The sequence below is a fragment of the Rhinolophus hipposideros genome (genome assembly GCF_964194185.1).
Source record: "Rhinolophus hipposideros genome assembly, chromosome: 15".
Lineage (NCBI taxonomy): Eukaryota > Metazoa > Chordata > Mammalia > Chiroptera > Rhinolophidae > Rhinolophus > Rhinolophus hipposideros.
Window position 1 is genome coordinate 10,805,990 of NC_138061.1, and position 144,179 is coordinate 10,950,168.

Genomic DNA, 144,179 nt, shown 5'->3' on the forward strand with positions numbered 1-144,179 from the left:
TTAAAGAGATTGTGATGTTTAACTGAAAAAGACAAGAAAAACATGGGAACATACTTGGAAACCCATTTTAACTTATTATTTTTGTTAATTTTTTTAACCAAATCATAAAAATTTGGCTGGCTATTTTTGGAACTGAAATTGTTTTCAAATTTTGCAGGTTTTAAGTACTCTTGGGCCATATTTTATTCTTCAGAAAATGCAATATGCTTATTTACGTCAACAAACCTCGTTGAACACTTAGCATGTGCAAAGAATTATAGTGGGATTTACAATGCCAATTTAAAAATTATATCAAAGGCTAAGAGCTATTTGACCAAATAAGTGAGGATTCTAAGTGTACCTAGACATTTAAGGACGGAATAATTTTAACAAAATTGTGGAGCACGTGACTTTCCGTGGAATTCATCATTTCTGCTTTTGCCTGTAATAGGATTGAAGCAAGAATCACTATGTTTAATAAAATAGCCATAGGATCAGATCAGAATCTTAGGCTAACGACTACTGTGTAAATTAACATAGTAAAAAGTAAATACAGTATGATTTTCAAACTAAGATATAAAACCCACAATAGAACAAAATTGGAAATAATTGAATTTGTTTCAAAGGAGACAACATGACATAGCAAAGAGGACAGCTTGCAGTCACACAAGGCTGGGTTTGAGTCCTGACTCTGTCCCTCACTGATAAGACTGAGGACAAGTTACTTCTTTCCTGAGCCTCAGTTTCCTCATCAGTAAAACGGGGATGAGCACGATTGCTTCAGAGGATTGCTGTGAAGATTAAAGTAGTGCTGAGAATTACGTTCAGTGAGTATCTGGTACATAGTAAGTGCTCAATAAATACTGACCATTTGTGAAAAGAATTCATAGCAGGGTTGAGTTCATGAAAACAAGCATCAGATCAATATTTGTGTCTAAATAAAGAAAAACATCAGTCCTTGTCATTTGTGTTCCTGTTTTATTAGTATTAGGCAATGTAAATTGTTGACAACTAGATGGGTTTGTTTCATTGTTCATTTGTTTCATTCACATAATCATTTTATACATACACACAAACATCTCTTACCATTGCACAACTGACATTGGAATTTCCTTTAAACTCTTTGCACTGGAAACCATACTCACCTAAATGTTTGGTCTAAGATACCCAGCTATGGCACTCTTCTTCTGCCCTCTTTACATAGTGTATAAAGAATCAGCCTGCATTGTTGTTCACTGTAAACCTTGACAAGGAGTTCAGAATTTTCTTAGAGGAAAACATTCTTTTCTTTGCATAGTTTGAATTTTATGGAGGACAAATGTTTAATACAATAGCTTTAGCTCTTTTTCTGATAGAGCCTACATTCCCAACTGTGAGCTGATCTATATTTTCCCATGGTCCTTGGACAGAAATAGAATGGATAAATCAACAGATCTCATTTTGACCTATTCATTATAACTACTCCTTTCATGAAAACTTATGCTAAATTTATTTAAAACACACACACACACACACACACACACACACACGCACACACACACACACACAGTGGACCTGAAGTACAGTTCCATCCATTCCCTTTACATAATTGGTACTAATAAAAATTAGTAGCTTGTTTGTATTTGGGGGCAGAGCTAAAGGGAGTAATGAGTACACTTGGGTAATTATGAGATGGGAATTTTTTTTTTTTTAAGTTACCCCAAGGCCTTTGTTCTGGATAAGGAAAAAATAAATTGCTGACTCTCCTCATTCTATCTCAAAGGTTGATGGATTGGCCAAGAATTCTGCCTAAGAATATGAACTGGAGCAAATTATAGGGGAAAATAAAACTGCAGTACTTCTGTTAATGTTTTGTCTTGCTAAGAGTATAGAATGTTTTGCATAGAAAAACACTTTGATAGGCTTTCTTTGATGATTAAAGGAGATGGTTGCTACAAAAAGCTCAAATTACACTAGATAATAAAGTTCAAAACAACAACCACCACACTGGGAACACCACACTGTTCCTTAACAGTAGATAGGAAGGGAGCTTTGGAGAGGTGATTTCTCTGATCTGGGAAGAGAGGGAGCATGTCGTGGCAACATGGCCGCCTGTTAGACAGATCCTCAGGAGAAAGATGGTCAGGAAGACATGCCTAGTAACAGGGATGGCAAAGAGTCTTTGATGAAAAAGTGATGATCATTGTTTAATTTTAAGTGGTTTTTTTGTCCTGCACAAGCTTGTCATCCTCTCTAATATGATACATTCTCTGTAAGTGAATATGTCATGCAACAGCCTTCAGTTTGTGGTGCTTTGAAGAATAAAAGAGATGAGACAGTGACCATACATGAGGTAAAGTAGGAGGAGAGAGGACAGCAACAAGAGGCAAAATGGGAATTCAATACAAGTAGAAATCTGGGATGGAAATCTAACATTATAGTTACAGAGGATGTTCATAGATATTTATGGAATGAATTAATGCATGAATGAATGGACTTCTGGAAATATCGGGACAGGAATGCTTGAGTTCCAAGAGTCGGCAGTATTAGGGGTATGTTGAGTCATTTTATTTAGGTATCCATGAAAAGAATGCTCTCAGAACCTTGTAGGGGACAGCCAGGCCACAAATGGTGAAGACCTAAATATTGGGAAATAATCGATATGAAGTTGAGGATGCTTTCAGTTTGAGGATGAGAAGTTGAGAATGCTGACTCTAGAGAACTGCTTTTGTACTTCTGATCTTGCTTATGTGTTTCTGGGAGGGAGATATGGAAATTTATTCTTAGATGTTTCTTTAAAACTCTCAATTACATTCGAAGTGCAGTCAGTTCCATTAGTGAGAACAAATACTCAGTGACATTTTGTTTCTCCCAAACATCAGATGTCATTAACAAAAGGTATCCTGTGATGCCTAGAACAGGACAGATAGGAGTTATAAAATCTTATAGCCTCGGGTGGGCATCTGTTTAAAATCATAAGGGCATTCCACTAAACCATCCAAGGTGGGAGAATATGGAAAAAACAGCTGATTTGCCAGTTCAACTTTTTTTTCTTTTTCTTTTTTTTATTGGGGAATATTGGGGAACAGTGTGTTTCTCCAGGGCCCATCAGCTCCAAGTCGTTCTCCTTCAATCTAGTTGCGGAGGGCGCAGCTCAGCTCCAAGTCCAGTCACCGTTTTCAATCTTAGTTTCAGGGGGCGCAGCCCACCTTCCCATGCGGGAATTGAACTGGCAACCTTGTTGTTGAGAGCTCGTGCTCTAACCAACTGAGCCATCCAGCCGCCCCACCAGTCCAACTTCTTGATGATGATAGAATATGAAGCTGCCATTTTTGTTCTCTATCCTAGAACTGTGGCATTTGGCCCATCTCAGGCCAATGGCTCAAGAGAATAATGGCATTATGTTCCTTGATGAACATAATCTTCCCAAACTAGCAAACATTCTGTTCACCTCTAAAACTCCCCCAAAATAAAAAAATAAAATAAAATGGAGGGTGAAATGAATCAATGGCTGACAGGACTGATTATTAAATTCCTAGATTTGAGCAATACAATTGCTTTTTATTTTCTTCTTTTTTACTTATCAAGTTTGCCTTTTAGAATAGCTCCATTTCAGATGGAGTCCATCTGAAACAGAAGCACACAGGAAAGAAAATGAGACTTTCCTTAGCATTATGGTTCTCAATGAGGGGCAATTCTGTCTACAGGGACATTTGGCAATGTCTGGAGACATTTGGTTGTTGCAACTTGAGAGGGGGGCATCTGGTGGTAGAGGCTGGGGATACCGCTAAACATCCTACAGTGCACAGGATAGTCCCACAACAAAGAATTATCCATCCCCAAATGTGAAAAATGCCAAGATTGAGAAACTCAGCCTTAGCACCAAAGGTTTGAGGTGCTTCCAATCACTATTTACCAGTAAGCTCTCACTGAAGTTTTCTGTGCACCCAGTCTATCCTATGTACCACGAGTTCAGAGTTCTGCTCTTGAAGATCTCACAGTACAGAAGGGGAAATGGGTAAAAATGGAGCCAAATACAGCAAGGAAAGTGTGTTAGTAAAGTTATATATGATGCCTTTTGGCAGCATAGGAGAGGGAAACAGGAATTGACAATGAGAAGTAGCTAAGTGGTTCCAGAGATGGAAATATTACCCTTCAGTAATTACTCATTCAATAAACTGTGTTAAATAGCCAAGGTGTGCCAAGCTTTGTGCTCTCTGGAGGTGATATTGTCATGTGAGTCCTTAATTGGTGACTTGGAAGGTGGATGAAGCCACACCTTTGAAAACTCATTAGACTGAAAACTCTTCCTCTATGTAGATAGATGTAAGGTGGTTTTCCTTGTGCGTAAGTAGTGATATTTCAGACTGATCTCCAGACCTCCTGGCTCGCTTGGATTTGCCTCAGAGACTGCCCAGGGTAGGGACAGAAGATGGTGGGACATTAATATGATGGGCTTCGGGCTCTCCTATTCCTACCTCTGCCCCACTTCAGCAAAGCAGTTCTGTTTCTTGCCTGTATACGCATCATGAAGTAAATTAAAGGATCCCTTTTTTAAAGTTTAAATAGCATTGGTTTAAGAAATTCACATCGCCACAGTGGAAACCAAGAAATACTACTGATGTGAGTTTTTAAGGACAACCTGGTATCATGGGAGGAATATATTACACAGGCAGACAGGAAATCCACCTTCTCGTTCAACTCTGCTCTTAACAAGCTGAGTGGTCTTGGGCAAGGAGCTTCATCTCCCCCAGGCCTCAGTTTCTTCATCTGCAAAAGGCAGTGATTATTCTAAATTATCTCTGAGGTAGCTCTCAGCTCTAAGAGGCTCTAGTGTAATGATATGTTAATACTGATGAAATAAACAGGCAGAGAAAGTGTTTGCATGGCACGTATGATAAGGGTAAATAAAACCATTAACCTAAAAGGTTAGTTGGGGTTGTCATGGGCATCATATTCTACAAAAACTTCAAATTTGAATCTGTGTATCACTTGGCATACAAAGAGTTAGGGTTTCCTAGTGTTCCAAGTTCAATGTCTGAGAAACATCCTTGGATCTTTCATTTGTCTCACTGAACATGCAAATGAGAAAGAATTCATTGCTCTCAAGGTTACATGTAAATATGGATAGCAATGGAAAATATTTGTAAGAGAATTCTGCATTTAACAACAAAATATACAGCTCAATGGTTTCATCGGGTATCTAGTGAAATACCAGATGCTCAGCACGACTGGCCACTTTTTGTTGGTGATCTGGGCCACTCTAGAGAAGCTGTTGCAGACCGAGAACTGAACAGCCGGAGAGGGGAGGCTTAGTCCCCCTTTCCTTTACCTCAAGATGTTGCATAACCTCTTTAAGTCACACAATTGTACTTGCACAGATGTCAGTTCATCGATGAGCATGTTTCTGATAACAAGAAATATCACTCCTTTTGTTCATCCATTCATTCAACAAAGACTCGTTGAACACCTGCTCTGTGCCATTGAGGTTAGGTGCTCTTTTGTTCTACTACCACTCTAAAGAGGATGGTGGTTTTTTAATGATGACCACTGGCCCTGTGGCAATCTGCCACGTCCAGAAGAATTCCACTTTCTGAAACCACAAGTTACTGAACCTTAGCATTGCAATTTTCCCAGCATTTCCCCTTTTTGTGTTTTATAACTCCATGAAGTCACATCTGCCCGGGCTATTGGAACAGTTCAGCTGAGCCTGAAACATACTGAGAAAGAAGAAATTACACAAAGGGGTGGGGGGAGTTAATGGCAAAAAAACTATTAGCATGGCACTACCCCACAGGTCCAACAGGTTCTGTGATATCCTTACTAGCTCGGTTAGTGAGGCATGTCTCCCTGGGGAGGTGCTTGGAACGTCCAGTTTCTCTAAAGGACCCACCAGGCCAAACTTCCTGGAGAAAAATCCACTATCCATAAAACACATTTTGAGTAACACCAAAGAGCACAGTGACCCTTAGCTTTCTTCTTCTGAACAAATTGTTTAAAGACCAAGATGTGTTGGGGAGATACCGGGCACTGGAGAATTAGCAGCAGGTGCTATTTATAGAGCCACTGAGCTCTGCAGAGTTCCCTCCGCCCAGGGAATGCCATTAATCTTCTCCAGCAAAAGAAAAAAGAAGTAATAAACTTAATAATGATTTAGAGTAAAGGAGGGAGAGAAAGCGCTGCGGCTAATACTAAGGTGGATCTAAGCCAAGAGATTAGTTTCTCCCTGTGGAAAGCAACACACACGCGCACACACACACACACACACACACACACAGAAAAATGCAGGCAGGCCTCATTCCCTCCCACCTCCCTGACTCACCGCTGCTGTTCAGTCTCTCAAAAGAAGAAGTTAAATGGCATTTTTTTTCCTGAGGCTGATAGACATGTGTCTCCAAATTGCACACTGCTACACAGAACACTCTCTAGATATGCTGCACTCAAAACAGAAAAGCTAAGGCATTCAAGGTTTAGTAAACCTTACAGCACTGTTGGTTCCTGTGCCCAATAAACGAAATGGAAGTGAATTAATTCCTAGTCGATTCCCTTTATTCACAAAAAAATTCCACGACATATATGAAAATATTTATATTTCAGCGTAGATTAACTCACGTTCCAGTGTGAAGACCTCGTGGGTCCACAAGAAGATTGAGAACAAGGGTTTTATTTTTGAACATAAAAGAGATTGGGCCAGGTATATGAGCCCTGAAACTCCTATTCACTGAAGCATCTTTTGCCTGAAACTCCTATTCACTGAAGCATCTTTTGAAATTATTCTTACTTTTTTGTAAAGTTCTCAAGGACTGCAAACAAACAAACAAAAAATTATGAAGAGCGAGGTACCCCAAGAGATAACATTCTCCCCCACCCCAGAAAAGATGCATCAAGATAAATATGCTTCCAAAGGAAGTGACTGTCCTCATTTCAGGCTTTAGAGTTCTCAGAGAGTGCCAGTCATGGGAAGTATTTTCATTGCAAACAATTCTGCCTTTTTAAATGTTAAGTATCCTTTATTCCTGGACACCAACCAGAAACAATAGAAAGAAAGAGAGACCTGGGCATCCAGGCAGAAAACGGGCCTTGTAACGCAGCCAAAATGAATTTAGAATTCTTGTCAATACAATGGTAAGGCAGGAGTGTGGAGGAGAAATGTGTAATGAGCTCCAAGTGGCTGTCTTTCAGATCTCAAGAGCTGAAACTGACTTGACTCCGCCGGGGACCATTGCTTCCCCTGCTCAAGCATTCAAGTGCCGAGGGCACCCGAGAGCGACAATAAAAAAGGCACAAAGACCACCACTTCAGCGTGGTGCTCACGGACGATGGAGACGGGCCAAATGTGCAGAGCAACGGAACCCAAAAGCACTCTGTGTGGAACGACTGTTCCAATTCGATATAACCTACACATGGGGAAACACAAGCAGGAATGGAGGGTCACTGAGTAAGTTCATGTCACTTTGGGGAAGCTGTGGGAATGCAACAACACGAGGTACTTGAATGTCACATGAGGAGAATAGTATGTCACAGGACTTGGTTAGGTAACATGTCTCTTGTTAGACATGAGATTAGCATTATGTTGAGCGTTCAGTTATGTGGAAAACATCACCTTATAATCTATCTATGTTGAGAATGCCTATTTCCTCAATTGTTCATTATGACAAACCTGTAAAGTAGGCATGGCAGGTCTCATCGTCTTCATTCTGCAAATAGGAAAATGTAGCCTAGAGAATTGATTGTACCATGTGACTAGGATGGTAATGGAACCCATGCTAGAACCTATGGCTCCTAATTTCTTTTTTACTGATCATGATGCCCTAGCACATATTACACGGAACAGAAAATCTCTAAATGACTCTAAAAGTGTCTAAATGCAGTTATGGGGTCATTGGGTCAAGTGCTTGGAACATAATGCTAATAAGTCATAGACAATGACCCTAGACTGAGTGGTAAAAGGCAACAACAACGGGTCGTGCTCCGTTTTATGACCCAAACCACATTCCTAACTTTATTCAGTTACTTCACATATATATATGTGGGATCAAAAGTATTTGAAATAAGGCAAGAGGACAGACCAGCAGAGATTTCTTATCATGAACAAAGGAAAGAAAAGAAATCAAGATAATTACTTATAAGGAGATGAATTTTCATAATAAAAGACATTACATTGTCATAAGGTTGCAAGAAGATAACTAAGTTTGAATTTTTCTGTCCATATGGGCAACAGAATATGAAATCAATAGCGTAGTCACCACCTCTTGCTACCACCCAGATTTTACACTTAACACAGGCTCCATACTACAGTTACCCTGGTACTTGCGCTATCACACCCCAAAGGATGGCATTCAGATAAGGCTGAATTGCCTTTGTTCCTATTTAAGGCAGCTGAGAACTTTTTCCTCGTAAGAGGTTCGACGATGGCAAGGACCCAGGACCCAGGTCCACAGATGACATTATACTGCGGCGCCATCAATGTCTAGTCTACTGGTATACCATTAGATCCTTCTTTGACAGCTCTTTTACTTTCGGTGTAATGACCAATGCCTCTAATTTGCATGTGCCCTATTTTGAAATGCCCTTAGAAAAAACCTGTTTACTAAATAGAAATGTTCCAGAAACTAGTTAATGAAAGATCAGAAGCATTCCCATTTTTCCTCCTTCTAATACAATACGATGATGTGTTTTTCTGAACACATTTTGTAAAGGATGTTAACAAATCATATCCAGTTTCATCACGTGAGTTTTGTTTTGTTGGGTTTTGTTTTGGTGGTGCCTTCATCATGAAGTAGAGAAGCCTGAAGCAGCGACATACTCTGGATATCAGAATTAGATGGAATTACAAAATATCCCCCATTCTAGAAGAAAACCCCAATGATAGGTCAAAATGGCAACATAACATATGGAACCCTGAGAGCCCATTTTTAAAATGTTCTACCTCTGCTTGGATCACAGAACTAGTGAGAGACAGTGAACAGATTAACCTCTATAGTCTTTACTCCTAAATTAGGTACTTGACTACTTGATATTATATCAAACAAGATTTTGTGATACTATTGAATGAACGATGCCCTGCATCCAAGTTCTCTTATTTTTTAGAGTTTCCACCATTGATTACAGAAAAAATGGCGATTTTTTTTCTGGTAGTCATTTCTTAGATATGGAAGGGGGCACTAGGCTATGCATGAATATGTTCCTATTTTAAAAGCACAATAAGGCCCACATGAAAAGAAATTCAACCTAAAGGAAAGAAGACAAGCTGAAAATCTGAGTTTCACACAAAAAGAATGGCTGAAACCAATGACATTTAAGTCTCTCTTTGTTTACTCTCAGATTTTTGCTATCTCTACATATGCATATCATCATTTATGTTAGGTAAAACTAAGGAAAAAAGAGCAAAATTACACATGACCATCCAACGTGATAGTTAAAATTTGTTTCAAGGGAAGATTTTTTCCCCTGTAAGATCAGTGAATAAATACTACAAAACAAATTCCTACACTGAACACAACCTGTTCTCTTAAATGGAGGAAAGTTTATGGTCTAGATGGCTTTTAAATACTCATCTGGGGGTTGTCACTGAGAGTTTGACAGTACAAAGAGCACCCCTTCTAGAGAGTATAGCCTCCTTCCATACACCTCACCAGTCCATCCATCCCGACCTGTGAAAGTTCAGGTCACAACAAGGTAGCAACACAGCCACACCACCACTGAGAAGTAAGAAATAGCTCGTTTGGCCAGGAAGTGGCTCGCTTGTTCTGCTTTGCTTTCCTGTTGTTCCTTGGTCCCAACCAGAAGAACAGGACTGATGACATCCAATCCGAGAACACCAGCGTTCTTTACTCTTTGCCCCCTGAGCAGGTGGGTGAGTGCCTATTTGGAAGGTTGATTAATCAGTAATTTAAGTAGATCAAAATCACAAAATTAAGACAGAGTTCAATCATCTCCCTTAACAGAAGGAGTGTCCTAATTGCTACAATGCCCGACACAACGTATGAAAAGAGTGCAAAAGGTTGCTCCTCCACTAACGTGGTAGAAGTGATTTAGCAAGTTCTTTCACACTCCTAGACGCTCCCAACCCCAATCCTCCAAGAAAATTGCAGGTCACCTAGTCTCCCTCTTGCTACTAAATAAGGCTGCCGTGCCAACAAACTGCTAGGCTTAACTTTCCTAAGAATTGTCAGTGACATATCAAAATTCACACAGGTATCCCAGTGGACACACTCAGATTTATAATTTAGCAATGGTCTCAGGTCCTGCTTGACAGTCAGCAAAGTGATGGATGCAGAACTGGCCTGCAAAGCGTACCCAGGAGAGTGACAGTGAAGAGTGACAGTAGTCCTACAATCTTGCATCAGGACTGTCCAGAGTGTCATGACAGCACACCATTATCACCGAGACAGCTCTGATGCCTGATCCTGGAGAGCAAGGCGTGTCCATCCATCCAAGGCCCTTAGCTGCAGTGTGTCATTGTCACCCATGTGGCCACTGCTCTGGCAGAGGTCTCTCTGCCTCACACTCTGGAGTCTGCATTCTCAGGCCAGCATACAGGGAAGCAATTTAGTCAACTGCTTGGCTCCCAGGCAGCTTTCAAAGGCTAGGACCTGGATTCAGAAACTTCCTGGGCATATCTCTGGCTAATGAAGTTTCTTTCATGATTCTAGTGGAGACGTTATCTCAGCAACTCTGAACTTGACGTGATGAATCATGGAGAGTAGTTACTTGGGCTTTCTACACACTGCTCTGAGTAATATCGAGTCATCGTATATGTCACTTAAATACCTTTAGCTTCAGTGATGTCACGTGAAGCGTTTAAAAAACGTTTGTGTCTCCCAACTCCATTTCACTGGGCCAAGACAGATGCTTATTTGCTCCTGTCCCTTTGCAGGTGTTCTGAATGAGAAACCAGAGTTGATGCTAATTCTTAACTACGCAAAGCCTATGAGGAATTACCAGATAACCCAATACTGGTAAAGAGCACCAGATTTGTTCTCCCTCTCTTTAAGAGGTCATCTACTCCAATTGTTTTTCTTAGGCAAGGTTATGTTATGATTTTATAATGTCCAGGGAATGTGGAAAACTCCAAGGACATTCTGTTAAATGTTATTATTACTGCCTCCAGCTGACGAAACCGAGGACCTTTATATCAAAGGGAGCACAGCCTGTTGCGGAAAAGCCCATCGTAAGGTTATGTGAAAACCCAGCCAGCTACTCATTAAAACCCAGTAAATGTGAGACCCTCCTCACTGTAGGGAGATCAGAGCCCAGCACCCATCAACTGGGCCCCAAAAGGGAGGGTTTGATTGAACAATAAGAATTTCAGTACAATCATCATAGAAAAACCACAATCGTACAAGGCAAACTCTCCCACAGGAACATTTCCCTGTGCTGGTTATTTATTTTTATCTGGTGTTTTTCATCTTTACCACTTCTTTAACTTGGTTGCTTTCAGTGTCTCTTGGAGTTAAGTGACTTTTGTAGTTAGACAATGGGAGATGGTTAAACAGCAACAAGAACAAAAAAATCAGGAATTAACTAAGGAAGTCCAAAAGTTACAGTTCTCTAAATTAAAAAAAATATATATGTACATCTATAAATGAATTAACAAGTCAGTGATGGAGTGTCTTGTTTGTCTATTAAAAATCTTCATAGCTTATTGGCAATTAAAACATAAGCACAAACGACTACAAAGCTCAAATGAATACACATAGCACTGTATTTGGCAAATTTGGGTGCATTTAGGGTGTGGGAGCTTTGCAAGCCTGTATGGTGTGTGCATTTGACAGGAGGTACAGAACACAGCTCCAGTTGTCTGCAGAGAACTCCAGCTGCTCTGGCTGGTGTTCCCTCACTCGCAATTTCACACCGTGCTCTCCCCTCGAAACTATCTACAAAAATCTGCTAGTTGCTGTTTGTAAATGTGCATAAAACAATATACTATTTAAGCAAACTGAGCAATAATATAGTGATATACACTAACATACAGAATATTAATAATAATATAAAACAGATTACCATGTTGCAAAAGAGAAAAATGAGAACACTTATGTTGACCTTTGAGCCGGATTAAAAGCTTCCCTTAAACCTATGCTGTCGTGAACCTGCATTTCCGCCTCACTTTGGGTTTCACAGCTGTCTCCTGATCATCGGCCTTTAAGAGCGTTTGGTTATTTCAGCAACGGGAGGCCTGCAGACGCAGAATGAGGATTCGCCAGAAGGGAGAGGTAAGATTTTTCTGGTCAGAGGAGTTTTGCTCAAAATGGAAAACCCTTGGCGATACAGTGGTTGGATATTTTAAAAATATTTAATAATTAGCTTACACAGTGCTTAAAGTGGAGGCAGGAAGCTCCTCAATACCCAAATATAGTAAGACTGACTTTCTTAGGGGAAAACAAAGAAGAAAAAAAATTATTCTTTTTATGTCTCTTGTCAATTGACAAATCAGTAGCATATGCTGAACGATAGATTTCTCTTTGCAGTATTTCTGCTCAGGTATAATTGCTTATGTCTTTGAAACAACACACATCAGTGAAAACATAAACAGGTCACCATCATAGCTAGTGAAAGAGGATTCTAGCAGAGTCTTTTCAATTGACCTTACTTCAGATACTCATCTTTTATTGACATGTGAACATTCTCCCAGCAGAGACAGTAGCTCCTCGAATTGAAAGGCTGTTTTTGTGACAGAATAATTGATTTTTCTTCCTGATATGACTTCACGTATCATACTGAGTTTCACAACCCACATACATCAATACAAAATGATTTTTAAAGAGCTCAGATAGGAGTCATTTGTGGGCCACATATATATACAAATACATGTAATAGATTTTTTCATTCCTAAGATTAAAATAATAAGGAGCAAGCATATCATGACAAAGTTAACTTATTTATTTGATAAAAAAAAAAAAGTTTTCCTGTTTTATCTCATGCTATGTGCTTTTCATGCTGAAAATACCAGTAACTACCAACCCCTTGGGAAGAGCGGACACCGGGATATGGATTTCCCATTTGATTTTTTAAAATTGAGAAGAAGAATGGAATTATTATTTCGTTATTTAATTAAAGAACAACCTTGCTATCAAAACACTCTCCTGCACAGTGTTTAGAGTGAGGTAGCAGGAGCACAGTTTGAGATGGAAAGAGGCCGCACAATGCGCTGATTAAGGAACTTTGCCGGCGGACCACTGAAAAATATCATAAAGTGTGATTCATCACATCTGCATCAAGTTATGAAAAAGTAAGGCTTGTTAACCTGCTGTTTGGAAACCAGAACACTTTTATCAGTTCATATAATTGCTAACCCCTTATTCACTGCTCAACACTGGAGAGCTCTTTACCTCCTAAGATTCCACTAATTGCTGACAGATTTGATTTCTCCCTGACAGCAGGAGTCCTGTTTCTGGCCTTTACATCAAGTAATTGCTTTATTTTTCTCCCTCTGCTCTAAAAAACGGAATTCCCTTCTCCCCTGCTTGAACCTCTTTAATGGCTTCTTTCTCTGTTATTAAATCCTTGCCATTTAAATCACATTTAGCGATGTTTTGAATAACTGATTCCAATTACTAAAGGTCTTACCAAGAAGCAGCTGAAAACGCAAGTCATTACTTGCCCACAGACAAGCAGCTATACCTTGCAGCCCAGTCTCTGGTGAAGTGTATTGTGTTTCTCCCCAGTACGGGGCAATTTATACGCACAGGAGGTTGATGTTCAGCAAATAGACAGCCGCCGGAACTCTCCTGCACCATCATTTGTGCATAATGGATATTAGGCTTTCTATTTATTTTATAAATAGTCCAATTCCTCAAAGAAATCCTTCCCTTCTTCCCATAGTGGCTAGGGTAGGCCACTTGGAACAACAGTAGAGATGAGCAGCTGACCGTTCCATGACCCACAGTGAAGTTGCTCTTCAAAGGTCTAATATAAGCCATGGCGGCCCAAACAGAACAGCGCGACGGCCGCCATGCCTGCCAAGTGCAGGGCTCAGCTGCGTCAGATTTTGCTTTGACAGTCCACAGCTTGTTTTCCCTTGACATTGTGGTGTTTGGGGAGGAAAAAAAAAAATCTCTGCCATCTTGTCTTTTCCCCTCTCCCCATGCTGTTGGGTGTTACTGTTCTTTTTGTGTTTTTATTTACTTGGCAAAAAGACACATGTGATAAATTTCATGACACGACCATATTTCCTTTATCATCTCATCATTTTGGGTTTGGGGTGGATCCTGTCTCTCAGTCACATTGGATGTAAGATGATCAGAAATGTTACTCTGTTCATTTTGGTAAATCTAATCTGACACTCTGTTTTGGCCTCACTAATATTGTATATTTTCTTGCCACATTTGTACTAATGAAACATGATTTTTGTTGTGCATAGTATTTCATGCAGGAAAGCCTCTGTTACACAAAGTAATTTAGCGGTGTGGCATAATTTATACATCTTTGGCCTTCTTGCTTTAAACACTGAATAACCAATTAATTGTATAAACACATGTATAACGCGTTGGGTTCAAAGATTCACCATGTAATTGTGACATGGCCTAGCCATCACAGCTATCTGGCATACTTAACTTAATGAACTGACAAATATGAAGGCAGACTCATCCTTCTGATTTTATTATAATAACTAACTGCATGTCTCAGCAATGACTGGGGCTACAGAAGGTTATCACTAATTTCAAACTTAAGATTGTTAGAGAACTCGAAAGGTCTCTCAGTTTTCTATATTATATCTAAATGTGAAAAGAGTTTTTGCGTACGAAGCTGTATTCCAGAGGCTTAATAAATATCACCACTATAAAAATAAATAATTCATGTAACAATTAATTAATTCTACTTCCTATTGTACTTGACTTTTCTCTACTTTAATAGGGTTCCAACAGGGCTGTAATAAACTCTGTACAAGATAGAGTAGTGGCTTTTCTTCCTAAATTCATGGACATTTTGGTTATCAGCTTTTCATTAAAGTAGGTGATTTAAGAGAAACTTTTCCAATACACTATTCTATTTTTTTGACCCTCTTCGAAACAGTGACAAAAAAAACACACAAGTATGTGAAAGAATTTAAACGAGATATCAGAATGACAGAGCATCTCCAAGGCCTTTGCCTGCAAAATACCATGTTGCTGTAAGAGGGGCAAAGGCAGACAGAGAGAAGTAAGCAGCAAATTCACCTGGGATTTTGTCTTTCCCATTTTTAAACATTGCCTCTTAAATTATTTATGTTTGATATTTGTGAAAAGTGCTACCTTGGATGGCCCTGAAGGACAGCAGGGTGGTGGCACTGCCCATCATAGGGACTCTATTATTAATGTGCTTTATACCAAGGCCATTACCTCATTCCCCTTACCCAGCCTCAGAACTAGGGTGCTTATTCATCCATAGAGACAAAAGCCTTGTTATGACTCTGGACTAAGTACATATCAGCAGACATGGTCTAGCCTTCCCCGGCATGTATTATAAATAGGTGACTTTTCTTTTATCCCCAGTACCCAGTCTATCTTTCACCTCCTATCAGCTCTATGTTGAGACGTTCATTTGCAAAGGGGCTGCTCAGACTTAGTGCTCCTTTTGTGAAGATCCCTAAAGGAGCTATCTGGGGCAAACTACTGTAGGGATCATCAAGACACAGCAGCTTTGGGGCTTTAAGTGGCAAGCTCATCAGCCAGCCAGATGGAGGCCCCAGAGACTTACTGGGGCCATTTCAGTGGTGAGAGAAACAAGATGTATCAACCAGCTCATTACAATGACAAATTTGTAGCATAGATGATGATTGGTTACTATAGTGGTTCAGTCCTCCCACTCTGGAAGCAAACTACCTGGATTTGAAATCTGCTATTCATCAGCTGTGTGACCTTGGGCGAGTTGCTTAATCTCTCTGCCTTCATTTCTAATGGGGATGATTATATTACCGACCTCATATTATGGAGGATAATATGAATTAAGCTTGGAGAACACCAAGAACAGGTCATGGCATGGTATAAAGACTCCAAAAGTGCAGCTTTCATTAGTCGACCTCAGCACCGTATCTCCCTGATCGTTACCCACCCCCACCCCTACCATCACCCCATGAGCAACGTTCTCGTCCCCTTTTCTTCTGGGAGAACCCAGGGTCCTCTGGTATGTGCTCTCTTTTTCTTTCCCTATCAAAACTCATGCTCCAAGACTTTAGCTCAAGGAAAAAAATGACTGGTAAAGGATATTCTTACCATGGGTCCTTGGACATTAACAGAAATCTAAAACTAGCATGAAACACATACTAACGGTGTCCTCTTAGAAGCCATCCAGGAGGTTTGTGGATGCAGCGGTGTAGGAGGAGTGTTCCCAGGGCCCTGAAATCACAGCGTTCTGGAATCTGCCTCTTCTGTGCATGTGTTGAAGGTCACCCTGACTATTGGACACTCCTGTGGAAAGAGAAAGATGTTTACCCATTGTTATTTTGCTGACCGGCCCACAGTGTTTCTTGATCTGCCTGTCTGCACCTAGAAAATCCTCTGAGAATGAGGAGATAAAATCGGTGAACTGCATGGGCACGGAGTCAGCACCAATCCTTCCCTTGGTTGAAAAGATGTGATATGACATCCGCGTACTCCTCAGTGGAGCTCACAACAAGGGTGATGGACAATTGCAAAATGCTTTCATTTGCCTTTCAACCACAATAATTTTACACATGTTTTGGCCTTTTGTATGGCATTTTTTTTTTTTTTTATCCTGCAGGTCTCCATAGAGCAGTATCCACAAGGATGGTGGAACTTGTACCTCTTCTCAAAACACACACTTTTCCCCAAGAGGACTTCCATGTAAGTGGCATTTTGTTTCATTTTGTCTAGGAGAAGTGCTGTAGACCAAGGATGAGTGGCCCTGAGGGAGCCATTCTGTCTCCCTTGAGGACAAGGGAGTCATCCTATAGGTCTTGGGGAAAGGGCTCTGGACTAGGAATCAGGAGACCTGGCTTCCCATTGAAGAGCTGGGTGGCCATGGGCAAGTCCTTTCCTTCTGGCCTGAGTCACCTTAGTCATAAAGCATTGAACTAAATGATCTCCACCGTCCCTTCCATCTTCAACATTTAATGTTTGAAATAAATCAGTCCCATTTTTCTGAGAATCCCGTTTTTGCTTGCTTATCCTATTTACGACGAGGTATTCCCCTAGAGAGAGAAGCACATGTAATGTTATTAAAGAGTATATTAAATTCTCCGAAGAACTGTAACAAGCTGTGTGTGTGTGCGTGTGTGTGTGTCACTGTGTGTGTGTACATAGTATTTATCTGCAGTTAGTCACTCAAAGCAAACTCTACTGACACCATCATTGTTTCTCTAGAGCTAGCCTTTGTAAGACATTTTAAAAGAGCATATAATAGGGACTTTGAGCTAATCAGAGTAAAGTATTCCAGAATTATAGTGCTTCCCTAAATATTTGGTGCCATGTATGAGAAGGAGGAAAACTGATAAGACTATTGCATCTTTACCTTTGGAGTTCTCCAAGGAGATAATTCTGTGCAGCCTTGATGTTCAACATCAACCTCAGAACACATCAGGAAGAGAGGTGTTTTTTCTTCAACAGTAAACATTCTTTGACTTGGATTTAAAGAGAAGCCAGACAATACTATACAGCATAATCATGCATTAATACTACATATTAATATTATGTAATGGCATCTATTATAAGTTACATATAATATTATATATAACATGATATTATAGATCATATAATATAATGTTAATGATGATGGTGATAGTAATAATAATAATAATAATAATAATAATAATAATAATAATAATATAGAGCATCAGCATTGACCAAAAGAGTTGGGTTCTTGAGAGTTTGTCAGTTTTTTATAACCTGGTAAAGCTATCATTAAATTCATTTAGAGCATTTCATTCAACAGACCGCATCTGTGCCCTTAATGAATAGTAATTAAAACTCACAGCAGCATTCTTATTAGGTGACAGAGGGTTATTATACACACTTTCTAAAATAGATAGACTTTTGACCATGTAGTCTGCCCTTCTATGTGGGTGTCAGTACTCAGGAGGAAATTGAGATGATTCTCATTTTTCCATTTCTAGAGAACTAGATACTCTTTGAGAAAAACAAAAACAAAACAAGAACAACTGTTAAGTCTAAGACTCAAAATTCTGACTTGATCATTTGCCAACACAGCATGCAGTGGTGGAAAAGTCCTGGTGGCTGACTCTAGTCCTGGTTCTTTAACTAAGTGTTGTGTGATTGACCTAGGGTATGACAGTCATCCTTTCTGATCCTCGATTCCTCATCCATAGAATGAGAGGTTGGATTAAATCTTGCCCAAGTTCATGTTTGAATCTGATAAACACTGAATTTCTCTATGCCCCCATGCACTTGGCAAGCCACCTGTCCTTGGAAACTACACTCTTTCTATTTAGAAAGGCAAAAACGGTCCCTGAGTACCCTACCCCATCCACTTCAGAGCTTCACTTCCTTCTTGTCTGAGGGCTGATGCCTCTCCTCCCCCCTTATCTTGCCTGGCCATTGGCCCCTGACTCTGTCTAGACGATGGATCCTTAACTGCCTTCTGTCATCAATGTCTTCTGGGCCCGGTCTGCTGTCAATCAGCAGCCTCTGACCTACTTTTTCCAGTGAATTTCTTAGCTACAGTGAGACATCATGGGTCTAAATGAACTCTTTATCTTCCTGGTCCTTTCCTTAGCTTCCTTGGTCCTTGGTCCTGTTCCTACAGGTTGTTGCTATTCCCCCAGATGACAATAATCTCACTCAGCAAGATGTGTCTTGTTTGGGTTCCTTCAGAAGCCGTCTCTAAAACAAGGATTCAAATGCAAGTAGTTTATTTGGGAGGTAAAGGAAACATAGATGGGGAAGTGGGGAAAAGAGACAGGGAGATAATTCAATCCAAACAAGGAGCATTGTCAAGCAAGTTACTACAGTGAATAGCTGGATCTGAATCCCCTCCAAAACCAACGTGGTGTATGTGCTTAGTTACCTCCTGAGGAGTGAGAGAGCTTCAGCCACCTTTCCTTCTGGTGACCTTATTCCTCTGGCTTCCAACTCACTGCTTCTTTTCTCACCTGATGACCAGTCTTTGTCCCACAGCTGAGTTTTCTGCTTGGCCTCTCTCTGGAACTCTTCTATGAAAAATCCAGTGGTCTAGCTTTCCAGTATTTCCCTTTTCCTGGCTTTGGCCTCTGAAGGTCAGAAGTAAAATTTAAGCAGTCTGATAATGTAACACTTCACATCTGCAAGGCACTTTACAGTTTATAAAGGAATTTCATGGCGCCTTATTGAAAGAACATGGCAGTTAAAGTCAAAAGCATTGAGCTTGCATCAAGCTTGGTTCTTGTACTTACGAATTCTGTGATACTGGTCACATCATTTCTCCTTCCTAACTGTTGGTTTCCTTATCTATAAATCAGGAATAATAATGGTGACCTGCCCTCCTCACATCACAAGGGTTGTTGCAAGGTTGAGCAGGGCAAAGGGGCCCAGACAACCATCAAAAACTAAGCTACACCTCATTTATCTGATTTTCCACAATTTTAGTGCTCACAGCAGCCTTGTGAGAAGGTAGGCAAGATGTTTTCCTTGTTTTAAGGATAAGGAAACAAAGACTCCCTTCCAACTTGAACGCCAGAGTCTAGTTCTCAAATGCTTGCAAACAATTATTGTAGCTTCAAATGAAATCACATCTAAAATACATTTGTAATGTTACATGCTCGAAGAGAAAAGCAAACACATGACATTCTTTGAATAAGTGCAGTCACAGATCTGAGATCTTGGAACAACTGAAAGAGTATGACACTTGGATCATTTAGAAAAAAATTTGCTCTCTTAAAATTCGCCACATCGTACCCAGGATCAGTCATTCGAGATTCTAAAATATGCTAGGAGGGTTGGGCTGAGAAACCAAGAACTACGTACTTATCTGTTATTGCTCTTTTAAAAAATTGACTTTTAATTTCCTAGATAGGGGGCAGCCAGGCTTTTGAAGAAACACTTTTATTTCAGCATCACCCTGAGTTTCTAATGTCAACGTGTGTAGGGGCTGGTTTGGAAGAACTAGGACAAGAGCGTTCCACTACTGCCTAAAGGCAATTTGCATCTCTTAACGATGAAGAGCCAGAGGTTAAACATAAGCTGAAATTCATCATGACTTATAGACCAGAGGATTTTTTTTATATATCATTTCACACAAATCCATTTTTTAAAGTTGAATATGTGATTTTTAAAGTCAACTATCTGCAAAGGAAATTGGACTGACCCGAATCTGCCTTCAATGTTTAATGGTAAGGATGTTGTGAAATTTGAAGCAATTTTGTTTTCCATGCACATATTCTTTTTTAGGAAGAAAAATCTTCCTTTGCTCCACATTCCTCTTTGTGCCCACAGAAATGCTTCACTTGGTTTGGTATGAGTCAAACAAACTGTTCTCATCACAGTGGAGCAAAGAAAAAAAAAAGAGCTTTTTATTCAAGTTATGGGTTCTGGAAAAATTTGTGTGAAAGCATTCTATGTAGCTGTAGTTTTTGGCCACTCTATTGTGAGCTGTCTGTCGAATAGTTATTTTCTCCTGCATCCAACAGGAAAATAATGGGATACAAGAAAATTCAGCCTATTAAAGTGTAGGGAGTATAGAAAAGCGCTTATAGAATTCTTTTTCCCCCCGTATTACATGAATGTTCATGCACGTCTATGGAGAATTCTTTCCCTTGTCTCTCTCCAGGCTTCTTCCCCCAACATTGTGTCCTGTCAACCTAGCAGGTTTAACAGGTGAACTACGAGATGGGAGCCATAACTAAAGCTGAGTCTCGTGTTATGATGTGCAATACGTATTTAATCTCATCTAGCACTCATGCTAGGATTTGGTTAACATATTTTATATAAATAATTATAGTTTTTAAATCACAATGTTTAAAGGTGGATATTGAACAAGAAGAAAGTTAAAATGAGCCAAAGATAGAAATTACATGATTAGCCATTTCCTCTACAGCAGAAAGCTTCTCAGCGAACGAAAAAAAAATATCATCAATGATCAGAGGAGAATGAAACTGAAACCTCAACAAACCCTCTTAGAGGTTTTCAAACCCAATCGTTCAGTCTAATAATTTGGAGACAATAGAATAACTTCTTCAAAGAACTACAACACAACTAATGTTGACTCTGAAACTCTTTAAAATATCTAGCATGTCAGGTAAAGCTGGGATATTATTCGAACGAGCTCTTGAAAGGGCGTGCTAAAGCAAAGGAGATTGGAACTCTGGTGAGGAGCCCTTGCGGTTTCAGGGGTAGTGGTGTTGGGGAGCCAACTGAGTTTGACGAGTTCCAGCAAATAACTTGGGAAAAACTCTTAGGATCCTAAGTCTGGAAGGAAACTGGAAATGACATCCAGTTCGCCCACCTGCCTCCAAGCTAGCCCACACCAAAATTCTGAAAAACCCATGGACCTTACACATTGCAATTTAGTAACATTGTTATATAAGAAAACTTTTTTAAAAAGGTAAGCTATTCATGTGCCCTTCTGAAAAACCTATATCAACCTAAAGGAGTTAATGAATGGCTCTACAATCGTTGTGGACGCCCAGATTAAACATTGTGCAGACGTGCTGGGATCATCATTCACAGGGCCTCCCCTTTTCAAAGAAGCTTTGGAAACACTTAAGTCTTGGATGTTTTGTCATTGTGGTTTGAGATCTAGCATGACTTAAAAACACTACCCAACAAGTAAATGTCAAAAGATGAAAAAATCTCCCACATTCTGTTTTTCATAAAAAATATAGATTTAATAAGTTTCTAAAGGAGAACAGAATGGCCATGTTAGAATACTGCCAAACTTATAAACTCTGACAGTCCCACATACTGAGATCAACAGGAATAATGCATCTCACAAGGAATAAAATACATTTTTCGTCTTCTGGATACGTTGAAGAAGAAGAAAAAGCACATCTGTCCCAAATTTCTTTGAAGGAACTGAATGTCATTCAGTTTGCCTGTGCGGTGAGGCTTACTCTTTCTACTGGGTTACCTTAAGGGGCTTTTAAAAAACAATTTTAAAGCTGTAATCAAGCAAAGTCAAGGAGACAGATTGAAAAATCTTGGTCTCTATTAGTATCTCAGGGCTGGATATAAAAATTTCCTGAGATGCTGAAAGGATATCAATATAAGTAATTAAATTCTTATAGTATTACATAAAATAATTACAGCATTTTTGTGGTGTTAGGGTGTCATTTAAAAAATGGCATAGTCATAGCTATTTCATAGCTCTTGTGAAAAACATGTAAATCAATGTTTTTAACTGCACAAATATGTAGTCTATTTATTGATACTTGATTTAATATTAGATGATGGCAGCAGAGGAGAAATGGGTAATAGGATGGACTCCAGAGAAATACTCTCTGGAGAGTATTCACAATCTTGCTCTGCTTCTCGCTGCTTATTTAATCTTGGGCAAGTTTCTTAATCTGCTTGTGCTTCATTTTTATCATCTGTAAAATGGGTGTCATAATAGGATCTGCCTCATCAGGTTGTTGTAAGACTTAAAGGAGTTAATATATGTAAGTGGTTAGTGTCTGACGCAGAGCAGCATGCTTTAAGTTACATTCACTTCTATTGTCGCCGCAGCTATTGTCATCATTTTTGTTGTTGTCATTTGTGTTATTATTCCATTCGAAGTGGTCTTTCTGGGGACAGGCTGCAGTCACCTAAGTGGCCGAGGTTATAGACAAGGAAGTCTGAAAGCGAATCTCAGGGCTCACCTTCTTTGGATTTCTAAGTCGGAAGTGGAATAAATGGGCAGCGGTTACCAAGTCCCCAAGGGACAGGACAAGAAGTGCTTTGCATAGTGCCTCTCTGACTTTCAGAAATGTCCAGGGTGATCATTTAGAAATGCAGATTTCTGGGCCCCACATGTTGAATGAGTAAGCCATCATCTTTGACCTGTGGGGAAAAGTGGAAAGGTACTTAAAAACATATTAGGGTCAGAATTGTCTTTCAGAAAAATTAATGCTATATGGAATGGCTCTTCGTTCATAAACTTAGAAAAGGGTCTTGTGCTGAAATGTACTGTAGATTTTCTGATAGAACTATCCCCAAGGCTGGTTCCAATATCAGTCTTTTTAGTTTGTTATATATTTTGGGTTGATTATACAAATTCTGTTTTTCATAAAATATAGATGTAATTATTTCTAAAAAAAGAGTATAGATTTATGGTAAACTGCCTTTTTGGGGTTAATTACTATGTAAGTAAAAAAATAAATGCCTAGAAAAAAATGTTAACTGGAGACAAGATTTTCCTCGCTTTTTAAATATATATTTTTTACATGACAGGAAATCTACTAGTTTATTTTTAGAAGGATGTAACATACACGCCTAAAGAAATAAGCATAATCTGCTCTTTCCTGAGAATACAGATTAGACCTACTGAAATTCCTAAATACTACATTTTCTGGAATGCTTCCAGCAATCACAAAACTAACATCAACAGAGAACATAGTTACCGAGATCTTTAAATTCATAATCACCATACATTGTATTGCTTGAAGTGATGTTTCTAATAGTAGAATATTCCTTGAATTAAAATAGCCCTTCTCGTCTACTTTTGATGAGTAAATCCAACCTGATGATTGCCCATGGACGGCCATTTCTGAGAACGCACCCAGGCATTCTCCTTTAGCTTTTGGCCCCTATCTTCACATTCTTTCTGTCTCTCCATTTAGTTTACATATGAGCTTTGAGGAGAGCCTCACCCGCTTTCCTTCCTCTAATGCTCTCCAGCCTTTAAACTCTTGTCAACTCTGTCTGACTGAGGAAAATCAAGCATAGTTACTTTTAGAGTTATTGATGTGTTTTTGATACGGCCAAAAATGGATGTAAATGTGCCCTGTTTCTGCAAAGAAAATTGAGTACTTGGATAATATGGTTAAGTAGAAATTATACTAGTATGTCATATGTTTGAAAGCTGAACCATGTTAACTGTTATAAGATATCAAAAATCACTATTTTTGTTTTACAAAAAACTTATGTCTTTCCAGATCTCAGATATCTTAAATTCTAAACCTTGCATATTATTAGCACTAAATTACCTAAGAAGCGAGTGCCACAATCTGATAGAGACAGAGGACATTTTTACTTAGATACACGCAAAAGCAGAGATGAATGGAGAAGGGCAATTATGAGAACGAATGCCGAGATCTTTATTGACCCAGTCACTTCAGGATAGGAGAAGGTTAATGAAAGAATTCAGTCATCTGTGGTCATGATTTCCATTCCCACTGCCCATAGATTGGAGACTGTACAGTAAAGAGAAAAACATAGGTGTTAGGAGGCCTGGGCCTGACTTCATGACTAACTAGTTCTACAACATCGCGAAAAGAATTTAAATTACATTGGATTCAGTTTCCCCATTTGTAGAATAAATGGGTTGGGCTAAATAATCCTTAAAGTCACCTCTGTGTTTAGGCTTTAAAATGGACATGAATCTATCGGTGGATGGATGGATGGATGGATGGATGGATGGATGGATGGATGGATGGATGGATGGATGAATCGATCGATCGATCGATAGATAGATAGATAGATAGATAGATAGATAGATAGATAGATAGATAGATAGATATTTAAGATTCTTCTTCATTTTCTTCTTTAAAAAAAATCCAGATAAAGACATTTTCTCTGTGACTGACAATACGAGGTGAGTAACAAATACCGTGTTTCGATTTGTCCAATGGAATGATTAGGGAAAAAAACCAAAACCTATGCAGATCTTTATGGTTTCAGAAAAATGCCTGCAATCTATGAGGTGTAAGAATGGAACAGCAGAAAAAAATTTCAGTACCCACGTCTCAGTCAAACCAAACCCATAAACAAAACTAGATTGACATAAATGATAGAGATCTCGGGGCTATCTCTACAGAAAGTTCTGGCAGGAAGAAGCAAGAGCTATGTGTGCTTTTCCCAGAGGGTCCTTTGAAACAACTTTGGACAGTTTGCCTTGAAAAATTACTTTTATACCTCAAAAGTAGTTTATATAACCAAGAGAAAATATACAGAAGCAATCTAGCTGCAGAAAGAAACTGCTTGGGTCATGGAGGTGCTTTCCAGATACAGGGTCAGGAAGAACAGAAATGGTGGCTGCTTGAGTTACTCAGCTTGGTATTTGATACTAAGCGAGCCACTGATTCAATGCCTCACTGCAATATGAGGACCCTTTGTTTTTCAGGGCCTTAGAAAACATAAAAAGAACCATGTCAACCCATAAGCACAACAAAGTGCAACAGATTTTCCTTTATATAAAGGCACATAAGAGCTTGTGTGGTATATACAGACGTGCTATTGCTCAATGATTTCTACCCCGAGCCCTACAGATAGTGAGATGTGCTTCTTCCTATTGAAATGCTCCAAGTTTACCCATCATTTGCGGTCTTCTCCTATGTTCCCATATCTTCTGACTCAGCCTGGCTGCTAAAGACCTCAGAAGCTTCCACTTGGATTTTCTATTGGAAGGTGCCAGAGTCACACCAAGAATTAACCCTAGGATTAATACACACGAGTCAACATTCATTTCTACTTCCTGCCTTGCGAAAAGGCAAGGGGGTGGGGAGATGTGGTAAAGCTACTCCAAGCACTCGAGGGGTTAACTGATTTACTGAATTAAACAGGGAACTGTCAGGCAGGGAGAAGAGAAAGGGAGGCGAAACATAGCCTCCGTCAGAGGCTTCACTATGGCAGGTTAGCAATCATGTCCTCCTCCAAGATGACCAATAGACTCTCAAACTCAAAGAACACCACCCAACCTCACAGTGCATAGAGTTTGTCTCTTACCAGATAATGGATCCTGAACCAACGTGTTTAATTTTTGATGGAATGGTAACCATGCAAGTCATGCAAGCTGACTTTGTAGTTCTGATCGACGCCAAGGAGCCGACGTCCCCGAGTGAAAATAAATACAAGACAGATTTGTTCCCAAGCAATAGAACATTTGACAGACACTGTCGTGAAAGAATTTGCTGTGGCTTATCATTTCTATCATCTACTAGTGGCTTTTGGAAAATAGTTAAGACGTTATAGAGGCTTGGATTTTTTCTTCTACTTTTAATTTTTAAAACTCAATTTTTTTTATTATCCTTATTAAATTTCAATAATTAGTACCCTAAGGAATTGTTAGCACAGGCAATATAGAGAAATGAATAATTAGCCTGTTTGGAGAAATGGTATTAGACAATCTGGGTGATACAGGCAAAGGACATGTTTCTCTTAATAGTGGGGTATTTTGTCCAATTTAGTCATCTGATTACACCGTATTTTCAGTCAGAAAGTGGTAAGAGTTGTTTTGGAAGACTTGTCACCTTTGCTATTTGCAATTGGACCACAGTTTTCGTATATGCCAAGATGTAATTTCTGCATGTTTTAGTCTACCTCCTTTTGTTTGAAAACATTCTGATGATAAGCTGGTATACAATGACGTTTACCAAAAGTTTTATATAAAAAGTAGTTCTATAACTGAAATTATTCTAAATGAAACAACTGCTCATGGTCCTTAAGCATGGCCTGAAAATTCTTGCCTTTTGGCCCTTGTTTATGTGGTTTCACCACCCAGGCTGCCCTCTTGATATTCATGGCTGCTTATAGATGTCACTGTCAGCTCCTTCTCCCTCTGCCAGACATCCACATGTTGGTATCCTCAGCCTTCTTCTCTTCTCTACATTCACCTCCCCCTAGGCAATGCCATCGAACCCCATGGCTTTAAGTACATTTATATGCTGATGACTCCAAAATGTTTATCTTCAGACCCGACTTCTCCCCTGAGCTCTAAACCCTCTATCCAATTGCCAGCTGACACTTCCATTTAAATGTCTAATAGGCACGTTTGGCTTAACATGGTAGTCCTCAAAAAGATATGTTCACATCCTAACCCTCAGAAACTGTACACATGACCTTATTGGGGGGGAAAATAGGGAGTATTTGCAGATGTCATTAAGCTAAGTATCTCTAGATGAGGTCATCCTGGCTTATCAGAGTGGGCCCTACATCCAAAGACAAATGTCCTTCTAAGAGATAGACGAAGACATAGACAGAGACGAAGGCCATATTAAGACGGAGGCAGTAATTGGAGTGATGCAGCCACAAGCCTAGGAATGTCTGAGGCCACGAGCAGCTGGAAGAGGCAAGAACGAATGCTGCCCTAGAGTCTCCAGGTGGAGCGTGGCCGTGCCAACACCTGGACTTCTGGCTTCCAGAACTATAAGAGAATAAATTTCTGTTGTTTTAACCTACCAAGTTTGTGATAATTTTTTACAGCAGCCCTAGGAAACTAATATAATGCTCAAAGAGAATCCTGGATTTCCTTTCCCAGGCAGAGAAAAAGACTAATTTTTTTTTCTCCTCAGTCTTCCTCATGTTGGTCAAGTGTGCTAAAGTCCACCCAGTTCTTCAGGTCTAAAACACTAGGCCTTATCTTCGGTTCCTTCTGCTCTTTCTTTCCCACTTTACATCCAGAAGCTTTATCCTCTCTACTTTAAAATATTACCCAAACCCTAATCACGTCTCATCAAATCAACCATTACTATACAAATTCAAGCTGCCATCATCTTTCCTGTAGACCTTTGCTTTAACTGCCTAAATTGTTTGTTTCCTGGCTTCTTCCATTCTTAAACTACTGTGGGGCACTCATACTCAGACCTCACCTCATTGCTGACTGAACGCTCTCAGGGGCTTCTCAAGTCCTTAAGCTAACTGTGGTACCCAGGGGCCCCAAATGATCTGGCTCTTGCTACTGCCCAGCTTCATCCTCCATTACTCTACCTCTTGGTCACACTGCTTCAGCTACTTGGGCCACCTGTCTGTTCCTCAAAGTCATCAAGCTCCTCCCTCTCACAGGGCCCAGGCTCTTGTCACTTCCTGTGCTTGGAGAGCCCTTCTCCAGGGTTCTTTCATGGCCTGCTTCTCTCGTCATTTAGACCTCTCTCCTCCAGAACTTTCCCTGGACTTCCTATCTAAAATGATGGTCCACATCTATTTGTCATCTACCCTGCAAAACTGATTTACTTTCTTCACAGCACTCATTATCTAACATTACGTTATTATATACTTACCTTGCTTATTGAGTGTCTCTCCTACTAGAATACAAACAACATGAGGAAAGGGGCTTTTTCTGTTCATCAAACAATCCCCAGAGTCTAGAAACAGTAGACCCTTAATATGTGTGTATTGAATAATCAGATAAGTGAATTTTAAGTGTCTCTTTACCTGTATCTTCCTTGCAATAGTCTCTCATTAAGTATTTGTGACAAATCAATGGATGTGTAAATGAATGAATATTTTATTGGTTACTGAAGCTTGAAAAAAATCTCTCCCTTCTCCGAACTCATGCATAACATCACTTTATAAGTCAACACATTATTCTGTCTTGAGTAATTCATTTATATTGCCATCACTCTTATTGAGTATAAACTCCTAAAGATCAGCACCAAGATCTCGCTCATCTTCATTTCTCACACGGTATATTGTGTCACACATTACAGAGAGTGGTACTTCCATAGATATTTGGTGACCGACGGACTGATTGACTGAATACACGACTGACTAAAAAGGGAAAAGTCTGGCAACTTGTAAACTTCCACATGCTTAGAGAATCAAAAAGCTCCACTCCTTCCCTCGGAGCAGTGATTACAAGAGGCAGCAAGTAGCAAAACCCTCACGCTACCCATGGGCCTATTGGACTCCTTTTTGGCTACTAACTCACTTAATTTGGTGTAGTTTAGCACATTACAAGATTGTTCAAGAGTACTATAAATGATGTCAGACACCATCAGAAACCACTTCAGAAAATCATTGCCTGTAGCCAGATCAAAAGGTGAACACCTGGAAACTAGCAATGCTGGAAAAACAGAATAAATCATTTTTTCTTCTCTACTTCTTAGAGATTTGCACCTTTTCCTCTTAAAGAACATCCATATTTCTTTTTAATTTTAAGCTTCTGTAATATATTCATAAAGCATTTGTACCATAATAAAACATTTCGGTATCTGATTGAAGAAGAATTATCCTGGGTTCTCTCACTGCTCTTTGCAATTATTCTGGGCTATTTTCAGGTTGTTTATTTAGTCAGGTCATTTATTCCAGTTATTTTATTCTGATGCTGTTTTCCACAAGTAAATTAAACAACACAAGATAGTTATATTTTTCCAAAGCATCATCTTGAAGTTTCAACTGATAAACTTTGTTGAACCGAAATAGTTTAAGTTGACATTAAAAAGCAATGTAATAGTGTTTAATTGCTTTAAGCATTTTAGTTTAGGCAAATGCCAGGCTCAGAACAAGGATACCTTTTTTTTTTTCTTCTTTTTATCTCAGCAGAAAGTTGCAAATACCAGGTTGGTCAGAGTTCTTATATGATTGATAAGGTACCTGAATTGTGACCCCGTCATTTATTTCTTAGATGCGCAGTTACTCGCTACTGCCTACTCTTGGCTTCTTGAAATCTACATGTGGTCAAAATGATCTCACCTTGCTTGTCAGGGCGTCTGGGGAGGTAACTCAGACTAAGTCGTGAATAGATTAAGCCGGCCTGGCACAGCACACAACAGTCTATGTATCTGTAGCAATTTTTACAAAGAGATACCAAGCTGGGCTTCCTTAAAGCGGTGTGGGAAAAGGAAATGCGATGTGGGGAAAATTAAGATTTTGTTTTTTGGTCGTTTTTATGGCTTGGACGTGGTTTATCTGAAATTTTGTGAACTTGATATGCTATTGTGTTAATGCATCAAGGCTGCAGAGTTCAAAAAGAGATGGTTTGTTTGAAATTATGGCACCAAAATGTGTTTCCACTTAGGATTTTACAAAACAAATGCTTTGGAGATTTGGAGAAGGGTACAGCACGGAAAGAAAGAGCTTTCAAATGTTATTTTAGCATTCGGTTCTCAGTCCTCAGAGGAATTCGGTGCTGGTACACAGTGACAATCACATCTGTCAAGCCCCTTTTGGGTTCATCTCAGTCTTGAAGGGAACATTCACAAATTCCCAGCAGGGTTTTGTTCCTCTGAAAAACTGAACCTGCTTTGCTCTTCTGAAAATACCATTACTTTCTTGAAATGATACTAGACTAAAATATAGTATGAACTATACCTTGGAATCCCTTGTTCAAAAAGTATAAAACTACAGAATTAGTCAGTTGATCAAAAATGTATTTGCAAGTGGATAGTTTTGTCTCATAATATTTTTTTCTATTTTATACTGAATGACCTGCAATATAATAGGTAAGGAATGTGTGTGTGTGTGTGTGTGTGTGTGTGTGTTTATTGGTGTGGAGGGGTGCTTCGCTGTGGTTAGTATTTTCTCTCCTTCCCTGGATCTGTATGAAACAGGATTCGTTCATTCATTGCTCCATCTCCACGCCATTCACAGGGGGCCTAGGGAAGGGAACAGGCACCCGTCAGAATATGTCAGAGGGAGAGGCCAACAGGGGTGTGTGTGCTTTGAAAAAGTTAGTTCTGTGAAGCATACACACTCATGTTCTTTAGCATCACTCCCCTCCACCATGAAGCTTCAAAAGGCTGAAAGATAGACACATAAACAGAAGCTCTTTGTAGAGATTTATTTCCTAAATGTGTCATTCACGTATGCCCTTCAGAATTTTTTGACATACTCAAGTATCACTGTCTTGTTAGTTGTTTAATCCTTGTTCACAAATTTCACTCTCTTTTTGAAAAGAAAACTTAAATTTATTTTGTTAAGGGGAGATTTGTTTCACTACCATATGTACATGTGCTGCTTACATATATATATGTTTATATTTATACATTTTTATGTATTTTAGAAAATAAATATATAATACATATTTATATATTTACATGTAATATATACTGTTCTGAAATATTACATATATAAATATTCAGAAAAAAGTTCGCCATCTGAAAGCATCTCAAATTTGGAAAACGCTGTTCTAAAGTACCCCCAAAATAGAAAGATTTTTCAAAGAAAGGCAAGAGGCTTAGGCAAGAAAGCCCACACAATCCTCCAGGTGGGGAGACTCTAGCAGGTGCTGTCCTTTCTTTGCTTGATGACTTTCTTCTCTTTTTCTGTTCCCTCTGCCTCACTTTTCCAGCATCCCTTTCAACAGACACATATCCCCCTCCTCCCATCCCTTACCTTATTTAGCTCACAGACATTGCACAGAACCGTGTTTGCCAAACACAGACACGGCTCATTCACATACTCAAAAAGGAGAGTCAGCAGTCGGTTATAAAACAACCTTGTTCCACTCTTGAGCAAAGGACCCCCAGATCCTACCTAACTTCCCGGTGCTCCATGATATTGCATGTTAATTATATGTGGTCATCAAAATATTGAAGATGTGATATCACATTTTAAAATTATAGTTCAGACTCTTTTTAATATATTAACTGAAATCATGAATGAAGGCAAACTTTCTTTCAGACAATGATAGGATATCCCTTGTTAACAAACGAGAAATTCAAGGCTATAGGGTATCACTGGACAATTGTGTAGTACTCCATTTCACTTCCTTTGAGGACACAGAAAGCTGTGGCTGCATTTAGAAATATGCCACTTCACAAATATTAATATGTAAAAAAGTAGAGTATCATTATTCCCTTTAGTTGTCTTAATTCATCAGGAATATGGCTGCACAATAAAACCAGGATTTTATTTATGTTTTGATTTGCTTCGCTTTTAAGATGTAGATTAGACCTAAAAGGTATGTTGAAAATAAGCAGTTTTAAAGGTGTTTTAAACTTACGATTTTTAAACTTAACATTTATTTTCTGTTTAACAAGCTCTCTGACACTTTGATGATTTGATGTATAATACAGGTTTTTGTCGGATAAACCTTAAATAAAATATTCTGCTCATAAGAAAATTCTAACTCAGTCAAAAGACAACTGACTCCACCCACTCTGGTCCTTAGTTTCCCCATTTATAAAAGGGATGAGCCCAATGACAGGCTCTCCAAACCCCCTTCCAGCTCTAAACATTTATAATTCTGAGATCCCATATTTTCCAAAGATATGAAAAATTATATTTTAGTGTTGACCAGAGAACTAAAGAAACAAACACAGGTTAAAATATTAGAAAAAAATGTATGCTAGTTTATTAATAAATTGTGGACCCTATACTAAATATTCATGTGTTCACAATTTTCTACCTTAAAATGATCTTAAAGTCCAGTGACCAAACTGGTTAAGTGTCATTTTTAAATTTGTAATTAAAAACAGTTTTTTTCAATGCTGTCATGTAACACAATTACGTTCTGTGGACAAAAAAAAAATCTGTGAGTTAAATTGCAGCCATTTCATAAGTCTTATTTCAGGGCTGGAGCCAGGTCTGAGACAGAGAAACATGTGGCTACATTTCTTTAAATTAAAAAAAAAAACAAAACTGCAACTGCATCTCCTTCTTATTTAAGGTTTGAGTGTTAATATACTATTTTATATACTTCTTAAACTAAAAAAATCTAGTCTAGGTGAAATGCAAACTCCAAGTGGTTTACCCTGAGCAAAGGCTGAGACGGACAGAAGAAATTTCATTATTTTGGTTTAAAAGGGCAGATGAGTTGATTGAGTTCTAAGGTTGGGATCTAGAGCAAATTTGGGATGCGGTGATATGGGTGGGGGTGGTGGGGAGACTTCTAGAAGCCCCTGTGGCCAAGCTGGGCTCTCAAATTTTCACTTTGGAGGTTATTTGTGAAAGAGATTAAACATACTGTTATTTTACTTATTTCATGTTATAAGTACTAAATTTTTAAATGTAATCACTTAAAATTTGCTAAAATTCAGGGAAATTGATTTTGCAATTTCTTCATTTTTTAATGCATTCAGAAGCCCAAGGAAATGCAGGTGACTTGACTGTGGCTTTACTATTGTTTTCTGGATGTCTGCATATCAGTGACCATCAGAATCCAAGCTCCATGAGAGCAGGGATGCTTGTCTATTTCACTCACTACTGTATTCCCAGGACCTAGAATAGTCCCGGGGGCACAGTAGACACTCATTCAATATTGGTGAATAAATAAATGAATAAAGGGAATAGATATATTTGTACATTTGTGTTCTCAAAATATCAAGTTGAGAGAGAGGGGGGACTTTGGGGAAACCTGAAGGGATTAACTGATAAACCATGCAATCTTTGTAGTGTTTCTATGGGATAGCCCTCAAACTGTGTTCTGATCCTATCTTTAAAACCATCAAAAAGTGAATTAGCAAATGCCTACTAAAGCTAGGCAGCAGCAATAAATAGCCCAAATAAATGAGGATGTGGTCATTTATTTCCTTGTCTTGACCAGTGAACTCTCAAATTCCCTCTCCATCAAGGCTGTTTATACTGAACAGAAGTAAATGAATGGATGAATGAGTAAATTAAAATTAACAAATAAATAAGGTTGGAAAGGCTGACTATTTTGTTTCCCCTTTGGAAACTTACTAATGAAAGTAATAATTTTTACTAATTATTACAATAATTTTTACTAATTATTACTATTATTACAACAAGGTGCTTATTTTGTGTCAGGCTCTGTTCTAAGGGCTTCGTATATCAATTCAAATAATTCCTACAACTATGCTGAGAGATAGGGCTCATTTCCAGCTCCATTTTGCAGGTGAGGAAACTGAGGTACAGGGAGAATGGTGGAGTGAGAAATCAAACCAAGCAGAAGCTCTGGAGTCCACACTTCTAGGCAGTAACTCTGGGCTACTTACTGCCTCTAAGACTCAGCACAGAAGAATCTTAGCTCTCTTTAAACCAGCGTCCCTGAACGTTATTTGCCCACAACATACCAATCAATATGTCTAAACATAATTTGGCAAATGGAAGCAGACCATTTCTTTGGTTTCTTGCAATTCAAAATGTTTTCATAGGAAAATGAATTAAAATCAGAAGGCATCTCTTAATTTCTGGAGAAAGTTAACATGGATTAGTTTGAATTCTCATCCTCCCCATGCATGTCACTCACCTATCAAACAAAGGAAGGAGGCAATATATTCTTTGCCAGTTTTTTTTAAATGAAAAGACTTCTTTAATATTTGTAAGATACAAACCAAATAGAACTACTGAAAAAGTACATCAGTGGCAAAACAATGTGACAAATGATACCATGAAGTTCATGAGGGAAAAAAATGCTAAGCAATGTTCAGTTCTCCGAAGTAATTGAAACCTGGGCTTTCCCATGCACCCAAGAGCCTTTCCAGCTGCCAGAGTCCTTCCTGCAGCCACCACCAGGATGTAAATGGACCTCAGTGTAAAGTCTAATGGAGAGCTCTGCTTGGGGGCACACACCTGCATATGACCTAAAATGGGGGGAGTAGGTTTGGCTAGGTGAGAATGTGTTAGGAAACCAAGGAAAATGAACTTGCCCTTCTGAGAGGCACACAGGCCAGGTCTGCCACTCAAAACAGGGAGCTTTGAGCATCTTTAGCTGCACTTTGAATTCCTACTCTCATCCACCAAGATCAAGTTTAAAGCGGGAAAGAGTGGTAGGTGGGAAAGATGGAAGAGCAAGGCCCACAGGTAGAAAAGGAAGCTGCCAAGTCATTCCGTCTTCATTCCCAGTCACCTGAGATAGACATTTATCCCAGTTTTGTCCTAAATGCAAGCTTTGGTCAAGCAAATGCCTTTTGTAACACATGTGCAGCTTTGGTTTAGTTTCTCCACTATTTACTGCTGAATGGGACATGAATTCAATATGCTCTCAAAAGGAAAGGGCTTGGTGAACCTAGGCTGTCTGAGTTTTCCCTTGGAGCTTTTCTATTAAAATTTTGATTATGGCTGGTTTACAAATCACATAGTTTCAGAATCCAGAATATATGTTTATGTTATGTAATGTATAGCACACGAACTATACTGTAAACCATGCTTTAAATAATGAATAGAGGTAAAGTAGTTTTTAATTATTTCACTACTAAGCTCTAAAGTTTATTTTACTGCATCTCACTTGTAATATGATAAATTGGCATAACTTTTGAACAAAGGAAATATCTTATGTTAATGACTGTAAAGAATCACATGCATATCCATTCTCATAGTTTTCCAAAGTTAAAGGTACAATATGAGATATATCATTGAAATACATAATGGAATCCTTGAATGGTTCAATGGATGGCTTGAATTAATAAAAACATAGGGAAATTATTCTTTAAAACCATGAATTCACAACTACAAAGCCTATTTTTGCTTTGCTATTATTAATACAATAAGAGGTTTGACTTTGACCTTGGAATCATAAACGTGGAAAATATTAACAGTACTTTATTGACTTGTTCTGAGCCTCTCTTTTTCTGTATTAAACTGAGGCTTCTGATAAGTTTGGAGGAGTCCCTGTGGCACCAAATAAAACTAAACAATTTATACAGACGAAGATCAAGGAGGCCTAGTGAAACAAAAGATTCCAGCTCCTTGATAAAAGGAAGTCTGTTAGAAATCACTGGCAATTATTAATGTTTTAAAACTATAATTTAAGAAATCATTCTTTGTAAAAATAAATATTAACTTTTTGGAAAAATCTGTCCTTTACAATAAGGTATATAGCAGGGTTTTCAAAGACATTTCAGATTCATGTTGATAAAACTGTCGTCATATTATTAAGTTAGCATTTCCCCCTTCGCCATGATATGTTTAAATTATCTAAGAATGAATTTGAAGGCTGCAGTTGTCTTTAATGTAATAGCATATCCCTCTGAATAAAATAAACCACCTTTTAAAGTGTCATTTTTCTTAGAAGTATTTAGTACTTAGAATTGGGTTTTGGCAACATAAAATGAGATTTTTGTCTTCTAGATTGTCAGTTCGTTTCCTCTGGGGTGAGAGTGGCCAACCCTGGGTTTTGCAGGTTATACTGTAACGTTGTAACAGGAAAAGTACATGTGGTGTCACAGATTGCAGAGGAAGACAGGAGGTTGTCTTGCTTTTCTCTCTGAACAGGCCAATAAGCGTGACTCATGCTTGGGATGGAACATACTCCAGAGATAGGTGTATAATAGAGAAGTGGCTAGGAAGCAATTGTCACTGGTCACCTGGTCATGATATCTCAAGAAGTATTCAATACTAGTTTCCCCCAAATATTATAACAGGCTAGAGACTTGGTTTGAAGCTTGTCACAGCCTAAAAAGTGCTAGCATGTATCCACATGACTATAATATTGCTGATTATGGCTCAGTGGTCCTCTAGATATCATGTTTTCTTAGACCTCCCATTGAAGTCACAACTTTGGGACAGTGTGCAGGATGGACCACATTTCTGAAGATAATTTTTATCAGACAAATAAAGCAAAAACAAACAAACAAAACCCAATCATTGTGAGTCTTAAGAGGATATTTCCTTTCCAGCCATGTTAAAGTAGATGCAATTTAAAAAATATGAAACTCTAGTGATGTTTACAAATGACCAAAATAGGCTTTGAGCCTGTTTGGTCTTTCACCACATTCCAGAGGCAATGTTTCATCAAGAGAAGGCGAGGGCCGAATCCATTTTTAAGCTGAAATATTAGTAAATGTTTGTTTCTTGATGACTAATGTAAGCTGTCTCCTCAAAACAACAAAAAAATGCAGTTTAGATTGATCTTCTCAATCGCAAAAAAGATGTGTTCTCATTACAAATGTGTGTATACCTACGGTAATTGATGTGTTCTGTTGATTTACATGACAACTGTTACTGGGCCCTGTGTTTCCAGGATAATCTGATTCCTTTTGAAACTCCCTAAATGGAGACATTTTCAAACATCTTGTATTACGTTTATGTCAGTTTTTGGTGTTTTAGAGTAGTAGCTTCGGGATATCCGAAGGACTATTTTTCAATTTATTTTTGGTTTTAACCATTGCTGTTCAATTTACCTACGAAAAAACTTAAACCTAATACTGTGTTGTGGCAACATAGAAGGAAACAGGATTTTTGTCTTCCAGGTCACCAGTTAGTGTCTTCTATGGCTACAGACTTTAAGTTTGGCTGACGAATCCCTTTAGTCTATGTGTAAGTATAGCAGATGTAAAGTTTTTAAAAAGAGTTTTGAGTGGTGTTTGGTCTCATTGGTTAAACACCTTCAAACATTTTAAACTTTAAACAAACTTAATATATTGTATTTCCACTTTAAGTACTTCAACTCTCTGAATTATAGAAACCCCAGTATATACTTACAAAGCTTTTGTATACCTAGTGCATTAAGCTTAAAGATGCTAAAGTGCTCTTAAATCATTCAATAGTACATATGAGTTTAGTAAAATTTCATTTAAAAAATCAAATCTAAAGAAAGCAACCATTCATCCTTAACTAGGAGATGTCCAGGGTGTAGGATTTTCAATTTCAAAACAAATACAGTCCTGAGCAAATCAGGACAAGTTGGTTACCCTAAGTAAAAACCATACAATTACAAATTTTCAATTGAAGTTAGAAGACTGCCATTCCAAACAGAACAAGTATGTAAAATACCGTGTTTCCCCGAAAATAAGACCTAGCCAGACAATCGGCTCTAATGCATCTTTTGGAGCAAAAATTAATATAACACCCGGTCTTATAAGACAAGGTATAACATAAAATATAATATAATATAATATAACATAATTCTGGGTCTTAAAATAATTTTTGCTCCAAAAGATGCATTAGAGCTGATTGTCCGGCTAGGTCTTATTTTCGGGGAAACACGGTAATAAATATAAATGGCTTCCTTCTTAACCCCCAAATATCAATACTTCAATTTTAATCATTGTAATCCTTTACAAACTTAATTCTAAATATTCCTAAGGTTAAAAGGGTCTTACCTACTGAAGAAAGCCTATTACCATCCCAGGTAATTTATGTCACTTGTGAACAGAGATTTTGGCTTAGATGGGGACTGAAGTTTTGTTAAAGACCCTGATGAGTCTCATTAAATCTTGTTTTATGATTGAAATATCATGGAATGCAAATCATAAAGGTGAGCTCAACATCACTAATCATGAGGAAAATGCAAATAAAAAGCACAATAAGAGATTGCTTCACGTCCACTAGGATGGCGACTATCAAAAACAAACAAACAAATAGAAAATAACAAGTGTTGTCAAGGATGTGGAGAAATTGGAACCCTGTAATCTGTTGGTGAGAATGTGAAATGGTACAGCCACTATGGAAAACAGTATGGCAGTTCCTCAAAATACTACAAATAGAATTACTATATGATCCATCGATTATACCCAAAAGAATTGAATGCATACTCTAAGAGATATCTGCACACCATGTTCATGGCAACGTTATTTGCAATAGCCAAAAGGTGGAAGTAACCCATGTGTCCATCGATGGACCAATGGATGAATAGAATGTGGCATATACATACAGTGGAATATTATTCAGCCTCAAAAACAAAGGGAATTCTGACACATGCTGTAACACGGACGAACCTTGAGGACATTAGCCTAGGTGAAGTAAGCCGATCACTTTGGAAATCAATCTGAGAGTTCCTCAAAGGGTTAAATGTAGAATTACCATATGAGGAGATGTCAACAGAAACTCCCCGAACTGAAATGCAAAGAGCAAAATGACTGAAAAAGATGGAACAGAATCTTCAAGAACTATGGGACAACCACAGAAGATGTAATATACTTATAATAGGAATACCAGAAAGAGAAGAGAGAATAGAACAGAAGACATTTTTAAATCACAATGACTGAATTTCCCCAAATTAATGTCACACATCAAACCACAGATCCAGAAAGGTCAGAGAATATCAAGCAGGATAAATACAAAAAAAATAATAATAATATGACATCTAGGCATATCACATACTAACTGCAGAAAATCAAATATAAAGAAAAAGTCTTGAAAGAAGCAGGAGAAAAAGGAATGAAGTAGTGATACATGCCACAACATGGGTGAACCTTGCAAACATCTGCAAAGTGAAAGAAGTCAGTCACAAAAGACCACATATCATATGGCTCTACTCATATGAAAGCCCAGAAGAGGAAAAATTTATAGAGGCAAAAAGTAGATTAGTAGTTGCTTTGGGCTGGGGGAGAGTGATAGGAGAGAAGGGGCTGGTAGCTAAAGGGTATGAGGTTTCTTTTTGAGATGATAAAAATGTTCTAAAATTGACTGTGGTGATGGTTGCACATATCTATGAATACACTAAGAACCACTGAATTGTACATTTTAAGTGGGTGAATTATATCTCAATCAGGCTGTGAAATACAGTTTTTAAATTGTGAAGGTGATTAGTTTCATGGCTCATAATTGACCAGTTCTTTGTCTACTCACAAATCTGAAACTCTTGTCCAGGTGAGACCTTGATTAGATTTTGCACATCTTTGACTCATGATTTATACACATGTTCGAAAATACTAAAGACCTTTGGATCTGATGAAAGCCTTAAGTATATGAATGCATTTTCTATCTACCTGATGGAATCTTGAATACTTTCCTGTTCGTAGGACCATACAACTCTCGGGATATTTAAAATGATTTCCAAGGGATTCTGGAGACCTCATCTAGCCACCACTACACACAAGGCCATTCTACTGCCAGCTGTGACACTGATGAGACACCAATACTAACATGCTTTTCTGTGGCCAAAGGACAATTTACAAATATGAATAATGCTCTGAATCACCAATTGGCCACATTTATAAAATTTACCAAAATTATTTAAAATGTGGTTCTTTTGCCTATCATAAAGTTTACGTAATTTAGTTAATGGAGGGGCCGATTCCTATAGCTTAAACAGGAACGTTAAGTTTGTCAAGAGTTAGCGATCATAGGATGATTTATGAGTATACTTAATATTCAGAAAAGGTACCAAAATTTTCAGTAACTTATAATAAAGCAAGAAATGGACATAAATGACTGTGGGATTTATGACTTTTAATTCATAGAGAAATTTTGTAGTTCATACTGTTAGGGGCTGAACTGTGTCCCCACCAAATTCATAGGGTGACAACCTAACCCCCAATGTATTGAAGAGGGAGCCTCTAAGGAGGTAAAGTTAAATAAGGTCATAAGGTCATAAGGAAGGGGCCCTAGTTTAACAGGATTAGTGCCTTTATAAGAAAAGGAAGAGACACTAGGAGTGTCTGCACACAGAGGAAAGGCTGTGTGAGGACACAACCAGAAGACAGCTATTTGCAAGCCAGGAACAGAGTCCTCACTGAAACCAACCCAGCCAACACCTTTATCTTACACTTCCTGTCACCAGAACTATGGAAAAATTAATTTCTGTGGTTTCAACCGCCCCATCTGTGGTATTCTGTTATGGCAATCCAAGTCATAATAGTCCAAAACTAACACAATGCCAATTTGAAAAAAAAATATTTTGATGCCGTTTTCTATTTTGACAGAGCTTTTAGCCTTTTTAAGGATTATTTCACCAATTTCTCAAGTCACGTAGCAACTTCAACTTGTTATGTTTTTCAATTAGGAGCCAAACCTTAATATGCCACGTGGTGGCCCCTGTATCTTCCTGGTTATTTTTATGTTTGTTTTTGTCTTACTTTTTCATCTTTAGGATTTTTTAGGGATTTGTTACCAGTTTACTTTTCCTTGAATAATTCATTATTTATGGCTAATATATTTCGGATTTGAGGTTCTACTCACAGTAAGTAGAGTAATCCCCTCTGAGCACCTTTACTTCACTTCTGCATAGAGACACACTGCTAGAGGACATAACCCCATAGTTCCTATTAGAAAAAAAGATTTTAGCAAATCATGTGACCAAAGTGGTTTAAGAGTTTTTCTGTGTTTCGGTTTTGGTTCAGTTTGAGATTTGCTGTACTCCTTTCACCCTAGCTATTGGCAGTGGACTTGTCAGTGCAACTCAGTTGTATGTCAAGTTCATATGTGTTTAAGATTTGAGACATTGAACACTTCTCAAAAGCTTAAAACACCTGCAAGATGTTCATTGTGTACTGGGCTGATTAAACAGCAAATTAAGAAAAGCACAGAAGTCCGTATTGAAAATATGATGAAGGAAAAACCCATGCCATTGTTTATAAATCATATGACAGTCAGTACACTTACGTTTGTGATTTGAAATATACAAGATGTTTTCGTTTCCTAAAGTCAGAGTATGGTAAGACCTATGATATTCTGGTTTGGCTAACCACTGCGGCTGCAGAAAAACTAAAGCGAAATGAAAGCGTTGGAAGAAAAAACATTCCCTAAGAGTGTTGCAACCATCTCATGCATCGTGGTTACGATAGTATTAGACAAAATTAATGGAAACTTCGATTTTCAGCAAATTGCTCATTCAACAAATTGGTTTCCCAGTAAGTTAATTTCTCGTCCCCCTTTCTGAATGTGTGTGCCACAAATATGCATCCACATAGAAGTTTAAGAAGGAAGGTAAATGCATTCAGTAACTGAGTTTTTCACATCAAGTCACCTCCATAGTTGAAACAGAAGGAAACAACCTATCAGTCAAATAACACGCTACTTTTGCCATCTGAAGAGGCGACCTTCCAATTGGAAAAGTTTTTAAGCTTAACTGAGGTTACTAGTGACAAATTTAATCTCACTGGAAACATTTTTTTGGCGTTATACACCAACTAGAAAGATAGCTTTATCCAGCTGGACATTTTAAAGCACTTAGTAAAACAGCTACTTGACAGTTAACATTTTTCCTCTTGAAAACAAATCTATCTTTATAAAGGTTTGAAGTGATAAATATACTGAATGTAAATGAATCCTTCACAGAGACTTCACATGGTTATCCACTCTGCACCGTGAATGTGTAATAAATAGATGTTTTAAATATTTGCTCCTAGAGGTCTCTTCTTGAACTTAAGCATAAGTTATCTAAACAGTTGAAAAAAGATTTATAGTTATGAAGAGGCCTATATGTCAAGGAAAGTTTTATGATATGTTCCATAATAAATTAGCAATAAATGGATACAGGTGACTGTGGAATTTATGACCTTTAATGCTTTAATACTGCACTAAAGAAAAACTAATTATTAAGGTCCTAAAGGGTAATAAAAGAATACCATCTACAAATTGTCAAATTAAGCTCTTAGAGCTAGGTATTTGAGGAAGGTGCTTTTTATGTAGCGCAACCAGAGGCAGCTGCATATAAATACAAGAAAACTCAGTGCCATCAAGGAGTAAAAAAGTAACAGTCAGGCTTTCTCACTGAAACTAAAGAATGACTTCCAAATTTTTTTCTTCTGTTTAAAATAATCATTCTTTCAGCACTTTAGTGAAGTGCTATTTATACTGAAAAAAATGACTAATTTCGTTAGGTTCTCTCATAGCATTTATTGCCCATTTTCTCCCTGCGTGCCCCTAGAGTACAAGAGGTCCTAGAAAAAGTTATCTGGCTAAAAGGAAAAAAAAAAATCAAATTTAAGCTACTTACAGGTTTTAGAACTGTCCTTTCCATAAGAAATTTCAATTAAAGCACTCAAGTGGTGAGGCATCTCCACTTTCATCTTAAGTTTTTCATCAGAAAAAAGAACTCACCCTTTTATTCCTCATTTGAACCTCACCAGGAGGTAGATGAGTTTATTTCCTAGAGGGAAGAGGCCATTGTAAAAGTGGGCCTCTAAAGTGATCTTCTGGTTTCCAATCTCTCACCCTTTTAATCCATTCTCCACACTAGCACCAGAATGGACTTTATTTTTAGGGGAAAATGTGATTACATCACATCTCTACTTATAATCCTTTGACAGGCTCCAACTGCTTAGCGCAACTCCTGAGTAAGGCAAACACCCTTTGTGATCTGGTCCCCACTTGTCTCTCCAGGCTCACTCCCACCTGGACCCCTCTGCTCCGGTGTGGGGGGCCACCAGCCATGCATGCCTGCATGACCTTCTCATGACTCTCAGCATTGGTACCCTCTGTTTCCGCTGTGTGAACACCCTTCCTCCTTATCCTTCCTTTCCTTTCAAAGACCAACTCAAATGCCACTTCATGTGTCCTGTCACAAATGTAATGATTGTCCTGTCAGTATCCACTGCTTTCTCGATGCTTTTGTGTCCTTGACTCCTTTTCCCTGTGTTATGGGTAATTGAGTAGGTGTCTGTCTTGTTCCTAAATTGAAAACTGGGGCAGGCAGGGACTTCATCTTGCATTTTTCATTCCTAGCATCTGAGTCTGAAGGGATATAATAGTGCTCGTTATAGGTTTATTGAATAAAAAGCTGGGGACAGGGAACTGAAAGGGGTGGGGAGGTGATGTGAGATGAATTATGAGTCTGAGACACGGGTCAGTAAAACTTTCTTCCTTGTAGGTCCAGAGTTAAGGAGAAGTCTTGGATAGAAACCAAGTTAACCTTTTGATATGTTTCACCATTTTCTTTAGAGGCTACCAAACAATAGCATAGAAAAGAATATATAATATCTGAGATTGAAAGATATTTATGTGTGGGGAAAATTAATAAGGAAATTATAACTATAAAATAAGGAGGTGAGATCTATATAAATCTGGGAGACTGCTATGTCACAGGCAAAGGACTTAAAATTAGAATCAGAAGACTAAAGTAGACTCTTACTTCACGCTGTGATCTAACGGGAAGTGTTTATTATTTCTTACTTTGTTTCCACCTCTGTAAAAACAGGGTTAATAATGGAGACTTCCCAATGTTTTTGTTTAAAGGAGATAAAAATAAGTGAAATGATGACAATACCTACCATTTATTGATGATCTGTAGTTTAGTTAATAGCATTGTATCAATGTCAGTTTCATAAGGTACTATGGTTATAAAAGATGTTATCATTGGGGAAATCTAGGTGAAGGATATATGGAAGCTCTATACTATGTTTGCAACTTCTTGTGATTATTAAATTATTTCTAAATTAAATGTTGAATATATATCATGGGTTGTTTCTGAACTTATCTGGCTAATCTTTTCACGTATTTAGTTGGCAGTACCAGTAGAAACCACCTTGAAGACACTGGCTCACTCTACTAAAGCTGCTACCTTGTTTCAAAAAAATGGAAGGATGAAACGACAAAGAATGTAGAAAGTCTCGGTTTACAATAGCACCTTGTTTTAATATATATTTCAGTGCAGAATCAAAAGTCTTGCTTACTTTTACACTTATGCCTTTCTCTAAGTGCTAGAAAGGTACATGACAGATTTGGGGGTGGGGAGACCTCATGCTTCAGTCCTCCTCCCCACCTATCACGAATTGCAGGCATGAGTCAGGAAGCTTTCCGAAGCTTGGATGTGTACCAAGCAGATCTTACCCAAGGGGTTTTAAAGAGGATGCTTTCATTGAGTGGAATGTTAGCTTAACTCAGTGATCTCTAAAATATACCAACTGTGCCAGTACAATATGAAGAGTTCAGCTGTCTGCTGCTAAATAAGAAAAGCAAGGGGAATAACGTACACAAGTCATTTTAACCTTGATGTCGCTATTTTAGGATCGATCTTGCATCCCGACATTGTCCTTTGAATTCTGTTGTGTCTGTTGAATTTTATTTATAAACCCTATTTTAGTTTCATACTGTTATGAAATAATGATGATAGTAGATAATTACTTAAACTTCTGGACAAAATAAAACACTGTCAATTCTTAGTTTCCCTCCCCAGGTTTCCCTTCTCATCTCACCAATCTGTGCAAAACCCACCATCCAACAACTACTGGATTCAATGTCTTTAAAGTATCTTTAAATTCTAATAACTGCTCATTCACTTTGTTAGTTATTCAGGGACTATTATTTGCAAAGTACAGTCCTAAGCATTATGGGATTCTGCCCTCCAAAAACTAAAAATATAGCAGGTGCAGAGACAATAATAATGCAAGGTAGAAAGTGAAAAGTGCCGCGCAAAGTTTGGGAAATGAGCTGGAAATTGATTGACACCTACAAACACAGGCAAAGTTGGCAAAAATGAGAACCGTGATACCAAGTGACAGGAAATTCATTGGCTAGACCTTTCGATAGAAAGGAAGCCTCGTATCAACACTGACAAGAGTGAAGGCTGGAGAAAGGCAAAGACTGTTAAGCTTGAAATAAACATGCGCTACACTCGAGGAAGTTTAAAGGGGCTCAGACATGAACCAGAACACGCGTCTCAGGGGAATCCTCACAGCACAAAGGAAACAAAGTCATTTCTCTCTGTATCCTTAAGCACTTTGGCAACGACTTGTTTTTACCTGCTGACCCTGAGAAAACTATTGGTCTGATCACAGAATTATATGATATTAGATTTTTTTAAGCTGAATTTTTAAAGCCAGTAATTTCTTTAAGTAGTATCTCAATATATGGATTTATATAAATGATGAGCAAAAGGAAAAAGAAAATCAAGAAAGGGAAGGATAATGTGAAAGGAAAGACAAATTGCAGAAGTTACCAGTGCAAGAACAAGGATAGGGTGGGGATGCGGGTGGGGGGTGTGAAGCAGAGAAAGGCTGCTGATGGAAGACAGTAAGAAATTCCTCCCTTGAAGGGAAGGTTTTGTTTTCTCATTTCTTTTTTTTTATGGCTTAATTATTTTATTATTATTTTTTTAAATCTATAAGGCATGGGTTGGTGACAGACACCTCATCATGGCAATTTTTTAAAAGGATGCGTACAATTCACTAACATACTTAACACAGATCCCGATACATGGTAAGCACACTATAAATGTTGAATTGTACTTATCATTTTCCATTTATCCATTTATATAGTACTTATCATTTTCTATTTTAGGTGAAGATTTGCTTGTGTCCCCACTATATTCTAAGTTCTTTGAGGGCCAAGATTTTTTTTTTTTAAGATATGATATTCCAAATTACTATGATATTGTCTGGTCCATATGCGATGTTGAGTAATATACATGCATGCATAATGAACAGAACTACCTAAACCTGAAATTAAAAAAACAGGATTAATTAAGAATGGAAAAGTTATTTTATTTTATTATTTTTTTAAATTTATTGGGGTGACAATTTTTAGTAAAATTACATAGATTTCAGGGGTACAATTCTGTACTACATCATCTATAAATCCCATTGTGTGTTCACCACCCAGGGTCAGTTCTCCTTCCATCACCGTATATTTGATGTTTTCTTACTTCTTATTGTCACTTACAGCTTGGTTCATGAAACATGTAAATAGCTGTGAGTTTGAAAGCTCCAGTGTGGTGGCTGTATTTGTTTTAATGTCTGCACAGGTGAAATACTAATAATCAGACTCATCCTTTATTGTATGAGGCATTTTATACAATCTATTTCTAGGAATTTTAAAACTTAGTCTATCAGTTTTCCCCAGTTTCTAAGGCCTACTCGATTACATTAATAATGGAAGAGTACAATCTTAAAATTACGTTATAAGGGCTAGAAAAACATAACTGTTTCCTACGTAATCAAGCATTATACTCTACAGCACATCTTCCTAATATGATTATTTATAGTGCCAAAGAAATTATCATTCAGTTCTGTAGTCCTTCCAGCTTCTTTTCTCTAAAGCTGTCTAGGTATAGTCATGTGTCACTTAACAATAGGGGCACATTCTGAGAAATGCATCACTAGGTAATATTGTGCAAACATAGAGTATACTACTTACCTAGATCATATAGCATACCTGGATGGTATTACACATCTAGGCTCTTTGGTATATATAACCTACTGCTCCTAGGCTACACATCTGTACAGCATGTTACTGTACTGAATACTGTTGGCAATTGTAACACAATGGTCAGTATTTGTGTATCTAAACATATAAAAGGCACAGTAAAAATATGGTACAAAGATAAAAAAAATGGTTCGCCTGTGTGAGGCACTTACCATGAATGGAGCGGGCAGGACCGGAAGTGGCTGAGTCAGTGAGTGGTGAGTGAGTGTGAAAGCCTGGGATGTACATTTGGGCTACATTTATAAAAAAAAAATCTTTTTCTTCAATAAGAAATTAAACTTAGCTTATCGTAACGTTTTTACAATGGACTTTTTAATTTTTTTAAACTTTTCAACTCTTTTGCAAAAACACCTAGCTTAAAACATAAACACATTGTACAGTTGTACAAAAATATTTTCTTTCTTTATATCTTTATTCTATAAGCTTTTTTCTATTATTATTACTTTTTAAATGTTTTTGTTAAAAACAGACACAGAGACACACATGAGCCCAGGCCAACACAGACAGTATCACTGTCTCCACCTTCACATCTTGTCCCACTGGAAGGTCTTCAGGGACAGTGACATGCATGGAACTGTCATCTCTTGTGATAACAATGCCTTCTTCTGGAATACCTCCTGAAGGACCTGCCTGAGGCTCTTCTTGAGGAGGGGTCACTCTTTTTAGAAATATGTCCATGGTAGTTTGCTTGGTTTGTTTCATCCTAGATCTGCTTGTAAGCAGATAATGCATGATGGGTATTCCTCTCTATTAATGAAAACCTTTCAGTGTTGGGGCGCATGTCTTCAAACTTTTTCAGAAGCTTGCGAGGTCTGCGAAAGCTTCTGCTAAACCCTTCACTGTGAATTTTCTTGGGGGCTTGTCTACTGTTTCTTCTGAAGTTTCCTTTTCTTTTGTGTCATCTGGGCTGCATTCTCATCTGGAGAATTTCAGCTGGAGGAAGAGTCTGCTTCCACACTCCTTCAGGTTGCTGCTGGAGAATTCATTTCCTTCTGTTGTATGACTGAGTCCCTCAGTTTCTAGAGACTACCCATGGTTCCCTGCCACATGGATTTCTCTGTAGGCAGGTCACCGCACGGCAACTTATTCCTTCCAGAGTAGCAATGGGGTGAGAGCTAGAAAGTCTTACATCATGTGATATAATCATGGGAGTGACATCCCATCACCTTTGCCATATTCTAATGGTTAGAAGCAAGTCACACTCAAAGGGAAGGGATTATATGAGGATATGAATACTAGAACACAGAGTTCACTGGGTGTCACCTTAGGGTCTGTCTGCACAGGTGCTAAAATAAACTTCATATTTCAGGTATCTTTTTACATGTCAAAAATAGGTACAATGTAAAAGATAAAAGGGATAATCTGGGACAGTGGTTTGATAGAGCAAAACAATTAAGGAGAAAAAAACTAAAAGGCACTTCTAGTAAACTCTTTCAGAATGTAATAATTAAAAATTCAAGTTCACATTTTAAAAATTATTTAAATAATAATTAATGTGAAACTGAAGAAATGTGTTAGCTGTTTTCTTGAAATGTTTAAGTGTTAGCAGTAATTTTACATGCTCAAACAGAATTCAGAAATAAATGAAGTTAACAAAAGCAACAGATTGGGAAAAATTCTTGCAACATATTTAACAGAGAGAATTAATATCCAAAATACATAAAAAGCTTCAATGAATCATTATAAAGAACAACCCCAAAGAAAAATGGGTAAAATATGAATAGGCAATTCCCAAAGAACATATACAATAAATAAAGAGGTAAATCTCAACTACCCTTACAATGAAGTGAATACGAATGTTCACTCACATAATTGGAAAAATGAAACAAAAAATGATTTGTAATCTCAAAGTCTTTCAAAGATGTGAGAAAATGGGCACTCATACAGTCAGTGAAAAAATGAGCTTTTTGGAAGACAATTTAGCAAAATCTATAAAAATTTTTTAATGGATTACTATTCGCTCCAACAGTTCCATTTCTGGGAAACTATCCTAAAGAAATACTCCCACTTTTTAAAAAGTAATACACAAGAATATTCCTTGTAGTTTTATGACAATATAACACTGCAAATAACTTTAATGTACTATAATAGAGAACCGAATTATGATAGAGTCATGCTATAAAATTCTATGTAGCCAAAAAGAAGGAAGAAGTTGACTTATAAGCACTTGCCTAGAAAGAGCTTCATGATATATTGGGTGAAAAAAACCGAAAAACAATATATAAATTTTGATCTTATATATATAAACAACAAGATATGTATAGATAGGTACAAACATGTGTGAAACACAGAAAGGGAACTGAAAGAATGCACAACAAACACTTGCCCTCCTGTGCCTTTGAGTGTGGGATGTAAGAGTAGGAAAGTGATCGGAGAGATTCTCATGCTGTGTTTTGTGTAATTTGATTTGTTTGGCTCACGTGCATTGAGTGCACAATAAGAATAGATATAAATTATGTAGCACCACCTTTTTTTGCCACTCTAAATATAAAAAATAATTTTCAATAATTAAAAAATTAATATTTTCACAACCAATCACCTAAATTTCTGGCTTTCTTGCAAACTTCTCGCTGAGTCAGCTCATTTTCTGGCATATGATAAATGTAAACAAGAGATTCAAAATTAAGAGGAAAGTTCTAATATCTATCTGTTTATCTATCTATCTACCGACCTGCCATGTTTCCCCCAAAATAAGACCGGGTCTTCTATTAATTTTTGCTCCAAAAGACGCATTAGGTCTTACGTTCAGGGGATGTCCTCCTGAAAAATCATGCTAGGGTTTGTTTTCCGGTTAGGTCTTATTTTCAGGGAAACATGGTCTCTAACAATTTTCTATCCCTGCTATTTATATTCTCTGCCTTTACTAAATAGTTTCTACTGCCCTTCAAGCCAGTCCTAAAAGTTATACCTTTCCGCCTCGGAAGCTTTATTTGTCAAAAGCCAGGAAATAACAAGACTAGAATGGAAATCAGAATGCAATAACAAAAATAACAAGATTAATAGAAGACCAGTGTCAAAACATAGCTGTACAACTTTGACATCATCTGAAAAACCGTTCTTGCTTATGTTTAGCTTCCACATATAAAAGGTTCAGTAGCTCTGTTTTCTTAGCAAAATGATAACAAGCTGTAAGGGGTTTGCCATATAATGCTGATTTATTTTGTCACAGTGAAGAACTTTTGAATGTGACCTCAAGTCACTTTTCGCTGACATGAATGTCTGTCGCCATCGTTGGCGCATTCTATTATGATACCAGCTTGGGAGCAACATTATTTTTAGAAAGTTAATTCAACTTTTACATCAAAAAAGCAACTAAAGAGCTTAAAAATTAAACCAAAAATTAAAAACATATGGCTTTGGGGCTTTGCATTTAATTGGGTAAATATGTATATAAATTATACTTAGACCTGAAGGTACTCATTGCCCATTTTTACTTTATGATTACCTCGAGTCAGTGCAGTGCCTTGTAAAACTGTACCTATGCTACAGTCATTCCATAAAGTCTATGAAATAAACACATCTTTCTGGCTCAGTGAAGTTCAGAAAATCTGGGTCTTCGCTCCTATAAATGTATCATATTGCATTTACTGGCTAATAAAGTCTCAAAGAACAAGATTGCCCTTCTTTTCACAACTTGATCCTTTACAAATTTACAAATGTAATGCTTTAACCTACTTGAACTCGACTCTGGCTCCCCGAGGGAAGACGCTAACCAGGTGAAAGTGCCTGTTCTCCCTTAGCTGGGCCTGAGCAGCAGCCTGGTATCAGGAGGGCGAAGCCCCATGCCTGAGGGGCAGCGGGCCTCTGCTAGAGGTTTGTGTAGCCCGAGTTAATGAGGTTAATAAACCAAGGTCAAAACAAGAAGACAGAAGGAGAGAGCGGGCACTGACAAATCAAAAAACAAGGACTGGGTACCAGAAGGTTGGGTCACAAGACAAGGACAGGAATTGTTATCAGGCTGGAGGCCAACTCCCCGCAAACCAAACAGAGATAAAAGCTGAGGAATAGGTGACATTCTTCAGCACTGAGCTATTTGGTCCCTCTTAGCCATCAGATACTTGGAGGAAACTGTCTCTGCAGAGCTTCTATATTTAGACAATCTCAGCCGTCTCACCTGAGAGGGGGTTGTGACAATCCCCTTACTCAAAATTCACCTAGAGTAACTTTATTTTTTTAAATTTTTGTATAGTGTAGAAAGAGAAGCTCCAAATATATAAGGAAGAAATTGTAACACTGTAGGCAGTAAGTTGAACGTGCCCTTGTATGAAAAGGGAAATTTCTTTATCAAACAATGAAATGTTTTGTCTATACAACTCGAAGCATGGTGAGCTCGAAACAGTAGAACAATGAATTTGTACAGGAAGTAGAGGGTAGATGGAGAAAAGTAAAGACCAAAGGAGAGAGAAGAAAGAAGAGGAAGCGAAAGGGAAAGTTAAAACATTTCATCTCAGCAACAAGGGAGCCTGCTTCACCTGTCTGTAAAAAGAGCCATTCCTGCTACAATGTCAATAGTTTGAAAATCCTCTTCAAGTAACACTGGGTATTTCCTGAATTCCCTAGATATTTCAGTCAATTCACTTAGAAAAAGGGATAACCAAAGCTGCTTGCTAAATAACTCAAAGAATTGGTTCAGTTTCAACAACACCCACACAAACACAATGCATTACATTATCTAGGTTATTTCAAATCAAAGCATTTGTATCTAAAATAATTCCCTAGGTTTCCATTTCCTTCTGCTACTTGCTTTTCCCTGGAGAAAGAACAAATGATTTCTGAAAGTCTCAAATGCACACCACACATTTGTACTGAAGTTTTTAACTGGACGGATGCACCTATCCCCAGTTGTCAACATTTTAATCCAGGTGAAAAGTCAAGTTATATAAGCCTTTGTGGCAACCCTAAAGAATAAAAGGAGCTCGGCCTGAAGGTGGTCTGTGAAGGTGAGGAGGGGCAGGTAAGGAAATAGTGAAAGGCCATAGTCTCCAAAGAATGTTCTCAGGAAAACAAATGCCCTCCCCTCTTACCCCTACTCCACTCCCTGTAATAAAATTGATGGGTTTTGGTTTTATTTTTTGTTTGTTTGTTTTTCATGTATAGGGGAAACTGGTTCCATCAGTTGCTGTTAGTCCCACAGGGCAGGGGGCTAAAACAATAATCTTTGATTAAAACACCGAGAACAAAATCCACCCTATGTTTTGGAGCTGAAATGCCTGTTGGTCTTTGTTTTATAAATGTTTCTGTAGTTTTATCCTTATTTTTGATACAGTTGAGACACATTTTTTTTTTTTTTTAAGATTTTAAACATAAGAGAAAAACTTCCCAGAGAAAAATCTGTTTGCAGTGGCAATGAACTTGCTTGAACATTTTGGGAACTATTTGCTTATTCTCCACAACAAATAATTGGCAGAGGACGGTGTCTTCAAAAGTAGTTGAAACTCTGGAGTGGAGATGTCATTACCCGAGTAGTGGTAAATACTTAAATTCAATTCAATGTAATACTGAGTTCCTACTCTGTGTTTAGCACCCTAAGTGCTGAAAGATACAACAGAAATGTAAGAAGCAGGTTCAACTTTTTCCAGGGTTATCAAAAAGACAGAAATAACTGTGCAAGAAGCATGTAATTAAGTACCAACATGTGTCATGCCAAGGACATAGTCTTGTTTTAGCACTAAAGGAGAAACTAAGTTGTACTGAAGCACTGCTAAGAAAAATGGCTAAGCCCTACCTCCCTTGGATGCAGTATGGTACAGTGGAAAAAAAGCAAACATTTTAAACAACTCCAATCTAGGTAATCAGTGGGGTGGCAAATCTCTTAGTGAGATGGTGCTTACCCAGTGCTAGGTTTGAATTCTGACTCCTCTTCGTACTAGTTTTGTGATCTTGGACAAGTTTCTGACCTCTTTGAGCTTCCAATTTCAAATGAGGACAATAACAGTGTAATTTGAAGTGGGGTGTAAACACGAAATGGTTTTCATTGTGTCCAATGACTGCTTTTAACATTGTTTTGGAAAAGGCTGCCTTTCTCATTTGAGAACAGAACCCTTATCATATCTGATCCCCGTGGTTCAAAGGTACTGAGAGCAGGACCACTTCTCATCCCTGTGTTAGATAATCCTGAGATCAAGCAAAAGCACTTGGCTGTTTGATCCAGAAAAGGAGTTGTCCTGGAAGATGAGACTGAACTAAATAGACCAGCCACTTGTTCAACGAGATTCAGTCCAAGACTCTAGCCGGGCTTTGTGCTTATCCACAGCTATTATTGCCACAAACTGGTCAGTCTCACCCAACTGACCCCTACTCCTGCCTTGCAGCAGCCCCTCAACATCACCAGTCCAGGCCCTAATACCCGTCTCCCTTATCAGGGTGCTGTTCTCCCTTATCGCAGGAGATCTGATAAACTTCTCTGTGCTGGACCAATAGGTTTTTCTGGTGGTTTTCTTTAAAGATACCAATGGTTGACACATCCCATAAGAGTATCTTCAGCAAATTTCATAATATTCTGGCCACTCTGGAATTAAATCAGGGTCGGGCTTACAAAGCTCAGTTTACATCTTTTTCAAAGCACTCACCCAGCCTTACCTCACCCCAGATGTGTGGCTCAAGGGACTTGGGATGGGGAGGTCGGTTGGCCTTCTCTTTAAATGGAGGTGAGGCAGAGGTAGGAGGGGATGGACGTGTGGTTTGAGGTGACCCTACCCCTTTTGAAGACCTAACACTCTGAGAGAAGAAAGGATCTTCTTGGGTCTTTTTACTAGTCAGCAGTGTGGAAGAGGGTCTTTCTCATTCTGCTACTCTGGCTGGTTCCACGTGCCCCCGAGTCCACCAGTGTGGTGTCATGTGGATGGTGCACTTGGCTTTCGGGACGTACACTCCACATCATGGTGGCCCCTTCATGACTGATGTCCCACTCAAAGACCATAATCCTCTCCATCAGTTCCTGCCACGTGTCTTGGGGCGGTGTTGCCCTGTTCTGCCCCCTCTTATACATTTTGGGCTCCTTGGTATGGGCCACAGGAACCACTGAGAATAAAATAGGACATGGGAGTGAGACTTAAACACACATCTAAAATAGGTGGCCCCTGGACAATAACTAGTAATCTTTTCCCCCATCATATATAACACAGTGTGTTGGTGATACTGTCTTTGCAATTAAGAGTGAAATATGAGAAGATTGTGTACATTTACCATTTTTAAGTATATAAAAAGGGTTCACAAACATTTGTACTTCAAAAACTAACCTACTTTGATTTCATCAAACTGTGAATTTACCATCAAGTTTTTAAAAATTCTTGTCCAAACCAATAAGGAAGAAAATGTTGATACCAGAGTGATACTCTGTTTTGACTATTTTGGTTGTTGCTTCTTACTAAATAATCTTTAATTTGGTGTCTTAAAAATAGATATTTCATTGCTGATGTGGTTAGACTCTATTCAAGGTGTGAAATTAATATGTGCCAACACAAAAGGGGTATAATTTTCTTAATAACATTTTCTGTGACATGTCTTAGAGAGTCTTGTTATTTGGGGGAGATACAAAAGAGCAGAGTGAGAAATATTCATAGCGTACGAGTGTAACAAAAAAATGTAATTATGAATAAACAATACATTAAACTGGTAGGACATAGTTTATATTAGATCACAGGAATAAATATAAAAAATATAGGCAATATTTTTGAAAAAAAAACAACCAGCAGTGAAAAATTTATTTATAATATAAACCAGACACTCCAAAATAATTTGTGGTTTACTTAATTCTTACCGTTCATCCTATGTTCTTTTGAATAAGCTGAAGGAAGGCACCCAAGTAACTACCTCAGCTGTTTTTGATTTTGATTCTGAATTTTCAGTGAGATGAAAACTCTAGTCTATATAACAAAAAGAGATGGCATGTCATTTTTAGAAATTTAGATTTGTTTTCTCCTCAGTGTAGGTACATGTTAAAAAGAAATGTATTACAATAAGTAAGTATATTTCCAAATTGTCTCATTATTTCTGGACAAAAAATAATTGCATATCAATTCTGAATAAAGAAATATCACATTGCATCTTATGTGTTCTGCAATATGCACTCACAGAAAATCATTACAGTAACAAAACCAGCTGCATGTAATAGAAAGCAAATGATTTACAATGTTACTATGAGAAACTACTTTATTTCATATTATCATAAAAAGAGCAGAACTGAATATTTGCATGACAAACAGAAGAATCCAGGAAATTCCAAATGCAACTCAGTTTTTTTTTAATAGGTATTAATGCTGGAAAGTGATTTAAAAGCCTTCTCTTCTAAAGAATATTAGCAATTATAATTTGCAGTCATTATTAGTCCAGCAACTGAAAGAAAAACACCTACAAAACATGAATAGAATATAGAAAGAAATACTTGGAGTAACATGTGCTTCTATCATACAACATCTGTGTTACAAGAGCTCACATTTAGTGATTTTGAACACTTTATTTCATTTAAGCTGAGAAGTAGATGCATTTTTGTTTCTAAACGAAGTTTGACCCTGAAATTTGAACCCTCATGTTGGTCCCTCGTCCTTGATCTGCGACACCAAATCTTCCCAGATGCGACCTGGAGGATCATTTAGGTCTACCAGCAGTTTCTTAGTCATTTTCACACCTTTCAGGGGAAGATGAAATTCTCAGAGGTCTTCTGGTGCCTCTCTGATGACACGAGGCTCAGGAGGTTGCCTTCAACCTTTGCCTGGAGTCCCCTTGTCCTGTTGCTATTCTACTGCTACCTATGCTGCTCGGAGCCAGCTTTTAGTACATGGCATTGGGGAGCTCTAGGACCTTGCTCATATTTAAGGTCCCTCCTAGGTAACAAGATGCAAATGATGATGGCTTTTGGAGGCCCTGATAGAGCTGGAGGCTCTATGAACAATTTGCCCAGTTCCCAATTTGCTCAATAAGGGGGGAAGACAGTAGAAGGGTATTGAAGACACTCAGAAATATCCAACTAGCTTGATCTTCTCCCTCAGTCTCCTTTTCCCGCCCCCTTCTCCCTGGCCAGTGAAATCTTTGTGAAGTCTAGCTCTTTCATCAATTGCATTCTTCCAAAATTCTTTATTCATTGCATAAACTTTGGCTTTTGTTACCTCTTTCCCTGCTGTCTATCCTGAATGGCAAAGCTGAGAATGGACCCTGGGCAGCGAGTCTGGCTCTCCTCACTGCTGCCTGAAAGTAGGAGGAAAGTCATAAGGGCACTGGGCATTCCTAAGAAGAAACACATCAGTCATTATCAACATGTTATCAATCTTACAACCACATGAGCTTGTGAAAGGCATGTTTTCCAAGAAAGCACTGGGTTTTTCGTTCCTCAATAAACTTAAAAAATAGTCTGTCTTAATACGGTATAGTCTGTCTGTTCTGCAATAGTCAATCAGTTTTGACCTATCATATATATTTATCTACTTGGCTATCAAGTTCTTACTTATCCTTTAAATTTTCATTTTAAAAACTTGAATTGGATTTAACATGGGTTGAATGATGGTGAACTAGAATTTTCTGGCTTTTAAATCTGTTCAGCTCATCATTTTAAGCAACCATTGACACTAGAGGGTAAAACTATGAATGCTAAGAGGTATATACATATTTAGTAGCTCAAACCTAAAAACCATGGTGAAAGTTCATATACGTGGAAATCTTTACAGTTTACAAAATGCCTTCACATACATAGTGTTTTACTCTCCACCAAATGTCTAAACACAATTGGTAGGTGGAGGTGCTGTGTGAGGCTTGGTCTCCTAAATGAAAGCCGAACCTTTGCCACAAGAGACAGACGGTTAGCATTTTGTCCTTTGGTTATGAAAGCAGATGTTAGCCAGTGGTGTCAAAGGTGACTCTTGTTTTTCAGAGGATAGGTTCACTAGTACATTTCACTCTCTCTGCAGCTTATGGATGCCAAACACCACAGTTCTGGCTGCTGCTTCACTGAGTATGCCATGAGTTGCGAACTAGATCAATTGTCTTTTGCTTGTCTCTGCACTTTTACTAAAGCAGTGTAAGGCTCTGGGATTGTGTCAAGGATGCCGTGATAATGCTTAAGGCCAATTGAAGTACAAGAGTTGTTCAAAGGATATGAAGGATTTGGTTTCCAGGTTTCCTGCCACATTCTGATGTGAGCAACGCCTGACGAGGAGAATCCACCGCATAACCTTTGTGATGGCATAGGAAAAAGCAAGTGTGATGTTTGTGTTGGCTGTAGCTTTATCTGTCTTGAATGAAATGAAATTATGATGTTAAAGAAATTAGCATACGGTGAGCAATCAGTAAATGTTACCTACTGTTTAATAGTTTTTAAAATAGAGCTAATAGGCTTAAAATTAGAGTGGTGCAAGGGAGTTAGGAAACACTGATTAGTCACCAAATGTTTGTTACTAGATGTACCAAAGGATGTCATTTTCTGGTTTTAAATTCATCACGATTCTCTTCTAATGCAAATCTAGTATATTAAAATATTACCTGGTATACGATCTATTACGATTCTCATTCAGCTACTTGTAGAGATAGGTCTATAATTAAGGGAGTCCTCATTATTATTCTGCAACTCAAGAAGCTGATTAATTCTTACAAAGTTGCTAAATTGGTATTTTTTTTAAAATCATTATTAAATTTTAAAGGGAGGTTTTGGAGGATTTTTAAGGAGTTATTTTAATTTTAATTTTTGTTTAGAAAAAGTGTCTCATCAGGGTGGGTTTGGCTTGAAACAAAAATAACTCAGGGTTTCAGTTTGCTGGCTCTCACCAGCTGGGGAGTAAGGCATCCATTGCAGCCCCAGATTCTTAATTACTTGGCAAAGAACAGTCCAGAACAACTGTGTTGTCTAGCCTTCAGATATGAGGAAAGCAGCTGCAAAGAAAAGTGGAATTGCACCGTCAACCCAATAGCAACAAACAACTTTTGAGAACTTCCTACGAGCTTGGCTTCTCTGTGCTTTACTGGACCCTTCATTTGATCCTTCCAACAACCCATTTTGCAGATGAGCAAGGCTACATTTAGCCTACATAATTCACCCTAGGTCACACGAGTAGTTAGTGCCCAAGGGACAAAACCCACCCTGGGATGGGCACTCAATGGCAGTCCAGTGAGTGTCTCTGAGGAATTTTGGAGAAAATCTTGTTTTAGAAAACGTTCCAAGCCCTTGATTCCTGAGGCGCCTAATGCACCAGACTTCACTTTTACAAAGCCAGTACCTTTCCAATGTTCGAGTATATATGGAAGAGGAAAACAGAAGCCCTCGGAATGACAAAGGCACTATAGGCACAACGTTAACTTAGAAATTCATGTAATGCACTTCATACTTGGGACAGAAGTTTTTGAAAATTTTTCTTAATTTTCTTAAGATCTCGGGTTACAAGAGTCCAGTTACGTGCAAATTACACAATGTATACCTTCTCCTCTCACGTAAGCCTGACAAACAACCTCAGTAAAGCACGGTTGCTCATTGACATGAGTCTATTGGGAAGCATCTGAGTAATCAGATCCAAGTTTCGAGACAAGAAATTTAAAAGTTGCTGTTTTACTGAAGAAGAATTTAAGTTGTTCAAGGTCATACACGCTATTAGTTGGTTGAGCCAGATACATTCTCTCAGTTCAATGCTACCTTCCACAATACTACTTAACTTCCTGGAAGCAGTTATTTCTTTCAGGTCCACATTGCCAAGCCAAGTCCTATGGCTTAATTTTGGCTATGTAGCTCGTCAGTGATTATTCCAATAACTAGAAAATGATTACAGCACAGGTTCACAACAGTCCTTCCCTATATCATAACCTATAAGTGCTCTGAAGGTGATCTAATCCAGACCGTGTAAAAGATAAGCACCCTGTTCTTAGCCAAAAATATTTTTATTATCAGATACTCAGATGGACTAAAACATTGTTGGAACGGCTTAGCAGAAATGGTTTGAAATCTGACCTTGGAACAGGAAGCGTTGGCTCTACCCCTCAAAATGCCATTTCAACCCCCCGACCCCCAAGCTTAATATCAAACATACAAAATATAATGAACACTTTTAAAGTCCTCTACTTTATTTAGCATAGATTAAATATGTAGAAAGGGAGAGAGCACTAGATCTTCTGTAGGGGGAAGAACACGACCACCAAATATTTTTGCCAGCTGCCCACCAGTTTAATGCTCATCAGTAATGATCATATACATTCGGTCCAGAAATATTATAATTCTAATCCTTTATTATCCATTTTTAAAAGTCCTCCTCCATCTTGGATTTTACCTGAATATGAAAAATATTAACAGATGGTTTATAAAGTACAAGGATGATAAATTTATGTAACCCTGATAAACATTTATTTCAGCAATAATCAAAATTATCCCATTCTTGTTAACCTCCACATAAATCCATATAAGTAGCAATGTTCTGGAAGATTTCAGAAAGACTCATGATGATGAAACAACTGAAACTTGAAGATATATATACCTAAGTATTCACAAACCCTTTCTCCAATAACAATAATCTCTGCTTTTCAGTAATTATATATAAATTTACTATTATATAAACAAAATCATATCTATCTAAATTAATATATATATTAACTTCTGCTTTTCAGTAAATCCATATGTAAAAATTCACTGTATTACATAAACAAATCATATCTACATAAAATATTATATACTGTAAACATCTGTAAAATTTATATTATTATATTGTGTATGTTAGGTATTGTATGTACTATATGATATATACAATAGTATACACACACACACACACACACACACACACACACACACACGAAGGACTTTGAGAATTCTGGAGGTAGAAGGGTTCTCAGGGGCACAAAAAGATTATGACTTGTCAGTTCCACAACTGCTTAGTTGCAGAGCCAGGATTAGCAATCAGGCCTTCTAATGCTCAGGCCCATGGGTTTTCCACACTATCATTTACAAACTCCCAAAAATTTCATTGTCAGTTGTCAAAAAGAGGCATGATTACCAAAAAAAACCCAAAAAACAAAAAATAAAAAAATAAAAATTTCTCTGCACATGTGCATAGGAGACCTGCATGGATATCTCTGCAGCATTGTTTATGATGGTGAAAAATTGGAAACAACTTAAACATCCTTTGGAAGGAGAAAAAAGATCAAATGGGGCTTATTCATCTGACCCAATACAGTCTGACAGTTAAAGTAAATCAATTCACGGTCCATGCATTGTTAACCTGTGTTGATTTTGTTGAAGAAACAAAAATTGCATGACATAATATGATACCGTAAAGAGGAAATTAAAAGACATCCACACAAAATATTCTTATGTGCAAAATGTATTCTGCTCCACGAATTCTTACCTTCCTCAACATGTCTTCATAGTTTGAAAAAGCTACAAAGAATATGAATCAAAGTTATGTTTATTACTACAAGTGAAAAGCTTGAAGCTTTTCAAAATCTCTTGCACCTATTTGTAATTTCTTCCTAATCTTGAGCTATTAGGGTCAATTTCCTCACCCAAGGCCTGTTAATAAAAGATATATTTACTTCCTTTCTGTAATGATCATTTTCATTTGGGAGAAAGAGCTCTCAGGACATTCTTGAGGATTTTTTTTCTCCTGAATTAGAGGAGCCTTCATTAATAAGTTACATAGAAAAGGAATCTGCTTTAATATATTGACCAAATTCAATTAGGTAATTATAATGCAATTTGCTTCTTTGTGTTGTGGATATACTACTTAGAAATATTAAATGGTAGGAAATGCTTTAGTGGTTTCTATTTAGAGACTCTTATTTTACAGATGAAGAAACAGAGGTCCAAAGAAGGAAAATTACTTCCCTAAAGATATGTAGCTAGTAATAATAGGCAGATTTGGGATTAAGTCCCAGGCTGCTGACTGCAGCTCTTTATAGTACGACATACCACACTGTTCATGCATTACAAACTGTGTCCATACACTGCCCAGTCCCAGAAGACAAATGCATCAGCCCAGTGATAAAAACAGAACAATTACCAAAACTCCCCGAATACTACTTTATTACAATTTTAAATCCATTTGCCAAATAGATTTTTACTTTTTAGCTGGTTATGTGGAGATTAATCTGTGTTCTCTGAAGTTCTGCCATATATATGTGTATAAATTTTATATATATTTGAGTTGTATATATATATTTGATGTGTGTGTGTGTGTGTGTGTGTGTGTGTGTGTGTGTGTGTCTAAAGTATGAAGATTGTAATGGAACTTTGGAAACTCCAACTGGAAAATAATTAATGTCTGATCCATATCGTATGTGGGAGCGTTATAACTACTCTTGACCCAGTGGGTTATTTAAACACTAAGAGCTTTATAATTATCCTACAATAGATTTGCAAGTGGCAATTTTAGAGCTGCTGATGCTCAAAAGGAAATATTATTTCATAGTGCTTGGAATAAGTCTCCTATGGGACTTTACTGAAAGGTGCAGTGCTTAATAAATATTTTCATCTGTATAGTCCTACACCATTGGAGACTAAATATTGACTACTTTACCTTCTGGTCAAATTGTTCTTATTCATTACATCAGTCACTGTAACAGTTTCAAATTAGAAATTTCAGCATTTTCCTCCTTTAAGATGTATTATTTCCCCAAGCTCTCGACTTTAGAGTTATACTAAACATTTTGAACATGTCATTAGTCTTAGAATAAAAAAAAGTGTCTTCGATTCTGGTTTGTTGTCCTTAAGTATGCAATCCTTCTTCCGTTTTTAAATTACTGTCCTTGTATATCTTAAAATTAGTAAGAAGAATTTTTAAAACTGTACGACAATAAACATTTTTGCAGAACCACTTTGATCCCAGATCTTATGTAATTGCCATTATTTTTCACAGTGAGCCAACCATATATGTGACCCAACTGATATGTTTTTACTCTCTTAATTAGAATAATCAAAAAAGAAAAAAACACTTCTTATAGGAAATCACTTCACTTTCACAATACAATTGTGAAGTCTATTTAGCTCATTTTATCTTTTTTTGTTGTTGTTGTTTATATGCTTGCTTTGGGCAAAAATATGCTATTTTCTTATTCTGGCTTACAAACATTAAGTCATAACTCCTGATCTTGCCAAATAGTAAAATTAAAAAAAATTTGGCTCTAACCAGGTTTTGGGAAAACTCAAATGAAATTTAGATGCTACAGGAAGAAATGTTAATAATTTCAGTTGTTTAGCTCCTGCCTTAAGAGTATTCCCCGAATTTTGTTGGAGTATGTTATTGCATTGCTGTGAACTACCCCTGCCAACTTCCATCCCAGAGATGGCTGTATTTCAGAGGTGAGTGAAATGATACTTGTAAACAAGTTTATAATCATTAATAAAGCTTGCCAAACAATTTGAGCTCTTTAGAAACACACATCCACTATTATAATTAATTGCCCATGTTTATGTAATTACAATCTTTAATAGAGACATGAAGACTTTTAAAAATGCAATTTATAAAAATTCGCAACATAACTAAATTTGTTTTCATGATGCTTATTTTGTTTTTACAAGTTTTAAGTATCAAATGATTTCTCTCTGGGGATCCTGGTTGAAATTCCACCAGTGACTATTCTAAAGCACTCTTTAAAAATTAAAAATTCCTAAAGAATATTTTTCTTTAAAGTTGACAACTGCCCACTCTGGGATCCAGATGCTATATTCACAGCACAGTGATTTTTCTCTGTTTCCCACACATGGCCTTTTCATACACTGTCTCTCGAAAATAAAAATTTCTGCCTCTTTTTAAACATTTTATAGTAAACTTTCAGTAGAATGACCTAAAACTGGGTCTTTTCATTCTGGATGGTATCTAGCTCAGGATTATTCAAGATTCATCTGTAGTTTGCTTCCCTGAAGATCTTGGTGGTAAATTAGTCTCTTTTGAAGTGCCTACTTCATGCAGAACTCACACAAGCCACCGTGTGTAAGCAGCATTAAAAAGTTGGAGTTTTCAATAAGTAAAAGGAAATCTGTAGACACTAACAAGTGTCAGTGGGTCCTTCAAAGAATGTGCTGGAATCTGGGTGGTCTTTGAGGTTTGTGGTGTTATCCTTTAGAGTCAAGAAAGTATCTTCCTTCTATAAGATTAAAAATAATGGATAATGTTATCCTCTTTGCTCCCCTCAACCCCTACCCAAGGTTTTTCAACTCTATGGTTGCTTTTCTGACACAGATATACTGGGCCCTCATATACCTCCATTCAAAAATATTTAAAGAAAAGACTCTCAGTTTTTAAGTGCTGCTGCTATTATCCTGTAAACATTAAAAAACATGGAGAACATAATGTCCTCATCAAATGGAAAAGTTTTAAACCTTGCCTGAAAATAATAATCATAATACTTTCCACTTTTATCGCCATTTTAAATTGGAAAAGTGTATGCACATTTATCACATTGTTTTACTCTCAAAATTAGTTCTGTAAAGGGAGAAAAGACATTCAGTCAGTCAATAAATTGTGTGCCTACTGCACGCTGGGCACTGTGAAGTGATAATCCCTATGGCAGTCCAAAGAATTTAGAATTTCCTTGAGAAAATAAAATATGAACAGAAATAAAAACAATAAAGGTGGTATATGAAAGTCTTATAATTGAGAAATAGGCAAAGGGAGACACTGCTAGGAAATGTACATTCTCATAGTACTCCTCCCAACTCTCTAATAGCTACTTTACCTACAATTTATGGACAAGGGAATGGTGGTTCCCAGAATCTAAATTCCTTGCTTCAGGAGGCTAAGTGCCCATCGCAAGCTAGGTACTGAATTTCTGGCCGAGCCGAGGCATCAAGCAAGGCTCCTGACTCATCGGCCCTTATGCATGTTTCCCACTAGATCAGGCTAGCGCGGGAAAAGCACAGTATGAACATCTCCCCATTTTCTTCTGTTAACAAAGCCCCCTTCATCCCAGCAGCACTGGGGTCCACCAGGCCTTGCCCTCAGGAGCAAGTAAGTCTGTGCCTTTGGTGAAGGAGGCTGTTTGTATCAGTTGGTGATGACCAGAGTGATCTCTGGGTTTGGCGTCCGAGGTGGACCGTCTACCAGACTGCAATACCCCAAAGGTTCCCGTAGACACGGAGGCCATAGAGTTGCGCTGGGGTCTCAAACAAGTTTTCTCACCCAGGATGAAACGGAGGCTCAGGGAAGGAAAATGACCTAACCAAGGCCATACAGACTGACGGCGGCAGGCGTGGGGTTAGATACGGAGCTTGGGACTGCAGCCCCGTGCCGCCTGCCATCTGTATTAACTCCTGGGTTAGTTTCGGAATCTTTTATCTGCTTCCCTGTCTTTCTTGGGTCTGTGGGTGGTGTGATTCCAGTCAATTAACAGCCTTCTCTTTTATCAAAAGGAAACGAGTGGAGGAAAACTGTGATTTCGGTCAATGATGGGGACTGATGCACTCGACCCCCATTTCTCGAAAGCCTGCCGTGTGCCAGGCCCTGGGCGTCCAGGGTGCGGCGAAGTCGGCTTCCAAAGACTGGAATCGGGTCTTTCCCCCGATGGCACAGGCCCGGTCCTGACTGTCACCTCTCGGGCGCGGTCCCCAGCGCCGCTGCTATTCTCCCCCTTCCTCCTCCTGCCGGCGGGGTTCGGCCCCCACGTCCCCGGAGCCCGGGCCGTGCCAGGCGGGAGCCGCCAACGCCGACTGACCCGAACAGCCCGCCGTGGGCCTGGAGCTCGCGTCGCGCGACCCCGGTCGCCACAGCAACCAGGGAGGCGCTGACCCCTGACCCCCGCGGCCCCGCCCGGCCCCGCCCCGTCGCGCTCCCGAGACCAACATGGAGAAAGGCAACCCGGAAGTGCCGCCGCCGCCGCCGCCCGCCCGGTGCTAGGAGCCGCCGGCCGGCAGGGCCGACCCAGGTGCCCGCCGCCCTGCAGCCCGCGGCCTGCTGGCGCCAGAGCGGCCGGTGCCCGGCCCCACGTCCCACGCCCCCCCCAGGCGACCCGCCCCCGCCCCCGCCCGAGAGGCGGAGCTGAGGCCCGAGGGAGGAGGAGGAGGAGGAGGGAGAGGTTGGCCGGAGCGAGCGAGGCCGCGCGAGCCGCCGGCGGTTCGTATTACCGGGGTCGGGAGGAGGAGCCCAGGCCGGGCCCCGCGGGCGAGCGAGAGGCGGGCGGGAGGCGCGGAGGAGGCGAGGGCGGCCCGGCCCGGAGGCGGCGGGCGGGGGGCCGGCGGCTGCGAATTGGGGCGAGCGAGCTCCAGCCTGCGGGGAGGGGGGCGCCCTCCCACCCCCGCGCCCTCCGCCCGAGCCCGGCGGCCCGGCCTGACCTGCCCGAGGGCCGGCGGAGCGTGCAGGTGCGGACGCGAGGCGGGGGCCGCGCGGGGGCCGGGACGCGCGGCCCGGTGATGGTGGGCCCCTGCGCTCCCCCAGAGGAACGGGGCCCTCCCCGGGCAGCCATGTCCCCGAGCTGCCCCGTTGAGGCGCTTTGACATCGGCCGCGGGGCCGTCGGGCAGCTGTCAGTTTGCCTGTGTCTGTTAAGTGCCCCGAGGACGCAGTGATGCGGCCTTAGGCTCTGCCTCCCGCAGGGGCGCCGCCTGCGCTCGGGAACTCGGTGCCGACGACCGGGGCGGAACGATGCTGTCGGAGCAAGCCCCAAAGTGGTTTCCAACCCACGTGCAGGTCACCGTGCTTCAAGCCAAAGATCTGAGGCCAAAAGGCAAAAGTGGCACCAATGACACATACACTATAATTCAGCTGGGCAAGGAAAAGTACTCCACCTCCGTAGCGGAGAAAACCCTTGAGCCAGTCTGGAAGGAAGAGGCCTCCTTTGAGCTACCTGGGTTGCTAATGCAGGGGAATCCAGACAAATACATTCTTTTCCTCGTAGTTATGCACAGGTCCCTGGTGGGCCTGGATAAGTTTTTAGGGCAGGTGGCCATCAATCTCAATGACATCTTTGAGGACAAACAAAGGAGGAAAACAGAGTAAGTTGTATAATTTATTTTGAATTTGGGGGAGTTTAACGCTATCTTATCTATGGATTTTCTGTGCTTGGAAGTGTTTCGTATACCCGGGGCGTTGGTTTTTGGACTGAAATATGACCCGGTTTTAAGCACCATCATTGGTGTGAATCTCAAGTAAAAATAGCCCTGGTGAAGAAATATTTTTTAAATGGAGTCATTAATAATTCCTCACTCTCAGTGGTTTGAGGTAATCATCTTATGTCATTGAATATTTTGCACCGGATTTTAAGTCAATTAACATCGTTTTACTACTTATACGAGGACTGGATCACAGTGTTGACCAACTAAAACATGCGTGTAATTTCTTATGATCTTTAAACATTACAGTTTTCCAGGAGATGAAATAGCAGAAAACTAAGTCTGCCAATACAATTCGTGTGTGTGTGTGTGTGTGTGTGTGTGTGTGTAACTCTGAAGCTGTCAAACAACAAATTGTCAAATTCAGAACTCAGTATTTCCTTTTAGCATTATAAACACTGTATTTGAGTTCATCCATTTTTCAGGGTCAGTACATCTTGATGGAGTCTAAAGCTGTTCAGAGAAAAAAGTTTTAAAAGTATGAACCGACATCCTCACCTTGAACACACTAACATTTTCCTTTGAATTTACAATATATTGGAGCTGCTGTATTACTTCAGAATTAGTTCTGTATAGCCCGTGTGTTTAGACCACATTAAATGCTGTCATATTGAAACAGTGATTAAACTCTTGTGGTGAAATGATTTAATGATGTCTTCAATGAAAACATGACCTTTTTATTATGACTTTCAAGGTTCATATAGATATATTCTAATTTAATAAAACCATAATGTAACTTAACGTTAAGATATTATGTCTTAAGTTGAAAAATAGTATATTTTCAGAGGTAGGTGTATTCACCCTTTCTTTACTTATGTTTGTAGTCTGAGAGAACATAATTTTAATTGGTGGAATTAATAAGAGAAAAAAATATAGGTGGAATTTATAAGAGGAGTTCAAATTTCCAGAATAGCTTTGGTGTTTCTTTCGCTCATAACTGAAATTTATTTACCCCTTTAGAAACTTTTTTATAATGATAACTTTCTTGAAGTTTATGTTAATTTCTTGTATTTTAAAACAACCATTTCTTGTTCTTTTCTATTCATATCTGTCTTCCTGAAAGTTTCCCTTGATTGGAGTTTTTATTTTTATTTTTAAAAGGTTTTGAATCAGATCTTTACCTAAGATTTAATATGTGTAGGGTAAAGCGTAGAGAGACATACTAGGGATGGTGGATGAACAATGGTAAATATTGAGACTAGTTAAGGAAGTGAAAATATTTTAAGAAAAAGGAGAGAAAAAAGTTTTAAAAAGTGTAAAGTTGAATATATGTCAATGATTTTTATAAAACTGACAACTACAAATTAGCTTTCAGTTTCCTTTGAGGAGTTCGTCAGAATTTAAATTGAAAAGTGGATAATTAATCAAATAATTTGTTTCAAATTACCAATTTTGGATGACACTATATAATATTCTAAGTACTTTGAATGTAAACTTGTAAGTACACTGTAACTTCAAATTTCATACTGCATTTACAGTACTTTCCCTGTTAATGAAGGATGTATTACAGGCCTTCTCTGAAATGAAAGTTTTCCAAGTAAAAGTAGGCCCACCTGTGAACCCAGAGAGTCTGAGGATGAAATAAGATTTTAAAGTTTCTTCTTGCTTTACTCCTTATCTTTAGCAGCATCACAATTACAATACATTTAGCTGTAAACAATAATACTGTAGTCTCCCTGTGGAAATTCTCTATTGGCTACTATATAAAATTGCGTAGAACGTTTTGGGGGGAATGCTTTAAAATGTTATCAACAGGGCTGCGAGGTTATTGCATGCAAAGTGATTTTCATATGTTATTAAATCCCTCACATTTTCTTTCTTTGTGGATAAATGGGGACCACATATTTGATGAGATATCTTTATTGCTAATATTTCTGGTTTTTTAATATATTTAATAGTTTCCTTTTCCAGCACAGCTGTACATGTGGCACAGCAAGAGACAGATTTGAGCCACCGGTGTATTGCAAGAAAGATATTTAATATTCTGCACATGGCTGAACCTTGTCAGCAGATTCCCAAGTGCTTTTTAGAAAACTCAAGTGAGTGATGAAGGTTACCAGCTGATTTAGAAGTCCCATGAAACTGCTGGGTGTGACACTTTTTACTCTTCACACTGAAGACAAGTATTTACAGCTTGTCTTCCAGTTGTGTCATGATAGGAGAAGTGTGACAGCTAAACTATTACTTATTTTTATACCTTAACATTAAATGACTTTTTTTTTCTTTTCTTTTAAGGAGAAGGGGAAAAGGGTCTGAACCTGAATGCTTTGAGTGGGGCATGGAAAGAGAACTTCTGTATCTCCCACTTTAATGGGTGTCTGGGTTGGTTCTGGCATGAGATTTAAGGAAATAATACGTTTCATAATAGAATGGTAAACTTGTTCCTGCTGCTATGTAATATCTATTTGATTTTTTTTATAACAGAAGTGGGTGATGTTGATTTTTTTTTTTAAATGCTCATGAAAAGTAATAACAATCAGAGTCCCTAGAGTTAGGTGTGACTCAAACACATGCAGATTTTAGAACTTTTGTGTGCTCCTCTGCAGCGCACCTGCGTCCTGGCCTCTGGCACCCGTACTGGCAATCTTGTCCTATTTCTGACCACACAGCACCAATTGCTTGGGAATAGTTCCCACATGTGTGGTGGTTTTTGAACGTGGACCTGTGCCCACTAAAAATTGAACAGAGGCCATACGCAGTTTAAATCCAACACTCAAGGGGTGAAAAAAATCAGCATTAATCCACTAAGTCCCAAATGCTCTGTCTTCATTTTATCTTTTGGAAGCCTGGGAAAACACTTCTTATCTCTGGGATGATTTTTGAAGGTCTCAATAAGACTTCTAAGATTTCTCTGTTATATCACTTTCAAAATAAAGCAGCTCAAGTTATTTGTCATGCCTATATGTTAAATTAGTATATTTGTTAAAGTTCTAAACAAGTTTTTTTTTGTTGTTGTTGGGGAGAGAATGGAAAATACTGTATTTACATTTACAGATTGTATTCAAACCCTGACTTGCTTCATTCTTTCTAGCTCAGTCTTTAGTGTTCCCTACCAAAAAAAACCCAAAACAATGCAGTGCGTGCACGGTATATTACAGCTTGGTGGTTTTAAGAATACAGTTCTAGAAATAATAATTCAATAAACATTTATCTAGTGCAAGGCAAACTAACTTCATGGAGCTTATACTCTAGCAGTAGAAATGTGCACCATCTTCCTCTTTGGCTGTCAAATAAATAGTGTTATTTATGTAATATATGATCAGCTATGCGATTAATCTTATTGACATATATGGTTCATCAGATACCAAAGGACTTCTGTTTTTATGCCGATGTTATTCATCAACTTTGGATATTTTCTTTATTGACTTTAATCTGACATTGGGAAGTTACTTATTTTCTGTGCCTCACTTTCCTCATCTATGAAATAAGGATGCTAAAGTAGATCACTTATTTGGTCTTATTTCTAAAATTCTATAAATTTGATTACCCCTTCCATTTATTGGGCTATTGTTTATTTTTTTCTTGGATTTACTTTGCTTTGTTGTATGCATGGAAATCCTACATGCTTGGGTTTTTTTGCTTTGTTTTGTTTTTGGTACAGTTCTTAAAAAGTGTATTCACCTATTTTCTGTAAAGCCTGAGATGTTACAAAGTTTTTCTCAAGTACCACCCGTTAGAAGTATTTCTCACCCATCAAAAAAAATGGTTCTATTTTCCAAAACTAAGTTAATAACTGGGTATATATCCTCATTTCATTTCCAGACTTTTCGAGCGCTCAGTTTTGGGTTGTTCAAGGTTCTCTGTTCCACAAAGTTTATTGCTGTCATTTCTAGTCCCTGTGCCTTCAGATTTCACCCTTTGCCTCAGATAAGGGATTTTCTCAGGTTACGTCCTCAGGTTAATGCTTTCTATTGTAAAATACTCTTTTTTAAAAAATTGCTTGTTTTGATGCAGCTAGATCTTAGTTGATTGAATTGCTCCATGTTGATCAAGAACATGTTTCTCTTGGGTGTTACTTGCTAAGATGTAGCTGGTATATGTTACGTGCCAGTTTTCTCTCCTGCCCGGAATGACCTGTGAACCAGTCCTCCACATGATGTATAGTAAATGTACCTTCTTCCGGCACATCCTGTTGCTAACAATGAGAGAAAGAACTTACATAAAATTAGATCAGAGTTCCTTTGTAGCTAAGACAATTTTTATACTTGATAAAGCTGTGTTTAAATAATCTGTCTGCAGGAATGGATATTATGCTTCATGGTTAAGTAATGTAAACACATTGTAGAAACTCTCTTCTAGGCTTGATTTTGCAGTTTTTTGGCTGTTTGCTCTATAAAATGACCACTTGTGACACTGACACATGAAGACATTCTCATGGATAAAATACCTATAAACAAAAGCAAAATAAACTTTGCTTTTTATACATTATTTTATAACAGTGGGCAATGTCATACAATGAAGGGACTATAAAAGCATAAGATTTGGCTCCAGTTAAAATAATTTTTATTCAGTATTGTCACAGTAGCAATAGTAAATGAAGCAAGTAGATTCTAACAGAAAGCATTTAAGCTTTCTTTTTTCTTTAAAAACTGTAAGATTTGTTCCTCTTTGTCATGTTTTGCATTTTCATTTTGCATATTTTTTATAGGAAAAGGCTTTGACCCCTTTTACATTAATCTAAATTACATCATAAGCAATTTTCATGATTAGCAAACTATATCTAGTGATCTCCAATATTAACAAATTCTTTTAATAGTTTTTACAGAAGAAATATTTTGGGATGGGGCTAAATATTTGTTTTATTAAAAATGTGATTATCATTAAGGAATATGCTCAAAAATAGTTTGTATTGATTGATGAATTCTTTCAGAGTCTGTACCTCATTGTCGTTTAACTTTAAAAAATGTTTTTAGGCCGTTTATAACACTTCTTCCAGAAGGAAACGGAATAACTCACATTGGTAAGAGTTTTTGATGATGAATGATTTTCAAATCATGAAAGGAAAGGTTATCTAAAAATCCTTTTCAAACTCACTAAAGACCTGTTTTTCTCAGAATATGGCACATCACGGAGACAGTGATAAGTTTTTAAAAATTAAACAGTGAGTAAAACCAGAAGTACTCTGGTTAACAGATTCTCATTCACTGGTTAAGATTGACTTGATGTACAGTAGCTTTACCTAAAAAGCTATTTGCATATGACAAAGCTTGATATTCTCTCTTCATTACATGTTACAACCCAGTTTTTCCTTCTCTTTAAAGGTGGTTTAGATTAGAATCCAAACAAGGAAAAAGAGCCAAAAACAGGGGTGAGATAAAGGTCAATATTCAATTCATGAGGAACAATATGACAGCAAGTATGTTTGACTTATCCATGAAGGATAAAACAAGATCTCCTTTTGCAAAATTAAAAGATAAGATGAAAGGTAGAAAAAATGATGGGACCTTTTCTGATACGTCTTCTGCAATCATTCCAAGTTCTCACATGCCTGATGCCAATTCTGAATTTTCAAGTGGTGAGATGCAGATGAAATCCAAACCAAAAAAGCCTTTCCTTTTGGGTCCTCAGCGACTCTCTTCAGCACATTCAATGTCTGATTTAACTGGGGCCCACATATCTTCTGAGAAACTGAAGTCTGGCACTATTGGTCAAACGCATCTTCTCGGACGCCAGATAGATTCCTTTGGAGCAGTTCCGGAAAGTGGTACGTGACACATTCTTTCTAATTGTATCCTTACTGGCCTGAAATACCCTTTTATTTTTAAAGTATAACTTCTAAAATTAGAAAATAAAAATTAGTTTCTTGGTAGTATTTTCTAAATTTAGTGATCCAATATTTGACTGTGTTCCTACTGTACTCAAAATTGGTAAGTTTATTAAAGGCAGAGCCTATCTGCATTCAGTATTGTATTTATATTATGATAATAAAAATAAGTGCCAGTCACTTTTCATGGCCTAGCTTCTTTTTTTACTGCTGTTTTTCCTGTCTTGAAAGCTTGCATCACAAATGAATATTCCATTTAATCAGAAAGCTCCTAGGAAAAAGCCTTTTATGTTCAGAAGTAAGAAAGTAAATTTAATCTAATGATGAAAAAACAGTCTGAGAATTTATAGCACTGCCATGCCAAGCAGAACTCCTGGTTTTGACATTATAGTTTGTTTATGTGATTGTTTCTTTCTCAGTGGAGTAAATTACTGATTGTCTTGCGATATACTAATTGCTGTTAGCCTACATACTTCAGGCTGCTATACCTTAGCATTTTAGGATTTTCTTTGTTATTTTAAAGGTTACTATCTTTAAATACCTAATTACTCTCATTCTAAAAGCAGCAGTTATACACACAGTATGTGTCAAATTGTGTGATGTAATGTGTCACTGATTATGTACTAACTAAAATTGTTTGCAGCAAGTCTCAAATCTCCACATAGAAGAACATTAAGCTTTGATACTTCTAAAATGTACCAACCTGACAGCGGCGTGGATGAAGGTGAATCATCTCTCGGAAGACAAAGTGACCCATTTACAAATGTGACTGCTTCATTACCCCAAAAATTTGCGACACTGCCAAGGAAGAAAAATCCATTTGAAGAAAGCAATGAATCATGGGACAGCAGCATGAATTTATTTTCAAAATCAGTTGAAGCAAGAAAAGAAAATAAAAGAGAGAAAAGGGAGAAAGTTAGCCTGTTTGAAAGAGTGACTGGGAAAAAAGATAGCAGAAGATCTGATAAACTTAACAATGGGGCATCGGATAGCCCTTGTGACTTGAAATCACCTAATGCGTTTAGTGAAAATCGTCAGGACTATTTTGATTATGAGTCAACTAATCCGTTTACAACAAAATTCAGGGCTTCAAATATAATGCCACCTTCAAGGTAAGCTTAACTTGGGGGAAGCTGTGCTGTTTTGAAAACTGTTGTACTTTAAAGTATCAAATGTTCCTTTTAGATGCTTGAGTATTCTAAATTCCTTTTATTTTACTTGAAAAAAAATTCTATTTTTATAATGTATTATGGTGCCAGGCAATGTTGCATACGTCTTTGGATTTGAACTTTTTATCTTAGAAGGATGAAAGATTCTTTATCCCTATCCTACTCTGTTTCTACTGGTGTGAGCCAGAAACTCACCAAAACTTAGGGCGAGAACGACATAGCTTTTGATGAGACATGGTGAGAGTGAATCCCCAGTGGGTGTTAATTCAAGCCAGAAATTTAGGGTATATGTTGTGTTTCTATGTATTATTTTCCAAGAATTAGTTCATGGGCTATATGGAGAGGGTTAATGGACCAGTCACAGCCCATGGGCTGTTTTTTAAGAAATACTGGCTTAAAAAAAAAAAAAGAAAGAAAGAAATACTGACTTAAGTATTAATGGTTTTTATAATAGGTGTTAATTATCCTATCAAATGGCTATTTAGAAGTAGTTTTATTTGTGAATGTTTATTGGAATTCAGTGACCCTTGTGGGTACAATAAACACATCAAAGAATATTTATATGGTGATTTATAGTCATAGAAATAATCACTATCATGATAAAGATTAGGTTTTCAGAAACTGAGTTCTCAGTTACGTATGTAGTGGTACTTTTCGTATTCCTTAGTGCAAGTTGGAGCTATATGCATTTAAGATTATGGATTTTGCAGAAGTGAACGATGGAATAACCAATTAAGGAAACCTCAAGCAAAGAACAGGATGAATTTATTGGGATCTTAAGCAGTTAACCATAGAAGAGCATGGTAGAATGTTTGCTATGTAACATAGTTTTTTCCTCGAGACAGTAATGAATGGTGTGAAGGCCTGAGTGGGACTCTTGGCTTAGTAGCTCTATGATCTCTATCAAACTCAGCATCTCCATCTTTGAAACAAGGGAAATAATACCTACTTGGTAGGATGGTGGCTGCTGTTATGTTTTATGTACTGTCTTTTGTCATATTTTATTCAAAAACAGTGCTTTTCTTTGGTCCCACTATCAACAGAAAATATAATATTAACAATCACTCTTTTAGGCTGTGCTCTCTCTCACCTCTCCTCTAGTTTCCTAATGACACATTAAAATACGCATTTAAACCTTTCAAAGGGAAGTGTGTATTTCTTTTGTTTTAGCAATAAGTGGGTATTTGCTGTGGCTTTAGAAAGTATTGATCAGTTTTCTTTATAGATTATTCTCCAAAGAAATTTTTATCATATGGCATTAATAGTTTATTTAAGAGTCCATAATTTTGATGTGCTGTTCTCAAATATTTTACTTTGGTTTTTTACAGAGTGCACTTCACATATTGTAAGAAGTCCTAAATGACAGGGTAAATAGATATACATTTGCTTTGTTCCCTCCTTTACTGAACTTTTGTTGAAGAATATTGTTGTAAACAACTGTCTGAGATAACTTAGAGATTGGGTAATTTATATAATTTTAGAGTCAAAGAAAAGCAAGAAAAATGGGAAATGGTAGGAAAATAGTGGTTTTAAATTATTGCAACATATGGAAAAATAGGTATCCTCAGACCTTTAATTACCCTATATTTGGGCTATTTCCATGGACTGCCACAGATTTTAAAAGTGAATGTGTCATTTTACCAGATTTAGGGTTCATTTTGGGTAACTTCAATAGTAATGCCTTTTCTATTACAATTAGAGCTGTTTCATGACATATGTATAAAATGATTGCAAGTGTGGTATGTAAACAAAAAGTAGGTTTTTAATTTCTAAGACGCTCCACATTCTTTCATCTTCGTATTCTGTGAGATGCCAGATATGAAGACAAACATTTGTCAATTCCTGGGAAGTTACTCTTCCTTTTTGTGTGACAAATTATCTTTGTGGTAAATTTAAAACATTTGCAAAAAGGTATAGCTCTACTAATAGTATATTCCAAAAGGCTTGCATATAAATAGATCTAGGAAGAGTGCAGTTCAGATTTCTGAAAAGCAGCTTTATCTTGGGTGGAATTTGGGAGGATAGAGTAGAGGTAGTTTTGGCTTTCCATAACACATATTCCTGTTTTCCTCCCAGTACCATCCCTCAGTTAGAGGAGACATTTTAGATTTCTCACATTAACATCTAAACCAAATGCACCTTTGAAGCTGCAGACTCATATCACTGGGACACATGCTGTGAATTATTTTTTCCAGTAGTGCTAAGTAAGTCTCTTTACAGAGTTGCCTGGACTCTCATGCCCCAAGGAGGATGCTGAACAAAGTTAAGGCTAAGATACATAGCTGTGTAACTGGATTTTGTTCTTGTGAGTGAATTGGCTCACCTGTGCATGCAGGTATATGGGAACCATATTGTTAGCCTCTAAGCGAATTGTGTATGATTTGCTTTATGCCAAAAATGTTTAAAGTACCAAGGAAAACTTTCTTAGAAGTTCGAGTTTTTCTTTTTTGGGGGGGAATATTGGGAAACTGTGTGTTTCTCCAGGGCCCATCAGCTCCAAGCCGTTGTCCTTCAATCTAGTTGTGGAGGGCGCAGCTCAGCTCCAAGTCCAGCTGCTGTTTTCAATCTTTAGTTGCAGGGGGCTCAGCCCACCATCCCATGCAGGAATTGAAACGGCAACCTTGTTGTTAAGAGCTTACGCTCTAACCAACTGAGCCATCCGGCCGCCTGGAGTTTTTATTTCTTAGTGTTGGTAAAATCCACCTGAAGAAATCACCTTGTAAATCAAAAAGAGACTGCATTTTGCTTCTGTTCTTGGAATAGATCCTATAGTCTTGCATAAAACTGATAGAGGAAATGACTTAGGCTTTCTGTTGTGTTACTTCAACAAAGAACAGGGCTTTTGGAAATGCTTTTCTCTGCTGTTGCTCTTAGGCTCTTTCATCTCCCAGTATCAGCAGTATATAGTTTTCCAAAAACAAATATACCAAGATGTTTGTTATATCATTTTCAATCATTTGTTCACAGCCTGTTCTTTACCATTGGAAAGTGGAAACGGGTGGGTATGTTTACCAAACCAGATTTGCTTTTTTGTTGTTGTTTTAAACAGAGACAGCTAAACCCCTAGTTCATTGGGGAACAGGTGACCAAGTTCTGGCTTATTGTAGAGTTGTGTAGATGAGATGTGTACCACTTCTGGGTCTGGTCCATGAAAACCTGTGTGGTCCTCCATACTGCCTCTCTTCCTCCAGACCTGAGACCGGGGGCTGGCAAATAAGATGGGGGCCAAATCTGGCTTGCTACCCATTGTTGTAAATAACGCTTTATTGGAGCACAGTCTGTCCATTTGCGTGTGGCTACTTCTGTGCTAGTTGAGTAGTAGACTGTAGGGCCTGCTAAGCCAAAAATATTTATTGTTTGGCCTTTTACAAAAATGGTTTGCTGAACCCTGTACTAGCTGAATGGAGATCTTTGAGAATGGCAAAACCTATAAGGTAGGAACAGCCTTGGTCTCTGAATGCATGTAGAAGGCCTCCTAACCTTGTCTGAATGACAAATTCTCAGAGTATTAAGTTACTGCAATTTTTGCATTTACTTATTATAGCACTTAGCATTGTTATTTAGTGCTTAGGGCACGTTGTTCTGTTTAAGAAAGCCTAGTTCAAAAGAATTTAAGAACACCGATTTGCAACGCCAAATCCAAACTCTTCTTTCTGTTTTTCAAGGCTTACTGCATTTTAGGCTTTTCTTAACTGTACAACTTTTATTTTACTATTCCTTGTCTCTCCATTCTAAGTTAATTTCCTTACTTCACTTCTGTACCCTGAGGACCTCGTAAGCCCTGCCATCTCCTTTCCTTGGCTCAGTGGTGGAATGCACTCTGAACTCGCCTGATGTCCTAAGCCTGTCTATCCTCCATGCTAAAAACTCTTTAATTCTTTCTTGATTAGTACCGTGGTGTTCGTTCCCCTTCTTTAGATTTCTGCCGACACAGAAGATCCCAATTGCCGTGCGATCTTTACTGTGTCTAGGTCTTAGTGCCCCTTACTAAGCTGTGTAAGTGTCTTAATAGTTGTGCTGAATCTCCTTTCGTGGGTGCCCACAGCACCTGGCTCTGTGCAGGTGTTCAGTTCTGAGCCTCAGTGGCTCCTGGGGAGTGTCTTAGACCACAGTTGGTTGTTGGGTCCTACCTCAGACTGAATTAGAATCATTAGTGCATGGGCCTGAAATAAAAATAGGCGTTTTAAAATCTTCCCACTGATTCTCAGACAGGTTTCAAAATTGTTGATGTAAATTAAATCATGCACTTCATAAGAGTTCAGTAAGTACTTAGTGGTGAATAGGAATGAGGAGTTGTGTTTGTCAACTCATAGTCGAATAGACAACTGAGTTATACTAACTTTCCTTATGGGGCGCTAACTAAGGTAGAGGAGACGGTGAGAAGATCAGCTTGATGGGAACGGGGGTGTGGCGAGGAGTATGAGATTTGGCCAAATAGCTAAGAAACATCTAAATTATAGTAGGCACTGAAGAGCAAGTGGAAATGTCGTTAAATATTTGTGGCATCTGTGAATGGATTATTTCTCAGAATTCAGGTAGCACCTAAGCGTTGTTATTTCCTGCCTTACTGTAGTTGTGAGTACCACGTAGCAAAGTTTTAGTTGCTCTATTATAACTTAATAGTATGTTTTATAATATTCTTAGTATTATTGATTTTATTGGCACATATATGCATTTATTAGGTTGGCGCAAAAGTAATTGCGGTTTAAAAGGTTAAAAATAATTGCAAAAACCACAATTACTTTTGCACCAACCTAATATTTCCATTTGCAGTTTTTAATATGGAAGAACCCGTCTCCTTCTTAGTTGATGAACTTAGGCCAAACAGTTATTTTTTAGGGCAGTACAGAAATAGTGTCTAAGATCAAGACCTCCTGTTTATCACCAGTACTTTATAATTTTGCATGACAGTCTACCTTTTACTTTTAGAATCAGGTTGGCCTACTTCCCTCTTCCCTTTCCTTCCTCCCCCCTTACTTTCCTTCACTAGTTAATTCCTGTCTGTGGTTGTATCATACTTTTCTTAGAAGCTACAAAAATTGGTTACCTAGAATCTATATTTAAATGTTTCTAATTTTCACAAATCAAAAAATCACCATAGACTTAGAAGTATGTAACTATTATTATAAAGTTGTATAGCATGTCTATGAAAACATGATAGACTGTTTACTGTAGGCTTACATTTTAATTTTTAAAGTTACAGTAGACAAATTATCCTAAAGAAAAGATCCTATTCTTAGTTTTAAAACCTTCAATTTTATAACGCTCCTTGTGTATAACTTTAAAGCCTTGTCTTTGGCATAATAAAGCTTAACATGCATAAGGTTTATTTTAATAGCAATATTTATTTTTTGTTCATATTTGTCCAGTATTAGAGATAATTTGCCTGGTATTCATGGCAGGCTGTAAATCTTTTACACAACTAAAAACTTGTAGCCTCATTTACGAGGTAGAAAACAAAACTTTGAGATGATTTTTAGATCCATTAATCCATTAGTGCCCAGGGATTTATAGAATGTATCCAATAAAACCACGACTGGGAACATGAAATATGCCATGTGATTAGTTCCCTTAACACTAACTAGAACTTTATGCTTAATTCCCCAGATACTACTTGAAACTTTTTTACCCTTTGTCATCCTAATACTCATTATAATAGCTCTCATTAATTGGTACATCTCCCAGTGGGTTAATTTGCAGATACCAACCATGCCATCCTTTTGCTAAGTCACTAATGCAAATCGATATTTATAGACTTCAAAATTGAAAACAAAAAAAGACAAACTTTGCTGTTATTATTATTATTTTGAGCTCAGAGATTGAGATAAGAGAGATTCTATGAGAGAAGGAAAACAAGCCAAAAAAAATCAACAAAAACTACTGTCGGCTAATAAACTGATGTGAAAATTTCTCAATTTACAGCACTTGACAGGTGCTAAAAGAAAAGCATCTTTAATTTTAATGTGTTGTTAGGACCTCTTTAGAGAGACTGTACAAGTTATTAACAAGGTCCTCTGAGACAGGAGACGGGTAATTAACAAGACCTAAGGAGATATAGTTTAAGTAATTAACGAGCTCTTAGGCACTGGACACAGGATAACACATAGCGAGTCCAATAGTTAAAGAGAACAGGTTGCTATGACATGATCAAATACAAGATATTGTATGTAAGTCCTCTTGAGGTTTCTGACAGGCAAGTATTCAGATTATATTCCAGTAACCCCAGTGCACTAATTTTTGTAAATCAACGTGAATTTTTTGGTTTAACTTTTAAGATAGAATTTGAGAGGTTTATTTTTTTTGTAAAACCAACAAGGTAGGAAGCTTGTTACATGTAGATTAATAACCTTCGTTAATTGTCACTAATGAAGGTGTGTATTTTGAGAACAATATGTCAGAAAGACATAAATTATATGATTCTAAATTGCTTTGGAAATTTATTGTTCTGTTTATTTTTTCATCTCTAGCCTGTTGGCTAAAATTGCCTGTTCCAAGTTGATGTTATTTTCCTTATCTGCGGTAAAACTGTCAGGATCTAGGCCAGTGAGGAGACTACTTCACCAGTTTGGTTTTTACATATTATTCACAGGTCCCTCCAATCGTGCTCCTAGGGTGCTTTCAAGTCTGAAACCTTATATTCCCAATTTCAAGTATTTGGTCTAGTTATGTCCTGTGTAAATTTGAAATTGTTGAAGGTCTGAATTGAGTTTGGGTTCAGAAAACTACAGTCAGCAAACCTTTGTTATAAACATGTTATACTCTAAAGATTGAGACTATAAAGAAAGTCCTTGCGTGTCTCCTCATTCATCCCGTTGCCTCCTCAGTGTGGCTACTCCAGTCCATCAAAGTGATTTTCCCCCCCAAATTTCAGATCTGATGATCAAATGATATTTTCATTTTCATTATTTTTGGAATATTTATGGTATACATGGAAATCACATGTTATGAAGATACAAGTCCTGCTCTTAGAGCCCATAGGAACAGGCATGTAATTATTAGGTCTGAATTCCATGCTAAGGACTGGACATTGTATAGGCATTGGAGACCATGAAAGATTTTTAAATTGGATTGTAATATGATCAAAGTAAAATCTTACACAGATAGCGCTGTAGCATGGGGGATCTCCTGGGGACAGGAGTGGAGGGGGTGCGGAGATGGACTTGGGGCAGGAAAACTGATTAGGGAGTTAGGGATTGCTGAGGTGAGAGCTGATGGAGCTCACTTGGCAGTGAGGATGGAAAAGAAGAGAACATCTCTAAGATATATTCCTGGGCTAAAATAAACAGAGCTCAACCATTCTGCTTTTGTGTGTGTATGAGGAGGAGGGAAGGGGGGAAGGAGAAGAAACAGGATTATTCCAATGATGATGTGTCTTCAATCTGTATCCTAAATCTAATGAAACACAGCATTGTAAAAACTGTGTTACAGCAATGTCAGGTCTTACAGTCTTTGAATCCAACTTGGCAGTTTAGTCTTAATGGAGAGGTTTGAGTTTTGTGTTTTTGTTTTTAATGAGATGCTATCTTGTTTGTTTTAGAGTCTGCTTCAGAGAATAGGAATTATGTGTTTTCAGTTGGTCCAGACAAGCAAGTTCATATCCGCAGAGTAACAGTTCTTGAGAGTTTGGTTTTGAACACTGAAACACACCTGGGCATCTTTGAACACAAAAATGCAAATTTCTGTAACTTTATGGATTTAATGCATTTAAAGTGTGTTCTCCTGAGCACTGTAATTACCACATGTATTTCTTTCCAGTGGATTTGGCTTTACTAAATATTGTCCCCGTTTTACCCCTTTTGTTAGCTAGTAAGAGAATAACTTCTGTTTCTTTAATACTTAGCCCATACTTCTGTATACATCATTTTCTCACCCTTCTGCTTCTAGGTTTAAAATGTTTTCTTTTGGGCCACTATGACCACATTACTTTTTTTCAGAACAATAAAGCTTTAACTTTTGAAAAACAGGTGCTGTTTCTACTTAATGTATGGGGGTAGTGTTACCTGTGGCCAGGGTGTTTCAAATAACTGCTGCTGATAGAAAATAAAGCAATTAATTTGATTATGAAATTATTTTCCTTATACACATTTCTAAGAATGTTTGGATCCAGACATTTAACATTTGTTTCCTTGAACTTATATTTTAAGGATAAATTACTGCTCTTTGATTTGATGTCTTAAATATAGTATTATATTATTATATAATAATTATAAACAAATTATAAACATAAATACTAATATGATAGTACATAAATATTATATATTAAATGTATTATACATCAAATAAAAAATGTTTTTATGTATTTTATATATATTTTAAGCTTAGAACTCTTTCTGACAAAAGTGCCAATACCACTTACTAAGTAGCAATTATGTGAGTCAGCTTGGCCTAAGAGTAAAATTTAATGCAAATTGTCAGTGTTTTAAAGTTGTTTTAGCAGACATGTATGTAAAGCTCTCTGGGGCTTGGGTGGGTGGGTTGAAGATGAGATTCACAGAGGGCTGGTAGCCACACAAGCCAGGAGAGGAATATGTGAGCAATGACCCATAGTCCAGACAGAATGAACCGTGTTGAGGATGAAAGGTAAAGGAACAGTTTGCTAGAAATTGGGAAACGCTTCTTTAAGGAAGAGGCTTATTCTTAACCATTGAACATGATTTTCTAAGTTGGGGAATGAGTAGAGAGGCAGTTGTTTTAGTAAATAGCAAGAAATCTTATTTAAAAAATTGTGAAATGCGTTTTGAAGGAAGATTTTATAAATAGTGATGATATACTCTTATTAGCTCTTTACTAACTTAGTAATTTTACCATTTCTTGTCTAGTGGGAGTCATGGAGCTATGTTGTATACTCTGTGTCTCCATTCCCTGCCTGGTAGGTTTCTAGGAAGTGTGTTTGTACGTTCAGCTACCAGGGAGCCAATTAGTGAGCGCCCTGCATCAGCCCTGCTTTCAGTGTGGGGACCTCTTTGTTTTGGAGCCTGGTGTGGGAATGGGGTGTTCAGGTTAACCACATACTATGTTTACTTGAGGTGTACAGTATATTTGTTTCATACAGATTTTTTTCCATTTCAAAGACACTAGGTGCCCAAAATTAATTGGAAATCATACTGAACATAATTTAATATTTGATTGAGAAGATATATTTAACATCTTCCACCCAAGGATTTTACAGTGTAACATGAAAATATAAATATAGTAATAGTAGAATATTCTGAAGGGACTATAGGATGAGTATTACAAGTTCAGGTTAGGACTCAGGTCTGGATTGGAGTGTTGAATAGCTGTATGACCTTACTTAAAAACAAGAGCAGCATTTGGAATGTATTTAAACAAGTTTTCTCCTTTCTAAGTCTCATTTTTTTTCAACTGTTAAACGAGATGATAGCCTTGGTGTTGTGGAAAAGTGGTAAGTATCGTGCTGAGGGTCGTGTCTGCTACACGGAGGACCTGGAAACGGGCTGCCTGTGTGACCTTATTACACAGCATCTACAGAGTTGCTTTAAATAAGTTAGGTAAAATTGTCTCTAAGTAATAATATGTCCTTAGCTTTAAAAATAGTAAGTAAAAGTGGAATTTAGGAGCTTATGGTTTTTACTGACCAATAAAGGACGTACATTGGCAGGAGACAATAAACTAGATTTTCTAGTTTCTTTTAAGATGTACATTCAATAGTAATCTTGATGAAATAAGCTAAACTACATTGAAATTAAGTAAAATATTCTCTGTGTTAAGTACTAAGTATATTTATTACGATATAAAGCAAAGGTATTATGTTCAGTGTGGCTATAAAATCCTGTGTTCAAAAATTCTTACATAGCACGAATTGCATAGTACAGGGTAGATTTCTAAGTGTTGGCTTTACCTTAAAGCATGATGAAAGATTGCCTAAACTCAACATGGCTGAGGTCAGATTGTTAAAGAGAGCCCCATAGCTTCCTCTGCAGAACTTGGCTTTGTCCCAGGTACAGAGCCAGCTTGGGGTACTCTTATCCTTTTGTGCCTAGTCCAGAGGGACCCAGGGCCAACTTGCCTCGCCTCAACCCTCATGGAAGACTTGCCCCTGCCCGGTTGTCCATATTCTCTTTTCAGGGGCAAAGACTGGTCCAGGGGGTGGGTTGGCCTTGGTCACACAGACAGACAAGCCTATGCTGGGGTCTGGCCCTCTCAACGGACCTGCTGCTTTGTTCTCATCACTCCTTTCCAGTGTTACTGTTTTGCTTCTAAAATAAGCAGAACTCGATTCCCCCCACCCTACACCAACCCCAAATAGACTCTTAGTAGCTATATGACAGGCCATGGACCAAGGTCTACTCACAGCAACAGAATAAACACAACACACCTTCCCAGAGTGATAGTTTTCCTAAAGATTTAGGGAGAAAAGAGTCTTTTTATATCAAGAGAAATATAATTATGGTATGGAGTCGAATGCAAAAATCTACCTGAAGTTTTAGTTAAATTTGAGATGTGAAGGAAATTTCATGCCTGTTGCTAGATGTATTCTCATGTATTACGGGTGCTAAAGAGAAAAATGTTTGAAAAGCTTGGTTTTAAAGAAATGGAGAACTGTTCGAATCCATAAGGCTTATGTTGGACAATTTGTGACTTGTTCATTTGACTATATTTAAAATATTTATTTTCTTCACCAGGAGAAAATAGTAACTTAAACTTGATTGAATGTGATATTCTTGATGAAACATGCCTTAACTTCGTCAGTATCTTTAAATCCTTCAGTTTTCGGACTTCTTCAACAGTATTATTTATTACTGTTCTGAATTTGCTGTCCATGGTCTTTGGTGTCAGTGACCACAGTTTTTAATTGTCTTACCTGTGAGATCCATAAAAGATATCCTGTGAGAATATTAGTAAGTAAATTACTGTGAATCCCCATAGACATTTATGTATTAGGTTCTGTTTTGCCGTTCATGTATTTAGGTGCTTGCCCAGCCCCAGGAGAGAGAATGTAGTACTTTATAATATCATTAATTTGATTTGGTACTGACTTTCTTTTTCCTGAAAAGAACAGAAGAGCAATATTGAGTTGCACCTTGCCTCTTAAGCCCTATTTGCAGGTATATTAAGCATAATTGAAATATGCTAAAGGTTGTATTTACTAGTGGAATCTCTCTTTGGATACTTCATTTCTTAGGGCTTGTATAACTTCTTTAAACTCTATCAAACCACTATGGAATCAATGTTTTCAGTATTTATTAGAAAAATCTCAAATTAATCTGTATTGTGGTCAGGTACCTATACTGGTCGACCTGCTTGGTAAAATGGATAAACTGGCTAGTTGAATTGATTTTATTGGCAGTTACCACTTGAAGCTTATTTCAATTCATATTGGCAGCTGTAAGTTTCAGAATATTGTCTTCCTATCTTAAAAAGAACAGAAAAAATTCTATTAATATACTATCAGGTCTAGGTATAAGTACTCTTTGTTATTCAGAAAAAATATTTCCTCTGCTCTTTGGGGACTTTATATCTTCTTGTTGAAACTTGTATTGACCCACCATTGACTTGGTCAACTATTAGCTCAGTTTTTACAAATTTTTATTAAGCACTGGCTATTAATTTAGTCACCATATATTTGTTAAGCATCCACCATGCTCTAAATACTGTCATATGCTAGGACTGAAAAGATGAAAGCGATATCATTCCTTCAAGTAGTTTATAGTCAGAAAGGCCTGGGGAACCCAGGATTAAGACAGATACACAAAAGGCAAACTTAAAATACTGAGCAGACGGTACAGAGATTTGGCATGTGCCTCCCACCCCACACGGGCACGGCCTCCCCCATCGTCAACATGCCCACCAGGTGGGACGTTTATTACAGATAATGAACTGACCCTGACACGTCAGCATTCCCCAAAGTCCACAGTTTCCATTAAGGTTGTGTGTATTCTGTGGGTTTTGACAAATGTATAATGACGTGCCTACCTTTCTAGTATCATATAGAGGATTTTCATTGCGCTAAATATCCCTGTGCTCCACCTATTGTTCACTTCCCTCACCCCCAGCCCCTGGAAGCGACTGATCTTTTTACTGTCTCCATAGTTTTTGCCTTTTCCAGAGTGTCATATAGTTTGTACTATGTAGTGTGTAGCCTTTTCAGATGGCTTTTCTCACTTCGTAATATGTATTTAAGGTTCCTCCACGTCTTTCCATGGCTTGATAGCTCATTCCTTTTTAGCGCTGACTAATGTTCCATTGTCTGCATGGACCACAGTTTATCCATTCTCCCCTGAAGGACATCTTGGTTGCTCCCAAGTTTTGGCGATTATGAGTAAAGCTTCTGTAAACACTGGTGTGCAGGTTATTGTGTGGGCGTTATTTTCAACTCCTTCGGGTAAATACCATGGGACACAATTGCTGGATCGTATGGTAGAGTATGTTTAGTTTTGTAAGAAACTGCTGAACTATATTCCAAAGTGGCTGTGCTATTTTGCATTCCCACCAGCAGACGAATGGGAGTCCCCAATGCTCTACGTCTTTGTCAGCACTTGGTGGTGTCAGTGTGCTAGATTGTGGCCATTCTGACGCCATAGGTGTATGGTGGTATCATTGTTGCTTTCGTTTCCATTTCCCTCACAACAGCCGATGTGCAACATCTTTTTATATGCTTATTGCCATCTGTATATCCTCTTTGATGAGGTGTCTGTTGTGATGTCTGATGAGGTGTCTGTTGGCCCATATTTTAATTGGGTTGTTTGTTTTCTTATTGTTGAGTTTTAAGAGTTCTTTCTGTATTTTGGATAACAGTCCTTTATCAGGTGTGTCTTTTGCATATATTTTCTCCCAGCCTCCAGCTTATCTTCTCATTCCCTTAACATTGTCTTCTGCTGAGCAGAAATTTGTAATTTTAATGAAGTCCAGCTTATCAATTCTTTTGTGAATCATGCCTTTGGTGTTATATTTAAAAAGTTATTGCCATGCCCAAGTTCATCTAGATTTTCTTCTATGTTATCATATAGGAGTTTTATAGTTTTGTGTTTTACATTTAGGTCTGTGATCAATTTTGAGTTAATTTTTATGAAGGATGTAAGATCTGTGTCTAGGTTCATAGACCTTATATTTGAATAGTACTTTGTCATACAAAACGTTTCCTATTCATTTCTTTTAACACTCTTCTAATCCTGATTCTTTGAAATAGGTGGTGGCATTTTATTAAAAATAAAACATGAAATTTAGAGCAGTTAAATAGGTTGTATCTGGGTACTAAGTGGTAGGCAATAAGTTTGAAAAGATATATTGAGTCATGTCCAATAGGCTTTGAAAGCCAGGCTAAGAAATTTTGTATATTATTCAGGAGAAAGTTGGAGGCCAAAAGTTTTTGGACAGATGAATAAGGTTGGACTTGAGCTTTAGAACGTCCTCTGCCATGTTGCACAGGCTGCTCTGGACAAGGAAGGCTTGGCAGAGACTTAAGAAGACATTACAGTCATCTAGGCCGAGGGTAATGCAGTCTTGTGATGAGAGGGTAGCAGTGAAAATGAGTAGCGAGGACAGTGAGAGATCTACCCTGTTTCCCCGAAAAGAAGACCTACCCGGAGAATCAGCTCTAATGCGTCTTTTGGAGCAAAAATTAATATAAGACTCGGTATATTATATTATATTATATTATATTATATTATATTATATTATATTATATTATATTATATTTTACATTATATTATTACATTATATTATTACATTACATTAGTTTTATATTAGACCCGGTCTTATAGTAAAATGAGACCGAGTCTTATATTAATTTTTACTCCAAAAGACGCATTAGAGCTGATGGTCCTGCTAGGTCTTATTTTGGGGGAAACACGTTATGTCCAGAAGTTTAATGGAGAGTCTGGTAGCTTATTGATGAGGCATGAAAGCTGAAGGCTGGAGCCAGGGGTGGTTGGACTTGCAGGAGGAAAATTAGACAGAACTGATATAAAAGCTAAGATTATGATTGGTTTTGGACATGTTAACTTTGAGGTACAGGTGGAATATCCAAGACTTGAAATAGACATTTGTAAAGGTAGAATTAACAAAGGATAGCTCTTGTGGTTGAAGATGGGGGATTTAGCAGTTACCAGTCCATACTGGTGGTAGTTAAAATAACGGAAGAACAGGAAATGACTGAGGGAAAGGAGAAAGAGGGGTCTGAAAACAACACTAAGAAATACCCAGTGTTTCCTCCTAAAGGTGAAAAGAGGAAGATGACAAGGAAAAGGAGTAATTGCAAACGTACGAGAAAATTTAGGCTACCAGGTGTCACAGAAGAGTCAAAAAGGAAGAACAGTCACTGGTATCGAATGGAGCTGCGAAGGTGAAGAGAGTGAGGCTGGTGCCTTAGGTAAAGATAGTTTGTGTTGACCTTCATAAAAGCAGCAATGAGTATTGGTGGGGGCTGTGTTTCAGATGATAAAAGATGAGTGAGTAAAGTACCAAAGTCAGCAGGGTTACTTGGGAGGATTAGAGATGGGCAAAATAAAAATGGTGGAGTGTCAGAGGGGTCATGGGCTGTAAATGTGTGCTAGTGCGATGGGTGAGTACATACAAACAGATTAGGAAACAATTGGGATGGTGGGGGGGTCCACAAAACAGGTCGGATAGGAGTGAGGGGGTGGGAGAAATAGAAGGTAACAGTGATCAGATGGGATTCTGATCATGTGAAATCTTAGTGTGACTAACCGTATCCCACCTTATTGATCACTGTTCCTTTGGAAATATGCCTAGAGAAATTCTGTTTGTTTAGTGTGTTCTCAATGGTAAGGTGGTTGTATTCAAATCCAAGTCACTTTAAGCAGTTGTGCCATTTCAAAACTGTACGAGCAAATCAGTCTTTAATAATGTAATCCTAAGTTGAAAATATTAGGTTGGTGCAAAAGTAATTGTGGTTTAAAAGGTTAAGAATAATTGCAAAAACTGCAATTATTTGCACCAACCTAATAATTTTGAACATAAAGTACTCTAGCTCTATGAGTGTGAAAAGTGTTGTTAGATGAAGGCCAATAACATTTTTATGTGGCTAGCAGTGAATTATCAGTTACAAAGTAGGAGACTATTCTTGGAAGAAAAAAATAGTATTAAAATAACTAGTTATGGAGAGTAGGCCAGAAATTGATGGGAAAAGGGAAGTGTAGATAATTCATGTGAAGAAGCATGATACGTTGTTTTTCTTTGGTTCTCTCTTCTTTTTATTAGATAAATTAGATAAACCTTTGTCCTTAACTATCAAATTATTAAGTGAATAGTTTATAGCATTTATTGTATATTCTTGTATCGGTCCCAGCGGGAAACCAGTGACACAGTCATAATGAATAATGGAAGAAAGTTTAGTGAAGAGAGTATTGACAGAGGGGTGGCTAGGGTTAAGGACACCAAGGAGAGAGAGTCTAGCAGTGTCTAGAAGGGATTGCCATGCTTAGGTGTGAAGGAACAGCTGTAGCTGCAGCTGTGGTTGTTCATAGAGAAGCTACTGGTAAACTGCACCCCGGCAGGGTGGGGCTGAGGAGGTGGTAGGATGGGGCTGGGGCAGGGGAATAAATGCCCTGCCCCCTTTCTTTCTATCTTCCAGTCTCTTGCCAGTGCTTTCCAGTGGCAGAGCACAGACTGGAAGCCAGTGGGAAAGGGGGCCCAGGTGATGCACTCCAGAGGTCAGCCTCCTGGGGTACAGGGAGGGAATGGAGCAGGAGGGGCAAACAGAAAATAATGATCATAGTTATTTCAAAACCTATTGCTTTTCAGCCTTTATTCTATCTCTTTAAAGATTATCTAAGTCTTGGAATTTCCTTAGTCATTTCTGATTGGAAGAATCCTTAGGAAGTTGTGTTGGACTCCTTGAAACCAGCCATCTCTGAGCTCACGGTAGGACTGAATAGTTCAGAGCCCCTGTGTGGAAGAAGTACAGCTTACGTATGGCTAAAGAGCTTGCACTGTGGAGTGTGAGTGCCTTTCTTTGATCCTGAATCTGCACTTAATAACTGTGTTACCTGGAGTAAGCATCTTGGCTTCTCTGTACCTGTTTCCTCTTCTGTAAATGGAAATAAAAATAGCACTCACCTCATAGGATTGTTACAAGGATTAAAAGAGTTAACATGTAAAGGGCTCCAAAAGGTGCCTGGTACCACGATTAAAGTCCGATAAATACCAGTTTTTGTTAGGCCTAGTGTCATTTTCTTTGCCCTTGCTTCACTGTAAATGACGTAGTTTTCTTTTTCTCTTTTCAGACTCATTAAAGGTTTTATGTGATGTTATGTTACAGTTCTGCTTATACCCCTTCCCCCAACTACATTTGTCACCAAAGTGAAGCCCCGCGTCTCTAGAGTCCACTCTTTCAGTTAAACAAGATCAATCGGATCCTCCCCTTTGAACATAATTAATGTCAGAAGTTCTTCTGTGATAGTTTAAAGTTACATTTATTTCCTATACACAGTAAAGAATGAATGGTGCTTGAGGAAGTGACTCCTGTACCAGGTGGGACACGTAGATTTTCAAATAACTTGAATTCACTTATTAGGTAGAAAATGGATCAAATTGTAGGCCAAAATGGACTTATCTTTATAATTTTCACACCAGTGAGGCTTGGAAAGAGACGTAATGGGTATTGTAATAATACTTGTTTTTAAATGCCTTCAAAAGAGCCTCTAGTGTCCTTGCATGACTTCTCATTGAAAGATTTAAAATCCTAGAGCCAAGAATTGACACTTTTCATTGTCTTATACTAACAAAAGATAAGTTAGTCAGTCAGTGTTAATAGATCTTTGTTCTTGTTCTTCTATGGGTTATTTTGTTTTTTTACCTTGACAAGCACTTTACACTTTTTCACTCTCAGTGGTCCCTTCCCGGTCGTAGGTATTATTGCTCCAAAGGAACATATTTATGTTTTAAAAAGAGAGAAGGACAAAAAAAACAACTGTGATCACTGCCAAATGCCTTCGTGATTTCTGCAGTGGTCATTCTTACTGCTTCATAAGAGTGGTTTGTTTTTGCCACCTGTCTATTGAAGGACAGTTTCAAGTTCTCACCAGTTTACTTATTTCTTTACTAAATCTTTAGTCTACAAAATAAATAAATGTATTATAGAAGCGATATTAATGATTCATTAAAATATTTTTGAGTACTACTAATTTCAAAATTTCCAGTTAAGAGTTTACTTAGAAGAATTCTTTAAATTTAGAAATATCGCAAGGTAAAAAGTAAGCTTTTACATTAAAACTGTAGAATGTTCAGGTAAAGCATTTTATTAGTTTGAAAAACTTTTTAAAATATGAATTTAAAATATTTTTTATCAGTTTAAAATCCTCTGCCACCCCCAAACTCCTTCAGTTCTAATTTCTAAACTAAATTTTTTTAAATTCTGAATTTTAAACTTGTATAAACTTTTTTCAGTATGAGCATGTCCAAGTTCATTTTCTACCTAATTAAAAACACCATCTTTCTTAACCTGTCAGCAACTCAGTTGAGCAGTCAGACTGTATTATTCAATATCTTGTCTGACATGAGGACCGCAGTCCAAAGAGAAAGATATCACAAATTGGTGCCACACTTTGATAAATAGAGACATTTTATTTTTCACCGAGCTAATTCAATCCAGTTCAGTTAACTCTTTTTTTCCTCCTGAAGGACAGATCAAAAAAGGCAGCCATGAATGACTGAGTTGCCATGTGCTTGACAGGTCAATGTGTGACTATAAAGCGGACCACGAGGGAGGGGCTCTGCCTTTAGATTTTCCACAATGGCCTGTACAAGAGCCCTGTCCTCAGATCTGCACTGGGGGCTGCTGGGGAGAGTGTCGGAGCGCTCAGGTTTCACTCAGGTACAAAGGGAAATAGCTGGGGCTGGTTGCCCTCCGCACCCTTTTCCCGTACAGTTGTGACCTTTTCAGTTTCATCATTTAAGACTTCTCAGACATGTTTCAGGTTGTCGCCGAGTGTCACTTTAGTTCCATAGGCTAAAGCCACTGGATAGGACATATTGTTAGTTTTATGATTTTGATAAAGTCTTTATCCTAAATGTCTGTTTCTTAAAAACCTTACTGTGATAATAATAAATAGAATACCAGTATTTCTTTTTTCAGTTCAAAAGTTTCTTCCTGAGACATATAATGCCATTTATATAACCATAATATTGTTTATTCCTCAAGAATGTAATGGGATGGAGTGTGCTACCGAACATGAAATGTTTAAGTAACATTTATGACAGAGGACTGAAAGTGTGAAAACATTGCCCGTTGCTCGACAGATCGGATCTAAGAGCCTCATCTTTTGCATCACAACCCTTCTGGGACCCCTTTCCCACCTTGCTGCCTTGGGTTCCAGGCTCTTCGCGTCTTGCTGTCCAGCAGCCCCAGGCCATGCCATATGGCTTCAGAGTCCTCTCTCTCCGGCCTGCCAAACCTGTCCTTCATATAATTCCAAATCCTACTTTTCCCTGGACTCAGGCTTTCCCAGACTAATTGCTGTGATAGGACATATCATTCCTCTATGAGGTGTGAAACTTTGACTCTCAAGAGTGCTCTCCCCCTGCCTCCCACAAGTACCGCTGTAGTGTGTGCTGACGCAGAAGGAGGTGGTGTGCACTTTCTGATGAATCCCTGTGTCTCATTAGGTTGGTGCAAAAGTAATTGCACATTAAAAGGTTAATTGCAGAAACGGCAATTACTTTTCCACCAACCTGATATACTATGTCCAGGGCTTCAGCAGCGCAACCTGTGCTGACGGTGCGCAGAGACCAGGGCTCGGGCTGTGTGTCAGTCAGGAGGACAGATTCCCGGGCCAGACACCTCTGCCATTACCACCTGTGTGACAACACACAAGTTACCGCACCTCTCTGTGCTTCTCGTTTCCTTATTCTGAACATTAAGATCCTACCGTGTGTGAGAGTTATAAAGATTAAATGAGTTCATTTGGGTAAAATGCTTACCCTGTTTCCCTGAAAGTAAGACCTAGCCGGACCATTAGCTGTAATGCATCTTTCGGAGCAAAAATTAATGTAAGAGCCAGTATTGTATTATATTTTTTATATTATATTATATTACATTTATTATACTATATTATATTACCTGGTCTTATATTAAAGTAAGACCGGGTCTTATATTATCTTTTGCTCCAAAAGCCACATTAGAGCTGATGATCCAGCTAGGTCTGATTTTCAGGGAAATATGGTAGAATAGGATCTGCTCAGTCTAAGTGCTCTGTAAATGTTTACTGAATAAAATAATGTATTGAATATATTCTGTGTGCTAGTCACTGTGCCAAGTGTTTTACATGCTAACTTACTCAATCTTCACAGTAGTGTTAGATGGCAGACACTGTGGCCATCCCCATTTTACAGATGTGGCATCTCAGACACAATCACTAAGTAACTTGTTCAAGGTCCCACAGCAAGTGAAACGCAGAACCGGAATTTGAATGCACACCTCCCAGCTCCAGGGTGCTTGACCTCTTCTCCGCTTGTAACCACCATGGTGGTGTGCAGTCAAACCTGAATTTCGATCATTTTGACCTTGAGGTTCTCACAGTCAGATGGAGAGAAATGCAGCAAATGTGTTTCTTGACCTATTGGAAACAACATGCTGTGAGATAGATGATGGCACAAGGAGAGATGAGTCCCCGTGGGCCCTGATGTTGACCACCTGGGACTGAAAATCTGAGAGCCTGGGAACCCTGATATGAGCAGCTGCTACAGTGGTACCCTAGGCTGGGGTGTCCTATATGACAGTGTCTTTTTGGATTTTGTTTTGGTGGTTTTCTTTGAAGCCACACTTGTCAGGCTCTTGAGACGTTGCTAGTACAGTGACTCCAGTCTCGGACCATATAGAACACCATCAAGATGATGAGATACAGGGAATGAGAAAATGTGTCAACCACCTCAGCCTGGAAGTGGTGCATTGTAGGAATTGAAAACGTTTCAGGCTTTTCTACCGTGTTACCCAGCTCTACTGAAATACTAAATTTATCCATAGGAGTTCTATCTAGAAAAGGTCAGCCACCAGTTCTGGAAGCTAGTACTACAAATCTTAGTCATAACAAATGAAATCTTGGATATGTGAGAAATTCTTTTAAGGTGGTTGTGCATGCATGTATGCTCTTTAGATTTACAGCTTGGGATGTGTACCGATAATAATAGCTATTTCCCAGACATTATACCTAGTGTCCAGACTTTTCATGCACACAATCGAAAGTTTAAAAATTGAATTTCTTCAAGGAATTCCAATTATTTGGCCAATAAAGCACAGATAATGTAAAAAATATATTTTACAGTTCAGTCTTTTGGGAGGCAGGGAGGATGAAAAGGATCTTAGGACAGTAATGCTTTGTAGAGGTTACAATGGCTAATACTCTTAAGTGCTGGGTAAAAATTAAACTTGAATAGCAACGATGAAATATTTACTCATCAGATGGCTTTGAAGTTTAGCTTCTTTTTGGTTGCAGTCCCCTTCCTAATGGACATGTTTCAAAGAAGAAAACGATTATAGCATTCAGCTGTGATGTTTTCTTACTCTGCATGGAAGAAATGTGTTTTGTTTTGGTCCACTTGGGTATTTAAAATTTGAAGGCCAGCTACTTAGAAATCACATTAATGATAGAAATGGTTCATACAACTCTGAATTTATTCTCAGTGATAGGATAATGTTTAAAAGATAATTTTCTAATACCTATAGAATTTTTTTAAAGATTGCTTTAATTCTTTTATTCTACACTCTTTCTAACCTAAATTTATTTAATTCTCCATTAGTTTTATATGAGAAGGCCTAAGGTGAGTGAGTGTATGTATATAGAATGAATAAACGTTATAAAATTTAGCTTTATAAAATATCTTCTGGATAAAATGCTTATATATAAAGACGTTTAGAAACTATATACTTAGAAGTACGGTTCTTCAGTTCTGATAATAACTGAAGGATTCTCCTCCAAAATTTAAAATTAGAATGTTGAATAAATATTGGTTCTCTTCTACATCCTGGATTAAATTTCATTCATCCGAGTGATTTAGGACTTTAGAAATTGTTATTGAAATGTTGGTTAAAAATAATCTGTTTTTATGTTTCCTCCCATGTGGACTATGATACCCTTTTAACATTTATATTTGTCTTTTATTGTTAGTTTTCATATGAATCCGACAAGCAGTGAAGACATCAGGAAAATCCCGGTAAGTTGCAGAAGGGGGTTGCAAAAAAAAAAAAAGGAAAAGAAAAAAGCAAGCCACAAGCTGGCCTTCTGTCTGGCACACATTTCTAAAAAGGCTTCCATCTCCTTGACTCCTTCAGTTACCTATAGATTATAGTTTAGCGTGATAATTTGGGGAGAAAGAAGTAAAGCAAAATTCAAACTTTGTTTTTAATATACAATAGGGTGTGACTTCTGTACAATCTGTGGAAGTTCAGGTAAACATAATCGAAGTCAACTTACAATATGCATGTTTTGTTTGCAGACTTTTAAACAAAGTTAAAAGTTAATATGAAAGTTGTATGTCAAGGTCAAAATTATAATTATGAAATAAGAGCATGTGGAAAAAACTTAAGTTTTTTCTGTTGGGACAAAGATTGAAGAAAGAATCAAACTGCTTGTCAATATTCAACAATAGGAAAAGTATCCTGGCAAGAGATCCAGTTAACCAGAAAAGTATTTGAAAGAACCTTTAGGACACTTAATTTCCTAGTGAGAACAGAACTCACTATATTAACAGGGTTGGTAGCAATCAGCTAAATTAACTCACATATTTGGGAAGGATCGTTCAGATATCTTAACTTCATTTTATTGTTATTTGAAGTCCAGCTTTGGCTCTCTGTTTAGAGTTCCACTGCATCTTCAGTCAATTCTAAATATATTAAACCTAGTGGATAAGTTACTTTATAAAAATATGGGCACATGTTCTTGGTAAAAAACTAAATTCTCACTGAATAACAGAAATAGAGCCTTTATTCCAAGATGCTGGTAGTTGCTGTTTGAGCCATCTGTCCTTAATGTGTGTGATCCAGATGTATAATAGGAATTTTTTAAAGCAGTAACGTATCACAATTTTCTATTATGCGATATACCTAGAGGAAAGCATGGTTGTGTGTAAACCATTGTAAATGTAGCTGTTTTATAAAATTGTAGAAAACGTTGTAGAAGCAGAGGACTTTGTACTGTGTTTTTGCTGTTTTATGTAAATGATTTGTAAGTTTTTGTGTTTCATAAATACTCAAGTCTGTTTAATACGGCAGTTTGGCGAGAAATGTCAGAATATATGAAGTCAGCCTTTGATCAGATAGTAAAATGAATTCTATCAGGCGGTTACTTAATCTCCAACAAAATGCAACATCAAAAAAACGATTTAATGTGCAGCTATTGTTTATTAAGTAACCTTAATTACAATTTCTATGTGCTTGTAAATGTGCTTTTCCAAATCTTGTAATTTATTGCTGTAAAAGCATCCTTAGAGTTCTTTAAAGAAATAAAAATGTGAAAATTGTTTTAGTTAAAGGATTTAAAGGTGATAAAAGAATCCTTGATGTGTGATTATTTTTCTCTGGAATACTAGCTATTCTAAATGACAGTTAAGGGATTACTAGGTGTTGTTAATTTACTGCAAGATACAATTAAGAGGAGAAAGCTCATCCTCAGACTGATCGTTTTTGAGGGAAAGTATTCGATAAATTTTTATGTTGAAGATTATAAGATGTTTGAAGTAATTTACATTAAGTTCTCCAGTAACAGCCATCCACCAAGTTATTTTTTTCCCTTTCTGAACATAGTATTTTGTAATTAAGTTTGTATGTCTTACATGCTAGTGCCAACACCTGTCTGTGAAAGGCAGTGTTTAAACAGGAGCAGTAGCCAGTTGAAAGGGCAGTGTGAGCTCTTTAAGGCCTAATTAAGAACTGAAAGGGAGATGAAGGGAGTGGGACAAAAGATGTGAAAGTAGCTGCGATGATATTCCCAGAGCAAAGTTCCTCATTAGAACAATAATGAGGTGATCAGAGAATGCCAAGCCTTCATCTTATCTCTCTCTCTCTCCTCTAGTTGCCTTGAATGTCAGTTAGTACCCCACCAATACGTGGTTACCAGGACAACCTTTCTTTAAATCTTCAGTTATTTTGAATCCTGATAATTTGCTTTTGTTTAAATTTAAATATTGTAAAAAATATATATACATTTCCTAGTTTAAAAGGCTAGACTGTGTAAAGTAAAAATAGATCACTGGAAATTCTCAGTCTTTTGCACAAGTAATGTTATTTAAAATTCCAATTGGAAAACTTCATGTAATAATTCTATTATTCTCTCACCCAATCTCTATTTCCTTATATCTGCATACGGTTATTTTTAACAGAGCTTGGGTAGGAATGAAAAAGGATTGGTTGTGAAAGGGGAAGAGAGAAGAAAAATTTACATTACATTTCAATATAAGAAGACATCTTAAAAACATATGTGCTATCTATGTGGAGTGCTGCAGGAAAAATATTGAGTACTTAAGGAATCCCACTACAGGTTATTTGAATCTTTACCAGTTTGGATATTTCTCAATTTTAGAAGTTTTTCCACGATTAGTATTCAAAGTATCTTTTGAAAAAATAATTTTCATATTTGCCTGAGAGTTTTCCTCTTTTAGCAAAATAATTTTTATGAACAGAAAATATTTTACTTTTATGTTGTATATATTAATTAATAGTATTCTTCATTATTTTATTTGGAATTATATCAACAAACAGGACATATATATAGTATTCATATATATAAGTAGATATATATTTATTGAGTATATCAATTTAAGAATCTTATGCTTAAAGCTAAGAGGTTTACATGATTTTCAAATACGGGATAAAATCTGGAACTAAGCATAAAACTGTTTTTAATTATTTTATATTCTTTTTTAGAATATAGTTTATAGTACATGTGTTTCTAAGATGTTTTTCTGCCTAGAAACGTGATGCAGAAATTTGGGGTAAAATTTTCACATAAAAGGACAAATGGGAATTTATTGAAAAGGTCAGAAATATATTTTCAGGAAATCTGTCTATACATAAATATTAGATGGTATAGATATCTAATCGGGGTTGGGGGAAGTAAGCCAAATAATAGATTTGTATATTCTAAAAGTGGCTATAAAGTGTTCAAAAATATTCCAGGATAATAATTGATTATTTTGAGATTAAATTTTAGATTGAATTATATCATGACATTAAGCTATGTCAAAATAAGAATTTTTTGACATGTCTTTCATCTTCATTGTCTTTAGAAAAATGTTAAAAAAATTTTTAACTACATTATCTGGTGGTACTGGTATAGTGCTAAATATAACAACATAAGTGTATATCATCAATTAATTTGGAGAAATCAATTCACATATGTATAATTTGAGTAAGATTAGAGAGACTCATAGTGATACTATTTTATGTTAAAGGAAAAAAACAGTCAGCCAATCAGTAATGAATCCCATTTAGTTTAATTTCAGTAATCCCTGCAATTCTCACAAGAATTCCCATTTTTCAAGAAGTGTTTATTAGAAAAGCAAAATTACATTAGTTAGACATTATAACTTTTTTAAAATGCAGTCCAGAAAAATCACTTTGTAGACCAGGAAATTTTAAGAGTTAAAAGGGACCTTGGAGAACAACATCTTATTTATCAAGTAAGGAAAGTGAGACGTACGTTGGTTTCTGTCTCAAATCTGTACAGAATTACTTAGGTTAAGTAAGAAACTTGAGCTTATTTTTAATAAATTAAAAAATATATACTTGCCTCTATCATATGTCTTATCTTTTCTATAGTAACCTGCTTTATATAGTAATTGTTTAATAAGAATGAGGTTTGGAAATCATAAGTTTTATATATCTCTAAACTACTCATGACCAATTAAATAAACTAGCAAATACATGAGAAAGTGTGTGTGTTGAGACTTAATCTTTAAGAAGATTAATTGATCTGAGAGAAGAGAATAAAAAGCAAATCAACACTTGTCTCCAGAATTGTCCTTGAATTGTTGCAGAGCAATATTCTGAAACATTTTTAGGGACAAAGGTAATACAACTCTTAAAAGTTTTATCTATCCCCATTTTCCAATGCTAAAATAAAGTAAGTTGTCTTTAATGTATCATATAGAATTTAAACTCACTTCCCTTTAGCGTTCTCTCTATTCATTCTGTTAATCTAGGGGAGGTTCTTATTAACTCTTGCCTTTAATATTTCAATAGATTTATAACTAATTTCAGCCCCTCCGAATGATTTTACCCACTCTTGCCATTTTAATTTTCCTCAAACTTAACTTTAATCGTATCTTTCTTCTCAGCAGAAACCTTCAATGGCTTCCTATTCCCCACAGCAATAAGACTAAAACTCCTTAATAATAGCATTCAGCATTCTTGATGGTCTGTGTGAAACCTGTCATTCCATCCTCTCTCCTCTCCCTGCCCTAAACCTCATTGTCCAGCCGTACTTCCCTGATTACCTGTTTGACCACTATGCCTTGAACCTTGAACAAGCAGAGCCCACTGCTTAAGATGCCTGTTACGAATTTCTGCCTACTGCAAGCTGTATCTTCTCCAGAAAATCGGAGAGATTCTGTGGGCTTGGAGAAGTTTCCCCAGGCTGAATATTTTTCCCCCTTTATCCTGGAGAAGGAAGTATGCATCAAATTGATATCTGTACTCGAGCTTGATTTTTCTGGTGGGGGCAAAGTCGTGGTGCTTGGGGGAGGAGGAAATAAAAAGTTACATTTTGGCTTTACTGATGAAAACTTCTAGACACATAGCAAATTAAAGGAGATCCTGAAAATGAGTAAAGACAGATTTCATTCCTACAGAGAAAAAAAGGCCTTTCTGCATTCATCAGTCTCCATTCTCCCTTGTCCACTAAGTAGATTAGGTACTGTTAGTCTGACAGAACAAGACCAATTTCCTCAATATTTTAGTTGATTTTCCTTAAAGCCAAATGGAAATGTTTTGAAAGAAAGTGATGAAAACCATTGTAAGTTGTTGAGTTTAGTGACAGAACTATGTCTAAAATGGCATGAAAATGCTGCCTTATATTTGGGCATTACCTTTTACATAATGAAAACTCTTAATTACTATACAGTATAAATAGATGACATCATAGTACCTTTTTTATTAAATTCCTGAGAAATAGTTTTTTATCAGAATGCTTTGTAATAAAAATGAACTAAATCAATGCCTTTTTAAATTTATATTTATCCATTTATGTAAAAAATTTTCATCCATAGAATAAGGTTAACAAAATAAGTAAATAGTGAAATGGAAGAGAATGCAGACATACTAATCCTAAATATGAACATGATCATAGCTGAACTCTTGAGTTTCCTGATAATCGGGGCAAAAAGGGAAATAAGATAAAGTATATAAGTATCAGTACTATGAAGGGGAAATAATCTGGTTACTCGGGAGCAAAAGCTCTGTTTGCCTCTAAATTAAAACAGAAGTTACACCCGGGGGACTTCTTATAAGGAAGCTCATTGATTTAATTCTAAATGCCTTCAACATTTCGTAGCAAGAAGGAGACTTGCTATTGCTGCTGCTTCTAATCGCTTCAATAAAAAGCCAAAGGCATAACATGAAACTGCGGGTCAGTGGAAACAGGTCCATGAGGACTAATGTCCAAATGTATAGTTTTCAGCTGCTTCTTACAGTTCCTCCAAGTTAATTCTTAGAGATCTTTAGTTTTTATTTTAGAATATTTTATCTCTTAATCCTAAATTATTAGGTCAATTTCTTATATTAGGACATTGTAATAAAAGGATTGTAGAAGAATTTAGCATTACCATCAAGGCCGCGGTACAATGGACCCAGTGCTCGCCTCACAGCTGACGAGCCATTCTGTGAACTGTCACATTGGTTCTAGCCAAGGATAGAGAAAATCTCGATCAGAGTTTGAAAAACCAGAAGTTGAAGTTCAAGATAATTCTGAATCTGTCCCTCATATCATGTCTACTAAAGTGACAGTCTTTATCCTGTTCTAGGACAGCAACCCGTTCGATGCCACTGCAGGGTACCGGAGCCTGACCTATGAGGAGGTGTTGCAGGAACTGGTGAGACACAGAGAGCTCCTTAGGAGAAAAGACACCCACATCCGGGAACTGGAGGACTACATTGACAACCTCCTCGTGAGGGTGATGGAAGAAACACCCAGTATTCTCAGAGTGCCGTACGAACCGTCCAGGAAAGCTGGCAAGTTCTCCAATAGTTAATAAGCCAATTGTACTGCACTTATAATTGGGGGGGCGAAAAAGAAAGGAAGAAAGAAGAAAAACTTGTTACTGAAAAAGACTACACTTACAGGTTTCATTACATACTCTCTTCCATTGTCAAAAATTGTTTTACCTGTAAATATTAGCAGGGACTATCAAGAGTGACCTTTGAAGTGAGCGAAGTAACGTAACTTTTAAAGTGAACACGGGCCAGGTTCTCAATAAATAAGCAGTTCCTTAGGATTCACTTGGGTGCTGGAGCTGGTCCACTAACTTGCCATAGGCCTAGAAATATCTTTAGAAGCATATGACTTATTCCTCAGGAATAGATTTCTTATAAAGCAGAATTGATACTGTGGTTGGATTCTCAGCATTCAATTTGTAGACATGTTTAGCTGCAGGAATACTCATTATAAACACTACTTAAAAAACAGTTCACATTTTATATTACATATATATGTACATGAATATATGTTCATGTATCTTTGTATATAAAATATATGCGTATACCTCATATATACATGTGTTTTTAAAACATTTAAAAACAACTGGTTGCCTCTAAAATTAGGATACCAATTTCTAAATTTGAAAAATGTATGTGTGCTCTGCTGATGCAAAACAAATCATTGCTACTACAGTGTTATGATTTGTTACAGAAAAGCTGCTTCAAATCACTCTTGACTATGTGAACCTTGGTTTCAAAATGAGCTGCTACTACATGTTATTCCAGCATCGAATTTTTGCTCTTTTTCTAAAAGTAATGCTCCAAAGTTTCCTTTTTAAAATAATGGCATATTTTAGGAAACTTCACAACAGCATGGATTTCTTGAATTCATTTTTTATCTTAACCTTTGGGTTTTGTTAAAGCTATAAGCAGAAGCTAACATAATTGGTGAGATTCTGAATGCCTTTAAATCGCTAGCAAAGAAAATATTAAGAAGTTAAATCTCAATTATAATTTTGGGGGGAAAAGTAGGTGATTGTCTGATGCCTGATAACCCAAAGGAATGGGCAAATTCTAGGAATAAAGAATTAGGCTTGGTTTCAAGTTACATAAACAATTGAACAGATGGTTGCATTTGGGTCTTGAACCAAAATAACAGTTACTAAAGGAGGAGTGAGTTTTTAGAACAGATCATTACTGATGTGACATTAGACACAATTCTATGTCCACCCTTTAAGAATTGATTTATCATAGAATTATATGTCGGCTCCTTTTGTAAGTCTGCTCCCCCAAAATGATTACGCCCATGAATTATCTTCATATATGTGTACAAAATTAGTCTGAAATTTAAAGTGAAAAACAATGATTATAAAAATATTACTAATCAACTATTGCTATTTTTACTTTAAAAATCTAAAATACTTATTATGAAACACTGAATCTGTGTTTTCTGAAATTAAAATGAAAAATATACCTGTATATGGAGACATATACTCCCCAATCTTTTAATGAACTGCATTTTTGTCTAATATTTATCTCTACTAAGACATCATTGAAAGTTAAATACAAAGCAGATATAATAGTTTTGCTCATTTAAATATTTTGAATCACATACTTGGCCAAGCTTACATTCAATTCATAAGCTAAAATCCCTTATTATTTATGTTTTCTGGGTTTCTTGAGTTTTCCTTTGAGAGCATACATTTTGAAATTCTGAAAATTTTCCCAAAGTACAAAAAAAATAATTTTTTTAAATGAAATGAAGGAAAATCAGTTTTACCAACTTTTCCTTCACCTACATATTTCTGTGATAAACCTCAAAATCTGATGTAGAATTTTATTTTCCCATTTGAGGACTTAGTAATTTCTTTTTTTTTAAACGTGCCATTTTTAATTAACATTTATTAAATATTACAAAGTTCTTAGCATTTGTTTTTTCTGTTAGTATAATTGAAGCTCTTACATTTTTTAAAATACCGAAGTCCATGTATTTTTACTATTATGATAGATTATCTGCACATATTTTAATATGCTTTGGCCAAATTTGCTCTTTGTAGAATGAACCAAGATGTTGGTTTTGTATTGGGGGTATGTTTTATGTGAGTAGACCTCATTAGAAAGTGTGGTTCAAGTACTGCTATTCTTCTTATGAGGAAATTCATTTTTAAGGAGAAATTCTTTGCCTGTATAAAAACTGTTAAGAATTAGACTTATTCATATATGAGTGTGTTGGTTATAACTGAGTCAATATTTTCATCTTTAAATCTGAGACAAGAATTCTATTGAAAACTCAATCTGCATTCATCACTGCCTGAAAATGTTCTGTTCTGATGTTTATGAATTTTTACTCATGAACCAGAGTAAAACTTATTATATATTTTCATAATCTATCAATATGATAAACTGAAAACAAAAAGTAAAAATGAGTGCCCACGTAAACATACCAGTGTTTCCTATCGTTGGGCAGAAGTGCAAACAGAGTAGTTTTATTTTTCTGGTATTGTAGAAGAAAGGCCAAAAAGATCACCTTAGTTTGTTTTTCCAAAATGTAAATTCTGAGTATTCTGATGGTATATTTTGTTACCAGTAGTAGCTTAGAAAAGGAAATAAAATATAAGTACTCATTAAATAATGTACAACACTATAGACTTAAACAGATTTTAGTTTTATGGTTAAAAAAGGAATGCTCGAAAACATTCCCACCAACAAGAGGATTTTTTTTTTTAAACCACAGAATTGATATTTATCTCAAACCTATCTTAACATACCTCTGTTATGTAATTAAATATTTCTATCATTTTAAAAATAGTATTATTTTATAACCAGTTCCCCTCCCAGTTTTAAAATTCAGTTTTGAAAACATTGAACATACTACCCTATGACTTATGCATCAGGTTTCATTTATTGAATACCAGAGTTGTATCTCAGAATTGTATATAAAATGACGTGTCACCCATTCATGAAAAATGTTTAAGTATTGCTTTTGGCTGTTATATCCTGCATTGAGCGTAGTTTTGCCATTCTCCCATGACTGTAGTATTATCCATAGGTTATACATAACTACATCTATTGCTTTTGGCAGTAAATAAAGATTTAGTTGTAATTTTCCAGCTGTGAAAATGTTGCCTTGTATTTAAAAGGGTTTTGTAGATGGAAACCTAAGTAAAACTCAGCTCGTTAGTGACACACTTGCTTTCCTCACATCCTTCCTTCACCAACTCTCTGCCCTCACCCACCCCTGCCTACCACCCCCATAAGGGTGCTTATTCTTTAGCGAGGAAAATCTTAAATTGGAAAAACAACAACAAAAAAAACACCTCTCTTTTATATGTCTAGTAATTGTTGCACTGGAGCTTTTATTTTCCTCTGTAGCTTTTTAGGAAAAGCAACCTACCTTGGATTTGTAAGTCAAGCGGGAAGTTTTTGATGTCCCTGGACTCGTGTGTCTTGTAGGTAGATACGGTAGGTGTGTATTTGTGAGTGAAGTCTAAAGCATGCTCATTGACTCGGTCTCTTTGAGGTAAGAGGTAGAGGATCCCAGTGCTGTTGTTCATGACGGTAGATGGAAGGGTCTGTCAGCACACATTTGAAAGCCCCCGTTTTTACAGATTTATAACTTTAATGATCCAGGTGCAATTATTGGAAGTGTTTAATATGCAATCGGTAGCACCTTAACTAACTAACCTGCATATGAAGCGTTTTCTGATGTATTTAATAAGTAGTGTAGAAGCTCTTCAAGCGTTAAACCAGAGTTGGCATTTTATTTCATTTATTTTCTATGTCAAAAAATCCACTCTTACCATGGAATTGAAGTCTGTAACAAATGATAATGGGGCCTATTAATCTCTGAAGCTTCCAGGTGGTTTGTATTTTAAGGTACAAAAAAATGCTGCAGATCTAGAAATGTATATAGTTAGCAGGTATTTGAAAGATATAAGCATTATTTATAACTGAAGAGTATTATATTACACTTAGTAAGTAAAATGATCTAACAACTTGTATACATTTTTACAGGTACAAACTCAAAAGCGTGTAAGCATCGCATAATGTGACAATTGTATAATTTATGTGATCTGATGCATGAATCAGAATTTTTATATAATATATGATTGATTTATTATAGTTGATTAAAGTGTTTAATCTCAATTCAGTTGTCATAGTTTCTTATTGCAGATAAAACAGTGTGGCTGACACTTTTGTACGTGAGTCCTTCTTGTCCCTTAAAAATACCGAGGTCGCCTCTTGTTTGATGCGTGGCAGCAAGTATTCTGTAAGACCTACAGACTCATTTCACTATGAAAATCATTCGGAGAATTCATGCCGAGGAGACTGTCTAAGTACCTTAGAGTGGACATTCTTCAGCAAGTGTCCGAATGCCCTCTGTCTCAGACATTCCTTCACGGGACGGGGCTGTGATAGAAAATAGCATTGGAGTATTAATGTGCAGGCCAAGGCCTGTGCCCAGTGCTTTCTCAGCATAGTGTCCGAGCACACCTGTCTGTCTGAGGGAAATAGGAACCTAAGGACCTGGGATGGGGGTGTGTGTGGGTTGGGGTGGAGGGCAGGGCGAGGGGGGCAGTGGTTTAGGCAGCTATATATTCTAGATTATGAGATGTGACCTATATGTAGTGCTCTTGGACATGAATCATACACATTTGGAAAAAGAGATTTTTCTACAGGTCAAACACCTTTCTAGTCTCCAATTGCTCTCAGTTTTGGAGGACTCATTTCACCTATCCCTTTCACTTCCCTAGGATATTTCTAGATTGTTCCCCTTCCTACCTATCCTCAGCACGCACATGTATTTTTTCCTTAGTCTATTGAGGCAAAGATATTTGGGGTAATTTGGGAGTAAAGACTTGTTATTCTATTAAAGTGGCCATTTTCCACATAGATTTTTGTTTTAATGCAGTGCCTATCTCTGAAGTGTTTCTGTTGAGTTTTTCAAAGTAACAGGTTTATGGCGTGGATACCCAGAATGCTACATTTTTCCCCAAATAATTTTACATGTCATACTTTCACATTTTTTATGATTGACAGTTAATACTTACAAGCAACATTTTTATATATCTATAATTACATGAACTAGAAGGGCTTGATTCTGGTTTTATATTCCTTATACCCCTTGTGCCCTAAAATTTCATTCTGAAATTATCGATGGTTTCATCATTGTTAGGCATAATCAAAACTCAGAATTTATGCTGGGAAGCACAAGCAAATTTCTGTATTGGGAGGCTTCAATCATGGTGTGTTGCGGTCCAATGTAAGTGATGGTCCAGTTCTAATACTAGTACCAAAGTTTGCAACTGATTTATTTTTTTCATAAATTAGCACAGAGTAAGGTTGTCGCTATTATAACGTTACTCCCGTTGTTACGCTCTGGTGCATGACATCAAAGTGTGTGAGACTGAGGTTACAGGTTATTTGCAGTTCCCAGCAAACTTTTCTTAGAGCGGGGATTGCAAACCCGAATGTGTGCAGAGCCAGGTAGGTTCAGTGGATAGCAAGGCAGGCCAGGTGTGGAAGAGAAGGGACTACTCAGGGCAGTGGCCATCTGGAGAGACCTTTCTCCGCCCCGAGAAGTGGGGAACAGCTGTTCAGCTCCTGCTCACTGTGGCCATATGGAAACAAATGCACGGCCAGGGTTGCTAAACGTGATATTTGTAGAGAAACTGAAAATGCAGATATTTACGTGAAATATGATTTCCAAATGTTAGCAACGAATTCATTTTTTTTAAACAAAACAAAAAAAAGCCCCGAGCGTCACCAGTTTGCAGTCCCTGTAGTGAGTCACTACTGATGTGCCATCCGTGATCCTCCTCCTCATCACTGTCAGCCGTCATGCCAAGAACCGGTCAGAGCTCGCTTGTTTACTTCCCCCAAAGGATTCTGTTTATTCGAAAACTGGGCCGGCCGAGGGGCACGTGGGATGTGTGTGATTCGGAACACGGAACCACAGCTCAAGACTTGTGGGAGGGGAGAGGGGAAGAGGAGGAACTATTCAACGGGTGTCATTTTTCAGGGACGCGGGATGAGCACGTTCTGAGATGTGCTGGCGCAGTGAGCCTGTAGCTGACAATACTGTCCTGGGCACTCACAACTCTGACAGGGGAGCTCCTGGTGAATGTTCTCACTCCAGGTAGGAGCAAAAGAGACTTTTCCCAGTGTGCCTGTCCCTGAGCATGACTGTGCGGTTGCTTTTAAGAGAAAACAGTACAGGTATCCTGAGTTACAGTCTGAGGGTCACCGCTCTAGTGTTTAGAGCGTTTTAGAAAGTTACCCCAGGATCTACCACATACCTTTTTTTTTTGGCAATAATTATGATTTTTCAATATTTTTATGATGGTCTTGCCTTTTGGTAAAAATTGTATAAAAACCACGAGTGTTCCAAATCACATGTGGTGTATGACAATTTCCAGAAATCAAAAGTCAGTGCGTTTCCATGTGATTTTTTTTAAGGTTATAAAAATACATATTTCAATTAAAATATAATGGCCATTGATTGATTCCGTAGTTGGATTTTGTACATCTGCCATTTCAAATTCTACCACACTTTTTGATTCCAGCCAGATCAGGAAAGGTGGACGGTTTAGATCAATAGTTCTCAAAGTGTTGCCCCAGTGCGGCAATATCAGTGTTACACGGAACTTGCTAGAATGTAAATTCTCGGGCCCTATTCCAGACCTAATGAATCAACTCTGGCGGTAGGACCCAGAGAGCTCGTTTAACAGGCCCTCCAGGTGTTTCAAATGCATATTGAAATTTGAGAACTATTGACATAGAGACTCCTCCCTTCTTTTCTTAGCTTAATGTAGTTTAGAGAATCCTTTTTTTTTGACTTCAAATAACATTCCTTGCCAGTCTTGAATTTATTTATGAACCTATTTGTTTAGTTATTTGATGAATATTTTGTATGTTAGAGAAACTTAATCTTCATGAAACTTCATGTAGGTAGAATGTTCCTGATATGCACACGCGTTATGCAGAGTAGCTGTATAAGTAAATACTGTTGATCCATTGATAAGATACGTTTTGTTTGTGCAGTAAGATCTGGTATTGTGATTGAGAAGGCAAACATGTGCATGGGCCTTAATGTAAAACTGTCAGAAGGTCTTCCTTTTGTTCAGACTTGGCTGTGCCTTGTTTGGTTAAGAAGGCATCTTTATCAGCCTCACAGAAGTCTTTACCCGAGGTAACAGATACTAGGGTAGAAGAGGAAATAGAGAGTGCAGCCACATATGGAATGTAGTAGAAGAAAGTTTTGACTATAGGTGTGAAATTGGGTAATGAACCTTAATACATATAACAAATGAAGCCAACCTGTGGCTTTAGGTAAGATGTTTTACTTAACCGGCACTTTGTAACTTTGCTAGTTACAATCATTTTGTCAAATAGTTCATAAAAAGCTGATATTCTTTTCACAATCAAAACTGGGTCGACTTCTCATGACTAGGGAAATCTAGAATGAAATTTTAAAATCTTGTTAGATCTTGCATCAACTATTAGAAACACCAAATGATTAGGAAAAGTCTGTAACACATTAGGTTAAGGAACATAATTCCAAGTAAGGGAGGTAAGCTAGAGAACATCCAACAGGAGAGTATTTTTTGGATTTTATTCCTCGGTGGAGTCATAGCTAGAACATTAACAGTGTAAAATGGATTCGAAGACACCTGAACATTGGCCAAAGTTGAGTTTGGGGTTTTTTGAATTTTTGTTTGTGTCCATCATCATGCAATCCCTGAATGAAAACATCAATGTCCAACATTAGCCTGTCGTAGAAAGAGAACTAGAGAGCACAGATCATTAATATAACAGATTCAGAATCCTCAACTTGAATCTGTGGTTTCAAACTCCTTCAGCAAAATTTTGCTAAAGATAAAGAGTAACAAAATTGGCTTATGAATTTCCTTTCCTTGTTATGAAGGAGGCATTAATGAGGGGGGAAATGGTAGAGAAAGCCCCTGGAGTTGGATGAGGAGACTATAAGAGGCCAGGCTCACAGGTAAACCAGATGTCAACTGCAGGTTAATTTAAACTGTAATCTCTGAGATGGTACAGGACAAGCATCTCTTTAAAGAAATAATCCATTTGTCTTAAACTGTTGACGGATCCAATAGCAGCATTTAATGTTTTTATGTTTACATTTAAAGGGTTTTTAAATCAATGTACTGTTAACTGAACATTTTTCATGATTTATAAGCTGTAAAATATTTTAATCCTTGACTCATTTGTTTACCAAGCTATTCACTTAATGCTATGTAATATGTAGCACTTGAGACCATCTGTTAGGAATATTTGAATAATACGCACACTATGAAGATAAGTACAGCAAATAAAGCACAAAATACATGAAATATTCAGGAAGAGTTTGTGAAGACAATACATGTATTTTAATTTTAAAAAAATGTCTGAAATTTAGCAGTAAGTCTTTCCAAAAATGAAGCTCTCTTCTTATTCTGGGCAAGTTGCTGTGCTGAGACGGCATTAAGATGCCATTTTGACTTTAAGTGAATCGTTTTTAAATCAGAACACTGGACTTAGTATTCACCGGAACTGTGTTTATAAGAGCTCTTCAGGTAAGTGTGAGAAGTCTGCACAGGAGCCGCAGACATGGCGTAGGACCCGTGGTCAGCGCAGTGTTTGTGAAGCAGGCCAGAGCGGGCTGCGACTAGGATCCCTGGGTGTCGTGGGGTCGTCCTTGGAGGAAGGATTTGTGGGGAGCCTCGGGCTTAATTTGGTTGTCGGGAAAACACTGAGCTGGGTGCAGTGACTGGAGTTCCAGGCCTCGATAGAGACTTGACTCCTTTTTTCCCAGAATTGGTGGAGTATGGGGGGAGGTGGACATCATGTGTGAGTCCCACAGAGCAAGGGACCTTGTTGTGAAAGGCTGAACTCTAAGACACTCACCTACATGTGGACACCTGGGGGCTTACACCACCCACCTTTTAGCCGGGAGTGATGCTGGGGAGACTCGCTCACTCTAGGGAGGTTTGTTGTCACTTCAGGGTCACTTGATGACAGTAGCCTAGGCTCCTATCATGGTGCCTTCTCTAAGAATGTCCCGAATGGTATACACATGGGAAATTTGGTTCCCACCAGACCGAGGGGATGTGTGCTGATTGTAAGTCTTAATCCCCACATTCACTCTTCCACGGTGCCTTCTCTGCTTTCAACTCTTGTGTTTTAATGCTTAAACCTGACTCCTTGGCATTAAACCTTCCGCTTTTTTAGTGCCTCTTACATATTGGACTCAACGGTAGCCCCGCTTATGGGTGTCCCTTCACACGTGCAAAGCACATCTCTTGTCAGACGCCGTAACAACCCCACAGCAATGCACCACATCTTATTTCTGATTGGCTACTGCGCATACATCACTATTTTAGGATATTAGCGTGTTATTTCAGCCTCTTGCATGATCCTTACCTTTCCACATAATTGCACTCTATTACTCACCTAAAATAATTTGGGTCTCTCCCTTTTGTTGATTCCCACAGACTCCCAATAGTTTTACAGATGCCTTTCAGTTGTCTTTACACTAACTTCTTCCTATTTGTGGAGTAAACAGGCTTCCCCCAGCTTACTCAGTGTGGCAGTCTCTAGTATTTGGCATCCAATAATTCAGTGAATTTCAGTACACATTTCTAAATGGTAAGTTTACTCCTGCCTTTATGATTTTTAAATCCACATTTCTTGTCCTGACTCATTTATTGAATCATTATGAATTGTGTGTATCTTTGTAAACCCGTTCAGATCTTTTGTGGGATGGGCATTGTGTGAATGAATTTTTGTTCTCTGGCATTTCTTCCAGTCCTGCTCATTCCATTCCATGAAGAGTCCACCATAGGCTCTTTGCTGACCTCCAGCAAGCCTCCATCTTGTGCATTTATCTGTCCTTGTTTGGGGGTCTAATCGTTATTTTATTAAAATATCTGAAGAGTTCCTGGCAGAGTTTGAGTCTCTAGTCATTGTAGCCCTGACATTTACACCTAGCACAGTGCCTGGTATCCAGTTGGTACTCAATAAATATTTGTTGAATGAGTGATCAAATTATTTTTGTGAAGATCCATTTGGTTGTTGTGAATATCTATTATAAATAGTGATGTTATTTTGTAAGGGAGCCCTCCTTAAAGTCAATGAAATACGGGTTTTTAACAGGCAGTGGGTGTTGGACCTAGACGAGAAATGACTGCTCCAAAAACATTGCCAGGGGAAATGGGGAACAGGCAGAAATGAATATTCATCTCAAACTATAGGCAGTTTACCAAAATTTGATAAGCACGTTTAGTCAACTTCATTCATTCCTTTATTTTAGTGAGGGCTTGACATATACCCTACTGTAGATATTTATTTACTTGTCTGCCGGCCCAGCTCATCTTATACATACTGAACAGAACCAAACAGCTGCTTACCTTTGCCTCCCTACCACTTACAGGTCACATGTCACATTCCAGGTCCTCAGTAAATGCATCTTAGAAAAAGGAGGAGGGAGGAGTTAAAGTGGCTGGTTCTTTGAAATACTGTGTAAGAATGTTTTACTTTTCTGTTGTATGTGATTTGGATGGTAGCATGCTGAGATTTTAATTATCTACACTTTAAAATATTGCAGCCATGGTTATTATAAAAACACTTTCCATTGTTCTTGATGAAGGGAGGAGCTCCCATTCTAATTTGGCTTATATTTATAATTAATGAGAATGACAGAAACCATAAGTGGTCCCTAATTGAAACAGGGAGTACATCAGTCCACTTCTGTTTGGGAGTCTTATGGAAACTCTAAATATAAAAACAATTTTCTTAATTATATTATGATACAAAAACAAATAAATCATTTTGATGAGAATACTAAGCAAAATAGGATTTTTTGACTGAAGTGCTTTATTTAACATATATGTCTTTCATTGGAAAGTCAGGAAGAATGAGTCCAGAATAAAACCACAGTGCAGCACGGTAAACAGATTTCATCTTGAGTGTTAATTGATCAATTAATAATTGCTTCTGTGTTGTGGAAGTTGGTGACGACTCCTTTGGGCTCTCCCATCCATCCATTGATCCAGTCCAACATCCATCTACCCATCCATCCGTCCCTCCCTCCTTCCCTCCATCCTTCCTTCCTTCCACTCAATAAATATCTGCTATGTGCAAAGCACTGTTCTCAACACTAATGATACAGAGTTGAACAAAAGGGACAAGTGGAAATAGTGCCACAATCAATGAATGATGTCTACCCAGGACTCATGAAGTTCAGGCTCCTCCCACCCCATTTTTTTAAGGAACAATTTTGAATCTTTTAAGGCCTACTGAAGCTGAAGTAACCAGTTAAGTACTCTTAAGTTAATCATAGCAGCGTGAACTGATAGCACTCAGTATTATCTTCTTGTGAGGGTAGAACTCATGTCATCTGATGAATACTGATCCCAGACAATGATGGATTGTCTAACAACTAGTTACTGATGGATGTATCCGGTAGCATAAAGAATTAATGATGAGCTCACATGCAATTTGTTCATAATTCTCTTAGTTAACCCATGACTTTAATTTTGAAAAAATGTTGTTGAAACCTGGGAGATGGTCCCAAACAAGATTGAAAAACAAAACAAAAACAGTTTACTATGGGGACAATTTTTTTTTTTAAATAAATTTTATTGGGGGAGAGTGTGTTTCTCCAGGGTCCATCAGCTCCACTCTACTTGTCCCTCACTCTGGTTGTGGAGGGCACACAGCTCAGCTCTAAATCTAGTTGCCATTTTCAATCTTTAGTTGCAGGGGGCACAGCCCACTGTCCCATGTGGGAATTGAACCGACAACCTTGTTGTTGAGCGCTCGCGTTCTAACCAACTGAGCCATCCGGCCGCCCCTCCGGAAGCTCAGTGGCAGCTCGTTGTCTTCAATCTAGTTGTGGAGGGCGCAGCTCACTGGCCCATGTGGGTATCGAACCGGCAACCCTGTTGTTCAGAGCTCACGCTCTAACCAACCGAGCCATCCGGCCTCCTTGGGGACAATTTTTGAATAATTAAAGATAATGATGCAAATGGACTGTCATTTTTTTCTGCACTGCAGAGAACTCGTTGTCATTGTCCACTTGGAACTGCAACCATGTCATTTAGAAATGAAAGATGAATGAAAGTAAATTTCATTTGAGAAGCACTCATCAACATTAATAACACATAAGTTCTTTGGTTTGGAGAAAGAAAAGTACCAAACCACAGAATGGATTGAGTTGTGTATAAAAGGATTTTTTCAGTATCTTCTAAATTGAATAAGCTAACTGAAAAATTTTCATACGTAGGATCTAATGATGTCTAATTTAGCCTTTTTATTGAGGATAATTATCTTTAAAAGATGAAAAACAAACATCAAAGCAATGGGGAAAAAGATGGGTCAATCAATAAATGGACTTTGGGCAACTGAATGACATCTGGAAAAAATAGAAATTCCAATCCATACCTCACTCTTTATACCAAAATAAATTCTATATGGATTAAGAAGTTAAACATAAAATCTGAGAAGTACCAAAAAATGGGGGAGTTTTTGTTGTTTTGTTTCTTAATAATTATCTCAGGGCAGAGAAGGCCTCTCTATTCAAATCACAAAACCTACATGCTAAAAGAAAAAGCTTTATTTGACTACAGAAAAAAACTTTTAAAACATTTGACCTACAAATAAATACTGTAAACAAAGTCAAGAGGGAAATGACAAAATGGGGAAAAGATTACAACACAAATGACCGACAAGGTCTAATTTTTCTATGCTATAAAGAGCTCTCATACCCATAAGAAAAAGATGAACCATTAGGAAAATACTAGAAGACAAAGAGGCAGAAGAAGCAATTCAAAAAGCTTTTAAACATACGAAAATTAGCAGAAAACAAAGAAGACACCATGTTTCACCTGTCGGATTGCTCGGTGGTGTGAAATCACAGGCTTGGCAGGAGAAGGGGACGTGGGAGGTCTCATAGGCCATTTGGACAGTAACTTGAGACAAGCTCTTTGGAGAGCAAATTGCACAATATCTATTGATATCTCCAGTGTGTACCCATTTTGATCCAGCAATTTTACTCTAGGAATTTATCTTACAAATATTTTGGAACGTATACAACAAACATGCACATGCCAGGCTGATGACTGCAACTTTATTGATAACAGAAAACTGGAAATTGGTGACTAGTCAGTTTTTGGTATCTAATGGAATATTATGCAGCACAAAAAGTATAAGATCTGTATATAAGCTGATATGCCAAAATATTCAAGGTGCATTCATGGGGAAGGAAAAGGCAACAGAAAAGTATAGAGTGCCCCAGTAATTTGCATATTAAAATATGTGTGGGTATGTGTGTATTTGCCGGAACATTCTTAGAAGAATATATGAGAGGGTAGTGGTTTCTGAAGAATAGGACTGGGTATTTGCTTAGGAGACAGATTAACTTTTCATAAATTTGTGGTCTGTTTTTTCATCATATGCAGAAGCCATTTTGAGAATTAAATAAGATACATCTTTTGACCAATTTCAGGAATATTTGACTATATTACCTGATTTTAGACTAGCCACTTTTTATATAATTTGGGGGTCTGCATTTGGAAAATATGTAGAGAGCCTCAAGTAAACCACTGCCCTGCTGAGGTGAGAGTGGTTCACCATCTGGCCAAGAATAGGAGTCAGGCTCGTCCATTTTCAAAACTGTCAGCTTTCCCACTCACACATCTGGCGTCCAGAACACGTGGGACCCTTGCCATGAGCGCACAGAGTTCCTGTGACCCAGGCTCTCCGTGGACATGACGCTGCCTCTGCTGGAGAAGCACGGAGGAGCGCTGCCCATCATATTTCTCAGGATAAACTTCCTACAGAATTCAGTCCAGGAATTGCTTTTTAAATTGTCTGTATGAGTTGGACCGTTAAGTTCTGGAATTCAGTTTCTTTACCAGGTTGCTTTGTTTGCCCGGAATCTTAGCACCACATTCAGTGTTCAGTTCATAACTGTGTGTTTAATAACTAAGGAATTGATCTGATTGCGACCAAAACAAATGTTTTGATAGAAAACCATGACATCAGCGTAACTTGTAAAGAAATGAACCGGCTTAATGCCACTCTGATGAGGACTTTTTCTGTCCTGTAGGGAAGCTGGAAACCTGTAAGGTGTGCTACTGCCCTAGGAAAGACAGTATCCCCTATGGAGTATTCTTGCCCAGGATATTTCATTTGAATCGAATCATGAGAAAACAAACAGGCAAATCTAGAGTGTGATGTATTCTTGTCAGTTATCTTTAAAACTTCAGTATCATGAAGAAAACTTTTAAAAATGTTGCTCCAAGTTAAGATAGTCTAATGAGACATAACCAAATATATTGCACAAATTTTAGATTTGGATTTATAAAACTGGCCAAAATATATTTGGGGAAAATTGAATATGAACTATATATTAAATAAAATTGTTAACTTTTCCTGGGTATGTAGTAGAGTGATCTTATTAGGAAGTGCGTGTTGAAGTATTAGAGAATGAAGCATTTTGGTGTTTGCAACTTATTTTAAAATGGCTCAGGAAAAAGTACATAGCTAGAAAGCTAAGGCAAATGTAGCAAAACATTAATTTGTAAATCTGAGTGAAGGATATGTGGATGTAGAGTGTATTGTTCTTTCAATTCTTCTATAAGTTTGAAACTTTCGAAAGTAAAAATGGAGAGAAAAATCTGATTTGACTTATAAAATGCTATTTGTGAACATAGCAAAAAAAAAGTCTAAGAAGGAAGAAGACTCTTGAGTCTCCTTTACTTTCTGCCATCCCTCCTGATTTAACCTTTATCCGTTATTCCCAGTTGAGGACACTTGGTAACGTCTCTGTCATTTTCCCAGTTCTTTTGACTAACAGCAGGCAGTCTAATGGGCGGCGCCTGCCCCTCAACTGCCACTGTTTCTGTGCTCTGTTTTCCGCCAGCCTTCTTAGCCTGCCTCCTTTACACCTTGTTCTACTGGGAGTGTTTCAATCAGGGTCCCAGGCGGCTTGTTTTGCTCAACCTTTGCCCCCTACCCTCATCTCTCTCGCTCCCCAGGTGTCTCTGCTTTCAGATCTCACCCCATCCCCCATGCCTTTGTCTAATTAAACTGAAGTGGTGCCACCTGGCAGAGTCTTTCTTCCTGGGCCTCTTTGGGTGGGTTTTTTTTCTTCCTTTTTCCCCTCTGGGGCTGTCATGCATTTCTTGTATCTTTGGCCCCTCCTGCCCCCCTTTCCTCGGAGCTGCTCTGTGGCTTCCCCAGGTGTCCAGTTCTTAGTTGTGATGTAAACGCCGATGGCCTTTTCAGAAACCAGGAAGGCTCAGTTGCGACTGCCCAGGCCTTTCCAGACCTAGATTCTAAACATGGGTGCCTGTAGGTGTGTTTTCAGTCACTGGCGTCTGTTTGCTCTAACCAGGTCCCATCCCTGTGTGTGTTCACTTCCCAGTGGCCTGTGTGGCTGGAAGGGTGCCTTCGCCTCTTCCTTCCTGGGGGCCCTCCCGCCCCTTCTCACCCTTGTTTTGACCTTTTCACTTTCACACTTTGAAATTTAAAGCCAAAACCTTTCCTATAATTCCACTGGAATCCCCAGGACCCCCAAAATAACACCTAAAACAAATAAATCTTAAACAGTGGATGCCAATTTAATGATTTACGTTCTGGGTGCACTCAAGCAAGAAAGCAAATTCATGGATCAATTCTTAGCTGGATTTACCAGGTTTGAGCTGTGATCTGTCCAGTCACTGTACAGTGACTATAGTATAAAATGTGTTGAGAAAAGAAATGAAAGCTGGAAAATTGTGGGAACCAAGGGACAGTCATGCTTTGGGCTAGAACATGTTATTGGCCACTTATACTCAACTATACACAGAATCTAGTAACTAGGTAGCGTGCACACCTTCTCTTGACTCGGGTTTTCTTCCTTAATGTTTCCAACATTTGACAAGCTGAGATTAGGAAAAATCAATGGAGAATCTGAAAAACTTGAGTTCTAGTCCTGACCTAATTATTGTCGAGCTTTGTAATTTTGTTCCAGTTCCTAAACTTGTTTGCCTTTGTTTCCCCATTTTGTAAAATGAGGAAGTGGGTTATGGGGTTGGTAGACTGCAGGCTCTCTGCAGTCTCCCCCAGCGCTAAAACTCCATGACTGTAAAGCACAGTGATCTGGGATTTTACCTTCTTCCCTTGTATTTTTTAGAAAGTGCCTTTTAAACATTGAGACGAGGTCCTGTGTCTTTCATAATTCCAGTACCCAGGGCGAGGATAATGCAAACCGAATTGCATGAAATCAAAGACCCAAGCATGGGGAAGACACCTGCAGAGCGTCAACACCAAGGTGTCTTCCTTCTTGATCTGCCTCTCAGAGGAGCCCCTCTGCAGAAGCCCTGGACGCCCATGCCTGCGAGTCTGCATTCTCCCCACAGAGCCATGCCTGGTTTCATCACCTCTCCCTCAGTGTTTGATGATGGTGACTTTGATCTGAGCCCGAAACCCCAAATCAAAGTGATCGTTTGTTTAATATTTGTCACACATCCGGAAATTCTGAAACCCAAAACAGAATAGAAAGCACTTATAACAAGGACTTTTCTTTCCAGCCAATTAAGGTCATTAAAGAACAGTGTCCCGATTCAAATAGTTGCCTAAAGCTTAGAATTGCTGAGTTGCCCCAGCAACAGGTCACAAAAAGAGTGTACCAAATCATGTCGGCGAACGGAAGAAAAATGCAAACGTATGAGTCTGATCAAGTAATTCCTTTTGACAATAACATCGAAATAGCAGGCAGATTGAAACATGGATCGAAGCAATGATATGAATTTCAAAGTTAGTTGGAGGGGTCTTTGCCAACAGACTCTGGTCACCACAATAATAATAGAGTTGAGAATTCTAGCCCTAGTGAAGCCCTGTAGATAATAAAACATGCTTAAAATCACAGTTCTCCCCCATTTTACTAAATATTCACTTCTAAGGCTGTAAGTCTCCAAAAGAGATGCAATAATTCCCACTGTGCTTCCAGAAGAGAAAGCATTGGAAATACTTTCAGCTTCTCTCTGCCTCCTCCCTTGCCAGGAGGCCCTGTGGCTCACCTGATGGCCAGGTTTGAGAAGGGAGCTGTACGTCCTTGGCTTTGGGGCAGCCTGGCCACAAGATGCATGTATCCTGGGGCATCTCAGTCATGCAGTAAGCTCACCGGCGGGCCCCACATCTGTAGGGGGCCAGAGCTGCCCCTGACCCAGGGGCCAGCTCCATCTAATCCCAGACGAAGGATTAAGAAACCCACTCTAGATACGCGATGCAGCCATTCCCTCTAATTGAGTTTTATCTTTAGTAAAGCTGATATTACTGCCTCCAGTGGTCTGACTTCTCTGTGTGTCTCAGGTTGGGAAGAAAATGGTGTCATTTATTGTGACCACTGCAATTCCAATAAGTCAGCCAACGCCTCTGTGGAGCCAGTCTCCTTCCCAGGAACTGAGTTTGCAAAGGTTAAGACTGGTACCTGTCCTGAGCAACGGGCAGTCTAGGCTTAGAAATTCCATTTTATTAGTTTAAATCGTCAACAGAGTTCTCCCTCACTCTTCTTTTGATCTCTTTGGGTGTTATCACTCTGTCGTATAAATAAATAGCATTGCATTTCTAATATGAATGACGGCAGAGCTATTTTGGTCCTCTTTGTATTACTGTTGGGTTTTAACAGCTCACATACAAGAACAAATTCGGTTGTGTTTATATTAAAACCTTCTTAACAAGAGAAACAGAAGGATTAGATTCAATAAAAACAAGAGCAGCATTCTGAATGTGTTTAAACAAGTTTTCTCCACTGATAAATAGAACTACTGAGTATCATTTTCAACTAGACTGACAAGAAAAAAAGTCATCACTTCCCCTAAAGAATTTGTACAACGCTCAAGGCAAGTTACAGCTGGATCCTCTTAAAGAAATCAATCTTTTCTAGTAAATGACTCGTAAGACCATTTACATCTATGAAGCTTTTCAGTAAATTTATTCAATTAAAGGGATTTTTGATATTTTAGCAAATATTAAATTGCCCATAATATTTTTGCGATGTCAGAATGGAAAACAAAATACTCCATACACCCCCAGCCCCTCTCCAGAGCCGCAGCCTGTGTCAACACTGTCTTTTCAGCCTGCAGGCACATCTCCCTGCAGATTGATGGAAGTAACTTGGGTGCACTAATGCTGACAAATTGGCTTATCGTGCGTGATAATCACTCCTGCTTCTTCAGGGAAACAAAACTTTTAAGTACCTAAGGATTACATTATGCCATACTGAAAAGGAAGGAGATAACTTCTCTAGTGACCAGAGAACACCAGTCAAGACTGGACCAGGTAATCATATTTATTCTCTTATTAGAGTAACTTCTCGTTGTCCAGAGTTTATCGCATTTCAAATTCGGACTGGGACTTTTTTAAAAAGTCATTTGGAAAGATTCACTCTGAAAACTATGCTTTGGATCTATGTATGTAACTTTTTTTTTTTGAAATTGACAAACCTTACAGTAGAAAGTATGTCTTCTTATTCCCACCCAAGAAGTATATTCTGGTGATTAGATTATTGAGCTGAATAAATGGAGGCATGCGATGGCTGAAAAGGCAGTCCTCAGCCCTCCTTGCCCACAGGTAGAAGTCAGAATTTAGGATGTATAAGTCTCAAAGATTTTGGTCTTCTCCTATGGTGTGTAATGCGTCAACTGTAAAATGGGGAGAATCACCCACCTCCCTGGTCTGAGGATAAACACAAAGAGTTTTTAAAGTCGTTTGAGGTTTCCAAGAAAAATGATTGTGTTAATTCTCGAATTGCTCACTGGATACCATTGGAGCAATGCAGTATCACTTTGCATTAGGCTGGGAAGAAAGTTGGGCGATGCCAAGTGTTGGTGGGAATGGTAGGAATACAGGTATCTTCCTACACTGCTGGTAAGACCGAAAGGCTATGCAAGTAAGTGCATGGACCTTACGACTCTCCAATTCTGCCTTTCAAGGTACATCCCAAGCAGGTGTTCATACAGGCTCCCAAAGGACTGGTCCCAGGATGTTCACTGTAGTATTGTGTTTCATCGTTGGTCCTGGAAGCAACAGGGCAGTGTTGGCAGGTAAACATGGCGAGGGCAATCCATAGATGCTACCGGTAGACACCAGTTGGAAGTAACAGAATAGATATCTACACAGTAAGACAGACTGACGTGAGAAAACATAGCCCTGACCAAAAAAGAAAGCAAGAAACAGAAACAGGTCTACATGACAGCACCATGTGTGTCAATTCACAATACTTGAACACTACACAACAGTATGCATTTTACAAGAATGCATGGAAACAAAAGACACCAGTCAACTGAAGTAGGTGCATACTGTAGGGTGTGTGGTGGGAACAGAGAATGAGGCATAAATAAATGATAGAATTAAAAAATACGAAAAAGAGGGCCATGTGTAGAACGAAAGTGTGTGGAATAACAGTGCTTTACGAACTAAATACGATGAACTCAAATCTCTGCATTTCAAGTGCCTTCCCTCCCACAAATATCGCACACACTCACACACACACACACACACACACACACACACACACACACGGGATTGCAAGGTGGTGACATAGGGACCCAATTGGTACATGAAAATGTTACGTTGTGTTTGGCCCACGCAGTATGTACGTTTCTCTTGATAATGCCGTAGCGTTATTACAGGATTACAGGTACATCACAAACAAGTACAAAATGGTTGCCTCAGGTGTTGTCATGGATCCCTGATAGGAAGCCCTCGATGAATTTGTTCTTCAGAGTGAATTTGTAACGAACTTTATTACATATTTAACCTTCACATTTTCTCTGTTGAAAGCTACTTGGCGTTGTCAGCCTTATTCATGCTTCATGGAGCCAGCCATACATCTGAGAGGAAAGCCACTTCTAGGACTTTGCAGTTACTTGTGAAGCAAATGTCTCTCGGCCCCCTGTGTGCCCCAGGTATGCTGTGGGCCTCTGAGGAACCAGCAGTGAAGATGGGAGGACAGACTTCTTCGTCACGGAGCTTCCAGTCCAGATGACGCAGGGCGCAGGGGCTGACGTCGAACACACACAATCAGACTACTTGGTACACGATTACAAGTTGTAAGTTTGAGAAGAAAAAGAAGGGACCTCTTTCTTTGCATCGGTCAAGTCAGGGAATGTACGAGGAGTCAGGAAGGGTCTCCCTGAGGTGGTGACCTCTGTGTGGAGTCCGGAAGGTGGGAACACGCAGCGATGGGGAAGGGCAGACGGGACAGCATGTGCCAGGCTCCAGGGCAGAGAAAAGCCTGACGAACGGTCATGCAGGGAAGCATGTGGGGTCTCTGCTCCCGCTCCCCACGCAAGAACGCAGGACATGGTGAGGCCAAAAAGGAACACCCACGGAGCCATAGGTAGGGGGGTCATGTCACTATATTCTTGCTGGTGGCTGGGTTGGAGACACAGGAAGCAGGAGCCACACGATCCGCAACCTGCCGTCCACTTCTCTCTGCCAACCCACCCCACTTGCTAACTGCAATCCGCGCTTGCAGGCTCAGCCACCATCTTCTTGCTAGCCCCCATTTGCTGCTAGCGTAGCCACGGCAGTTATATTAGTGGCCTACCTGAGTGAGCACCTTTCCACGTGAGGGCGAGAGCCTGGAAAGTGCACTCCTAGCTCTGTCCCCACACAAACCTTTTCTTTGCACCACATTTTACAATGAAACCTCCCTTCCAGGTGACCTGGGCAAGTTCCTTCCTAGAGAGAAATCGTGAAAGCACATCCGCTAGAGCCCTGCATGGGCTTCCCGTGAGCCTCTCTGGATCACAGAAACCCCCACATCCATCAGAGAATGGTAAACACATTTCAAAAACAAATCTCCAAGTACCTGATGCATCAATTCCAGACCATCGCTACTCAATGAGAGCATGTCTTTTGCTCTGTGTTAAAAACTACAGTTAAATAGGCCAGAAATTTAGCAAGTTTCTCTCTTTTTATTTCAGGGTATGCAAATGGGCACCAGCCACTCCTGGGAAACGGATATCATTGAACATCTGTGCTCACCTTCTTTTTAAAAATAAGCCAGCAAATCAAATTCTGAAAACAAAACTCTTCACCTAGGTTATCTTCTCTCTCTCTTAGCATCTTCATTTGCTGACCTTTCCTTTGGATGTGACAAGTACATTTGTCAGGACCGCAGGGCAGGTTTTATTATTTATTTGACTTTTGCTTTTCTTATGACCTTTTGCTTTTCCAGAGTTTTCTCTGTAGCCTTTGCTTTGGTCCTAGTATCTTAAGCTTCTCCCTGATACCCCTGGCCTGGGATTACTCTTGTGTTTTCTGTTTTATAGGCATCCGTTCTTTGTTTCTTTCCTCCTGAACTTCTGACCTGAACCTTCTGCTCTTGCGGGTTCTCCTTTATCCATCTCTTTATCCTTGCTTCCTCCTATTTTATTTTTCCCTGTGGTTTCATTATTTGGAAAGGTGTCAAAGAAGTGTTAGCATTACTCAACACCTTATCTCTTCAATGTACGTCAGCTGAATTTAGTCACATTAAGGTCTAATGACTGAGCTAAATGGATTAAGATTACATACTCTACTGCTTTGGTCCGTGAAGTGTATTTTCAGTAAGGTGAAGACTTGCCACATTACCTGGGAAGAAGTTTTTTAAAAAAAATAACACTTCAGCGAAAATAATACTAGTTTATTCATTTGTTCAATATTTATTGAGTTTCTAGTATGTGCTGGGGCATAAGGAGCCTTGCATGATCTGTGCTAATGAGTGAGTATAAACTGATGAATAAAATAAACACAAGCTCTGTCCTTAAGGAACTTAAGTCTAGGTGGGGACACAGATATTAAGAGGCTGATGTACCAATACATACTTTAACATTGTGGTGAGTGAAGGGAGGAAACGAGGTGCTGGGGCTGGGGAACTCAGGAAACTAGTTGGGTGCTTCATAGTGTTGTCAGATGTAGCAAATAAAATGCAGCACGCTTAAATTTAAATTTCAGGTAAACAATGAATACAGTTTTTGTGGCATAAGTATATCCCATGCAATGTTTGGGACTGACTTATAGTAAAAAAGCATTTGTTATTTATCTGAAATCCAAATTTAACTAGGTGTCCTGTATTTTATCTGGCAGGCCAGGTAGTCAGGGAAGTCTTCTCTGAAGAGGTTACATTTGAGCTGAGCTCTGAAGGATGAGCCAAGGAATGAACCCTGAGATGAAGGCCGCGGAGTGAGAACTGGACACGTTTGAGGAGTGGACTGGGAAGGGGGTCCCTGACTGGGTTGGAGACGAGGGAAGAGGCCAAATCATGCGGATCTCTCTATGCCCTGATAAGGAAGTTAAGTTTTATTCAAAACACATTGCAAAGCTTTTGAAGCAGTTTAAGCACGGAACGGGGGTAATAGATGAAATTTAGGTGTTAAAATTATTATCCAGACTGCAGCATGGAGAAGAGATTGGAGGGGGCCAGGGGACACAGAGGGAAAAAGATGATTGCTGTTTGGATGAAAGTGGAGTTGAGTAGGTGGATCTGATATATTTTGCAGGTAGAATTGACCCTATTTGCTCATTATTGGATGTGGAAAGCAGTGAGGGAGAAAAGGGAGACATCAAGAATAAATAGTTTTTGCCTGGAGGACCTGGGTAGACAGTAGGCCCGTTCCTGAGATGGGTGAGACAGGAGAAAGTCTCCCCAGTGGGGTGACATGGGTGGGGTGAGATGGTCAAGAGTTCAGCATCAGAAGATTAAGGTTATGCCGACCGTGACACATCCAGTGACCTCCACGACTGAAACGTGCACTGAGCTTCACGATCACAAACGCACCCCCCCTCCGCCGCCATGTTATCTCATTTGACATGGCGCCTCCTTCATACTGCTATTTAATTTTTATAGCCCTAAGGTGTCCAGATGATACCTGAACCCCACATGCTCCTCACTTGGCTCCATTGATTTGTGACCTGAGCGACGTGTGACGTCTTAGTTTCACACTGTATACGGGGTGGGTGCTTTCCAGTTTACCATGGCCTTCTAGTACGTAGATGAGAATCGAGCCAGTCCTGTCTTGTGGTGTCATCTGCACACGGGACTTCAAAGAAACCAGCTATTTGATCGTCCATTTGGGGACATGTTGAGCGTCCAGCGCCCCTGACCTGGTGCCATGAACCCCTAGGGTTGTGGATAATGAGGGGCTTCCTGAAACCTCAGCCTGACCAAGGGGGTAAAGTGCAACCTTCCACAGGCCAGCGACTAAGGTTATGGCATCCAGCCATAGAGACCTGGGTTCAAGCCCAGGCTTGCCCCCTCGCTTGGTGAGTGACCTTGAACTCATGACTTAAGCTTTCTGAGCCTCCTTTCTCCCACAATAATTTATGATATGAGCAACTTTCTAGTTCAGTGTAGAGCCTAGCACATAGTTTGTGTCCCATGACGACTGGTCCCTGTTATCTTCCTTTATCATTAATTATATTACCGAGGGAAGTTACTAAATTTGTTAGCCCCCAAAATTTGAGTGAAAGGGATGAGCCGTAATAATTTTGAATGATGGAGAAGTCCACATAACGGTTAAGAACATGGATTTCGGAGCCATGCTGCCTGGACGTGAATCCTTACCTGATGCTTACTAGCTGGGTGGCCTTTTTCTCAGTGCCTCAGTTTTCTCATCTTTAAAATGGAATAATTGGTTGTTATAAGAATTAAATGAGTTAATTCTTACGTGAAACATTTAGTGAAACATTTAGAAGACTGCATGATATGTACTTAGCCTTGGTAAATGTTAGCTACTAGTATGTGGGGGACACAGTGGATGGGAGGCAGGAGGAATGGAGACTAAGTTGGAGGAAGGTAAAGACGGGCTGTTGCCCCAAAGACAACTGGGCCTATTCCCCAGGGCCAGGGCACTCGGTAGGGTTTCAAATGGTGCTGGTCTGGTTTTCCCCGGTTCTTCTTTCTCTAAAATTCTAAAATGACAAAAAGTGAAATTTACCTTGAGACCCAAGAGGAAAAGACTGTCAGCTTCTGGAATAATCTGACCCTGCAGATGATGAAATGTGCAGTCATGTAGAGTGAAAAAGAATAAGGTTTATATATTAATAGTTTTTTGTTTGTTTGTTTTTTGTTTTGTTTTGTTTGGGTACGTGACTTTGCTATGAATCTTTTATTTGCAATAGCAGAAACTAAATCAAGCTAGCTTAAGATTTTCTTTTGGCTTCTGGTAGAACTTCTCAAGTTTTAATCCTGTGTGGCTAATCTGAATTCTTCAACTTCTGAGTTTACTGTTCATGATTCTATCAGAGTTTCGTCACGTAGCAACTATGTTTTAAACATCGCTACGCTCTTTCCTGATCTTGGCTTGTTACTAATGATTGGTGTTTTAGTTTTCTAGATTCCGTGTCCTCTTGAATCTTCATTAATATGAAATTTTCTGAAGTTTTCTTGCAGTAAATCTGAATTAGAGGAATTTGGTTCGATTCTACTGGCGATGATGTCCTCTACCCCAGCAGCCTCCTGGGAGTGACCTCAGCCTTTAGCCTTTTTGTTAGGTTTGCTGCCCTTGAAGGAACCCCGCTGGGCCGGCCTCTCAGGTTTTTGACCCCAAGATGAGCCCTTGACCTTTAAACTGGGGAATGTCAACAGGGACATAGTAAGGCTCATCAAATTCCTTCCTGGTCATGCTACTTTCTCACAAGAAGGAGTTAGAGGTTAGGCTTTTCTTTCGCCTTCAGTCCAGTCTCATTAGTTGTCCCTATGTGAAAGACACCTTGAAATGTTTGGTACAGGAACACACCCTTGGTAGTTTCCAGAAGTGGGTTAACCTTTGTGCGTATTTTTTGAAGATTGGAGTTGGGAGGGAGTGGTTAGACATCTGTACTTATTCCATCGTCTTACTGGAGGCCTACCCCTAACATCTTAAACATCAGTAATTTGTTCATTCTTTTATTGACAAAGCATTTATTGAACAATGTGGCTTAAGAAATTAAACACGAAAACACAAGGCAATTCCAAAGGGCTTGTAGAAGCATTAGGTAAAATTCAGTATGATGGGTGGGAAATATATATTGGGCCCTATGCTTCTCCCTGTGGGTAAATAAGTTAACAGAACAGGTATGGTCTCTGCCTCATGCAGCTCTCAGCCAGCAAACTTCTAGTGTCTTTCCCCCACCTCCTAGATAAACTCATTGTACATAGTAGACAATCCATTTGGTAATGATGAAAAATGTACCTAGCACCGGTGTTGCTGCCTTTCCTTCCATGTTGGTCATAACTAAGTTTCATTAAGCTCAGAGCCATCTTCTTGATCCCACTGTCTAAACCGCACATAGAACTTTTCAGTGATTTCACTGCTGTGCTGTGATGTCAACACGTCTGGATGTTTACGTCTTTCATTTCTTTTAAAGCCAGCTGAACAACTGAGTCCAGTGTACCCAAAGAAAATGCTAGAAGGTATGTTCCAACCACTTCGAAGTCCCGATGTGGCAGTGTAATGACCTTCTGTCATTAGGGAGGTTTTTTTCCTAAGCATCGGTAGTGACATGCCTGATGAAACTGACACTGCTTGGAACTCATGTCCCCAACAGTATTAACGATGAAAAGTGAGGGAGGACAGCAGGGCTGAGCAACCAAATTTGGTGGCATTTAGCCAGGCCACAGAGGCAGGCCACTTCTTGAAGATTTTGCTGCTGAGCTTTGGAAAGTGTGTTGCTGGTGGAAGGCACATTGATTTTCACTGTAACCTTGGCTCCTTTCTGTAGCAAACTGGGAGGAAAATTACCTACCCATAATATTGAATTTTACCTACATAATTCTTCGATAAGCCCTTTGGAATTGCCTTGTTTTTCATGCTTCTTAATTTCTTAAGCCAGAACTATAAGATTGGGGCTAAAGTAGGTGATGTTTCTGAAGGAAACAGACCACTTATTGGTCCCAGGTGGCACTGAAGCTTTTGATCCTAATACAACCATTTTTTTAAGCAATGCCCGGGACTTGTAAAATTGGTCATTTTATTACAGAAATACATTATACTTTTGGTTACAAAATGCCCCATGGGGAGCTGCCACCTGATTGGCCAATGATGCAGTCAACTTTTGCAGTCACTTGCTAACCAAATAATGTATTAGGTTTTAAAAATATCTTTGCTTGTGCGGCTTAAGGAGAGAAAAATCATTCTTTGTAAATACTAACATACAACTGAGCACTCTTGGAAAAAGAAAATTATTCAACAAACCACAGTTTATTTTAAATGACATTGAAACAGAAGTTTGCTAGTTCATAAATTATTCTTAACAATTCGGCCAATGCTTTGCGATTATCACTTGTTTATTATCTCACGATCTCTTTTGATCCTCATAACAGCCATGTGGGGTGGGGAGGGCAAGACTCATTCTCCCTGCTGGTCAGACGAAGAAAAAAGGTTCATGGAACAGAAAAGACCAAGTCTCACACGGCCAGAGGTCTACAATTGGTGGCTTGCATTCCCATGATCTTTCCCAGCCATTTGTTCTTTGTTCTATTCCATGCCAATAAACCTTAACTCTGGGAGCATCTTGAGAGGAGTCTTATGATCTAAGTGTTGGTAGATGCATTGAGTTGGTCCCTTCTGTGAAAGGGTAAAACGTTTGGTGGTGATAGAGGCAAGGAGAGCCTTCTATTGTTTTCTCGTCTTTGTTTTGCTAGCTGATGAGAAAGTGGTGAAACTTGAAGACCACCAGAAACACACCCTATCATCTGTTATTTTGCTTATAAAGGACTAACCCTTTTTTTAGTGACCAACCCCACTCGATCATCATCTTTTCCAGTGGAAATAATTCCGTTAAGAGCCATCCTTCTCTAGGAGTGCACCTTTATGGAGCAGACCAGAGGGAAAAGTAATTGAATTTAATAAAAGCTGTTCTCAATATAAAGCCACTGGGAAATACATTTAACTTCAAAGCCAAGATGCATGGTTCCTAAATATAATTAATTGCCTGGCTGTTTCTTCCATCAAATCTCAATTTGACAGTAAAGAAGTGAATTCTTTGGTCCTTTTTATTTTACAGTGACACGAATTCTCCATTGGTAGTTAGAGGTAGATTGACAAAAGTCATTCTCAGAAATGTCATTCTTGAGATACATCAAACTTGCCACCTCTGTAACTTTTTGCTCCATCTGCACAGGAGAGCTAGAAATAGAATTAGGCAATCTTAACAGAATTGACGAAGGGGAAACTTTCTTCCCCTGAACCTCCTTTTTAAAACTTTCCTTCAAAAGAAAAAAAAATAGTCTTCAGGGAAAATTCTTCTCTGAGCAGCCGCATTAAGAGAATACTTCTGATTTGGGAGCCTTTGTTTGCGGGTGCCGAGGAGAGTAAAACACAGATTTAGAAGTAAGGAAATTTGCCCATCGTTGTCTGAAGTCCACTAAGGGTGGAGGCCTCCTACAGCAGATTAAGGAAGCGTGGGTGTAGGATATTCCCAGGGAAGGCAGAAACCCCAGGCTGCATGGCGCTGGCTGGGAGTACTTTCGACTTGCATGGAACATCTCACTCTTCTCTGGGTTAGAGCTCCTTTCCAGGTGACAGGCCATTGCTCTCTAAGGACAGACCCTTTTCTACTCTCCCCAGAGAGTCGATGGGCTGCCTTCTTCATTCTATGAAGTTGCATAAGGAGAAAGGTGGATCTAAGAGGGAAAAGTTGCTGCAAGAAATGGGGCAGAGGACCTTCTGCTCCAAATTGTCTTCCATGAAGAAAAAGCACAGGACATCCCAGGTGAGCCTGAATGGGAAGTTTCCCAAAACAACGTCTGTGATGACTTTAGCATCACAAGTCATTATGAAGAGACAATTTTTCTGCAAAAGGCAGCTTCCCACTAAACTGCTCGCATTTAGAAATATCTCTAGGGAAAATAACGGGCAGTTGAAAAGGAGAGATGGTCACATATGTATGAACAAATGATTTAAAAAATTATATCCATGAATATACTGATTGCAGGTTATCCACAATAGTAAAATACTAAAATCATTCAAATGTCCAAAAGAAAGGAATTGCTTCGATAAATTACAGTATATTCATTTGGTAATATAATAATGCAGATATTATGTATAAGGGCTGGGAGGAATATGGAAAAGTGTTCATGATATAATGTGAAACTGAAAAGCACAAGCATGAGCACATGACTAACTAAAACACATTTAAGAGCAAAGACTAGAAGTAACTACATATATAAAGAAGAAAATATTAATGTTGGGGTAGTGAAATTGCTGCTTAAAAACCTTTACATTTTATTTCATGGCATGATTTTTAAAATATATATATAATGAGAAAACATAGGAGAAGAGCTGAAGCTGCCATTCAGCATTTATTAGCTTCTCATCACTAATGGTTGGTTTTAGGTGCCCTTTACCTGCCATCGACTATTGGATTTGAGCCACAGGCCTGAGAGGAGAAGGGTCTGGGTGTGATTAGAAAAGCATGGCTTTCTCCATGTGCCCTGTGAGCCAGACAGACCCTTCACTTCCCTCTGTTCATAGCTCTGCATTCTCAGAATTATTTAATCCTCGGCGACCAGATGGATCAGCAGTGGAACTGGGTTTCCTTGGGGTTTTATGAAGAGCTGGCTATTTGAATGGCCTGAAATTCTTGAATGCTTTCTGCTGATTCAGTTCCCATCAAGGGGGGACTGCTGACTGGGGGGATTAGCCAATCTACCCACCCTCCCTGAACGTCAGCTCCCAAATAACATTCTGGAACGATATGGCTGCCCTTGGCCTGGGATTGTGCTGTAAGGGCTCCCCCAGGAAGCTGTCTCCCCCGGATTAGAAGTCAGCAAGTCCCTCTGCAGCAGAGCATGGAAAGGACTGGCCGGTGAGTCCCCTCTGAGTCTGAGCAGGTGACTGCTCGTCTGGTGTTGGCCCAAGTTCCCTGGCCAGAACAGGAGGAGGAGGCTGACATGGTCCTCAGGTCCGCACTCTGGGCAAGCAGATCTTGCACAAGATGAAAGGGGAACTGCGTGATCTGGGCCATGTGTACCGGCCTATGCTGGCCCTCCCTCCCACATTCCCTCCCACACCAGTAGGCTTCGCTCAGTTTATCCAACATGCCAGATCCATGGTCATCTCAGGGCATTTGCAGCTTCTCTTTCTAACCCTGGGAAGAACCTTTCCCCGTCTTTTCTCCAGGGCCTGCTTCTTTTCATCCTTTTTAACTTAAAGAGCTATCCTAGAGGGGCTTTCTCCGTCCCCCTATTTAGAGTGTGGTGTTCTCCAATTTGATTATTCTCTACTTCAACTTCTTTTATGTTTCTTTTCAGGTTTTTGGCCATAGAAAGTGTAATTTGTATTTACTGGCTTGCTCATGTTTCTTGGTCTTTCCGCCTCGTATGTTGGCCAAGGTCAGGGACGATGTTGATCTCATTGTCATATACCAGTGACCAGGGCAGTGTTTGGCACACAGCAGGGGCTCAGGAAACATTTCCTGAGGAAAGAAGTGAGTGCTTAGATGTGAGATGAGCCCCTGTAGCATTTTCTAAATCAGAGCCCACCTCTAAGGGCCCAGCCTTGCCACACTTCAGCACAAAGCTGGCTGCCCGCTGCTCACGGCCATGTTGGTACAAGGTGGACCTGATGTTCTCTGAGCCTGGTACAGTGCAAATCACCAGGGAGAGCCTGCTCCCCTCTGAGACCTCAGGAGGGGAGTGTCAGAGCCTGAGGACCGGTCACCTTAGACCTGCTGCCCAGCAAGTAGCTGTTGGACCGAGTAGCCTTAGGTCCCCAGCCAGTCTGGAAGAGGAGAGCGGGGGATGCAGGGTGAACGTGGCATTTAGAAGAAAGACTTGGCGATCATTGACGAGTAACGTGAAGATCCTTGAACCAATGGTGTCAAAATGGAGACTGCCTGCACAGCCTGGGTTCCCATCTTATCCTCAGTGGACCCTTGTAGGTAGTGTGGCTGTGAGGAAACCAAGGGCTGAGTGGGGGACAAGGCCTGAGTCCCTGCTTGACCTGAGAGCCCAGGGAGGGTGCTGTGGGTGGAAGAAAAGGGAGGAAAATTCTAGCACAACATCTTTTACTGATTTGATTTCTGGCTTAGGGCTTTCTATATGCCAGCAGCCTCCATCCAGGTGGGAGGTGCAGCCATCAGATTTCTTCCTTAAGACTCTTGCGTCAAAATCTAGTTCTCTTGTTTATATAAATTTTTCGAGAAAATCTTTAAAAAGTCTCTGCCAGCAATTACTCGTATTTTTAGAAAATGTGAGCTTTGTGTTGTTACCTGGCACTGTGCTCTTGTGACCAGAGATCAAAGTCGATACAACATTTAAATGAACATTTCTGGTCAATAAATACTCCAATCAGCGCAAGGAATCCCACCTCCTAATTTCTAGTTCTGTCTGTCTCCTGAATAGTATTTTAGAAGTTGGCAACTTTATTAATTTTCTAATTTTTCATTCTCATAAACCAATAGCCAAAGACTTTTTTTAAAAAAAAAAAAAGATTGTGTCACAATTTATTGAACTACTTCCATATTGGACTATTCTAGTTGCTTCCATGTTTGCTTCTATAAGTCATGCTGTAACAAACATCCTTATATGTCTTTGTATACATATTTGTACTCCCAGGAATTCTTGGTTCCCAAGAATCAAACAGAATTTAAATATTTATGAAATATAGCACATACCTGAATAGATATAGCACGTATATATGGATTAAAGACTAATTATGAAATTAACACCTGTAAAACCATCACCCATCTTAGAAACTAGGATGTTACCAACACACAGGAAGTTCTCCCTTCCCCCACTGACTGAACCCCTCCCTGCTGATCTTGTTCCCTACTCCAGAGAGAGATGCTCTCCTGAATTTTGTGGTTGGCCTCCCTTTACTTATTGTTTAACTGCTCCTGTATGCATTCCCTAAGATGTACACAAATGCCTATTTTTATTTTGCATGTTTTGACCTGTAAACAAATGTTCTTCTGTAGCATGCTTTTACTCAGTATTATGTCTCTAGGATATATGGATATGTGGCATTACTTTTCATTGCTGCATAGTATTCCTTTGAAGAACCATTTCACCATTTGTCAATTTTGCTTTTCTTGTGATTTCAGTTGTTTCTGATTTTTGCTCCACAAACAATGCTGTCTTGAATACTGTGTCCATTTCTGCTGGTACACACATGAAAGTATTTCTCGAGAAGTAAAATTTGAGACATGTTCATTCTATGCATGTTCCAATGTAATAATTTAAATCGATGTGTTCTGTAATGAAAGCATAGGGATTAATTAAACAACCAAAGGGAAGTTTCAGGGCTCTCTGACTCCAAGTTGGGGTGAACAACACATCTGACACACGAACATACAATATCTCTAACTCCTCCTTTTCATCACCACCTGCCTACCCACCCATAAGGAAAGAGTTACTTTGGGCCCAGACAGGACTCATGGAGGGTCCAGCATTTCCTGAGCTGTGGAATGTGACATCTCCTTACTTAGTGACAAATGGGAACAATGCTTTGTCCAACCTTTGGAAGCAGGACTAAGGGAACCCACATTTACTGAGTACCTCAACTGTACTAAGCAAATTGTCAGGTATTTTACATGTAGTGTTTTGTTATCTCATTGAATCTCTATAGCACCTCTTCGACATAGAGTATTGATTATCCCCATTTTGCAGGTGGGCAAACTGAGGCTCAGAAAGGATGAAAAATTTGTTCCAGGTCACTGGCAATAGTGGCGAAGATGGAGCTCCAATCCTGCCTCCTCATTTCTTCTCATAGGTAATAACACCAGACACATGATGGGTGCTTGGCACGTCCTTGTGAGTGTGTGAAGGGAGGAAGAAAGACTGGGACGGGCAGCTGTGCTTCAAGACAGAAAACTCTGGCAGGTTCAGGTGTGTAGTGTTAATTAGCTGATAGCACTGCTTCCCCAACTGCTCCCTAAACCTGATCGTTGCAGCAGAACTGAAGACACCAAGGTGTCTTTGCCGCAAGGAAAGGCCAGGTCTCGACATGGCCATCTGTCTTAGGTGAGTCATCATGTTTTCTGACCTTCGGAATGACCTAACGTGAAGCCACAGCTGGCAGGGCAGATGTCCTCTTCTATTGGGAAGGACATGGCACTGGCCATCCGGTGCTTGCTCAGGAAGCTCCCAGCCCCCCGTTTTCCGCTGCAGGATTTCAAAGAGACTTGTAAAGAAGAATCCCTAATCCACCCAAGCCCTGGGGAAGAGGTGGTATTACCTCTAGGTTGGGGTGGAGAGGGGCTGACTCATGGTGGAAGTCATAAATCAGGGGGCTGGGTAACCCAGGGCAGCCAGGAATCCTCAGTACTTGAGGACCCGCTGCGGCCCTTGTCAGAGCGTGATTCTGGGACTCACCTGAGGTCACTGGAAGCCTGGAAATGAGCCCCAGGTCCCAGTCCCAGGTGTCCTCACCCTTTTGGTACCTGAAAACCAACCCCTAAGGGTTGCATGTCATTGCTCAGAGCTCAAGACATCCAATTAGGAAAAAGCAAGGAAACAAACAAAGTAGGACTGTTGTAATAAATTAAGTGGTTTCTGCTGTGGATTTGGGTGTCCTGTAAGAGACATGAACGAATTTTAAAACGTGGATGTATGGCAAGGGCTCGGTAATCAGCCTACATTACTACTTGAAAGAACAAGAACATCTAATAATAATAAAGATATGTGTGTATATATGTATATATATATTTGTAGGATGTTATTTAAATTTTTCCAGGCCTTTACTCTTGACCAAGGTAAATTGCAGCTTCTAACTTTGGCCACCTTGGGTTATAAAGTGTTGTTCATGTTAATTTATATGTTAATAAGTATTAATATATTTTTAGGTACTATATTTTTATATAAGAATATATATATACTTATGTAATTACCTTTATAATTTATATATAAATTTACGATATAATTATATATAAATTACTATGTATTATATATACTTTAACAGTTGCATATTAGTATATAAAAATATTTTAAATTTTATGTATTTATACTTATGTAATTTATAGATAAGTATATAACTATAATATTAAAATTTTAAATATATTTATACGCATTTAAATATATATTTCATGTATAATAAGAATTCATGCATCTTGGCATGGAAATAGGGGGGAGGGGTGATCAATATCAACCCCACTTCCATGGAAACAAAGCTGGGTGATTCAGAAATAAGAGTCGTGGATCTCCCCGCCCTGCTGTGCCATGATACCAAATCTCCCAGGCAGCCCAGGTATAGCCCCTGAGCTCTCCTCACTGCGTATCAGCCTTCCAAGTCTTGTAAAGCTGCAGGCTTGTTAATCTAGAAGGTTGTACAGATGGACTAACTGAAGCTTTAGTCATTATACTTAATTGGGCGAGTGGCCCTCAGAGCTGTCTATAAACTGTGTGTTCACAGTGAGGTAATTAATAACGCCACTTCCTTTCGGGAGACATATCATTAGCCATTATTTCTAGAAACATGACATTGATCTCTTTATTCAGAGAGGTAATTGCAGGTTTCTGAAAAGAGTGTATGGTTTACCCAACAATTCCCCACAAATGACATCATCTCTGAGAAGTAAAACCCACAAAATCTGTCATTTTGAATCCATCGTTAGGATTTTGTTCCCTAGGTGGTAAAAGAAGACGCTGGAAAACAACAACAACAAAAAATAATGAACTATTTTGGTATGGAAATAAGAGTGAAAGATAAGATTTGTGTTTTTTTCGATGTTAGTAATTTCTTTATGAGGCTGGTTAAGGGGACTGAGTTTGTGCTTGTCTGAATTATAGCACGAAGTGAAACAAAGTAAGGATTAAAAAAATTTTTTTTTAACTTTTACAACTGCCTTTAGATAATAGTTTTCTTATAGTATCTTACAACACGCTCACAAATGAATTAAATTTCAACATTAACATGTGAAAACCCATGAGTTCAAAATCCAATTCTTCACATTAAAAGGAAGCAGGGAAAAGGGACACAAGCCTGGACATTGTGCACTGATTGGATTCTATACAGTGGAGCGAGAATCAAAGCGGAACTTCAGAATAATTTTTGCTAAAGCCTCTAGCTGATTTACCATCAACAATCCTACTTTCAGTGTTCACATTAAATTGAAAAAAATCTAACTTGCCACATTTCACTTTTTTTAGGGACTTTATAAGGTAATGGTAGGATTAAAGAGAAACAAGACCTTTATTTATTTGGATTAGTTTCTTGCCAGTTTCAAATCCTTGCCTGGTTTTTAGAACAACCTGAGTCCATTTTGAAAAAGGAGAGTTTAGCAAATTAGAACAAGGTAGCTTATTTAAATCAACTGCAAGATAATCTGCTTCCAAACTCTTTTATAAACTTGACATTGTCAACCTTTCAAATGTTGATGAATTTTTTTTCAAACCATGATTTTTCCAAAGCATATTTCTTTTTATAAACTTGTTTCGCTCTATCTTCTCTGTTGTTTTGAGTAGATAGAGTTCTGTATGGAAGCCACAGAAGCTCTAAACTTGCCATAAACCAACATTTCTCAACTATTTTAGAGGGGACACTAAATGTGCAAGATGCTACAAATAAATTTGGAATGTGATACATTTTCTGTTCTCCTGTTGGAAACTGCCTGTGCATGTTGGAATATTAAAGGCCCTGAGAAGTCCTGTAATGGAGGAAGCAGCTTAGCTTTGTTTATCTGGAGGATGTTTGTTTAAAGCTATTTGCTCTTTTAACTTTTCTGTATATTTTTAAATGTTTATAATAATGGGTTAAAGCAAAACAGTTTTACTTTTTTTTTTTGCACAATACCTATTAACATCTTGCAGAGTTAGTGTTTCTTAAAACCCCATAGAACCTGGACATGGAGCTGTGTCTGCAGAACCTTTAGAATAAAAGTAGACTTGTGAATGAGGAAAACACACACACACACACAAAAACCCATAGAACATATTTTCCTACATGACTCCATTTACTCTCGTTTTTCAGTTTCTCTTCAGATAATAAGAGAATCACCTGAATATGGATCTACTGGTTAAATGTAAAAAGTTTACATTTAAAAACTATTGACCATTACTGATGTGAATTAATTTCTCAAATACCAAATAATTTTCACTGTTAGTCAAAACTGGGACGATGATATTGACAAGACTGAATCTGTGTTCAGCCCGAAAGCACAAGAGATGTTTTTTTATTAAATCATTTTAATCAGCAGTACATTTACGTTCCCAAAAATAAATTCAAATTTTTAAGAGAAACTTGCTGAAAGGAAATGTCTCTTTTATATTTCAGGTTCAAATAAATGATGGCATTAGAAATGATGTTCAAATGCCTAAATAATTATTTTAAAGATAATCCTAAAATGTTATTTAATGTCTCAATACCAAGCAGGTAGATATTGGATTGGATAATTTGACATTTCAGGGTTTGGAGACTTGGGGAGGGTATCTATGGCTTATGGGTTTTAAAGCCATCATCTCATGATGAATTTAGTGAACATTATTAAAAGCTACATCTTAAATATCTCTGCTTTGTTTAATATATGAAATTTATTAGTACAGTTGTCTGTTGGGTTTTACTTTTCACCTGGCAGGAGTATATGCATCTTTATCTAAATGCTCAAATTTCTCTTCAGATGTTTTACTTACTTAATTATGCAGACATATCTTGCTAATGCAGCCAACAACTCTAGCCAAGCTGTACTTTGGATGCCTAATTATCCATAAGAATGAAAAATCTTTTGATGAAAACAAATCGCTCCCATTAAGAATCCAAAACTGTGTTTTCCTCTCCCAAGTTCAGACCCTAATAGGACCTTGTTTATCCAGACCACCAGTGGGGCTTTGCTCGGGGGGTGAGGACGCCAGGGAGAGTCCTGGGATGGGGAATCGGGGATGGGTCCTGGGAAGGTTTCTCTGACGGGCACCCTTCTCAAGTTTATTAGTTTTAGGGATATTAAAAATGTACTGATTCATCTAATGCTTTTCCAATGTCTTGGATTCTTCTCCTTGTGACAAAGAATGAAAAAGTCTTCTAAGGGGTATTGACGTTAAACAAATAAATTCTGGCTAAGTCAGGTTAATAGATCAAGATGTTTTTGTCTTTCCCTTCCTGCCTTGGCGGGTCTGATAAAAATCAGAAACTTCTCAACCCTTTGGATTTTTAAGTAGGAAAGAAAGACCAGATTTAGGCCTGGATGCCTCTCCCTGGGCCCACTGAACCCGAACCAAGTGCTTGTGGGTTGCAGGAACAAGAGAGTCTTTGTCATCTTCATTAATCAAACCCACCAAGCCAGATGAATGGGAGGCATTTTTTAAAGTAAAATAATTCACTAGAATTTGGATGTGTTTCTCTTTCATTAGTTTGATGAGCCCCAAGTCTGAGGACTTGTCAAACACCTGGTATTAACCCTGTGCTGCTGACCTAGGGAAAGGAGCCGGGAGAGGCGAGAGTACAGGCAGGTGGGATGAGCTGAATGAGATGCTTTTTCTGTGCAGCCCGTGCTCCAGATGAAAAGCATCATTACCACAATGATACTTCTAATTATACTGTCATTAAGATACGTCTTGGGTTTGCCGTGCTTCAGGGAGCCTTGGCTTTGGACAACATGATCCAGGAAACAGTGAAAGCTGGGACGCCTGGGAGGCACTTAACCCTTTCACTAGATGCAACACAACTCAAGTTCTCAACATCAAGCTCAAGTTTTCAGCTTGCCTTGCACCATTCTTCCCGCATTGCAGGTAAAAGGTGTCAAAACAAGCAACGCATATGTTGCCATGGGAAAAATGTACCAGTGAGGGACTATGGCTGTGTCTACCATCACCCGTATCATAGGTGGCATTTCCATGAGTTCACGTTCAAAGTTCCACTCAAGTTCAGTCAATGCATACATGGGTTACTGTGGAATGTATTGGTCTAACTGCCTCCACAGCACTGGGTAACCAATGACCAAACGAAGTTATGCTAGGGTTCTTAATTCCAGTGTGTGTTTTCGAAAGCAAAATTGGGGACCACAGAATTAAGGGTACAGGGCAATGTGTCTGCTCGTGTAGCTTACAGGGAGAAAGTACGGGCTTTGAAGTTGAGTGGGAGTGGATCTGAATCTCAGCCTCATAACGTGCTAGATTTTTTTGACCTTGAGGAGATTACGTTTCTAAACCTAGATTTCCTCATCTGTGGAATGGGGATTAAAAATAGTGCCTGCCTCATGGAGCTGGAGGAATAAATGACAATTCATAAACAATACCTGGAAAACACGTAACAAACTCTGAGAAGATGGTTGTGAAATGGCAGTTTCTGAAAGTTTTCTAATAGTGAGTGTCACATGGGGTGTTATGCAGGGTCTCAGCTCCCGCTCCCCGCATAAGGACACAGGATACAGTGAGGCCAATAAGGAACACCCATGGAGCCACAGATGGGGAGTCATACCACCATAATCTCGCTGGTGACACAGAAAGCAGGAGCTACACAATGCACAATCCGCCACCCGCTTCTCTGCCAACCAACCAACCCCTTGCTAACTGCAATCCATCATGCTAACAGCAATCCAAATATTCTGGACACAGCCATGCTCTCTGGGCACAGCCAGGGTTTCTCAGGGCACCACCAGTCCTTCTGGGTACAGCCAGACTTCCTGGGCTTCACAACGCCATGCTAACTGCCATGGCAGTTATATTAATGGCCAATGGCTCACTGTTTACAGCTGACAGCCAAGTAGCCACAGCTGATGGCCATCCAATCACAGTTGATGGCCACTTACTACTCAAACCAGCACCTTTCCACATGAGGCTGAGAGCCTGGAAACTGCACTCCTGGCTCTGTCCTCATGGTAAGTCTATGTTTTCCTGAAATTACTGATCTAGCAGAAGTACCTGCTTGCCTTATAATAAAGAAACTCACCGATCCAACTCGTAAGTCCCTTTCAGTGGCTTCTAATTGCAAAGCGCCTAAAGGAGACTCGTTTGGTCTAAATTCTTTATTTTCTAAGTCTGCTTTGAATACAACAAGCCCCTCAAAACTGTGTTGGTATGAGTGCCCAGTAAGACAGTAAAATAGTGTGTTTTATGTTGGTGACATTTGGATAGGGAGAAATGACATTGTTAGGAACAATATCTGAATATTTTCAGGATTTTAGTCTTCAGAAAAATGAACCACAATGCCTCAAATGGGGTCATGGATTGTAGCATGAATAAATCCAATCTTGTTGACATCTTTTAAAAACTGTGTCTGCCCTCAGCCTTGAATTGGCACTGAGATGTAAAAAAAGAAAAAAAAATTATTTTATGCATATAAATGGATTTACACATAGGATGAGAATTTGAACTATTTGGGAAAAGAGCACTATTTATATTGAAAGTATTCTTACACTTTATTGCTGTTCTTTTCAGAATAGCAAGCATATATATGTCTGCATTGAACAACAGTCTAGAGAAACCACAATTTAAACTATGTCAAAGTAGATCAGTGTTGAATCTCACACTTAGACGGTGTGGATTTTTCATGAAGCATAATGAAAAGCATATACTGGGAGGATTTATTTTACTGACAAATACCACTGAAGATCTGCTGTGGTGAGTAGTATGGGGCTAATACAAAGGAAGCTCTAAGGGGGGTAGGTATCGTCAGAGGACACACATACTATGCAAATTTTATGCAAAACATATATGTAAATATCTAATCTACATTTCAGACAGTGATATAACTATATACACATCACAGGTAATTATTGACCACTGGAAAAATATTAAGCAATTGTCATGTTTCTAACTCAGATATGGGATTTCATCAGGTGAAATTATTATTATTTATTTTCAAATCCTTTCTGTGATTAGTTTAAAATTTATACATCTTGTGAGTTCTGGTATCATGCTAACGTCAAATTATTATGAACTCTGAAGGAAAGCTAAATCCATGAGCTAGTTAGCTTCTACAATCATTGTAAAGATGACATTGTATTGCTATGAATTTTAATTAAAATGGCAGACTTTGTTTAATCCTTTTATTAAAAAAGCTCCCTACAACGCAAGTAAAAAGTTTATGTAAGAAAGCAGTTAATTTTTGAGATATTTGAATATCTTTTCTGTTCAAGTCTCATAAACATAGCCTTCTATCAATCCATTCTTTCCTTAGAAGGCAGTTTTTTTTACCCATTTTGTATAAAAAGTAGAGCCTGGAATTTGCTTTAAGTATAATTAGGGCCCTAAAATGTATGGTTGCTCTCTGAAAACTATATCTCCGAGCTCTTTTGCAATACAAGTTAATTAACTGGATTTAGATATTTGCAAGATGATATATTTAATGGGATTACTGCTCATATAATGTTCTCAGTGACTGATTTGCAATCTAAGCTCACGGAACCGAGTGCTGAATTTCCAGCTCTTTGAGAGTTAATGTTGTGTTAAAGAAAAGTACAATTTGAACCTCATTGTTCATGAATAGGTGAGTTATTCCCCTGAAATGGAGCCGGGCCCTACAAGGGCTGCAGCGGGCAGATGCGTGAGCAGGAGCTTGCAAACCATCACATTCCAGCCACTGCCCCAGGTAGCTGGATCCCCACACCTGAACTCCTGACAAGTTCAAGGCAATTGTGTGTCTCGTCAAAATATAATGGCCCATTATTCACCGTCTGTCTCCCAAGTGGGATCAATTAGATGCTTCTGCTCCACAGGCTTAAAGATAAACACCTATGTTTTGGTTGGTTGAGAGTTAAAATGAAACCATACATAACCATTCAGCACCCCTAGATCTGACCATTGTAAGCACTGAAGGTTCTAAATCCACCTTTCAATGCAGTCATTCAAAATATTTGTGATTATTTTATCAGACTGGGTGGAAAGGTAAGTCATAATGTGCTTTGAAGGAAGGTCAGTAGAAATATGTCAGCCTTTCCGAAAAAAAAAAAAAAATCCCTTCCCTGTCTGCCTTTGTCTCATTCTCTTTTTTTGTTAAGCAAATATATTTCTGCCTGTCAATTGGGTTCACTCCAATGTTATGGCTTCCGACACTGAAAATGACATCACTAATGAATATAATTTAAATCTTCCTGATCAGAGGACTACTGTAAAAACAGCATTTTAACTAAAATGTTGAAACTTTTATGAAATGTATAAATATTAGCTCAGTCAAATAACTATTAAGAGAAAATTTAAATTCTCCCTGAGTTGGAAGGCTATATAATAGCACTCCAGTTTCTCGTTTTCGTTGGAAGTTAGTGAGTGAAATGGTTCTTTGTATTTGACCTAAGGTGAGAGTGATCATTTCCAGGATCCATAGACGTACTCTGCGCCTTCCAGATCACCACTGCTCTCTCTCAAGCTGAAGGGTGACGTGAAAAGGACGCATCTTTCCATCGTATAGACATGACTGCGTTTCCCTCAGTTTTGAGCTAGGGTCTCATAAAGGTGAGCTTTTAGGCAAAAATGAAAATATAAAGTGAATACAGGTGTTAAAAGTCAGATACCAGACTCATCGAATGCAAAAGGGCTCAGTCAACTGAGAGGCAGTGGGTCTAAGCTCACTTTCTGGATGAGAAAGCCGTGGTCTAAAGAGGTAAAGTGACTTGCTGGGTGGGCTACCTGGAGCCTGGGTCTCATTTACCTCATTCAGTCTGGGTCTCATTAGCTCCCTGGGTGGATGGACCAGGCCGGGGGTCGGGGGGAGGTGTGAGAAAGGGAGGCATAGGAAAAAGGGAAGAAGTCTGACTTTTACTCTTCTTGCTACCGAAATAGTCTACAAAGTCAGCAGCAGCTCACAGGTGCACACAGTTCTCTTCCTGCCACAGACACCTGTCGGTGGAAAATCTCATCACCAGCAGTGGTTGGGGACATAAGGGTTAGCATGGACCCCAGCAGCCCTGCAGTGATTCTGGGTTTGGCTCTAAGGAGTCCTGAACTCAACCTATTGGGGTACACCCCAATGCCCTCTCTTACTGTCTCTCTTCTCTCCCCCACACTTCTTTCCCAATCTACCTTAGAGGAGGCAATCACTGCTTTTCCTCTCATGTGTTTCAGTTTTGGAGGTTCGAGGAAAGAACTATTTTCCTACCTTATTGAACTTTTCCTAAGTCAAGGGAGTCAGATTCACCTCCAGCCATTGCACCTCATTAACCTCTACCCTTCCTTTAGGTCTCGGCTTTTCTTTACAACCAGGTCAGTACCTCTGGCACAGGATTTCATAGCTTCACGATCTTGCCTTCATAGCACTTAACAGTAATTCTAAATTTAAATGTGTTGGTGTGCAATTTCTATTATGAGTTTTTATTTTAAAATAGTGGAGACTCACAAGAATTTGGAAAGTAACTACTAGAATGCTTGTATAGTCCTCACCCAGCTTTTCTAATCAATGACAACAGTAACCACAGTACACTGTCAAAACCAGGAATTGACATTGGCACCATACTATTAATTTGGGTAAAAATCTTACTTGGATTTCAACCGTCTTTACACGAACTCTGTGTGTGTGTAGTTTTATGAAATTTTAGATACTAATAACTATTGCCATAATCAGGATAGAAAGCCGTTCCTTCACCATGAAGAAACTCCCGGTGTCACCCATTAATAGCTGACTCTTTGCCCCAGTTTGGACCTGTTGTCCATCACTGTAGTTTTACCATGTTGAGAATGTTATGTAAGTGGAATTGGACTGCATATAACTCTGACAGTGGCTTTTTACATTTTGCATTATCCATCCAAGTGGTTGTGTGTTTTCAATAAATTGATTCCTTTTATTACTGAACAGTATTCCTTGGTATGACTGTACCACAATTTGCTTATTCATTCATCTGTTCAAGTCATTTGGGTTGTTTCCACTTTGGGGTTATTACAAATAAAGCTTCTATAAACATTCGTGTGCAGGTTTTTGTGTGAACATACATTTTCATTTCTCTTGAATAAATGCCCAGGAGTGAGATTGATAGGTTGTATGGTAAGTGGATGTCTATGAGAAAATGTCAAACTGGTTTCTAGTGTGGCTGTACCATGTTACGTCCCACTGACAATGTATGAGAGATCTAGTTCTCTACATCCTCGATAGCACTTAGTATTGTCAGTGCTTTTTATTTTAGCCATCTTAATCGGTGTGCAGTGGTACCTCAGCAAACCTTTAATTTGCATGAGCTTAATGGCTTATAGTGTTGAACACCTTTCCATGTACTCATTTGCCATCTATATATCCTCTTTGGTGAAGTGCCTGTTCAAGTCTTGCCTATTTTTTAATTGGGTTGTTTATTTTCTTACTGTTGAATTTAGAGTGCTCTTTATATATTGGGGATACAAGTCCTTTGTCAGATATGTGATTTTATTCCTGTGTGAGGCTTATCACTTTATCTTCTCAAGAGGGTGTTTAGAAGAAAAAAAGTTAATTTTGGTTAAGTCCATTGTCTGTTTTTTCTTTTATGAATTACTCTTTGATATCATGTCTAAGATATCATGTCTAAGGAAACTTTATCCAGTCCCAGATCACAAAAGTCCCCAGGTGATTCTGATCCAATTTGAGCGTCAAGCATTGGGCTAGTTTATGGCCTTTTCATATGCTAATATCTATGAGTCTAGCATTTGGGTTCACAGGTGACATTAATAGTCCTGTAGTTCATTGCAACAGAGAATGCCTAATAAATGCGAAGTTTTGTTGGGCTACAAAGATGACTGACTTGGTCCAAAATATCAGTTATCCAAACAAGATTTTGAGCAACAAGAAAAAAATTATGTATGTGTTAAAATGATGTTATAGCTTATCTAGCAAAAAAAAACCAAAAAACAAACAAAGAAAACCAACAACAAAAGACAAATGACATGCAATGAATGCAAAAATTGATTGGCTCACCATTTAAGGCCATTATTGTACAGTATATTCCAACTATGTAAAAGCGTCCAACAGCTGCATGTGGAAGAGCTAATCCTACTCACCCCCCGCCCCCACCTCCACATGATTGTCCACGGGAACTTCAGCATGACTCACACCAAGTTCAGTCTAAGCCAAGGTCATTATATACAGAATCTTTTTCATGATATAAAATCTAGGAAACTACTGAAATTCAAGACAAAATTCTGATTTTTTCAAAGAAAAAAAGGAGGAAGAGAGAGAGAGAGAGAGAGAGAGAGAGAGAGAGAGAGAGAGAGAAGAAGGGAGGGTGGGAAGGGAGGAAGGAATGAAAGAAGGAATGAAGGAAGGGAGGGAGGGAAAGAAAAACCCTTAGGCTCATATGTCTCCATAAATTACATCTGTACTCCACCAGCGTTCAAACCCCTAGAGATGGCTTTCATAAAAAGTATGTAATTATTCACCTTATTACCTACGGGAAGTCAATCTCACATTGCCCACCATTCCCTGGCTTGCTCATGACTTCAAGCAAATTCCATATCTTAATTTCAAAGAACCCCAAATATTGGTTCCCATATGATTTCCCGCCCTCAATCTTATAACCACTGAGCCTTCCTAGCTCTCAGAAAGATGCCGGGACGACTCAACATCATTGGAGATGAGGAATCCCAATCTTATTTTGAAAGGAGCAGGAGAGAGGAAACCACTATGAGACCGTTCAGAAACCAACACGTGAGAAACAAAATCACCCCTTAAAATTCAACACAATACCCTGAATTCCTGTTAGTCATTTTTGAAAAGAGAAACGGGCATTGGTTACACAAAGATAAAGCCAAGATGCTTAACAGCCGGTAACTGAGCTGCGGTGGAGCAGGCGGAAGGAGGAAACGGGGTCCTGTAAAGATGACTTTAGACTTTACGGGGCGGGGGAGGAGGGGGGGCGGGGGGGCATGTCATGTCCATCCAGTGTGCATTCTGGCTTGTCTCTCGTCGCCACCAATTGAAACACACTCTTTAGTGCCCTCGTGCATTTGTATCATGAGATGTTCGGAAAGAACAGTCCTTCCGTGCATTCACGAGCAAGTGGTCAGGCCACCTCTGCAAGCAAATACTTTAAAAAATGCTACCAAGGCTCTGCCTGGGCCTGAAGCAAGCACGCGTTAACTCCTTCAGAGACGGGGCTGAAAAGCTTACATTCAGGATACATTAATCTGAAAACAAGTGTACTTTTGTGTCTGCGGAGGATTCTTTTCATTGCCATCAATTTCGTACATCGATAGACGGCGATTCTAGCTTCACTCTCAGGTTGCCCTCCAAGCTAGACCGTCCGCCGGCGAGGCGGAGAGAAACCGCGTCCTCTCTGATTTCTCCGATCATCCTGAACACTCTAATTTCCCTTTCCCGTCAGTGACCTGCTCCACGTTTCTTGGGAGGAAAAATGACCTCTGGGTAATGCGAATAGTTATTCAGCTCTGTTGATAGAATGTTTACCTGGGGGCAAAAGACACACACACACACACACGCACACACACCACCCGTTCCAATGACAACTAAAAGCATTTAGCCCTTTTGCACCAACACCTCCTGGCACGGTGTCACAGGTTTTGGCACTCTGAGGGTGGGGGTGACACCTAGGCACTTGCTGTCCCTTCGCCCTTTTCTCACTTGCTGTGAATTTTCTGAAGATGCTATCATGCTTTGAGCTAAATTCTATTAAGTTGGAGAAAAATATAGTTTTTGGTGATGAGCTCTCTGGGTGCTCAGAACCGGGAATGCATATCCGGGGTTTTTTGTTTCATTTTGTATTGATGCCTTTGTCTTCGGAGCAGTTAGAGGAGTTAAGGAGTGAGAAGGATCCACAGCAGAATGTCTACCTTTCACATTTGTAATACTCTGAGAATCACATGCTTCAAATGTTTGTTAATTATAATACCAA

The 144,179-nt window shown here is 38.5% G+C and overlaps 1 protein-coding gene across 3 annotated transcripts; it reads left to right on the forward strand.

Moving 5' to 3' along the window:
- Window positions 1–64,380: 64,380 nt before the first annotated feature.
- RAB11FIP2 (RAB11 family interacting protein 2) lies at window positions 64,381–103,634 on the forward strand. 3 transcript variants are annotated; one of them, XM_081074941.1, is made up of 6 exons: window positions 64,393–64,459; window positions 64,937–65,335; window positions 70,714–71,156; window positions 71,860–72,328; window positions 93,469–93,514; window positions 99,317–103,634. In XM_081074941.1, exons 2-6 carry the CDS (start codon window positions 64,986–64,988, stop codon window positions 99,542–99,544), a joined length of 1,536 nt encoding a protein of 511 aa, XP_080931067.1. In that variant the 5' UTR covers window positions 64,393–64,459; window positions 64,937–64,985; the 3' UTR covers window positions 99,545–103,634. The 3 variants fall into 3 exon arrangements, with proteins under 3 accessions (XP_080931068.1, XP_080931067.1, XP_080931069.1); XM_081074943.1 differs by having other exon boundaries at window positions 64,398–64,459; window positions 65,031–65,335; XM_081074942.1 differs by lacking the exon at window positions 64,937–65,335 and having other exon boundaries at window positions 64,381–64,459.
- The last annotated feature ends 40,545 nt before the right edge of the window (window positions 103,635–144,179 follow it).

Excerpts from the sequence above, each read along its gene's own strand:
- RAB11FIP2 (XM_081074941.1), top strand. The coding sequence starts at position 64,986 with ATGCTGTCGGAGCAAGCCCCAAAGTGGTTTCCAACCCACGTGCAGGTC. Across the intron at positions 65,336-70,713 it reads AAACAAAGGAGGAAAACAGA|GTGGTTTAGATTAGAATCCA; the intron begins GTAAGTTGTATA and ends TTCTCTTTAAAG. Across the intron at positions 72,329-93,468 it reads AATATAATGCCACCTTCAAG|TTTTCATATGAATCCGACAA; the intron begins GTAAGCTTAACT and ends TTTTATTGTTAG.